The following is a 144,179-nucleotide window of genomic DNA, read 5'->3' on the forward strand; positions in this document are numbered from 1 at the left end:
TAATCCAAAACTACTCAACATACAAAGACCTATGAAAATATAATCAATTTTATGAGAAAAGATGCCAGAAAGATGCCAATCCCAATATAACCCACATGTTGGAATTGTCAAAGACTTAAAACAAGTATTATAACTATGCTACATAAGGTAAAAGTAAACACACTTGAAAGAGAAGTTCTCAGTAGAGAAATAGTAACTATAAAAAAAAAATGGAAACATTAGAACCGAAAACCACGATATGAAATAAAAAAAAAATCACTGGATGGGCTTAATAGTAGAATAGAGATAACAGAGAAGGAGTTAATGAACCCAAAGTGGGAGGAGAATCTTAAAAGCAGTCTGAGAAACAATATGGTAGTTCCTCAGAATATTAAAAAGAGAATTGCCATATGATTCAGGAATTTTACTTCTGGGAATGTGCCCTAAAGAACTGAAAGTAGGGTTTCAAAGAGATATTTATATCCCATGTTCACAGCAGCATTATTCACAATAGCCAAAAATTGGAAGTAAGCCAACTGAGCATTGACGGATGACTAGAAAAACAAAGTGTGGTATATACATATAATGGAATATTAATTCAGCCTTAAAAAGGGAAAGAGGTCTCTCTCATTCTCTCCCTCTGAGAGGAGACCACGCTCTGTATGTGGAGTATAACCTTTTCTAATATCTTCCTTTTGACTCAAATAAAAAAAAAAGCGGTGGAGGGGGAAGGAAATGTTGATACACGCTACAACATGAAACTTGGACATATGGTAAATGAAATCAGTCACAAAAAAAGACAAATACTGTATTTTCTCACTTATATGAGGTACTTAGAGTAGTCAATTTCATAGAGACAGACAGAATGATGGTTGTCAGGGACTGGGGTAGGGGGAAGATAGGGAGCTGGTGTTTAGAGTTTCAGTTATGTAAGATAAAGAGTTCTGGAGGTGGATGGTGGTGATAGTCATGCGACGATGTGAATGTACTTTACTGAACTGTACACTTAAAAATGATTAAGATGACAAATTTTGTTATATGCATTTTGCCACATTTTTTTTAGATAAACAGTTGGAGAAAAGTGATATAGAACGACGATTTCGATGACTCAGGATTTCTCATCAGAAAATGTGGAAGCAAGACAGTTGAATGCCTTTAAAGTGCCAAAAGAAAATAAGTATATCCAGAGAAAATACATACAGAAATGAAGGCAAAATAAAGACAATTCTCAGATGAAAGAAAACTAATTGTTAGCATACTTGCTCTATGATAAATGCTCAAGGAAGTTTTTTAGGCTGAAGGGAAATAATATCAGAGGGAAACTTAGAACTTAAGGAATGAAGGAGAAACATACATGGTAAATATCTCCTCTTAAGTTCTTTTAAAGAAGTTTAACTACTGGGAGCAAAAACTCTAACAGTATCTGATCAGGTTTTCAATGTATGTCAACATAGTTCATATGACAACTATAATATAAAGGGGGAGACTCAAAGGATCTATTTGGTTGTAAAGCTTCTACATTTTACTTGAAGTGATAAAATATTAACTGTACATTGACTCTAAACAGTTAGGTATATACATCATAATCCTTAGAGTAGCTTTAAAAAAATAGAGATACAGCCAAAGGTCAATAGGTACATTAGAATAGTATACTAAAAAAAATTCAAATAATCCAAAAGGTGGCAATAAATGAGAGAGGAACAAAAACAAAGAGAACAAAACGAATGAAATGGTGGACCTAAATCCAACCATATTAATATTAATTGTAAATGGTCTAAATGCACCAATTAAAAACAGGAAATTGTCAGACTGGGTTGGAGATGAAGACCCAACTGTATCCTGTCTTTAAGAAACCCGTATTAAATATAAAGATATAGGTTAAAATGATGGAAAAAATTTGAAGACCAGTGGTTTGAAGAGAAGATCTGGGTTTCTTCTCTTAGATAGCTTGGTGGGGTGAGACAGGTGTGGCAGGATCACTATTGAGACAGACTTAGTATCCCTACAGCAAAAGTAGCAAGTCCCCAGGGTCTGGCTCCGAGACTTCCCACCATAGCTCTCAGTTCAAATAGGGACTATATGCTTACTACCCAGACACTACAGCTCACAAGCCACTTGCTGAACCAAACTGAACAGGGATTCTCCTTACTTCTAAGAATTCTAATTCAGCCTTCGCCAAAATAAGGGGATACTTTGATTTGCTGTTGCTGTGGATGTGCTGCAACTATCATGGTGAGTTGGCACAGGTTTAGAAGATTCTAGTCTCATAGCAATGTGTTTTATGTTCTCTGATTCTGTGTGAATTTCATCATCTTCATCATGAATCTAAAATCCTCTTTGGTGTCTATGGCAGCTTCCAAAACTGTCTCTTTATCGATGCAGATGTAAACAAGGCTGACTCCATCTTTGTGTGCCCTGATTTCCTTCTGGTTTCCATGTTCTGAACTCTGACCTAACTTGTCTCAGCCAGCACCAAAGCCTCATAGTTAATGATCACCTGTGTCCTGTAAGTGTACACAATGTAACCATAAAGATTCTGGTCAGTAAAAGGCCAGAATGGCATAGCAACTGAGGTAAAAATCAAACTAGGTGCTGGCATCAATTGTAAGCAGTTATCCATTGTTAAGACCACCAGGAGGTATGGTCCTTTTGTCTTATTGATCATTAGTAGTTCAGCTATACTACAAAACATTTACTGTAACAATTGTCTTAGCAGTGGAGATTATCTGTGCAGACCGTGGGGTCACCTTCTGCTGAGACCTAGTCTTCCTGTAACTTACCCTACAATAAATTGTTATAATCAGTGGACTTGCCTGCCTCATTTTCCAGTCTCAAGATACCTTCTCTGTTCAGTGGTCACTGTACCTTCGCTCCACCTTCAGATAGTTTCCAACCAGGAGTTGAGTGCTGGAAGTCCCCAGAAGAGGTATGAAGGGCACAGTTACTGGGGCTTAGGTTCTGACTTCAACCCTTAGAGTTTTACAAAGATGTTGGACATGCAAAGTCCAATCCAAGACAAGCCAAATCCTGTCAACGAAAGCCTCTTGCCTCTTGAAGCAAATAACGTCACCTACCATGGGACTGAGGTCTGGCCTGTGAGTCGTGAGAGGAGGTATTATAGGGCAGCATTCTGGAACCTTCCTTAAAACACTGCTGGCACATTTCCTCTGTCCTTTTTTCTTTGTCCTTTCTTTAATCCATCCTGTTGCTTGGAAAGTGGATGTAGCACCTGGAGTGCTAGTTGCCATCTTGACCACGAAGACCTAAAGAAGGTGTGAGGCTCCTAAAAACTGTGAAACAGACTCGTCACAGCAGCCCTGGGCTCCTGGGCTGCCGACTTTTGGGCTTTTATCTGAGGGAGAAGTAAATTCCCATGTTTTGTAGGCCAGTTATTTGTGGCTTCTGTTACATATTGCTGAATTCAATCCTAATGACTGAAACCAAGAGACACTCAAATGAATCCTGGGGAGAAGTTCTGGGCGAAGAAACCATTCCAATCTATACTGTAGATAAAAAGGCAGTCAACTACCTTTCTTAAGGTTACCAAGAGAAAAACCAACCGAAGATCACACCCCCTCAAAATAAAAAGCAGGGTGAGGAGGGGAGAGAGACGGATAAACCATTAATGCAGATCCTGAGTGGAGGGCCAGCCTTTGAACACATTTTAGTTCTAAAGGGTGTGGTGGGAAAAACGCTGTGCAGACAAGCCAGAAGGCCCGCCCTCTGGGTCTCACTTCCTTGGCTTTGCATTAGGTTTTCCTCCGAGAACAATGAGGTTGTGGAATTAGATATCTCTAAGCTTTTGTCCAGCATTGAATTTCTAGTACGTTTTCTAACCTCCATTACATTATCTGCTCCCTTTGGATGCAATAAATAATCCACATAAAGTGCTTATCACACTGCTTGGCATGTGGCAAGGTGCTCTGTAAGTGTCAGCTCAAGAACCATGTTACTACTCATTTTCACAGTTTCCACAGTATCCTTCACAGAGGAAGTGCTCAGTCAGGGTTTGCTGACGTCTCCTGAATCTGCCTTTTGATCTTCTATTGACCCCCTGCTTGTCTTACAGAAGGCTTGTCCCCCATACTTACTAGATCAACAAGAAATACCTGAGAAGAGAAGACTCCTTAGGTTCCAGGTTATACAAATCCATGTGAGAAAAATCAGCAGTGGAGGAGAAATACACTATTTATTTACAGTTCTTTCACTTTATCCACAATTTCCCAAACATAAAAACTAAAAAAATAAAACCACCACTTGGGAACACAAGTGTCTTTCTTTAGTCCAGCTGAGGGCAGGTCACGAGCCCTCTCTGTCGAGGAGACTACTGAGGCACACTGAAGGGAGAAGGAGCAAGGTTAGGAAGAATGCCTGAGAAACAGCTCCAGATGAGAAATGTAACATGCCTGCGTGGTGGGGTTCTACCAGCAGAGACTCAAGGGTGTCACCCACTGGGGATACTGCTTGGCTTCCCAAGAAGATGACAGCTGCTTGCCACCATCCCCCATTTCTCCACTACCAAACACCAAAAATCGAACGTCGGTCACACATCTCATGGGCTGTGTAAGGTGTGATGGTGACGGGGCGGGGAACACAAAATGCCTCTCTCTGAGAAGAGCCCCAAATCCCAGGGACACACAGGAAACCCTTTTTCTTGGCACTGACAGTCAGTCACAGCTTCTGTCTTAAACACAAAGCCGACTTAAAAATGTAAAAACAAAAGCCTTCCCCAGATTCTAGGGGAAAGGCAGGGGCTAAAAACATGCAGAAGGGCTTCTGCCTCTGTGGTCCTCTCTCTAGGAGGCGACTAGAGGTGAAAGGTGGGGAGCTCTGTTCGCTAAAGATGGGGAAGGAGCAGGGCAGATGCTCTACAAGGCCAGGGAGGGGGAAGGAGAAAAAAACTCTGAGACACTGATGTTTGGGATGGCTGCCACTGGTTTTTGAAGCAGCTTCATTTGCTCAGCTATGCTCACTCTAGCAGACTCCCATTCACTTCCCTCACAGGAGGGCACCCAGAAACCAACCTGGAGGCACTAAAGCCACCAGTCTGGCAACTTCATCTGTGCTAGTGACCTAGATTGCTTTCACATGGTGATGCACATTATAAATATAAAATCATATCTGCTACAAAGAGGACATATATTTGTACATCTTTACCCATATACATAATAACACAATTTACACATAATATCTTGGAGTGGGTCATCATGGAAAAAGGGCTTGGAGAGGTAAAAAGCCCCTTCTCCCTCCCCTGCCCTGATCCTTCTCAAGGGATGCTTGTACACGTGGTCACTGGGGCCCTTCCCAGCTGGTTGTGATGGGACTAATCTGGACACAGAAATTTAGACAAGTAACTAAATGCCGATGGGTGTGTACACCCACCCACCCACACAAATACACACTCACATACTGGTGAGAAAGGGAAAAATAAAATTCCCAGCCCTTGGGTATAAGCCTTTTCCAGAGTTATAAGCATCAGTGCCTCCTCCATCTGAGAACAATGGTCTTAAAAAGCTGCCCCTCACTGGCTCAGACTAGGGCAGAAGGTAAAGGGCTAGGAATTGGGGAGAGGGGCCAGGAGTCTTTTGAAAACATAAGGCGTTTTTCACTTGTGATCAAATCAAACTATGTCACAAAAAGCAACAGTATCAGTTGGGGCTGGGAGGCAAGAGACAGCCAGTCCATGAAAAGACAATGTGAGTTAAGACCCTGAGCCTTCCCCTTCATTTGTCCAGTTTCTTTTAAAGGGGCAGACAACCCTGTACCTCCTTTTCTGTACTTCCCAGAGCTGGGCCCATCCACGTGGCATGGAATACTGACAGTGGTCCAGAAGACCCATCCAGAGACATGGAGTGGTGGACAGGCACGCCAAAAAGTTAAGACCTGGGTGGCGGATGTGAGCTTTTTACAGCAGGAGTGGTTCCTGGTCAGGGTCCATGGCTCGCACAGTGGCCACAGTGATCAGATTGCCATCAGAGATGGGGGCAGTCTGGGTCCTCATGGGGAGACAGCACCTATCGGCGGTAGTGATTAGGGGCGTCGGCAAACATGTACTTGAGTCTGTATGCCTCTGCGAGCAGCAGCCCGATCTCTTCATTGCCCCAGTGTATCGTAGGCAGGTTTTGTAGCAGCATGAGGAGACCCTGAAATGCAAGAAAGGACTTTTATCCTGCTGGGACTACAGAGCTAAGGAGCAGCAAGACTAGGAATTGGGCCCTTTTCTCTTGGGTCACACAGCCCAAAGGGTCTGGCCTCCCTCCTTCAAAGCCACAGACAGCCTTTGGCCCCTGGTTTGCTTTCAGGAAGCCTTGAAAAACCTCTACTGATTCTCCAATTCACTAATATCCGCCTCTTTAAAAATATCATAGAGAATGACAACAATAAATAAGGGTATTTAAAAGAGAAAAATAATCACTCATCATCCAAATAGCTCTCCTAATTTTGAAATATTCCTTTTCAGTCTTTTTCACATGCATATTTCTTTAAATAGTTATAATCGAAATTATAATTTTATATGCTTTCAAATAATTGCTTTAACTATAATTTTCAAGTTTTTCCAAGCAGCCTTCAAAAATGATTATATTCAGTGTTAGTACTCCATCATGTGGCTATACCCTAATTTACTCAACCATTTCCTTTTTGTTAGGTAACTTAATTTGCTGCTTCTTTAAAAAAAAAGAAAAGAAAAAGAAAAACCTTTATTGGAGACTGCTACATATCCTTTTGCATTTGACGTTGTTGTTGCAACGCTATGTTCACTTGTAATCACCGTATTTATCCTCTGCCCTGTTCTCCAAAGACCATCCTCCACCTACCTGTCTAGCTTATTTCCCACTGTTCCCAACACACATGCCTCAGTCAGCCAGGTCCACTGCAGCCAGATTTATTTGTGTCTCCATGGTTTAATTCATGTTGTTCCTTTTACTTGGAACACTTTCTCTTTTCTCCTCCACCTATCTAAATCCTATTCAGTTTTCAAAGCCCAAGTCCCTCAAACAGCTCCATGGAGACAGCCTATTAAAGAGGATATTACAGTAAAAACAAATATGAGATTTTAGGTTCTCTCTGTAATGTAGTTACCCACGCTATCGCTGCTGCTCCAAGTTCTTTCTCTCTCTTTCTGAACTGGATATTCCTGTTATTTTTCTGATTATAAAAATAATAGTAGCAAGACATAAACCCCATAGCCATAAACAAACTGACAAATTTGATTATCTGTAATTTTTAATCCTTAATATGTCAAGAGGTACCAAAAATAAAGTTAAAATGGAAGAAACTATAATAACACCTATAAAGGACAAAAGGTTAATATTCATAATCAAAAAGGAGTGCCAACAAATTAGTAAGAAAAAAGAGAAAACAACCAAATAGACAAAAAGGTGCGTGCTGTGACTAAATAATATACGGAATGCCAATGGCCCACCCATACGTCATCATTACTTTTAAAAACCTTGCCTTAGCTGATCTGAACACTTGGGCAATATTTTATAATTTTCAGCGAAAAGGTTTTGCATATCTTTTATGAGATTTCTTCCTTTGATAACAGAAATTTAGCTGGGCACAAAGCTGCCTTAATCATACTGGCCACACATCACTGTTACGTGTGGCCAATATGATTAAGTTCTGGCCAGTTCTGGGACAGTATGACTTCTGGGTTCTGCCCTAGACTTTTCCTTCTCCCCTTCCTAGAAAATGGCTATAAATGTAGCAATGGAAACAGTCATCCTAGACCAGAGGTCCCAACCCCCGGGTCACGGATGGGTACCAGTCCGTGGCCTGTTAGGAACCGGGCTACAGAGCAGGAGGTGAGTGGCAGGTGAGCTGAGTGAAGCTGCATCTGTATTTGCAGCCACTCCCCAGCGCTAGCATCACCGCCTCACCTCCACCTCAGGATATCAGGCATTAGATTCTCATAGGAGCACCGGTTCCCGGTGCCTAAAAAAAGGTTGGAGACCCCTGATTCTAGACCATCAGATTAAAGCCGTCTGTTGAAGATGACACAGCAATAAGATAGAAGAAATGAGTTCCTGCTCCCCTGGAGCCATGTTAGCCCTGGGCTGCTTACACTTAGACTGTTAATTGAAGAGACGTAAATAAGTATATGGTTTTAAGCGACTGTTATTCTAAGGTCTCAGTTACAGGAGACAAGTTTATATCATCTTAACAAATACAGGCCATGTCTATCAAAATGCACTTGGAGTTTGATCCAGCAACTCTACTTAAGTTTCTCTCCTAGGGAAATATTCACACTCCTGTACAAAGGTATTCACTGCACCACTGCTTCAAATAGCGGGGAAAATGACATTAGAGAAGTGTCTGTCAGTATGGAAATAGTTAGGTAAACCATGGTTATCCATATCATGAAATATAAGGCAGCACCTGTAAAAAATGAAGTAGGACCACGCGTGCCATAGTGGAAAGATATCTAAGATGTTTTTAGGAAGAAAAAAGAAAGTAAGTTGCAGAAAAATATGTGTAGTATATCATTTAGGTAAATAGGAAAACATAATATATATGTAATTTATATGTGTATATATAAATTTTAGAAGGCTAGGTGGTATACTGTTAACAGTGGTTACTTTTAGGGATGGGAGACTCGGGTTTTCTCATACTTCTGTATCTTTCAAGACCTTTGTTTTCAATTTTTACAATAAAGTCTTTGTTTGTTACTTGTGTAATAGAACATTTCTTTTCCTGAGTAATACACATTCTGTGGGAGTTTTGTTTAGTTAAAAGTAAAAAAGCAGAAAATAAATGACCCATAACTTTATAATCAAAAGTAAGCTACTTTGAAATGTTTTGACATAGTTCCTTCCAGTCTTTTTTTCTGCACATTTTACACAGTTGAAATATTTTCTCTATATAATTTTCAATCTATTTAGCATCTATCATAAGCGTTTCCTCTGATATTAAAAATTCCTTGGAGACATTTTCAATGGCCAAACAATTTTCCATGATTCAGATGTATTATAATTTATTCTACATCTTCCCATTTTGAGCACTCGATTATTTCTGGTTTTTCACTATAATGAAATTATAATGAACAGCCTTCTGCATAAAGCCATATTTTAGACCATTTCCTTGGGCTAAATTCCTAGGAATGAAATTCCTATGTCAAAGGGCATGAATATTTTAAAGTACTTAACACTCATCTAGAAAATGCATTCCATAAAAATGCTCATTTCCCCAGATCTCCGCCAGGACTGAATACTCTCATTAAACAAACTTTGTTCACTGTAATGCCTTTCCCTGAGATCTCCAAGTCTTAGAATAGAACTCAAAGCATTAAGCCAAAATAGTGGTGAATCCATAGGAAGAACTTAATAAGAAAGCAATCAGGCTACATGCGTGCATAATCTCCCAGTCCTCAGTTGCTGGCATCTTTCCTGCACTCTCCAGGTAAACAAACACCCCCTCCCATCACATCCTTGTTACTGAAATTCACTCAACCAGACCAGTTACTCAACCAGTTATTGATATTCTTCCAATCCACCCATACACTAACATTGCTTTTTAAAAACTGCTTTTAGCTGCTCTGGACATTTCTGGACTGTTCATTTCTCACAGCAACATTCTCCCTGGGTTCTGTCTTAGCCTCAGTTCTACATTTGCCTCAAAGCTTTTTTTTTTTTTTTTTTTTCCTTTAAAGAGAACGACATTTTTATCTCGACTTATTATTTTTTTAATGTTGTCTATTGTAATATAATACCCTCCCTCATGACTTATGGTCTCCCTGACTTCTGGCCTCTTTTTTGACTCTTCTCCTGATTCCTGTCCCTCGCCCCCACTCAAACTAGAAAAAAAGTATCACATTTTTTTTTTTTTTTTTTTTGCCAGCATCCTCCTCAGGGAGTCAACTTTTATTCTAACTTTGATAGTCTCTCTATTAGAGAGATCATAACTTCTTCTGTACCTCAGACTCTTCGGCTACCTGGTGAAGCCTGTGGACCCCTTCTCAGAATAACAGTTTTAAATACAGAAAATAAAATATACAGTATCACAAAAGAGACCAGTTAAATTGAATATAGCTGCCAAAATATTTAAAAACAAATTTGTGATATAATAAATGTATTTCATTACATACATTCTAAAACAAAATCAAATGAGAGATTAAATAACTACCATAATTTCAAATTGCAATGAACATGTTTCAAGATACTGGCAACAACTTAACATGACGTGAAAATACATGGAACTAGTGACAAAGACAGGTACTGCTAATATTGCTGTTCTTTGTTGCCTAAACTCATTATTGTAGGAAATGCTAACTTTCAATTAGGGGTCACTAAAAATAAAACTATAATCATTTTTCCATTCACATCCAGAGATCTCCTGACTTCTATATATGGACCCTAAGCTAAACTCCTTTGTTCTTCCCGCAGCTTGCCCTTCTCTCGAGCCACACCACAGCTAACAATAACTCTTAGACTTCCCTCCAGAGTCTAGTTCAACACTCAAGTATCCACATTAACACTTAATATTAAAATTTTTAACTTCATTTATTGGAAAAGTTTCTTTTTTGTACAAATTGCTTTTGTTGGCACAGACTCTCACTCCACTATTATAGAGCATCCACTATATTTTGTAAAGTGATAAAGAGATTACAAGACAAAGTATTCAAAATGGTTTAACAGTTACATACATATAATATAGATTTGCATAATAAAATGTCTGGAAGAAAATATACCACCTTTGTGTGGCAAGATTTCAGGTACCTAATTTTTTTTCTTTCTACTTACTGGTATTTTCTATAATGGTTACATACACATACAATTGATAAACAAATTTTCTATAATGGTTACATATGCATACAATTGATAAACAAAAGCAACCAACAAAAGGGTGATCTCTCTAGAAGAGAATATTCTTTGCTGGGATAGGATCTATCTGTATTTTCCAATTCTAGCCTTGCTAGAAACCTCCCAGAAGCCTAGAAACAATTATACCCCTGGCTAAGATAACCTCCCCCAAGAGCAGTTAGGCTTACTTGTGAGAAACCACTCTGCCACCTGCTGGCTATGCCTAGAAATGCAACCCCATCGCAGTGCTGTTAACAATGGGAAAACCTGCCCAATATATTGATAAATTTGAGAAAGAGATAAAGAGGTAGAGACTCAATAATCATGGCTGGGGAATAAAGTGTTAGTCACAAATCAGGTGCTTTTCTCTAGAGGTAGAGAAGAGACTGCCGGGGCAGGGAACAACTGAAGATATGCTACAAAGCCAGCTTGTGGGAACACTAAGCATGACATGCAGTCATATGAAACACTACAGTTGTGAGAAGACAGCTAGTGGGGCAAGCAGCAGAGAAGGTTCCAGATTAATGGAAAGGGGCAATGGCTTCCACAGAAGAAAGCTGGAAATGGTTGAAATAGTATAAAAGGGCTTGGCCCAGGTACCTGCTGAGAACCCACAGATCTCAAAGGAAAGGAATACGGCAGAGGAATATGAGCCGGTGGGGGTGGGCAAGGAGGGAGAGAAAACAATTAGATAAAGCGCCGAGGGAGAAGAAAGAATAGTAGGTAATAAGCAAAGAGACTCTTGTAAGGGAAAGGTACAGGGGGAAACCCATTAGAGAATGTCCAACAGATGGAGAATTGAAGAGGATGAGTGAGAACATCAAGGATAATAATCATTACAATGATAGAATCATTTATTAAGCACTTACTACCTACAAGACAGGGCCCTAGATGCTTCACATGCACTCTGTATTAACTCATTTAATCTTCACATCAATTCTATGAGATATACATTACCTCCATTTTACAGATGAGGATGTTGAGGCACAGAGGTTAAGAAACCTGCCTCGGGTCACAGTGCTGGACTGGGACTTGAACCCAGGCCATCTGGTTCTAGAGCTTGTGCTCATAACCACTACACTATAAACTGCTTGCCTTAAAGTGAGAAGTAGAGTATAACGTCAAAGGAACAAAAAGAAAAGAAGTCATGGAAGAGGTTATTTGAAGGAAATCTGGAAGAGCTGATTATTTTACTCAGTGATAAGAGCCAAGTAATTGACAGCAAAAGAACTCAAATGCCACATAAAATATATACTATCAAATAAAATACCGTGTATAGAATCACTTAGCAATATTGGAATATTCATTATCCATGTAAAGAGTATTCAGGCATGTAAAAATACTTTCCTAATCAAATAAGTACTTTAAAAGAAATCCCTCTTATTTTGAGAATTTTGAGGTAACAAAACACAAACTTTCAAAAATATGTCGTTTATGTAAACTTTTTGAGAGCCAAACTTATTCATTGGTTTCTCTGGCATCAAGCAACTACCTAGTGCATTTAGCAAGTTTCCCCTCAGAGAAAGCTGTGTCAAGTCTCCCTCAATGGCTTGTTTTGTTTAAAGGCCTAGGAATCATGTCCTTTTCACACCAGCCTGCTTTTGGTGGAAGATCTTCAGCTCCCAGGGCTCCCTCTCAACCCTTCTTCTGGGCAAGATTTAAACTGGCAGTTCACTGGATATCTGTAAATATGGGGCCCACATTTGGGCAACATTCCACAATCCCGCCCTTAAGTTCCCGCAGAAGTGAGGGGTGCCATCCAGTTTAAGGGATGTATTTACATTTAGTTTGCTATTTAGGCCTAGAATATCCCAGGGGCTTAGCACTATTTCATTTAATAGCTCTGACCTGTCCCCTACAAAAGACCCTTCAGAGTGGGAATCTCTCTAAGGTTTTCTTCCATAAGATGAAAGTGAAAGATTCTGAGACCAGCTGCTACTTTGATTTAGAGTCATCAGCTGGTCCCAATGACCTCCTTGCCGGTTCTCATTTTATGTTAAAGAAATTTGGATTGTTGGTTCTTAGAATCCCCTTGAAATCAATTCTGAGACACTTGAGGCCTCGTTGGCACCTGCCCCAACATTTCTGTAGGGTCCCAGGCTTTTCTGGGCTCTCGCAGATGCTGTTCTGAGATGCTTTTTTAGACTGTAGGGTGACCAGGAATTTGCTCAGGTGCCTGTTTCTGACTCGGGCATACACTTTGCCTAGATACACTGTTATAGTCAAATAAGTTTCCAGGCTTCTGTGGGTTATTTTATTCCATATAAGTTTTATTTTAAAAAAATAAATAAATAAATTAGGAATTACAAAATGCAAAATGTTCATTTTTCATTGTCAGTGATTCAAGAAAATGAGGCAATAAGACCTGGGTGGAGCTGAAGACTAAAAGCCAGGCTCAGGAGTGGGCCAAAAGGTACTGGTTTGCAACTTCTAGCATATGGCTGTTCTCAAGGGAAGCTGCCACTCACCCTTACTACTAGCTGCTCGTTCACTGCACGCTCCAAGGCATGGGTCCCTGGTGTAATGTGCATCTTGAGTCATTGGGAAAGGGATGGCAGAAGCTTGTCCTTGATGGGCCTTGCTCACTTGAACCTGGAGTTGCTCTACTACATTCAATTCTTCTAGTTTCAGGGGATGCTCAGGGTCACTGATGGAGTGAATCAGATCGAAGATCCCACATGCGCACATGCTCACCAATGCTATAGGGAACCTGTCTGTCCTCTTCACCCATGGTCATAACTGCTTCCCAGAGTACTCACAGATGAGCTGGTTAGCATTCTCCAGGCCACTCCATTCCATCACCACCTACCATTAAAAAACCACTGCTGGCCTGTACATATACCCCATATGCTGTTTTCCTGAGTGCCCACAATTTGGCATAGCTCATGTTCTTCTACACACTGAATGTTTTATTTCTGGAGGTGTTTCCCTTCTCTGTCCCAGCAACTCCTTTTGTTTGCTTGTATTACCTGGCGTGCACTGACCCACAGAGGGCCTGCCATATTCACTCGTAGAACTATGCAGATTTCCTGTCCTGTGTTTGACACTGGGAAATTTCCCCCAAAGTCTGACACCCACACTTGCTTCAATGGTATACTGTCACTGGGTGTCAGGAATAAAAACATGTTTTCCAGTGACCTAATTCTGTGGCTTTCCCAGTCTCATTTAACATTCTAGGATCAGCCTTGGCCAGAGGGTAGGAACTGAAAAGTCCACTCTCATTGCTATAATTTTGTTATTTAACAATGGAGTGTCCACCCCTGGCAGTGCAGGTCAAGGCCCAGAGAGTACTGGACCAGGCTTTAGGGCTGTGGATGTGTCAAGGGAAGGGGATAGTTTCCCTCTGTTTTAGAATCAAATCTCCTTCCTATGGTCTTCTCCAAAATCAGTCCTTGCAGCGTTCTCCCTTCACCTTCTCTGGCGCTCCAGACACAAAGCCTTCTCTCTGCCTCTTCCCTCCCCCAACACCTCAGCCACTCACCCCTCTAGGGCTTTGCTCTGGTTGTTCCTCTGCCAGGAAAATCCTTCCACTGATCTTTGCGTGGCTGGCTGCAGCTGTAATTTCCTCTCCTCCCTCTCACCATCAGGGAGATAGAACCTAACGAAGTGCAGGCCAGGGGCAAGCACTGAGAAGGGCTTGCTCTTGGTGTGGCCTTAGATCAGAGTGGAGACAGCAGGCCTCTCAGCTCTCACATGTTCAGTCTTTTCTTTTCCCCTGGAGAGTCCCCTTTGCTTAGCTCCTCCTTTTAGGACCTAACATCTTTGACAGGCCCCCTTGGGCACGTACAGCATTCTTCGGGGTCACAGCTTGGGGAGCAACGCCCCTACTCCCTCCCTCGGCAGTGCACAACTGCACATGGAAGCCTTGATGGTTATGAATTAGAGTACTCAAGTCCAAGGCCACTATCACTCTATTTGACTACCACTGAAGCTTCTCTTTAACCAGGAAGGTTTCCCACCATTACTGCTCATGTCCCCCACACACTCAGTGCTGCACAACCTCTTGCACAGCCATCACTTCCACATCTGATTAGTTCTGTGACTTGTCAGCCCTGAATCCTAGTGGTCACACTTTTTCCTTCAAGTCCCCAAGTTGCCAATAATATCAAGATCCTCACTTGGTACCAAGATTCAAGTACAATCATTTACTTTCAGCTTTCCCGTGAGAAAGTAAGCTTTTATCCATTTTGATTTGAGTAATTTTTACATGGTAAAACTATTTGGTAGATAAATTTTTAGTGTTATTGCATTTTCTCCCCAACCTTTCAATGGTAGCCACATGACAAATTGAACCATGTATGCCCTTATCTTATCGTGCGCTCTCTTGTCATCTTTTTTGTTTTAAAATGCGATAAAACTTGCATATAGTAACTACACAAATCTTAAGTGTACAGCTGATGACTTTTTATATATGTAACCACCACCCCACTCAAGATGCCTCTTGTGCCTTGGAGACTCATGTTCTTCCACAGTCAACACTCCCCACCAACCAGTGACTTGATCTAAACCATCGATTAGTTTTGCTTGTTCTTGAATTTCACATAAATACTTTCCTATCATCTTATTTCCAAAGTCATCATGACACCTCTAAGTATTTTTTTAGTGGCAAAAAAAAAAAAAACTAGCTTAACCAGAGCTCCTTGGAGAAAGAGTCGATTCCAAGGCTGGGGCAAAGAAAATATAAGATAAGCCTGGAGCATCTGGTGATGCCAGAAAGTAAGAATTATTTAAAAAATGATGAAATCAAAAAGACACCAGATCCAACTTGAAGGAGCACCCCAGGGCTAAAGCTGAGACAATCTGAACAGCAAAATAAATGACAGTGGTGGGAAACCCATCAAGTAAAATAAGTACACATGAATCTTTCATATAAATGTTTGAATAAATAAATTGGAGAAAAGGGACAGCTCTTCGAGTAGAATGTAATAAATATAGAAGGAATGATGAAAATAGAAAATCACCATTAGGCAAACATCACAGTAATGACTGTTATAAGCAAGAACCACTAACAGATGCTAAAATTAGTGGGTAAAAGGATGAGAAACTGGATAATTACCTAATCTCAAAGTGTCTCTCCAGAATATACTTATTAATTACCAAGGGGAAAATAGTAACTTTACAAAAATGGAGAAGCCTGGTAGATCCACTTAAACCAAGTGATCAAGGGCATCAGTAACGGGACATTCCAACACCATGTACCACATGATATGATGTCCTAAGAAGGGCATATCACCTCTGCAGTTTCTGCTCTGAAAGGCATGACCCTCAATTTCATCTCAAGAAAATGCCAAACAACCCTAAATAAAGGAACATTCTATAAAATAACTAACCAGTATCTGTCAAAATTTTTGAAAAATTTGTCATGGAAGACTGAGGAACTATCCCAAAGTAGGATCCTGGTCCAGAAAAAGAACATAAATGGTAAAACTCATAAAATTCAAATAAGAATTCAAATAGATTAATAGCAGTTTATCAATGTTGAGTTTCCTGGTTGGTTAATTGTAGCATGGTGTGTAAAATGTAATAATTAGTCGATATGAGTGGGGCATATGGAAATTCTGCACTACTTTTGCAACATTTTTGTAAGTAAAAAATTATTTTAAAATAAAAGTTAAAACACACACGTCTTTAAAAACCTGAGTCTGACACTCAGCCCATTGTGGGCAGGCAGCTCTCTGAGGGCTAGAGACGGGCTCTAAGCTTCACAGACAGAGGCCCATAGCCCCTCTCTGCTCCAGAAACTTGCACTGGTGCCCAGACAGTTGTGGTGGTCATTAGAGCACCTCATTCCCACAGAGACACATGTGGGGTGGTTTCCAGCCCCGTGAGCAAGAGAGCACGAGGGCATCAGGATGTCGCAGGTCCTCCTAGAAGCCTAAAGAGAAAAACCCAGAAGCCAGAATAATGGGAGATCAAAAGGAGGACCCCGAGGATTTCTTTTTCAGTTTCAAAAGAGCCAATTTTTGGTTAAACATTTACTTGGTGAGAAGAGAGCCTGCTAGCAATTTTCAATGAGAGGAGAGGGATGGTGAGGGGGTGAGGGAAGTCCTGGGAAGAGGAGGAGGAGGAGATGGAAGGGGAAGAAGATCCTGCCTATGAGCAGCTACTGTATAAGCATGGATTCCAGGTCTCTGCTACTTATTTCCTCAGTGACCTCAGCCTAGTTACTTAATCTTGCCGTGACTCGGTTTCCCTATTTGTAGAATGGGGGTAGTAATTCTGTGGGGACTGACTGTTCATGAATTAAATGAATTAACACACGAAAGCATTTAGAATAGTGCCTGGTACATTAAAAGTGCTAAGGATTAATTATTACACTGAACCTTATGAAATTGCCAATATTTGACCATTTTGACATATAACAACAATTCCATAAAATGCAACCTAATATTATCATAATTATTCTATTACAGCTGCCCAGGCTAAGGGCCAGAATTACTGAGGTCTCCTCTACTACGAAAGAGGCTTGGCCCAGCTCTGCTGGAAGCTCTCATTTCCAACGGCCCCCCGTGGTCTAGAGGACTGCACCATCCTGCTCCTACAGCAGCCTCAAGTTTCCTTGCTCAGAAGTCTCAGGAAGGAAACCTGACAAGGCAATCCTCCTATTGTTAATTTTTGGTCCCCTCTCCCAGGCAGTGTGACTCCAGACAACTGCTTAGTCAGGGAGAAGCAAGTGCCTGTCCTTCTGGGGGCTCTCGCCACAACTGGGACACTGCCCTCTGCCCCTGCACCTCCTTCTCCAGCCCCATTTGTTTATCCAGCTTGGCAGTTTCACCCAGGATTAGCCGAGCATGGTTTACTCAGGTGAGTTCAAATCACTCAGACTTGGGTTTCTAAAGCTCCGTCTTCACTTTACTGCTCCCCAGATTCAGGAATATATTACAGGGAGCAATAATAATGATAATAAGCTCACTGTTTCAAGGGCTATATGCATAGTACACCATTCTAACAGCTTCACATGTGTTAATTTGTATAATCCTCATAATAGCCCAAGGAGGCAGGCACTCTTATCCCCATTTCACAGGTAAGAAAACTGAGGCATACTGAAAGCCAATTTACTTCTTAAGGTTACACATCTAGAAAAGTGGCAGAGTTAGGATTTGACCCTAGGCAGACCGGCCCCAGAGACCAGGGATTAACACTGTGCTATTCTGCATAGTCCCCAACTTTAGAAGGAGGGTTGCCACTTTCCGACACCCTCCACTGGTTCCCTCACAGTGGGCTCTTCTTCCCTGTTCTTTAAGGGCGGTAAGTGGCTGTTCTGCTGATACTGCTCCAACTCTAACTTTTATCTCTGCAGCTACTTCATCTCTGCAGTTTTCCTTAGAGTCGCTGCAGCTTTTAGTCCTAAAATGTCTCTCTCCCAGGCTAGGCCTGTTGGGCTCTCTGGGATACCTGTATTCACTGACAGACCTTCTTTTGTTTTAATTACAGGTGGCCCTTTTCTCTACAGAGGTCACGGGCCAATATCTCACCATCTCACACAGTGCTCTTGTGCCCTTTTCCCTCACACCCGTGAGGTCACCTCCTGTCTATCCTAACACAGCCAGACACATTTTTTTCCTTTTATTATTCATAGAATTATAGGGTTGTGGGGCTGGGAGGAACTTTGCAGATTATACAGCTTCATCGTCCATTCTATTTTGTTTAAAAGACAGAGGTGACACTCCTCCCCGAGTATGTTAGCACAGCGGTAGACAAAAAGCCCCAGTTATTCTGTGGGTTATTGTAGAAAGACCTCAAATCTATCAGATAATCGAATGTGCTATCTAGTAAAGAACATCTCTAACACAGTTTTAAAGTCATAGGCTATTGTCCTATGCTCTGTCAATACTGTGAATTGCTAAAAAGCCATTCTTAGAATCACCTCCACCTCCCTAAGCTAATCTGGGAAGCACTTTTATCACATATGACAAGGCCTTCTGAGCCTGGCTCACGATAACTAAATTAGGTTCCATGCTCTCGATATCCTGCTCCACCTCAACCACGTTATCAGAATGGATAGCTCACTCGGCACACGGCCACTGCCACCCCTTGTGCTCGTTTATCCTAGGATGTCACATATGCCGCTTGATGGCAAAAATGGTGGCTCTTCATCAGCTGCCTGCAGCTGTGGCACCAGAGCTAGCATCTCACAGAAGCCCACCCTTTCCTTTTTCTCCCAGAGCCCTTACTTGGGCAAGTCTGGCCCTGTCTTTCCATCTATCTGCTGAACAGGCTTCTGCTTTAGACACCTAATACCACTTACAAAGTGGCACTGCTCATGGATCACATGAAGATGCTACTGCTCTCCAGAACACCTCTGTTATTAATTAGAACTTAGGAAAACATTCAACCTTCTCTGGCTTTCCTCCGTCTGCTTTTAAAAGAAATACATGCCCATTAAAAAGCAAACAAAAACTCTCAGTTGAGAAATGTACAAAGCAGTAAAACAAAAGCCCACTACTGCCCCCAGAGATAACGACTATGAACAACCTCCAGGCTTTTCTCTACGCAGTCTATGAACCTGGCTCTCTCTCTCCTCGACCCCCACTTTCCCCTTCCTGGGCCTCCTAGAGTAGCTGCCTGCTGTTCCACCACCTAACATTTGTCCTTCTTCAGTGTTCTTCGCATCCCCACCCAAGGCTTCCAGGATGCTGCACTCTCACTGGTCATTTCCTCTGCCTCCTTTGTTCTGCCTACCTCCTCTCCCGGGCCTTTTTGTGTAGGAGTGTGCCAGGGCTCAGGCCTGGTCCTCGTCTCTCTTCTGTCCATACTCACTTCCTCAGGGATCTTACCCACTATTCCAGCTGTAAGGACCATCTAGCAAAAGGCTCCTAAACATATATGTCCAGTCCAGACCTCTCTGTCTTCCTAACTCCAGACTTGTAAATTTTATTTCCTATTCTACATCTCTGTTTAAATGTCTAATGGCAGTTAAAATTCAGCATGCTCAAAACTGACTTCCAGATCTTTCTCCATAAATCTGCTCCCCCAAAGCCTTCTTATGAACTGTAAAGTCATGCTGACTCATCTCTTTCTATTAGGAATTCCTGTTGGCTCTACTTCTCATACCTCCACTGCTACCATCAAGGTCTAGGCCACCCTCATGTCTCACCTAGAGGACTGCAATAGCCTCCTAGGTGGTCTCTTGCTTCCACCCTTGCCCACACCTACAGTCTACATGGAAGCCCCAGTGATCCTTTGAAAATATAAGTCAGATTGTGTCCCTCCACTGCTCAAGACCCTCTTATGGATCCCCTTCCACTCGGAGTAAAGGCCGAAGTCTTTCCAGTGTCTACAAAGTCCTCTGTGATCTGGGTCCCTTGTAAGTTCTCTGGCCTCACCTCTTCCTACTCTTCCTCTGGACCACTCTGCTCCAGGCCACACTGGCCCCCATCGTGATTCCTAAAACGGCAGGCACAGCACTGCTTTAAGGCCTTTGCCCTGGCTGTTCCCTCTGCCTAGACACTCTTTCCCCAGATGTCCACATCTGGCTCCTTCACCTTCCCCAAGCCTTTGCTCAAATGTCACCTTCCAAGTGAGCCTATACTGATTACTTTATCTGAAACTGCAACTTGTCCTTTCCCCACTACCTAATAACCCCTTTATCTTGCTCTACATTAAAGAATTTTCTTTATCACCTTCTAACATTCTTTTAAATTTATTATACTTTTGTTTATTGTAAATTTCTCCCCAACTAGTACGTAAGCTCTATGAGAACCCAGATGTCTGTCTGTTTTACTTTCTAATATATCCTACACCTTCAACAGTGTCTAGCATGTGGCAGGCATTCAACAAATGCTTGTCAATGAATGACTGGAGGTCTCTCAGGCCCGCCCAGCAGCTCTTCAGGCTTTAGGGCACTAAGGCCCTTTCTACTGAAGAGCTCTGGGCCCCGATGACTCCCTGCCAACTGGGAGTGGCAACCTCTTCTGAAAACCCTTTCTCTCCTCTTCTTCCCAGACAGGTACCTGCTGCAGCACCACTAATGGGATAACCTCCATTCTGACGCTCATCCCAGCCCAGGCTGAGCTCCTGTGTACTCACCTGAAAGTCCTCCTCATCCAAGATCTCTTTTCTCCACTTGATCAAGAAAGCTGCACATACATAGAGATGAAAGTGGGAGAATCCTTCTGGTTCAGACTGAAAAAGCAAAAAACAGAGTTAGGTCTCTAAGCCCTGACAAGAAGCTAGCTCTAATCCTCTCAGTTCCAATCCTTCTGCAAGGTGGGAAAGCAGGGTAGCACCCCTTTCATGGCTGGACAAACTGAGGTGGTAAAAACAGAGGCCCTGCCCATGAGGCTAAGGCAGACACAGAAGTAGAAAGAAGGTGGGGGGACTTCTGAGCAGCCACACTCCACACCAGGGCAGGGAGTGGGTGCCTCAGGGACAGTCTGGCATGGAGAAGGCAGGGACTCTCTTCATACCTGGTATGTGTCCCACAAGCGGATGGTGCAGCGAAGGGGAAGCTCCCGCATAAGCAGGTTATTCATCCAACGAAAGGCAAACTGTAGGTATTCGACCTCGTACCTCCTGAAGTGATTATGTACCTGCTCTGAAACAGGAAGTGTCATTGGCCCTGGGAGCACAACTTAGGGGATCAGACCCTGAAAAAGTCGCATGAACCAAGAAGGCAGTTTCCATTTCTATTCACCTCTTCCCTGGGGAAGCCAGACAGAGGGGCGCCAGACTGGCAGTGGACTGTCCTTTGTGATTAATTCTGCCATCTCACAACAACACTGCATGGCCTCAGCCTGCACACGGTAGAACTATTTTAACATCCCATAGCGATGTTCTAGGTATCTTTCTTCCTTTGCAAGGCTGCTCTAGCCACAAAGCAGGAGATATAAGGTTCGCTTGGATGCCTGACCTTATTACTCATCAGAGAAGGAGCCAGAATGGAAAAGAACTGGGGGTCACCTTGGCCATCCTCCCGCCGGCGAGGATTTCCTCTTCAGCATCCCTGACAGACTGCAGCCAGCAGGGACTCACACTCTGCCAGTAACGGGCCCACTGACTCTACTCAAGGACAGCCTCTCCTGCTTAAGTATTAAGTGATTCACCAGAAAGTGCTTCCCCATATTCAGCAGAAACTAGCTCCCTCCTAACCCCCATCACTTGGTAGCTGTGTGATGTCCTAGAACCCCTAAAACAAACCTGACCCTGTTCTACATGACAGCCCTTCAAATAATACTTAATAGCATGTTTTAAAAAATCACTATCCTCCTTAGTTTCCTAATCTATAAAATGAGGACAGTCATTCATACCTCGGAAGGTTTGAGAGAGGATAAACTGAGAAAATATAAGTGCTTACAACAGCACCTGGCATGTGGTAAATACTTAATACAATTTTTGAAAGAATTACTATTAACAATGGTTTTTTCTGGGGAGTAGAATTTAAGGAAGGAGGAGAATTTTCATTTTTTATTTTGTGTTTTTCTGAATTGTTTAAATTTTTGTAATAAGTATTACTTCTGTAACTCAAAGAATAAAGATACGGACACTTAAAAATCCACTATCCTGAAGTACTATGCCTTTATTTATCATGTATGTATGGCAGAAAAAACAAGGACAGGGCAGACAGTGGCAGAAACCACAGCCTCTGCCCTCTGTAACCCAATTGATGACCAGCCTATCAGCCAGCTTAGCAGCCTTGCTCATGGCAGGGCGCACCCTGTACAGGATCCAGGTGAGGGATACAAGAGACCTAGATGTGGGTCCTGCCACAGGGCTAGCAGCTGGGTCAGGATGATAAGAGGAAAAAAACAACCTACATATGATGTAGAGGAAAACAACTGTAAATAAGCAAATGAGCTGAGAAGACTGAAATCTTGAGTTATAGAAGAAAGCTGAAGTGAGTGGAACAAATCCATGAAAAGAGACCCGGGGAAAGGAGAGAGACAAAAGGCCATGCTTATCTAAAGCAGAAAATCCATGACTAGGAAAACTAGGAAATGAGACCTATTAGCTGGTGTAGGACCTGGTGAAGTCCTAAAGAAGCTTTACAACTTAACTGGTGCTAGGGATCCCACTTAACAGACCTTCATGAAACTTAACTCTGACTTCTCTTCCTGTACCTCAGTTTCTTCATCAGTCAAGAGCAGGGCTTCCTGAGTTGCCTTTTAGTTCTAATATTCCATGATTCCCAGCCAGAGCCAAGGAATTGATGTAAGGCTCCTGTTTCTCAAAGACAATAAGCTTCAGTAAGAGCTATGTCTCATTTCCCCTGGCCCAAACAGGTCCCAGGGAGCTATGGGAAGTTCTGCTAGGGTGTCAGCCAGTCTTGGGGACCATGTGTCAAGCCCAAGAGTCCTGAGTTACATCACCACTTGAAGGACAAGTCAGACTACAGACAAGACTCTAAAAGCAATGGAGAGCCACAGGAAGTCTCAGAGCAGAAAAGGGATATGACCAGAACAATGTGTTAGAAAGATGCAGTTGTGTGATAGGTTTGGAAGAAGAAAGAATACGGAGGAGGCATGGCTGGCCCAGAGCAGTGGCTAGGAAAATGGAGAAGAAAGGGTAAATTTGAGGAGAGATGCTAAAGGAGAACTGATAGAACTTGGTGAAGAAAACTAAGGAGAAAAAAGAATTTGAGATAACAGCAGAGTTCTCACTTCACATTCCTATTGGGATTTGGAAGGATTCCTGTGCCACCAACAGCACAGAGTGGAAAGGGTCATGCCTGGGACAGGGTCTGGGGAAAGGTCCCACGGCATAACTTGCTTGCATCGGAATCATACTTTGCTATTACTAGAGAACTACTGTTCCTGAGCCTACCATCAATCCGGCTGACAAGTTCTTCCAGTGCCTTGACCTTCTTCTGGATCCCTGGTTGTGCAAAGGTGTAGTTATCCTGCAAATGACATAGAGCCTGGGATAAACAGAATGCCGAACAGTCATGCTACCACCCCTTGAGTTCATGGAAACACATTTAAAAGCACAAGCTGTTTTTCCAAAGCCAGTGCCAGTGTTTGGGGAAACAACAGAATCTACAGAACAGCAGAGCATGGGAAAAGCCTAAGAGAGCCCTACACTGTGGAAGCAAACCACAAGGCCTGGGTGCACAGCAGAAAGGAAGGATATGCTCTAATGACAAAGCCAGGGCAACACGGAGACTTCCTGAGACTCCAGGGGATACCAGACCATTGCCTTTTGAAAGCTGTAAAGCTAATGAGAAAGGTAGAGATGAATGGACCAAAAAGAGGTAGTGCCACGCAGGGGGGCAGGGCTGTCTGATATAGAAGAGCAATTAGGAACGCAAAGGCCCACAGGAACCCCTGGACCCAGGCATCCCACAAGAGCAGAACCAGCTCACCTGGATCCCATCCAGCAGCTTGCTCATGCACCAAAAGCTGTCGGCTTCGATGCTCCGCAGAATGTCCTGAGACAAGTTGGTCACGTCAAAGTTCTCGACATCCTCTTCTGTAAAACAAAAGGTGAAGAAAGTCCAGAGGTCTTCTCTAGAAAATGGAGAGAGAAAGACAGAGTCTAGTATCTTTGATGGGGTCCTTCAGGCCAGGGAACAGCCAGGCTAACCTGATGCCAAGGAACAAGGGCCGGCCTGACCCCTGCCTCATCAGGTGGGCAATATGTCCCAGCAAAGCTCTTAAGGATCTCATGACAACGTTGAACAGGCCACTTCCCATACCAATTCCACTGGGTCCAATATATCTTTTTCTTCTCCTGCATTTGCTCATTCAATCTGAGAAAAAGATACTTCAGGCCTCACATTCAATGAGCTATACCCAGCCCCCTGGAGATGGTCTGGAAATATTATTTAATTTCAAAAATTCAGTGAGCTGTCTAGCAACTCACCTATAGTGAGAACAGCTAGGATTAGATGGCCCCCGTAATTCATATTTAAAGATGGAATCCCCAAATTCTGACATAGCAGACCCACAGCCTCACCACTCAGAAGTGAAGATGAGCTTGTAAAAAAAGATGGCCCAAACGTGTGGTAGCTTCTAGAATTTAATTCCACCAAACTGGTAGTTCCTAAAATGGGTGATTTCTGTAAAACATCAGTCCTAAAGGGTACCGAAGAAAAAAGGGGTTCCATTGACAAAGACAGTCGAGAAATGCTGCATTATATAGCCTCATCTTGGAGAGTCACAAAGATCACAGCGAGCAAAAGGATTTGAGAAATTATAAGAAATTTTCCATTAAGTAAATCTGTTTAACCTTGCTTATCATCCAGCATTTCCCAAAACTCTTAAGTCATGGGACTTCTTTTAAAGAGGACCATCTAGTAGCTCTCATGAAACCCCACACTAAATAACAGGAGTGAGAAGTTGCCTGTCTGGCTGAGATTCAAGTGGGGAGAATATAAGGAGTCCTCTAGAAACCCAAAGAAGAAAAAGGCCATGTGATGTTTCCTTCCTGCCTCAGAGAGGTGGAAGTACTAAGAAAGGCTCTCTGTGCCTGCCAAGACAGTCTGCCTCAACCCACGGGCCCCTGCAGGCCTGTCAAAGGCCACACACGGAAATGTTCAGGCCCTTGAGTTCTGCGCCCAGGCAGCTACTCTCCTTTGATCTACAAGACCTATTTTGAAAACAGGACATTCACTGCAGCCCCTAGTGCTGCAGACACAGGCAGCACTCAGAATCCAGCCCTTTCATTTATGAGAATTATTACTAAGACTTACAACTGAACCTCGAGACAACATGTAACGACTCACAGATTATCATCCTGTATAAACAGCATTTTTAAATGGACATCGAGGGCTACAAAAATCCTTTTGGGGAACGTGGGGTACTCTATCAGAAAATCTATGACCTTGGGAAAAACCTAAAGTCAGACTCAAAGTACAGATATAGTTAAGACATGTAAAGTACCTGGCACACAGTAGGTACGATATAGTTTATTTTAGATGAAGTTTATTAGGAATTTGTAATGACATAGAAACATGTTACTCTGTTAAGGAAAAAGAGTAAGGTACAAAATTTATGGTATACTCTCAATTACTGTACATACAATATTTATGTGTTTACATAAGCACAGTAGAAAGACAAAATATATCATGAGGTTTACAGTGCTTATTCCCCAGGTGGTAGAAATAAAGGATTTTATTTTCTTTAAGCTTTACTAGACTTTTCAAAATTCCTACAATAAACATAATTTTTATAGTCAGGAAAAAAATGTATATTATTTTAGAAAAAAGAGCTATAATTGACTACACCTGCCTTTTATCACCAAAAAACAATAAAAAAGATTTTTTTTTTTTTTAAATTTACACGAAGCCTGCAGAAACTAAGACTTTAGATAATATATAAAGGTCCACTTGAGAAATCACACTGAGGAAGAAAAAAACCTTCCAAGAAATATCATTTTATTTTTCCCCTAACTTAAGCACTTATTATGTAATAATGTCTTTGGGGAGTGACCATATCACATCATTCATTAATTTAGTTAAATAATACTGGGCTCTAAGACCCAGCTCAGATTCTTCCTTTTCCTTTTTGCTTCGTATTACATATCTAAGCTCCTTGAGTGTGTCTGTACATACCTCTAGTTCATTGCCCCACGTGTGCTAGGGACAGGAATCCAGCTGCCTCCAAATTCCACTACCATAAATAATGTCTTGAGGAACTGTCCCGTTTATCCAGTGGAGAACTGCTCTGGGCCACAGGTTCAGGCAGACCTAACCCACAGGTACTGCCAGACTCCGCTCCAGGACCAGACCCACAGCAGTGCATGAGGGGAATGTCATTTCCTTTTCAGAGAGAGCTGCTGCTCATGCAACCATCCTAGGCAGTAGCTCCCTCTTTAAGAGAATAGGGTTGTAAGATAAAAGTGACACCCACAAGGAAGGCTCAGGTCAGAAACCACTCCCACTGCTCATACATATTTCCCAAATGAAGATCCAGAACTCTGGAATAATTTGAATGGTCTTTTCCACCTTGGGCATTCTATAATTCCAGAACTTTGCAGTAGAAATGTCACTGGGAATGGAAATTACACACAATAGGGGAACTAGGGAGAAAGAGCCTGGGTCCCTGAGAACAATGGGGAGCACAGCTGCCATATCAGCCCTGGTGACCTGTGGCTTTTTGTCAGACAGAAGAGCATGTGGTTAAGAGCACAGAGTCTGGAGCTAGACTGTGTAGATCAAATCGTGGCTCCATCACTCACTAACTATGTGACTTTGGGCAAACGATTTTACCTTCTGTGCCTCAATTCCTCATCTATTAAAGTGGTAATATCCTATCAGTGTCATAGGATATTATAAGGATTAAATAAGTTAATATACGAAAAGTGCTATCAACAGTGCCTGGCACAAAATAAGCGTTATGTAAATGTCAGCTAGTATTATTGTTATTAAATGAGGAACAAATAAACTATCTTGTTTCAGCCTCAGTTATTTTGGATTGCTATTTTTCGCAGCCAAATCTAACCTAATTCCAAAATGTACCTTAAAAATAAGTCAATTTTCAAAGTTTCCATTTCCACATTTTGGTCTTAAGGAGGGAGATCCAATGAAGCTTAGTTGGTAAGATGCCACTCTCGATAACTGTACCAATTCCAAACCTTTAGCTGTCCAGGGAGCAAAGGGATCAACAGACAAGATGCTAAACCCTCTTCAGGGGCCTCAAGCTGGGGGCTGTTGTTTCCCCATGTCCTGCTCTTAAGCCTGGCCTGCCCATTATTCCTTTGCTTTCTCAGACAGTGGGATAGTTCATCAGCACTTCAGAGGGAGGGAGGAGAGGTTAGTTCTAGTGGTCTGCCTGCTGAGAGGATAAAATTCACACAATCAGTCAAAAACTGTGAGCTAAGTGCACCAGCAAAGAGCAGCAGAGATAGGAAGGCCCAAATGCTCTCTGAAGGGCTTCATTCAGCATAAACAGTCTGTTCAGAAGGATCATTAAATGTCCTACTTGAGAAAATTCAACATATAATTGAGCTGAAATGGAAAACCATGCCAGCAACACAGTCTCAAATGAAGAAAGTGTTTTTTAGTTGTCATTACAGAGCAGCCAGGACTCAAACTGGAGGGAATTAGATTTTAAGGAATATTTTATGGCTATTTTAGGAGTCAAAGCATCTAAAAAAGATGAAAACCCAAAGCTCTTTATAAAAATCAAATTGCCCATTCTGGGCTTTCCAAGAACATACCCATTTATTAGCTGATAAAATGTACTCGAGTGGTAGCTCCTATCGAGGGTTTATTTTTCTGAGAACTCCAAGTCTTAGACCTAAAATCAGCCTCACATATGCCTCAAGAACTCCTCAACAGCTTTGGGAAAAACTGGGTTTTCTTTAAATTGACAAGAGTAACTTGTCCATTCATTGCTCTAGGCATTTCCCAGGAACCATCTGTGATAGTAGGGCAATTTCCAGATTGTGATCTGCTGGGTCAGAATGATTCCGCCTGACTGGCAGGCATGAGAGGATTCAAGGCATCAGACTGCAGACAGCCTTTCTCTTTCACAAAGCCTCTGACTTACCTGATTCCTGTCTTTTTTTTTTTTTTTAAACTAAACTCATAAGAATACCTTACGTATTTTCTGATCACAAAAGTAAATTGAGAAAAGGAAAATATAAATCTTTTTAGCTATATATCTAAAGAACCTCATAAAATAGAAACTTAACTATTTCATTCAAAACCTAGTTTTAAGAAAAATGTCAAGGAATTCACCTAATTACCTGTATGTAATAGTTTTCCAGTGGTTCGAGTACTATAAAAATATATTGTTGGGTATTATTCATTTAGTATTTTCAGGCAAGTATTTGATGGCAGCAGCTGAGACAGGGTCACTACTGCAAATCTTAGTATGGAGAGGGTAGAGGGGCCCTTTGGCTAATCCTGGCAAAGTCAAACCACCTGACAGAGAAAGGTGAGGTGTGTCGGCCTCTCCCAGGGAATTTAGAGGAAAGATTTCTTCTGAGGTTCCTACAGAGCAGAGACCCCATGGGAGATGGTTCTGTTTCATGAAGACCATGTTCCAGACTGTGTGAGAGGAGACGTACTGTTTCAAAAAGAGAAGCAGCTGACCATGATACTGTGCCTGTCAATCATGGTAGTGACTAAAAGGTAAATATTAACTCAGAATACAAGAACTCTGGCTATACACTACTCAGAGGAGGGTAGCCTGGGTATAGACATGTCAGGATACCCTGGGTAAAATTAATTTTAAAAACAACATATCACCAAATTTTCTTTATTTTGCACAGGTTCCTGTATTACTTTTACTTTTATTTCGCAAATGTTAGTGGCTGCTGGTTAACTCGGCCTCATGGCACTGGCTGTAGTACCTCAGGTTATATGAGCCCAAACTATATGAGTATTCAGGTTATGGGGGCAAAGAAACGGCAGGTCCAGAACACACTTAAACTTTCTAGGACCTGCCCAAAGACCACCCACAGAGCCAGGCAGCATATCAACAAGACAATGTGTGTATCAACAAGCTCTGGGAAGTCTGGGTCCCCTAATGCCAATGTCAGATGCCCACAGGCTCCTCATCTAGGCTCAAACATCTTGAATATGTTGACTACCTCAATTTCTCCTCTGTTGTAATTTCTCACTTATACTTGGGGTCAGATGAGAGAAAGCAAATGAGCCAGTTAGCAAGCATGCACATGCCACTTGTGCCAGGGAGAGAGCAGGCTGTCTTATAATCCTAGAGATGACAAGCCACAACTTGACTTTGGAGAACTTACCTCCTAAAATGATAGCAAATTCAGCACTGGACATCCCATCATGCACATACTACTCTCAAAAGTGTCAGCTGAAAGTAGCTCAGCTCAGCACTCTGACTGGGCTTTCTCCATACATATGTCTACTACTGGGAAGAGCCTCAAATATTCCTCAACTGCCTATTACATATGAGGCTGCTTCATCTGTGAAGACGGGGCCTGGAGGCATCTTGAGGACGGGGTTAGAGTTCCAAGTAGGATGAGTGCTAAAAAATTCAGCAGCAGCCCCATTCCCCAATTCCCTCCAAATTAACAGCATTAAAATAGAAATGGAATATCTCCACTATACGATTCAGTTTATATAAAGTTTAGAGATAGGCAAAACTAATCAAGGTTTAGAAGTCAGTAAAATAGTTAACCTTGCTCGGGAGAAGGAGAGGGACTAGAAGGGAACACAAATGTTCCATATCTTGATACAGGGGCTGTTATTCAGGGGAAATTTATCAAACTGTGCATGTATATGTACTTTAAAAATAAATGTTATACTTTAATGTAAAATTTACATTTTAAAAAGGAATGTCTTAAGAAAATAATGAAAACCCACCATTACTATAGAAGTCTGTCCAGTTTCATCTTTGGCTTCCACACCTCGCCACACAAGGAAGAACAGGGTTGGCAGGGCAGACACCACATGCAAACAATTGGATCTGAGGTGGAGAACGAAGCCTCCCAGGAACAGAGAGCATGGAGCTGGAGTATAATCCACAACAGCCCAGGAGCAAGACGTGTGACAGGGTCCGTGGTATCTGGGTATGTGGGGCATTATTAACAACTCCTTTTCTCTGAAAATCTGAGTGTTAACTATCAAAAATTAACAGCATGGCTTGCCTCTTTGCCTCCTTCAGAACTTTGCTCAAACATCCTCTTCTCAGGGTGACCCTGATTCACCACCCTGTTTAAAACCTGTTCCTGCTCCCACTCTTACCAACATCTCTGTCTTCCTTTCCTGCTTCATTTTTATCCATGGCACTTAATCACTATAAGCTTTCATTTTCCCTGAATGAATAACTACAATTAAAAGGCAGAGATATCCAGGAAATAGTTATAGTCGTATCCGCAGTGCCTAGAGTAGTGCCTAGCATAGTACAGGTGCTCAATAAATACCGGCTGATAAGTGGTGGCATTCCATCTCCATCCCTTAGAAGAGACAGAACTTTTGGCTAACTCAGCACACTATCAGAATACTGTAATTCACTGCCCTCCAGTGGCCATGCCCAGTAAAACCATACTAATTCCTGGGTATCTTGCAAGTTATGACAAACTTTTCATTCTCTCATTCATCTAGACATGTAGAATGTGTATTCTGGACACCATAATGAAGGCTCTTGGAATATGAAGGTGTTTAAAATAGTCTCTGGCTTCAAAGAATCATACAGTCTGGTGGCAGAGGGCAGGATGGAAACACAAAATAATTGGTGGTGTGGTAAAGTTCTACAAAAGAAATAAATGTACTGTGTTATGGAAAGAGTACTACTGGGATGATGGGGGCAGGCTTCCAGAAGGAAGCGGAGTCTTAAAGAATGTACAAGGACTAGCTTAGGGGATAAAGAGATGGTGCAGGATAATGCTTTAGATTTAAAATTAAAATATCAATTTTGGATTGCTGAGTTTAAGAGGTGAGGCAGGGCATAAATCACAGAGGGCCTTGAACAACAAGCTAGAGAACCTGGACATTTTAATCTGTAAATGATGAGATGCCACTGAAGGGTTATAAGCAGAGGAACTCCATGGGCAAGTCTGTGTTTAAATGGTGTGGAAGATAGGTTTGAAGGAGATAAAACCAGAGATGAGAAAACATACTTAGCCATTTCAGCAATCCAGGCCTGACCCAGGGCAGTCATAGGATGGAGAGGAAAGCAAATTCAAGAAATATTTAGGACATAAAATCATGAGAGCTTTGTAAGTGATTGGATATGGAAGAGAAAAAGGAATCATGAACAATTCTTAGCATTTCTGACTTAAGTGACAGAAAATGCTGCTGAGAGAAAAGGGTGACTGGGTATAGGGAGGAGAGAAGTTGATCAAACACTGAGTCTCAGGAGCCCAGAGATAGCACGGTCTACCAGTTGTCCACAAATAACTGTTTCCCTTCCTCCTTGGTGATAAGAACCCAAAGGGTACTGGCCACCTGGGATAGAGACTGTGTTTTCCAACCTCACTTGCAGATAGTTATGGCCATAAACCTAAGTTCAGAGAGAAACCCAAGTCATGTACTTCAGAAGTGTCCTTAAACGGAAGGAGTATGCCTTCCTCCTTTTCCTCTTCCATACTTGCTAGAATATCGACGTGATTGCTTGATTGGTAGAATAACAAGAGAAAGGAGCCTGGACCCCTGATATCTTGGAGCAGCATGCAAGCTCTGTACTGCTTACCTTTTGACTTTTAACACGAGAGAAATAAGCTTTTCTCTATTGCTTGAGGTACGTGAGGTATTTAGGGTTCCCTGTCACATGCAGCCAATCCCCATTGATCATCTATGAAAAGTGGAAATGACACATAGGAAAATAGATACATGAGTAGGAGGAATAGGAAAGCCTTCCCTTCTGAGAGCTCCAGTGCCGCTGTGCTTCAAAACAGAACCTGAAAAGAAAATCCTACTGTACTGCTTCACGCAGAGGAGAAGAGCGAGAGTTACTTGATACTTCGTGTTCCATTTGTAATAAAAGAAATCACCAGGCACCATTTTTCTGAAAATGTGACGTCAGGAGCCTCACTCTTCTGCATGATTTCCTCACATGTGTCGCTTAAATAGCTGCTGTTAAGCAGTTTATTCGGGAGATGACCTCACTATCAATTACATTTGACTGTAATATGCTCAGAGCCAGATGAATAATACTGTCTAAGCCCAAAAGGTTGTGATTAGAGGCTAGAGGTATTCTGCAGTCTCAGGGATCACAGTCCAGAGGCTCTTTCTCCCCAGGGGTGACCCACTAGTACCATCACCCCTGGACCCAGACACGCTGGCTTATCCACAGAGGACCCACTTCTGTATCAGCAGCTGGCTTCAGCAGAAGCTGCTTGGGGGCTAGGCTAGGTAGAGACAACTTCTATCAACTCAGAGGGGAGTCACTGGGATCTCCCTGTTTTCAACTATTTTATAACAAACATGACACAAAACATGAAGCAAGTTCAGGTACTACTTTATAAAAGTGATAGAGAACAGAGGAGGGAGGACAAAAGAAAGAGGCCAAACAATGTCCCAGTGGCATATGGATCCCACAAATCTACTAGGCTAGATCCTCCATGCTATAGTTCAGGGAGATGGGGGGTGGAGTAAGGCTGCCTAGTGAGTGAGACCTGCCAAGATGCCGAGGGCAACTGCCTGGCCCGTTCCATGGGCAAAAGATACCTGAGGCTTCCCACACTAGAGAGCATCGCATGAGAGAAGTCATAGCAAAACACCCTTCACAGCAGCTGCCTTATGGTACCATTAAAAAAAAGGGGGTGGGGGGTGGGAAGAAGCATTATTACTCAGACAAGAGACTTGTTGTTGAAGGCCTCAATCTTGACATATGCTACAACATGGATGAAACTCAAAAATATATTAAGCGAATTGTATTTAAATAATGGCTCCCAAACCTTTTGGCCATCTGAGCTTGGGCAAGTTATTTAACCTTTCTAATCCTCGATTTGTTTATCTATAAAATGCAGATAATGATAGTATCTACTTCAGAGGATTATTGTGAGGATTAAATAAAATAATGATTAACAAGGCTTTAGCCCACACATGGTAAGCACTCCTGTGTAAATAAACAGTAGCTATTATTATTTTGTTATTACCCCTCCATAAAGTGAAGACCGATAACCATCTAAGAGGCTCAGAGGTGTTCTCCAGGTACTAATCGCACATTCATATTCTTAGGCTAGACATGTAGAGATGGATAAACCTGCCTTGCTAAGATTTCTAATTGTCCATTCCTGACGTTTCATCCACAACCTGTATGCTCTGGAAGACTCACTGCATATTTAAGAGGTGGCCTGTTGTTCAGCAAACAGAGCACCTTCCTTGGATGCAAAGAATCACAGAGCCTAAGGAGTAAATTAACAGATAAAACATTAACATTGCCCTAAATGCAAAGGCCTTCTGGGATTTACCTGTCTTTACAAAAATAGAGTAAATACTATGTACTCTGTTTTAAGGATAATACTAAGAGCTGAACGTTTATGTATTAGAATACTAAATCACAAACTTGTCTTTTAAAAACTTAGTCACAGCTTACCCTTAGGTTTTCCTGTTGGAACTGCTGTGTAATGACTATGTTTAGAAAAGATAGTCTGATAAAAATGAATTAAACATAAAAAAGGTATATACTAAATGAAGGAAGCCAGACACAAAAGGCCACATATTGTATGATTCTATTTTTATGAAATGTCCAGAAAAGGCAAATCCATGGAGACATAAAGTGGATTAGCAGTTGCCTAGGTGGCAGAGGGGATTGGGAGGCTTGGAGTTGATGGCTAAGAGGTACAGGGTTTCTGTTTGGGGTTATAAAAATATTCTAAATGATTGTGGTAATGGTTCACAATTCTATAAATTCAAAAGACTAAAAACTATTGAATTGTATGTTTTAAATGGGTGAACTGTATAGTATCTGTTACATCTAAATAAAGCTGCTACCAAAAAAAAAAAAAACCCCACAAAACTTAATTTATAAATTTACTGCAACTCCAATAAAAATGCCAAGGGTTCCCTATCTCCTGAATTTGGCAAGTTAACTCTATAAAGTTCATCCAGAGGAAGAGACAAGACAATTTTTCAGAAAGGGTGATGAAAAAGTCTGACTCTGGAATAATAATAAAACATACCATTAAGCTAAACAATCCAAGCCATGTGTTACGTGAATAGAAATGGAGATAAATAGAATAGAAATAAGTAGAACCATGTAAATAAAGGAATTTATATTATATTATGAAGAGAGATTTCACATCAGGGAAAAACAGATATACCATTTATAAACAAAGAAAAATAGTATACGCAGCTCTATCCACACACAGGAAAAGGTCAACCATAGTAGTTATCTCTGGTTGGGGGATGGAAGTGGGGTAATAACACTTCTAAATTGTTTTGATTTTTAAAATGAGCATGTACTTCTACTGCAATTTTTTTTAAGGGAAGGAGCAATAAGAAATATACTGCCTACTTTGGAGCAGAGAATGGAGTAGAGGGAGGTCCATGGATATGGATCTATGATGACATACCATCAAGTCATATAAAGAGCACAAGTATTAAGGCCAAAAGACCTGGGTTTGAGTTTAGAAAGCCCATTAAATATTTGAGGCTTGGATTTCTCACCTGTAAAATGGGTTGATACATATACCTTAAAGAAATATTGAGGCCTACTAAATGAAATCAGGTATGTCAATGTAGTTTGCAAATGGTAAAGTGCTTTAAAAAATCTGGGTATTTTTAAAGGGCTAACACTACAAAGTTCAAAGGGAAAGCAGAGATGGATGAGAACTAATGAGACTGATCAACCGACTAGAATGTGTGGACCTGATTTGGACCTGATTTGGACCTGATTCAAACTGTTAAATATATTTATGAGAATCAGGAAAATTTGAATACTGTTGCATGAGATTAAATTAAGGTGCTATTACTATCTTTTAGATGTAATAATCGCATTACGGCTGTGGGTTTCTTTAAATATTATTTTCTAGAGATACATATAGAAATATTTATGAATCAAATTATATAATGCCTGATATTGAGATTTGCTCCCAAATAATTCACAAAGTTGAGGGGGTGGAACATGGATAGAGGTATAGATGAAACAAGACTGGCGGCTGAAGTTGGGTGATAAGTAGTAAGGATTTATAGTATTATTTTTTCTACTTTTACATATGTTGGAAACTTCACATAATTAAAAGTTTTATGAAAAATGAATGGGCCTCACCTTCCTAGGTCTAGGAGAAGGTAATCTGAAGTCTGTTAGAGGGAAAACTGAGTGCAGCCTTGCCATTAAGGGCTTCCTCGCTAGGAAGGGCAGAGAAGCCCACACTACACTGCATAAAGTTGTGGGTCAGCAGGTGGAGCTGACAAACCAAATATCAAGATCAGAATGAGTCACATCTATCAAAGAAAGGCACAGGGCTTGGTGGGGCTGATGGAGTTGAGGAAGTAATGGGACAGACGCCTATAGAAAGTAAAGAGAATTTTGGTATAAAATATAAATGGCAACTAACAAGATAATTAAATATCCAACTAGAATTGCAGCTGCTAAAGATTATTTTTAACCAGCATAATACTGTTAACAAGATTTCATGCTGACATTTAGACTTCAAATGTAGATTAATGAATAGATTAATACCTTTCTAGGCTCATCCTTTAATACCACTTTACAAAAGTGCTATTGCGAAAAACAACCCAAATCCCAAAAGATTAGCTGCACTGTTCTTAATAAAATTAAACACACAGAATTAAGCTGCCTCCAAAAGTTGACCTATTAATGTGAGGGGCAAATAAAAAGTTCTCTAGCAAAAGCTTTACTTATATGCTTTCAGTAGCTAAATTTTCACTGGTCTCGCTTTTGCTTAGGGTCACCTGATATGGTTGGCAAGACCTTCCACCCTTACTCTCAGTTTTGCCCTGGTTGCTGCCACTTAAGGGGAACAAAGGATGATGTCATTCAGTTGCTTTACTTTTTGAGACTGCCTCATGAAAGATCAAAACACCATCCCTTTGAGCCCCATCAGAAAACCTGAATGAGATGACTCGAGTGAGACATTTCTTACGCCCTCTGCCTTCAAGGATCTCTACTCTAGTCCACTTCTCATTACCCTCCTACCCCCTGCAATGGCTTCTTTCACAAACCACAATAATCCACCACCCCCAGAGTCTAAAGAAAAGGTTCCTAGCTCTGCCACTAATAAGAAGACGGGGAATCTTATAACCCATCTGTGAAATGAGGGGATTAGATGAATGGTTTTCTAAGACTCTTTTCAATGTTCTGATTCCCACATGAGCCTCTCCTTAACTAAGTGAACAAAGCATTAGGCCATGACAGATGGGTTTTCCTGTGAATCTTGAAGCATACATGATTAAGGAAACCAAAAAGAAGTGGAAGATCTTCAAATCCTTTTAAGACTCTGCCTAATTTAGACCTGGCCAAAGGAAGAGGTGAGGCTGTAAGAAAACCTAACTGCCGCCATGACATCAAATCACTCTATCTAAAGTGACAAGAACCCAGTGGGGTAAGAGGTAAAGGAGGAGGAGGAGAAATCAGGTGCTGGAGTTCTCCTTGGTCCATTTCGTTACCTCCAATGTGAGTTGGATTCTGGTGCCACAACCTTTCCTCCTCTACAAGTCCATATCCCGCTCCTAAGATACAGCATGTAAACTGAAGTGGGAAGGCCTGATGTACGATCTAAAATTTCTGTGTTTCGACAAGTTCAAAATAATCCTAAAATAACTTCAAATCAACCGTCAAACCATCTGTTCATGGCAGAATATATCAATTTGGTCACTCATGTGACAAAGCAGGTCTTTTTAAGTGAGATCAGTGACCATCTCAAGAGAGAAATTCCAGGCTGCTACCACTGTTAAAATAGGTTTAGCTGTGTACTCTAAAGCCATTATCCGTTTTCAGCAAGATGTGCCTACTGGCTGCACTCTTGGGAAAAACAAACAGACCAAACATAAGAGCAATAGCTTGTTCAACTTGGTACTCATGCTTCTTACCCACATATTCTGAGAGGAAGACGACAAAGAACGGAGTGACCAGGTCATTAATTCCCTGGACATACCCACTGGCAGGGTGTCGGATGGCCCAAATAAATAGAATTCTTTCGAAGATCTAGGAAAATGAGAAAGAAAAAAGACATGACTGTTAGACCATGGGGATACACTCCCTCCCTCCATTTACCTACCTCACAATTTATCCCAAGATTGCTGCAGAATTTCTAGAAAAAATTTTTAAAATACCACGGACAAAGGAAGTATACAAATATAAAAAGTTTCTAAGATGCTAACTGTTTTTAAGCAGGGGGGGGTAGGTATTTCTTGCCCTTTATTTATCTTTTCAATATCTAGTCATTGCGATATAAAATTGGGAAAAGGATGGTGACACAAACAGCTTGAAAAAAGGTTTGCAATGGATGTCACTAATTCAGGATGTCTTTTGTAGATACTGTTTCTTTATTTCCTGTGATACTTTTTCTAAATCTCTTTTTGTCATTACAGGATTTAGAGAAGAAATACCTTCTCTATCACCCTCTCCTTTCTCCCTGCTGAGACGGAAGAGATCTAGATCTAGATTTAGTTCTAGCCTAGCTTAACTAGAAGCTAGTGACAGACTACAAAATACAGGAAGTCACTTCATATACCAGGATGCAACCCAGACATTTGCTGGAGATAGGAAGTCAAATAAGCCAAATCCCATGACTGTTACAGCTGGGACTCTGAAAAGAGAAATCAGCCAGGGCCTCCATGGGAAAGCTTCTGGGGTTAAGTATGTCAGCTACAAAGGGACAGAGGCTTAGAATGGGGAGAAAGATTGTTATGGTCCCTTTGCAGAATCTGGCCCTGTCCCACTCAACTACATTCCCCTCTGCTTTCATTAGGTCCTCTGAGCTTTCCCCCCATCCTCTTTCAATCTGATAATACTCATTCCCTGGCTTCATCCTGCTGACCACAATTCTTGGGTCAAACATAACTGCTTCATATCTCTGTGAACCACACCAGAAGGGTAGCACAGATGATAATGACTATGTGCAGAGGGACAGGAGATTACAGAGCCTCCACAGCATATGGGCTTTGCAGAGCCCCAACCAATTGGTTCTGACGGCAGACCGAAGAGGACCTCTCCGTGGTCAGGTGAAGGGGAAAAAAAAGCTCCCAGGGAGAACAGTAAAAAAGTAAATGGCTGTATGGTTTTGGAGTTGGTTAGCTAGTGTAGGAGAGAAACAAAGAATCTAAAGACACATTAAAAGACCTGTGTTGAGTCTGCCTTCCAGCTGGCAAAGAGCTGACAAACACTCCCAGTGGCAACACTCCTGCCCTTCCAGGAAGTGAAAACAAAACCCTGTCTAGGAGGAGCTGGCCTGTCTCCATTAGACTTGCCCACTTGTTCTCTGGGGCTGAGGGAAGGGCTTGGTGTCCTCATTTGTATTAGACCTGCTGCTCTAATGGGGCCCTCCTACATTCTTTCCACTCTACTGCTAAATGACCTCTCCTGCCCTTGAAACTATAACTCAAGCTAGACCTTCCATATTCAGGAAGATCTTAAGGATTCTCCCCCAACTCTGTCTCCTCACACCTCCTGTGGCCTATGTCTGTCTGGATGTCTCTTTTAGAAGCTCCTCTAGGTCAGTCCTTCTAAAGGACTTGCCAGAGCTTCTACGCCATACTATGAATACACAAATCCTTGGTGACTGGCTTTAACGATGGCCAAGGGCATGGAAGATAGCCGTTCAGAATCAGGAGATCTGCAATAAACCCGCTCTACTAAGGATGGGACAACATAGATAAACTCACCCTGTACAAATGAAGACACCAAAGAGATGGAAATTAAATAGCACCAAGACTGGTTACCAGAGGAGACCATGGAATCTTCCTACAGAAAAAATCTGGGATAATTTTTGCCTTGCAGAGAGGAGAGGACAGGATAATACCAGAAGGCTTTTCTATACCTCTTCTCCTAGTGTGAGTAATTCTGACTTACTGTAGTTAATGCTCAAGTATCTTTCAGATTTGCAAAGAAAGTCTTTCAATATTCAGAGTTACTTAATTCTCTGCTCCTTGGTTGGTATTTTACATCTGCTATGGAAATGTGATTCAAGAAAAATTGGAAAGCCTATAGTTTGATTTTCCTTCTTTGTATTCAGGTTCCACTACTAGAAGATTTTTAAACAAACTACTTTCCTTGTCTCCGAGTTTAGAGTAAGCTCGCACAGGTTAAAGTACCTGAACATCTCCAACTTAAAATCGGAAATAAACAGGGCTGAGCTATGAGAAACTGTATGGAAAACAGAGGGATCCTATATGGGTTTTTAGCTTCCTTTGAGCTGACTCTTATAGGTAAAATAATGATGTCACCCTCAAAAATCTCTTAATGCTATTGATAAGTCATGAGGGATCCCACCAATAGAGACATCTATAATTAAACAGAATTATGAACATAATCTAAAGTCAATAAAAATTATTTTGAGCATTTTTACTGCCATCCCTATTATGAGGATTCCTGAAAGTGGAATTCAGAGAGCACCTAAACCCCGTACCCTAGCTACTATGAAGCTGCTACAATCTCAAGGAGTTTATATGCCTAATCTCAAGGAGTTTACGGTGACTGCTTGGACAAAAGATAACAGTCTCACTGAAACTTTCCATGTGCTTCACTAACTTGTTAGGTCTCAACGTATCATTACTAATTTATCTTCTGGGTATATAACCAAAAGAATTTAAAATAGGGGCTCAAACATGTTTGCCTGCCTATGTTTACGGCAGCATTATTCACAATACCCAAGGAAGCAACCCAACTGTCTATTGCTAGATGAATAGATGAAAAGAATTTCAGTTTGGAAAGATAAAAAGTTCTAGAGATGGATGGTGGTGATGGTTGCACAACAATGTGAATGTACGTATATTTACCATGATAAAAGAAAAATCCTTATCCCAGCTTGATAAAGTAGAGTAAACACAGGACAAGGAATTTTAAGATGTGGGTTCTCGTCTTTATCCTGTCACCGGGTAGCCTCAAAACTCTGGGCAAGTCCCTTAACCTCTCAAGACACTACTCAACCCACAGGTTTGTTATGAAGGTCAAAGGAGAATGCACAAGAAAATGCTCTGAAGGGACCAAAGCTCCATATCAGGTTCTGTCATGATAAGCCATAAAGCTGCCCGTGGTGGGAGGGGAAGGCTCCAGCACTTATCCACGCAGGACAGGTGCCTCAGAGGTACGAGGGGAGAAGGGCCGAGAAGATTAAGTACTTCCCTCACCTCCTGTACAAGTGGTTGCTGGAACAATGGAATGAGAGGATTCGTCCTTGGAATGTCAATGTGAATCTGAAAAAGAGAAGCCATGTCCAAAAACACAAATGCCAGTTTGTTCTTTTGAGAAGTTATTTTCTTAATAAGAACTAAGAAACAAGGGCGTAAGAGTGAGAGCACAATTTATCTTTAGAAAGAACTGACATACAAATAAAGTCTAGTTAAACCTACCAGTCCATCTGGAATATGCTTCAATGATAGCAATAGCTTATTGAACAGTGAAGAAACCTCCCCGCAAATAAACACTAATCTCAAAAAACAATAGGCGTCAAGTCACAACCTAAGAGAATCACTTGCTTTTTCCTATTGCTCTGAAGTCTATTTCGCTTGGAGCTGGTGCTTCCTCAACAGTTATAATCAAAATATCCACCCCTTTTCCCAAATCTTACTCATCATCTTTTAGTTTCCAAGAACTAAAAGAGTTCTGATGGCTGCAAAAATGTGCCTGGACAGGGAACCAGAGAAGAACCTGCTCATGAAATCATGACGTGTAAGAAGTGGGGAAAAACCGGGGAGCTAACCTTCAGCAATTGGCACTGAAGTTCTGACTTCTGTTACCAAAGAGGTCATTATACTTGGTTTTGGCCTCGGGATTTCCCAATGCCCAGTCTAATACTAAAAACTGTCAGCAGTGGCAGAGGTTACTTCAGCTCTTAAGGCTTGTTGCAGACAGCTCCCTCCCCCAGTCTTTTCCCCTCTTCTGCAACCACCAGACTCCTCTTCTCCCCCCTCCACTTTTCCATAGGCCGTGAGGACCACTGTGAGCAATAATGGAACATTTCTGCCAAGGCTGCTGATGGCTACAGCTCCTGCAGACAGACAGACAGGGATGAACAGGCATTGCAGCTGCCAGAAGGACACACTGATGTCACAGTCCAGAGGGACTGGACCACTCCTGAGTGAACTCATCTTTCATCTTGTGTCCCATTCCCCTTACTACTTGCAGTGAGGCCTGTGAAACAATAGTGTTGGCATCATCCAGAAGTTCGTTAGAAGTGAAGGTCTCACCCCGGATCTACTGAATTAGAATCTGCATTTTATCATAACCCTTAGGTGGGATTTTCTCAAAATCCTAGGTGATTTATGTGCACATTAAACTGTGAAAAGCACTGCCACTGCCCAGAAGGGAAAAGAAGCCTACTTTAAATGGCTAAAATCAGAGCTACTGAATTAGAAAGAGGGGAAATAGTGCTGAGAATAATTTTTTTCCAGACCCCCGAGAATAAATTTAGTTTATTATATCTACTTCATATACCCCCAAGAATAAATTTAGTTCCTAACCAGCACACCATTGCTTGAAGACTTGGAAAATCTGTACCCCGATAATATTTTCAGGGGATACACCTTAAGATTATGAATAGTAAGCAAAAAGGCAGCAGGTGATGACTGTACCTGTCTGTAGGTATCCTGGTGATGTTCCTCATTTCGAGAGTCATAATACTGCTCAATGAAGCCAAAATATTCCTCTCGCTTCCGCTGCAGGGTCAACTTCCTCCTCTCGGTGTTGGCTGGGAGATAGCCCTATAGACAGGACTGCTAGTCAGATGGGGACAGATATTGGTTGGATGAATCCTTAATTTTTACTTTAGCCTGAATAGTGACTTGGAAACTATCAAAGGAACAGAAGGAAAACTGCCAAGAGGACAAGGGTAAATCCCTTTTTGGTTCTGACCATCCAGTGTTTGCCCTTTCCTCATTCAATGAGATCCACATGTGGGCAGATGAGCCAAAGCCAATTTTCCCAGGGTTATTTATTCTTGTAGCCCTGCTCTGCGCTTGGAGCTTGTACCGCTGGGGAACACTCCAGAGCTCCCAGAGTTGGCACGGTAGAGCAGTGTATGTAGGTCAGTTGGAGGGAACTGGACCCAAAAGTCAGCACCTCTGAGGGCTGCATGTGTGTAAGACACTACTTCTGAGAACCACAAACAGATGGCCATCTCAGTGATGTGCCATATAAGTTTGTGCTGGCTACCTGTTCTTTTCCATGGTAACAGTCAGAATTACCAGCTTAGGGAGCTGCATGAAATCTGTGACATAGCAGCTACAATGCCCAGACAAAGAATTGGCAGCAGCTTCCCTCCTAGCCAAAGCTCCAGGCCAACTTTCATTCTTGTTCTTGGTCTAGATCCCACTCTCAATTCTTATATCTCCTGTTCCGTTCTCACCAAATCTACTCTTAATAGCATTCAAACTTATTAGAAGTGGCAGAGGCAATGATTACATGGTTGCAAGATTGAGGGTGGGAAGCAGTCAGGAGAGAGAGAGACACTTCCTCTTGCAGACAGCTATGGAACACATTCCATAGCGAGTGCCTGGAGGGCAGGGGCTGTGGTTTATTCATTTTTGTATACCCTCCCGGTCCCTGGCACCATTCCTGGCAAACAGCAGGCCCTCAATAAATCCTTACTAGGTGACTGAATGAATTTCACAGGTTTAGGAAATCCAAGTGTTCCCAAAGCAGTGGCTGGCACCGTGCTCTGTACTCAGGGAACGTGAGACTAGTGCAGACTTCCCAGGGAGGCCCATTTATCAACTCTTTGCAGCTGCAATGTGAGTTTCAACCACTTTGTTTATTCCTATTGACAAAGGAGTGAAATGCGGGGACGGTGGGAGCTTGCCCAAACAAGCGCTGGGATCACCCTGCCTCACTATATCCTTCCTCCTCGGTGGTGAGAAAGTGAGATTGTGACTGTAGCAACAAAGTTGTGCTCTTCTACATGTGTGAGAATAAACTCTCAAGAATGTGTTTCTTTATGCACAGAAATAGGACTATAGTCCCACAGTTCTGTCATATCCGCTAGGACCACAGAAGTCTATGGAGTAAGACTAATGTGCCCGGACTAACCTCATCAGGTAAGAAGGGCTGTGTGAGCTCATGCTTCTCTACAGAGTAGGTAGAACTCACCGACAGGAGTCTCCAGGTTACAGGTCGAACCTCCCTGGGAACCCCTGGCCAGCTACACTTCCTCAGTTCATCTGCAAACAGATAACAGCTTCGTTGAATTTAGCTCTTCCTACAAACGCCCTAAAACAAACCTTAGCCGGCACTTTCTGATGCCTCCCACTGTTCAAGTTAGATGATCACCACCATCACCACAAACACCACCACCAGCTACTGACAAGCACAGGGAAAAGCCCAAAACAGCTCTGAGCAGTGAAGTGCCAAGGACAGGGCTCTGCAGTAGTGATCCAGTCAGCTCAGAGATTAGAGGGGAAGAGAAAGACCAGTGGGTATGGATTTCAGTAAGAATCACCTTGAGGTGGGGAAACCAATGCCAGAATAGTTGCACTATGGTCTACCGGCCACAGGACCCAGTTCCACCTAATTTGGACCCTAATTTCTAGTAACATACTTCTGACTTAATACCTGCATGTCACTGCAATGGGCACCAGATCAGGAGATGCTGGAAAAGTAAAAGAAGGAAGAATAAAGAGCAATAGCTTCCAGATCTCTGAGAATTCCAGTCACCAAGAAGTCCTATCTTAGCCAGGGCTCAGGGGGACTCACCTAAGTCAGTGTTGTGGCTGGAGAGAAGCTGACGAAATTTCTCTAGGCGGGTTTTCTCCCGGACAGTCATGGGCGGTGCCCCAGAAGCGTTCTGGTCAGAAATCCGGGCAACAAGAGGGATGATGGGTCGGAGAGGGAGTGACTGCTGTTTGTGGAGTGTGTTCCTCAGGCAGGTATCACCTAGGATAATTTGAAAGAGAAAGAGAACATCCTGAGTGAAGAGCATGGAATCTGAGAACCCTTAAACCTGACTGTTCAGTACCAGTCTCTCCTCCCACCAGAGCTGCAGCTAACAGTTTGTGCTCTGCCTAAAGGTGCCCAGCTGAGGGGCAGCCAGGGAATGGAAACACAGCTATCCTCCACTCATCTGCCCAGAGGACAGGCTGCATTTTATCATACATACCAAGACGCCTTATGTGCTCACGGAGACTCAGATGCTACAGCATCTCTGAGTACTTTTTTGGCGACTCCAGAGGTCAATTGAATATTTTCTTTCTACCCCAACCTGGACCTTTTCTCGGTGCTTAATAGTGCGTTTGGTAGCAACGTAATCTAAGGCCATGTTTGCCTTCCCTTTTCACATCACAGAGCACATAAGAAACGATGATACTACAAGGAGCACTGCAATAAAAGGAGGTGGCTGCTCTTCTGAAGCCCCAGGCCCTACCCTGCTACCCAAAGGGCTGAGAAGATCAATACTCCTGGCCCAGTTCTAACCTGCTCTTGGTACCCTGCACATTGGAAGAGAAGCTCTGGCTGCAATTCTGTGCTTCTACATTTCCCACCAAATGAATGAGCTTTTAATTCTTCTGGGATATGACTAAAATAACAGGAACACTGATTCAAGCTGAACTCTATGTCTGGTTCTAGACATTTCTAAACTAGATAGTAGATAGGAGAAATGAGCAGTATAGGACTAACATTTATTGAGTGCTTACTACGTATAAGGCATCATGCTGGTCACATTTACGTATTTCTCATTTGATCCTTACAACACATGGTAAGAATTTACTACTATTTTACAGATGAGGAAACTGCAGCTCAGAGAGGTTAAGTAATTTTCAAAGAGGAGCCAAGAGGCCACCTTAGATCATTCTGACTCCAAAACCCTTATTTTACCACCCCAAACAAAACTCAGTTTTAAATTCTGCCTTTTCATGACTGTTTCATATTCTTTATATATCTGGGCCTTAAAAAGTAGTAGTCACAATAAGAATTAAACAGTGATGACTGAAAGACCAGCACAACTAGAAGGTTTACAGAAACAACTGCCACAGGGTCCGTGGTGGGGATGCCTAGCATAACCAGAGGCCTAGAAAATGCAGACCACACACTGCAGAGCTGAGACTGATGTGTACCTCTGATATCAGTGATTAACACACAGATGTTCACAGGAGGAAACCTCATAAAGGGGAATGCTTTGGGCAGTCCTGGCTGCACAAGGGCAGCTTATTACTAATCGTGGAGGGGTCTTCCTCACACTGACACCCTCTAGAGACCCACAATCTGGTACATACACACTTTCCATAGCCTGTGGCTGTGGTCAACTGGTCAATTAACACTGAATGTCTGCCTGGGCAGGGCACTGAAGGTTCAAGTTGGAGCCCAAATCAGTGATAGAAAGTGGCTGTGGAAGGATTTTAAAGGCCTTACAGCATAATTTTGTGATCAGATGCTTAGTCTGAAACTGTAAAAGAAGTTCTCTTAGAACACGAGCTAGGATATACTCCAGGGCTCTGACATTCTGCTACTTTCTTTTCACTCTTTACCAGTCAGCTGTTTTAACTTTCATTAGAATGAAGACACTTTCTTCTCTAGCTCAGAATAACTGGCTCCCATAAAACCCTTTAGGGCAACATTAAATATAGCAACACATATTTCAAAGAGTACACTAAGAGTCCCCAAACATCTGATAAAGCCACCATCACCTCAAACGGCTACTGAAGCCAGTTTCCTGAACAGACACAGAAGGGGCATCTCCTCCTGCTACACCCAACCTGAATGATAGGCAGGGAGCTGTGACACCAGGCCCTCAGGCACATGTTGCTCCATCACTCAAGAATAGGAAAAAGGCAACCTTATGCTGGGGGCTGTTCCCCATGGCTGAGGAGGCTAACTAACAATGCCAAATGTTTGTGAAATTCAACTACTAACAACTTTAAATGCATTGGTCAATACTCTTTAACCTGACCAGGCCTAAAGCAACATGAAGCAATCAGACCACAAAAGTTTTGGACTCCAGCACAAGGGAAGAAAGGGACTGACAGGAAACACTTGGGTGTGAGGAAGTGAAGCCTCAGGTCGCAGAGACAAGCAGCCATCAACGTGGGAGAAGCAAGTACAGCTTATTACCCGTTAGGCTCATTGATGTACCTCAGACTTGAGCTTGCTTATTTATCATCCAATAGAAAATCTGAGTGGTGCCATACAGAAAAATTGTTTTTTATTTAAAATGCACTCTGCTGAAAAGGCGGAGGCTATGGTGGGGAGCAGGACGAACTTACTGGAATTTCTGGACAGCTGGGCGTCACTGCTGGACTTTATGACCTTGTAGCTGGCAGGAACGTCAGATGTTGTTGACTGGGACCGTTCTGGTTTCAATCTCAGCTTGCTGTGGTTTTCTAAGACTTGGGCTGCAGTTGCCAAAGCAACTTTTGAGTTCAGAGTTTGGAAAGAAGGGGAGGAAAAGTCCTCTTCTTCATCATCACCAATGTCCCAAGCATCACTGGTATTCCGGGCAAACTCATGAAAACTGGAGGCCTTCTTATTCTTCAGAGGAATTGCATTCACTTTTGATCGTTCTTTAATGAAGCTTTAAGAAAGGAGACATCATTACCAAGAAATGGTCTGACACATCTCACCATCCTTACTTGCTTAATATTATACAGTTTACAAACTATCCCATATACAATCATTACCTTCAGACAAAGAAACACCCATATCCATTCCTCATCTACATTCATCTAGGAGAGCCCTATGCTGCAGAGACAGATGCAGCAAAGACAGCAATGTTCACCAAATATTCCACGTGCTCCTCTATACTTCCCAGCCCCTTTGCACTTAGGCAAGGTTATATGACTAGCTCTGGCCAGTGGGCTGAGAGAAATGAGGCAATAGGCAATCACTTCGAAGCCCGAGTATAAAAGAACAGGTATGAGTTCTCTATAAGCTTTGTTCTACTGTGGAAACTGATGAGGCTCCAGATGGTGGCACTTCCTGCAGCCTGGATAACGGAGTGACCATTGGAGCAGAGCCTGCCCTCCACCCCGCCCGACTTCACTCTGGATATGTAGCGTCAGCAAGAAACAAACCTTTGTTGTATCAATGTACTGAGATATCAGAGTAAATCTGTTATATGGCACCATAACCTAAACTATTCCTTAGAGTAAATAGGATGTAAACTACTGGTAGAACAATAGGTAACTTTAGGTAGTCTATTTGTGACGTTAAACATTGAGTTCCAAAATGAACAAGTGGTCCTTTTTATTGTTAAAAGTCCTTCTGCTAGCTTTGAGGACATGGTCTCAGTTTGGTGCTACTCTGTCTTTAAGACTATTTTTTAACAAAGTGAGAGCAGCCTTAGGGCCAACATATTTGCAAGCAACAGGACTCGGCTTAGAATTTAATAAGGTTGTTTTTCACTGTGTTTATTTTTAAGGTTACTTTCTATTTGGGGCAAATGGTATTGGTTTTCCACTTAGAGAAGTGATATGGTTCATTTTTTAAAATCAATCTAATTGAGTAATTTTTTTTTTTTTATGCATTTAGTGATATAGAACGTGGCAAAGAATTGTGAAGACTTGAGGAACGCTAGATTTTCCTCATTGAGGAAAGAGAGTCTAGTCCCAAGAGTCATGCAGACCATCCCTACTTTCCTGAACTTTTCCTCGTTATGTCCCCCTCTTTGGGGGAACTTATTCTGATTCCAGAGGACTATGTGGTTGGAACATTTCTAACTCAGTCTTATCTAGCATCTCTCATATCCCAAATAGGGAAGCAGAGGATATAGCCTTGCGTAAGTTTACACCTGGGGACTAAAAATGCAATGGGCAAAAACATCATTAAAATGCCTCATTGTTCCCCTAGCAAGGCAGGGCAACTCTAGAAAACAAGGCTCTGCCAGAACAGTCTCCCCATTTCAAAGAAATGTCTCTTCTTTTGGGTAGAGGTAGGTGATCCCTGGATGAGTCCAATACCTATTATGAAAGACAGCTGTTATTAATACTGATAAATACAGACTGATAATTCATACAGTTCATTGGAATGTCTCTATTACTAACATCAAAAATGGAGTAAGGTATTACTTGTGGCATTATTTTCAAACACTAGTCTCACACAGAGTAAAGGAAAATATGTCACACCAATACAAGAGAGAACACAAGATCACAAGATGTAACAGCTCAAATGTGATGGAAACAAGATATCAATTTCCACCCACTAAATTAGGAAAGATTTAAACCTGTATTCTCTTTAGTCAACCAAGGTGTAGTGAGACCAGCTCTCTAACACTGCAAGTGGAGTAGTTTGTACAACCTTCTGGAAAACAATCTGGCAACAAACATCATGAGCCTTAAAATGGTTCATAATCTCCAACCGTAAAACCATAGTCAGAAAGTCAAACAAAAATAATCTAAAACAGTTTATAATAATGTTAATTATTTTGATTAAAAACTGCAAATAACATAAACATGTAGAAATTGGAAATGATGAAAGAAATTATGGTTCAGCCACCAGATGGAATGTTATACTGCTAGTGAAAATCACATCCTCAAGGCTATTTAATAATACTAGAAAATGATCTCAATAAAGTAAAAATTGGAACCAAAATTATGTATTTTTAATGACTGCTATATTTTTTTAAAAAGTATATACATAGAAAAGACCAGGAAGAAAATACATCAAAATGTTAACAGTACTTATCCCTGGGCTGTGGAATTATGGGTGATATTTAATTCCATTTTTATACTTCTCTGAATTATTCATATTTTCTACAATGAGCATATTATTTTTATTAGTCAGTGGAAAATGTTGTTTTGCTGGCTTTCATCAATCCCCAAAGTAAGAGTACTTATAAACCTACTGAATGAAAAATTGTAAATGAACAAGAGCCCAAATCAAATAAAACTGAAGCAACACAGTGCCAGAAGGCAAAATACTCTGTAGACCTACTGAGGCTGCATGTTCTGAACTCATCAATATGGTTGCTTCTTCTCTATAAAAGGAGATCCAGGATCCACAACCTGCAGTACATACCGCAGAGGGTCCACTGCCAAGAACAAATAGGCAGATGAGTAAGAAAGATCAGTCATCAATAAAATATTACAATAGGAGTATGTGGTTATTACTGTTTTCCTCTTTGGAGATTATGTGCACCTCAAGACAGCACATAATGAGTCCAACAAAGCGATATGGAGTACTTTGTATGGCGAGGTTAACTACTGGTTTTTCTGTTTTTTTGGTTTTTTTTTTTGATTGATGTTTCCTAAATATCCTCTTGATAATTTAAGAATTCTTTAAATAGACCATCAAATCAAGAAGCTGAATTTTAACCCAGGTCGAAAAACCGACTGGGTGCTGATAGTCTAACACTGGGTGAAGCATATGCACTCTGTGTTGAATTAAAACACTACACCAAGAGATGGGCTATGTGAACTTCCTATATAAATGAGGTAAATCAGCTGAGTGTTGGGTACATGAGTGTTTGCTATATATTTCTTTACACCTTTTTATGCAACTAAAGTATTTCATTATATTTTTTAAGCAGATGCAGATTCAATATAAGTAAACTAGATTAAGAATTATTCAAGTGATGAAGACTTTTGCAAATAGAAATCGGAAAGACATATTCCAACACAATGAGAAGGAAAGAAGGGAGGAAAGGCTGCCAATCCCTGTGACAGAAAGTCATGAGAGAGTCAAAACAGACCATTTTGAGGCTGCTAGAAATTATTTTAGGGATACCTACCCCACAAATCTCCAAACTCAACCAACCAGTTAGAAAAGTCAGCTCTGTCCTGAGGACAGGGATGGGAGTCTGAGGGCAGAAGAAGGATGAAAGAGGAAAGCAAGGGTGAAAGGTACCTGGGTTACCACTGAGAGAAAGCAAAATCTATAGACCAGAGACAAAGATGGAAAGATTTAAGGCTTTGAAGATTTTCCATGTTTATTAATTTTGTTCTCTCCACAGGAGATAATATAAATTCATACATGCATAATAGTTAACATTTATAGGCTATTTACTAGGTGCCAGACTCTGTGCTAATATTTACATATATCATTTTCTTACTAATGTTCATTCATAAGTCTATGAGGTACTATAATTATTATTTCCATTTATAGGTGAGGAAACTTAGGCTGACTGAGGTCATGGGCAGGCAGTGAAGTCTGGGCTCAAATCCAGGTCTACCTGACTGTAGGGCCTGCATGCACTTTCTAACACTCTACCAGAAAAACTGGTTAAAGAGAGGTTTGAGGTCTAGTAGGATCTGCAGCCTGGGAGGAAGAGTTGCCATGCAAACTGAGCATACAATCTCCCCAAGGGTGCACAGTTGACAGCCCTAATTCTCTTATAGAAATAACTTCCTGTCTACACAGAATGCAGTGTAGCCAATATGTTGGTAGCCAGAATAGGAAGAAGCTGCATCTAGGGATGTGGTCCTTGGAGGAGAAATGTCTCTCTTCCATTTTGACCCCAGCAGTCACAGTAAAAAAATCAATGCAGGTACTTCTAGCTTGGCGTATCTCTGGTTTATAGGCTGCCGCATCTTAACATGGTCCCAACTAAGTTATACCTAAGGTACAATAATGCCACAGTGTAGCTTGAAGTTTAACCAAGATTATTTAAACAGAACTATATCAAAATCACAACCAAGCTGGCCTCTGATAGACACCTTCACCACACCTCCTTACAACTGTAATTAAAGTTTAAAAAGCACTTTCACAGATAACTCATTTAACACTCAGAACAACTCTGTGAGGTATCTTATTATTTTTATTGTATGCATGAGGAAACTAAGGCTCAGAGAGGTTATTTGCCCAAGATCATGGACCTAGTAAGTGGTAAACAAAAAGGGATTCAAGAAGTGCAGGTGTAACTAAAACCTTCTAAGAACATAACAAAAGGCACATTTAACTTAGTTGTTTGATGAATAACATTTTTTTTTCTCCCCTCTTTAATTCCTCCCACCCACTTTGACCCCTGACCTATGGATGTTGACATTTCTCCTTAAGATTTGGATCTCTGAAGGAGGGAGATCTCCTCCCACACGCCCCCGGCTTATGGTCCGTGGCTCCACCTGGGGTGCAAACCCAGGACCTTCTGCGTGTAAAGCAGACATGTTAACCACTACACTATGGAGCCACCCCCGAATAATAACTTCTTAAATGTTAACAACTGATATTTTGAAAAAGAGTGGCTACTGGTTTTACTGGTTAGGAAGCAAAAGATCAATTACTCTGTAGTTTGATTAACACTATACTGTTTTACTGATATGGCTGTTCACTTAATTGAAATATGAAACAAATTCATTACAGAAAAATGTTTGACACTGGTATGTCAAATGTTTGACACTAATAATGGATGTGAAGCAAGTGGAGAATTTAGTAACATTCAAATAAATCCAGTCATCTCAATAACTAGTGTGGCTTCATGTGAACTACCTTTATAACCTGGAACTAAGATATCAATTCAGAAAACAAAAAATTTAGAAGCTTGGCATACCATCAAGTAGCCAATGGGGCTGCTCAGCAGTAAGACTAGTATTCTCTAAGCTATAAAAATTATTACAGGCAATATTATCACTAATGGTAATAATATGGCAAATTGAAGTTAATATACACAGACAAGGAACGACTTAGTGTGCTCATGCAGTTTAAATGATTGAAGACCCAATGAAAAGGCTTCTGCTATGTTGGGGATTAACCATACATACAGTAATTAATGGCAGTCTGAAGTGGAATGATAATCATGTAGCAGAGAAAGTAATAAAAATGTTCCAACAAGGTACTAAAATAAGGGTAATAAATGTTTTATAGTAATAATCTGGAATTGTAAAATGGTCCAGTGCAAATCTATATGTTGTCCCATGTTGGAGACTATTAATACCAAACCACCACATGCATGAAAAGGGGACACGATCTATTCAGTGACAATTATATTCCTTCCAAATTGCAGAGCTAAATGATTACCTCTATTGAAAGTATGAATGCCACTCTGCTGAATGATCGGTGAAAACATTCACAGTTTTATATCATTAACAGGAGGGAAAACAAGAGTATATAAAGTTTGTCTTGGCAGTTGAGGATATGATGATTATCCTCAAGACCTGTCCTAAATATAGAATCAGGGAAAACTCAGTCAATGACAGGTACAGACAAGGTAGAGTGATTCTGACTGAGGTATAAAATGGGAAAGTACACCCACTGCCTTATGTTTGGTGGTTAGACAGGTTTATATGTGAGCCATGTGTTTATCAAAGGCCATGATAAAATATGTGGGAATGGATCCATTACAAATCAACAAATCCTGCTTGTGAACAAAACTGGCTACAAGAAACAGAATACTCAACTGTGGTGCTTAAATTGTAAAGACCTTGATGTCAGGGCACTGAGCTGATTGATATCTCTGCAATTCTCTTGATCTTCCCCTCAGGTTACAAGTTAGCTGCTACAGCTTTAAGCACCTCATCTTCACACTACCACATTCAAAAGCAGAAAACATGAGTAGAGGCAAAATGAGGCTTTCTTCACAAAATGATCTCTCTCTGATCAAAAAAGAACCTCTCCAAGAATCCTCCCTCAGGAGACTTTCTTTTATGTCTCATTGGCCAGAATCCATGGAATGCACCCACTACAGACCAGTTGCCAAGATTACCAAGGAATTATTATAAAAGGCTTACACTAATCCAAGTACCAGCTCTAAGTACACTGTCACATGATCAATAGCTAAATCAAACTAGGTTCTTGAGCAAGGAAGAAGCAGGGGGAGGGGAAAATGTTGGGTCAGTAATCAACAGTGCCTGCTACACTGGCCAACAGACCAGATATTAGATTTCATTCTACTTAATGGAAATATTACATGAACATCACAGAAAACATGCTCCTCTTAAGAAGAACTAATACAGGTATAAACTAAGAAACACTAAAGAAAAGCCCACTATCTAAGTAAATTCAATGATTTCATTCCTTTGAAACATTCCATAAACGTATACCCAGTGCCTACTATGTGCTACATGTTATTCCAGGTACTGAAGGTATAGTGGTGAACAAAACAAAGTCTCTGCCCTCAAAGACCTTAGAGTCTAATGGTTTCTGACATAAAAATTGTGCATCTTACAAAAAAGAACAGTAGTCATGCTTCCAAAGTAATTATGAAGGCCATACCTTCTACATACAGACCAAATGGCAAAAGAACGAGTTGGCAGAACTATAGAAAGTTCACTGCATTAAGCTTATTTAAAAATATATTAAAATATTGGTAATACATATTTGATATAGGATTTTTCTAGGTATTCAAAATACTTTAATATACATTATCTTTACTTCCTCCTTGACTGTGAAGGAAGAGTGGTATTAGTACACAGAGCCCAGAGGATGAGAACCTAGGTCTCCTGCACCTCTCAAATCATTCAGTTTTTTCTACAAACTATAGCTTTCATAGAAATGTCTCTAAGATCAAGCATGCCCAAAGATAGAGGCCAAAGTTCTTAGAAAATCTGAGAAGATGACCCATTTCCCTACTTAAGTTTACGGTGGCTGAGTGATATAATTTAAAGTGCGTTAATTTCCTACTTTGAACTGTTTAAAGGTAAGAAAATTGCTCATCTTCTGGCCCAAAAAAAAAGGAGAGAAGCTAGAAAAGGTCAAAGTGGAAAGTGTCATTTCAGCAAAGTAGGGGACGGTTCGGGGGTGATGGAAGAAGTACTCGCATGAAAGGAAAAACATCTTGACTTACTTTTTGGTGAGCCGAGGGTCCAGAGGAGGATGCTGAGCTCCATACACAGGCTGGATGCTAAAAGCAAGAAAAAAGAAAGAAGTTGTCAGAATACTAAATATGTTGGGTGAGGACCATCCTCATCACAAAATTGGAAAAGACTTTGAGAAACAGATCACCTCCAAGAACAACTATATATAATCCATCCCCAAAAGACAGCAACCTACCCTTTAAAAAAAAAGGTCTTTGAGAATGTTCATCTTTCCTGATGAGGTTTCAGTGCCTTATACACCTAATGTCAGAAAGTCCTATCTATAAAGGAAGCATGGAAAGATAAGGGGCTTTAGAATTGGAGAGAGCAGAATTCAAATGCCAGTTCTGGCATCCACTATCTCTAAAACTTGCACTAAATACCTGACCACTTTGAACCTAGTCTCACATCTGTAAAATGAGAATATCACCTACTCCAAAGGATCACTTGGGCTAAAAGACAATGAAGCAACACTACATATCAAGGAAAGGTGACCCATGGAACTCTCACACACTGCTGGTGAGGGTATAAAGTAATACAATCTACTTCAAAAAACAGTTTGGCCACGTCTAGGAAGAACAAAATGTACACACCCTAAGACTCAGTATTTTCACTTCCAAATCTATATCTTAAGAGAAATATATACATACGTGTAACAGGAGACATATATAAAACTATTCACAACATTATGGTTCCTTTAGTCTCAAACTAGAAATAACCCAACAGAGAAATAAACTGGAATATGCTCATATAATAAAATACTACACAGCAATTTAAGTTACAAAGTAGGGCAGCAAGTAACGATGTAAAAGAAATCTTACAAATGTTGTTGAGCTAAAAGCAAGCAAAGGATAAAAGAGTAAATACTGTATGATTCTACACTTCAAAAACTGGCAAAAGAAAAGATTTCTATTGTTTAGGGATGCATCCATAGTGGCAGCATAATAAAGAAAGCAAAGAGTGATTAAAATAAAAGGATGTGGTTGTCACAAGGAAGGAGGGAGGTGTGATAGAAAAGAGACACAAGGGGCCTGTGCGGTGCACACTTCTGGGGTGTTCACTTTGTGATATAGCATCAAGTTATCATGTCACATAATTGTTTGTGCATTTTTCTGTGACGGGCACACAAGAATAATCATATATCAAGCCAAACTACTGTTCCAGTACAAAGACAACAGAAAAACATGTTTCAACATGTAAGAACTCATGGAATATGGTTTTCTTAACTCGTTACCGAAGGATTACTAGAGGAAAAACTTCAATTAACAATGAGATAAATGTAGAAACTATAGCAAAAGGAATGGTGGAGAGCATTTCTTTAATTTAATCTTAAGACTAAGTCTTAAATCCGAAGCTTTATGGTTGCAGAAGAGAATGTAAAAATAATGTAATTGGCAAATGTGAAAATGGGACAAGGGAAAAATTGGATGAATAAGTATGTATGCTGATATCATCTTTTACTGGTAAGGCTCAAAAGATATTTAAGGCTGATAGCTCAAGTAATAGAGGCATAAGTAGGTTTCAAGATATAAAACTAAGAAAAATAATATAGTCAACTAAAAGCCTGTGGGAAGGGGACAGGAACTATAACTGCTAATGGTGGTAGGGAGTCAATAGATATTGTCTGAAGAAATATGGCATAAAGTTATAAACATAATCAGCAGAATAAAAGGATAAGCTTTCCAAATTATCAGACTATATACCTGCATACCCACCTCCCAAAGCAAGTAGTCTGATTTTTTTAAAGATAATATTAAAAACAGAACTAAGACCAAATGTACCAATCATTCTAATAAAAATAAATGGGTTGAATTATTAAAGGACAAAGAATTATTATCAACAAGGGACTGGTTAAATAAATTATAGTACATCTGTTAAAAAAGAATGAGGCAATTCTATATCTACTGACATGAAACAAACTCGAAAACATTCATTAAAAAAAGATGCACAACTCTATGCATAATATGGCACCATTTTTGTAAAAAACGTTAAAATAAAATATATCCACGTATTCATATATAATTAGGGTTATGTATTCATAGAGTATCTCCGAAAGAATATAGAAGACACCAGTAGCAGTGGTTTGGAAGAGGAACTGAATTACTGGAGGACGCGGTGGCAGAGAGACTTAGTTTTTATTGCAAATCTTTTTGTACCTTTCTGAATTACTATCATGTATATGTATCACCTTTCTTGAAGAACTAAATTAAGCAATCTTAAGAGGGTTGGGAGGTTTAAATGGGACAATGTGTAAAAAGCTCTTTTAACACAATTCCTGGTGGGGGATAACACTACAAGGTAGTGATAGATTTGCAAACATTAGAATGCTACCCAGCACACAGAGCCCAAGAAATGGTTTTCTTTCTCCCTCTCGGTTTTGTAATTTATTTTCACCCAACATTTAGAAAATAGGACAAGTTTACCAAGTACTTCTTTGACATACAGATGTGATCCTAAAGTTGCTTTTAAATAAAAATGTAGCCCATTCAATCATTTTTACATTGATTTCTACTAAGATTCCAGAGGGAATGTTCCTGTGTACAGATCTTTAGTTACGGATACAGCCCCTACCTTTTTAGCTATAAAATCTCTACTCCCTAAACTGGAGGTTATTCGTTAATTTATAAATAAACCATTACATATACTACTATAGAAATACAAACAATGCTACTTTAATGGGTTTACAAAGTTTCTAAGGCAAAGGAAAAGAGAGAGAAAATAAGAGGGATCAAAGAATAGGAAAGTTTGGCTTACAAAGGCTTAGACAAAACAAAAATTAAAACACACAAAAAAACACCAAATGGGTCATTGATCTGTATTTTAATGTTTGCAAATACTCTCAGTATACTTGAACTCTCCAAGTTCATAAGCCTCTTTGTAGTGAAATATAAAGATCAATGCAGGGGGAAAAAAGCAATCCTAATTATATAGGCTTAAGGGTCAAAGGCCCTTAACTATCCAGGGAAGAGAATTTAAAATCGTGGTGGACTATTTTTTAAAAATATCAGTCCAATGTACTAGCACAGCCAGAAAGGCCAAAATAAATGATAGACTTCTTCAGCAAAGATATCAGAGCCCAAACTGAATTTAACATATTCCTAAACCAAACTGTGCTGTTTCTGCACCTGGAACACTTCATATAATTAATCGGTTTATTAAACCTCAAAAAGGACAGGCAAGAAGTTAGAAAAGGAAGAGAAACCAGATGTTCAGAGACTACATGCAGACAGACTAAGAGCCTAGCAACTAAGGTGCTCAATTTCCTGGTATTTATAACTCACCTGTCACCTGTACTATCTCTAGTCCTTCTAAATCCAGTCAATTCTACAGCAGGCTGTTCTCCACTCCGTCTTCCAAACATACCTTAATTACTAAATCGGACCCTTCTCCCTACTCCCTTTTCAAAATCCTATCCATCCTGAAACATTCCCTTCAAATTCCAGACCCCTCTAACTGCCCCATCCCCCTCCAAAATACTTTCTCTGACCCCTACAGCCAGCGCTCCCATGCCTTCTCTGATTCCCTAAGAAACCTACGTCAGGACTTATAATGCTTTTAAAAAATAAACTATTTTAAAAAACAAACTAGATTTAGATCATTATACCAGGCTCTTTATGTTCAACGTCTACGTGAGAAATAAGACATGGAGTTGAAACCCCAGCAGACTCCTCCCTTCCTTCCTAGAAAGCCATTTTATTGAATCCGGCATTTTTCATCCTTATTTTTGTTTTTACATTTTTATCTTCTATGTCTATATCCCTAATAAATAGTATTGTTTTGCATGTTTTTAAAATGTTATATAAATGGCATCACACTGTATTATGATTTATTTGACTCTAAATCATAAATGCTACTTTAAATATTACTTAATTTCATGGCTGGCTGTCTGATATCTTCAAAACAAATTTAAAAAACATTAGCTCCAAAAAAATATGTAAACCATTCAATTCACATTTTCAAAAAGAAGTAGACAAAACTATAACATCCATGAACCCATCACTCTGATTCAACAAATTTTAACATTTGTCACATGTCTTTAAGAAAACAAAGCATTAGAAAGTCCCAATTGTAGTCTCCAGGTCCCATTCCCCTTTCTCCCCAAGAGATAACCACTATCCTAAAGTGGGTATGAAATCCTCCCCATCTGTTTTTATACTTTTCTATGTATTCACATATCCATAAACAACATAAAATACTTTTTTATGTTTTTAAAACTTTACATAGAAGACTGCACACTGTGCATATCATTCTACATCTTGCTTTTCTCACTCAACAATGTGTTCTTACCCAGCTCCACTTTTAAGTTATTCTGATTATACAGAAGTAACATATGCTTAGTGGAAAAACAGGAAAGTCAATTACACACAGCAACCTCACCAGGGGAAGCCATGGTGCCAAGTAAATTTTCAGCTTCTAAAGGGCAGTGGTGGTGCATATCTTTTTCTATAGTCCCTTCACCACATGGCAGAGCACGACACACACCAGCAGGCACTTAAACAATACTTACTGAGTGAACACTGGAACTCTGCAAAAATCTGGCCTCTGTTTTAAGCTGACTCTTGTTCAGCTAAACCTAAAAACTAGAGGCAAACATGCTGCATCTCAGAAATCACATTGCATACGAAGAGCAAAGAATGCCACAGGGTGTGCTGCAACTGTGACAAAAAGGAGCAAAAATCCTGGTCCACCTCCACCATTCTCTTTAGTAAAACCAATACCACAGAATGTATTGGCATAGCTGGTTTACGTAGTTGGAACATTGCAAAAACCTTGGTAGGAAAAATCAACAAGTGTTTGCTTAGCGCTAACAAAGGAGCTAAAGCAAATATTAGACTAGAGCTATCCAATTTAAATCAAACATGTTGGCAACTGATTCAGGTTCACACACTTCTTTGATGGAAATCTTTCAGAACTATTGATCTACGCAGTTTCTGTGATAATTTAGTATCTTCTAGTCACTTACTTTATCAGTAAAACATTTCTAAGCTAAGAACAGGTTGTAACGTACCTGCTCAGACAAGCTGGGACCATTACAGAGTCTACTATCAGATTCATTAATATTATGAAAAATGACCAAATGACAGGGAAGGCTCCTAACTGATTTAAGTGATTAGACACTTTTCTCAACTTTGTTTAATTCTAAAAAGAGTTCCTTGACTTTAACAAAGACTTTTACTTAAAAACAGAGAGAAGTCCTTCCCAGAAATACTGGAAATAAGAATGTGGGGAATGAGCCAGGCTTTGGCTCATATTTGTTTCTCCTATTCCAACTCTCATCCACTTCCATCCACTGGAAGTGTTCACATCCTTGAACTGGATGAGGTGCTTTGACAGACGGTGTCTTAATCTCAGCATAGACTGAGGGAAGGGGGAAGCAGTAGTAGAAAGAGCATGGACTAGGAGTCAAGAAATCTGCAGTGTGATTTGCAGCAAGTTGCCTCCCCTCTCAGGTCTGTTTCTTTACCTTCAGTGGTCTTAAAGTCAATTCTAACATTCTACAATTTCATGATACTCAGATGTTCAGCACGGGCAGCAAGCCACTACTTTCAAAAGCATAAGACAGAAAAAGCCCACCTTCAGCACCCTACCTGCAACTACTCTACCTATGAATCGTGTGTGGTGTGACTGACAGAGCAAAAGAAAAATAGCCATGATGGAATAGGTAAGTTTAAATTCAACACGTGAACGTGGTTCCACAGTGTAGCAGTTAGCACATCTGCTTTACACACAGATCCACGGTCCATAGTCTGTGGCCATGCCACCCTGAACAAGCTCAATGTCTGATCTTGGAAACTAAGCAGGGATGGCCTGGTTAGTACTTGGATGGCAGACCGCCTAGGAAGACCTGTAGGCATAAATAATAATAAAATAAATAAAAATAAACTCAACACTCAACTTCAGAACGGGTAAGAGCCCTAGAACTCACTTAATCCAAACCTTTCATTCCACAGATAAAGAGATTGAGCATACAGCATTTTAGTACTTTGCCTTAAAATTTGGCTTTTTCTCTGAGGCTATCACACCACAATCTTAGCTGACCACCTAAGCCAGAAACCTGGGGGTGACACCTCCTTTTCCCTCACTCCCCAAATTCAATGATTTACCAAGTCCTGTGTATATTCTCAAACTTGACCTCTACTTGCCTTTGCCCTTGCCCTAGTCCTAGTCCAAGCCATCGGGGCCTCTCCCTCTACTGCCTGCAATAGCCCCTAACTATACTCATTCCGATTCCCAGAGGGGGTCGGGAGTGGGTTGAAGAGTCAGGGGTGTGGGGGTGGGGGTAGAGGAGCTGAAGTATTGGGAAATGTGTAAATATATGTGGGAAGGGTTTTTGTCCCAATAACTGGTGGGCCTTCCTGGCATTTAGTGGGCAAGGGCCAGGGATGTTAAATGTCCTATAGTCCAGTACAACCCAGAATTAACCCTCCCAAACCACCAAGTGTGTATCCCCACCCTTAATTATTGAAAACATTTGTCCAGGCCATTTTCCTTAGGGCAGCCAGAATTTTTAAATTTTCAATTATTTATTTAGTTTTCAGACTATTTTTATAAATGCAAATCTGACCATGTCACTGCCGCTATCAACCTTCTAATGGCATTCCACTGCTCTTGGGTAAAGATCAAAGTCCACAGCTAGGCCTATCTTTCCAACCATGAAGGGTTTGGAAGACTCAGAGTGAGGATTTTTTTTTCTAACTACAAATGAGAAGTCTGTAAGAGAGGCAAGAAGAGAAGCAAGAAATCCAATTAGAAGGCTACAGCAGTAGTGTAGGCAAGAGAGGACTCAGTTTGATCCGTGGTAGTAGAGATAGAAGTGGTAAGAACAGTTCAGATTCAGGATATATTTGATGAACCAACAGGACTTGCTGCTGAATTTGACCTGACAGGAAGGAAAAGAATCAAAGACATGAGGATTTTGGGTCTGAGGAACTTGGTGAAAGGTAGGACCATTAAGTTAAATGAAAAGAGTAGCTTTGCAGGAGTGGGCAGATGTAGAATTCAAGAGTTCTTTTGGGCGTATTAAGTGTGAGATGCATTAACTGTTCAAGATCCATATGGCAAAAGCCTCCAGCTCTGAAACTCACATTTCTTTCAACTAATTTGAGGCTCTTTTCTTAGTGGTTCTCAAAGTGCAGCCCCCAGATTAGCAGCAGCCGTGTCACTTGGGAACTTCTTAGAAGCTCAACTTCTCAAGTTCCCTCTTAGACTTACTGAACCAGAAACTCTGGAAGTGAGGCCTAGCAATCTATGTTTTAACAAGCCCTCCAGGGGACTCACTGAAGTTTGAGAACCATTGCTCAAAATCATACGCCTCATCACTAAAGAACACCTGATACCACAGCTATCTCACATTAGGCTTATTTGTGCCTCTATAAACCCTCTGCCTAATTATTAACAAGTATTTTTTTTTCCCCTACCCAGGACTCACTGGGGGCTCCAGATACATGACTGATTAAAGTTTTTCAATTCTAGTTTCAGAAACTGGAGCAAGGGGAAGAAACAAATAAAAATAGGGGCCACTGTAATTACAACTATCATTTTCATAATAGCTAATATTATCGAGTACCTCCTCCATACTTTCTATGCATTATCTCAATTAACCTTCATAAAAGCTTTGGGGCCCTGTTTTACAGGTGAGGAGACTGAGGCACAGAGAGGGTAAGTAACTTGCCCAAGGTCACATTGCCAAAAGTGGCAGAGCTGGGAATTTGAACCCAGGGTTCCAGAGCCTGCATCCTCTTTTTTTTTTTTTTTTTTTGAGATATAATTGACAAACATGAAAGTTTAAGGTGTACAATGTGTTGGCTTGATACCCTTACATATTGCAACTGACTACCACCAAAGTGTTAGCTAACACCTCTATCACATCACATAATTATCATTTATTTTTTCTGGTGAGAACACTTAAGATCTAGTCTCTCAGGAACTTCAAAGTTTATAATACAGTGTTGATGACTATAATCACTATGTTGTACATTAGATTTCCAGGACTTATCAACTAGTTGCAAGTTTCCAGAGCCTGCATTCTTAACCACGTGGTACATATTGCCTCCTATCTTCCTAGGCATCCATGCAAGGACCATTTGGTGTATCAAGCACATGGGTTCTTGTGAATAACTGAGAGAACTTAAAAAGATGTTTAATTCCATCGAGTTACCATATGGCCCAGAAATTCCACTTCTACATATACTCAAAAGAATGGAAAACATAAATCCACTCCCCCCCAAAAAAACTGCACGTGAATTTCGTAGCATTATTCATAATAGCCAAAAAGTGGAAACAACCCAAATGTCCACCAATTGATGAAAGATAAACACAATAAAATGTATCTGTACTATGGAATACTATTTAGCCATAATAAGGAATGAAATACCGATATATGGTACAACATGAATGAGCCTTGAAAACATTATGCTTAATAAAAGAGGCCAGAAAAGGTCTCATACCACATTATTCCATTTATGTGAAATGTCTGAAATAGGTAAATCTACAGGAACAGAAAGATTAGTGGTTGCCAGGGGCTGAGTGGGGGTAAGGGGAAAGAGTGACTACTAATGGATATGAGGTTTCTTTAGGGATGATAAAAATGTTCTGAAATTAGTGGCAATGGTTGTACAAAACCGACCATACTAATACCACTGAATAGTGGGTGAATTTTTATGATATGTGAATTATATCTCAATAAAGCTGTTGTTTTTTAAAAGGATGTTTAATTCATTATGAACTTAGGCTATTTTACTAAATATAATTCCTATTTGTTGCCATTAAGGTTGCTGGATCATGATCAAAGAAACTGAAAGAACCCTGCCATTGCTTTGAATTTTTACCTTTGAATTAGCAAAGGAGAGTAAACTAGTTTCACTTCTAGGTTACAGTGAATCTAAACACAGTCATCTATGTCATTTCTCCACCCAGGAGAAAGTTCTTCACTAAGGTGGAAAGAGCACAAATGCAAAAATTCTATTCTTGAGAAAATGCTCTAACATTTTCTTTAAATCAAAGCACTTACTATCTAAAAGCAGTTTTTCTCCATAACCAGGGACTCCTGGGCTTCCCTGCTAAAAGCACACAACTAAGTAATATTTTTCTTCAACAAGCAAGGTACTAAAAACTGTTATCAACTGTGGCAACATTTTAATGTCTTAAGATAAACAATGAACATAAATACCTAATACTAGGGTAAGGATCTGAGAAACGTTCTTTTATTTATTTTTTATTCACCTCCCATAGTTAGATATCTTTCTGTTACCACGTATTTGACCTCCTTTACCCTATCTACCTCCCCTCTCCCCACTCCTGTCTGGTAACCACTAGTCTATTGTTCATGTTCATGAGTCTCTGTTTGTCCTGTTCATTTGTTGCTTTTAGGTTTATATCTCACATATAAGTGATATCATGTGATTTTCAACTTTTTCTGTCTGGCTTATTTCTCTTAGCATGATTATCTCAAGGTCCATCCATGTTGTCACAAGAGAAACAGACTTTTAAATGTTTACTTGCTCTAATAATAACAGTAGTACTAATAATCAATATTTATTGAGCAACTATAAAGTGCTAAACAAACAGTGCCCTTGGTTCTTTACAAATAGGATGTTTAATTTAGTACTCACAGTAACCCTGAGGAAAGTATTTTTATCCTCATTTCATAGATAAGGAAACTGAACTCCAGAGAAATTAAGCAAATCATTTGTCCTTGATCACATATGTAGAGAGTAAAATAATAACCTAAGTCTTTCTGAACTCAAATGGTCTCTCCTCTATCCCTCTACACTTTTCAAAGTGAAAAAGGAATCCAGAAACTTGAAAAAAAAAACTCTTCCTATCTTACAAAAGTAGTGCTTTGAAAAAAGATGAATGTTACTATAGACCAAAAGAGGAAATACAGAAAACAAAAGATTGTTAATAACAACTAGCAGTCAGTAGGCACAAAAGACCATGTCAGGTCCCACATCTCATATACTGTTTCCTGATTGAACAGTTTTCCCATTGATTCTGACTATAACCTTAGGATGTCAAATTTAATGATCTCACTATGGAAAACCCCAGAGGACAACAGTTAGTGAGACTGGAGAGCTCACAGACCAGGAAGGAAAAGGAATCAGTTGGCAGGAAGTGGTGCTTATCTAAAACATAAAAGTCTTTAGCACTAATATTAACACTGTAATTCCACAGCACTTTAATCTGAAGCTATCTCTGCAATTCCCTTGCATTATTTTAATACTGTATTACTAAAAGCTGATTCCCACTCTATTCTCCATATGTCTAACTGGATTCTAAATAAAATAAGACTACTGAATAGCCAGCACTGACCCTCATTTCTCTCTAGCTACTAAAAAAACAAACAAAAAAACCATAAGTTCAAAGGATTATCCCAGAAGGAAAAGACCTGAATCAATTAGGAAAGGTAGCATGTGGGACACAACCAAACATGAATTTCATCACCAAGTAGACTGTGGCTGGCAGGAATCTTAAACTCACAATTGAAACATACACTCCTCTTTATATTACTCAGGACTCTGCCCAAAACAAATTGAAACTGTAAACCAACAGATTGATGGATGTACAATTGCTAAGCATCTCAACATACACAGAAAAGGGGGGTGGGGGGGAGTAGCTTAGAAGGTCTGCTCTCCAACCAAACAACTGAAGAATGAAAAAAATTAGTGCATTTACACAAAAAGAACATTATAATGCAGGGAGTAATACGTCACTTGGGGTTGAACAAATCCTTAGAAAAAGGTAAAGAAATAACCTCAATTCTCGGGTCACCCTGTAATAATTCCTAATGGGAAAAGGCCAACTCTAGATAAAGTAAGGTTGAATTTGAGAATTTTCCTCACTTCTTCTGACCTCCTGCAGACTGACCCAAACTCCCAGAAGAACCTTGTGGGATCCAGGAAAAGGATTCATACCTGCTGAGCTGGGGGAACGACGGAAGGGCCATCCTGGTGCAAACAAACACCTGTGCGTGGTGGAGACCCCCTCAAGAGGGAGTTCTTTTTTAAGTGAGTAGCAGCTCTGGGGATGGCCCTCCTAACCCAGGACGGACACTATCTACTCACCCAACTCCACTACCCCTTACGCCCAGACTCCGGCCACTTCCCAGCTGAGGGCAGCCCCTCCTCGAACCTCCACCCCAAGACCCCGATGTGCTCCCACACTCATCCATCCCCAAAGCTCGGTGCCTGCTCCTCAGCCTGACAGCTGTCCTGCAGCCTCCACGCAGCCCCAGCTCCCCCAGCCAAGGTTTCCCAAACCAGCCTCCCAGGTCAGTGGCGCCCCAGGCCCGCGGGATTTCGGGCTTAGTATCTGGAAGGGTTTGATCCAATACTCTCTTCCTCTCAGCGTCCTGGGCTCACCTCCCCGGCAGCTTGGCGCTCCTTTTCCAAAACTGCTTGCTGTTCTCGGCGGCCATTGCTCTCGCCCGGGGAAGGCCTTGTGGGCGGGCCAGGGGGTGCCGGGCGAGATGCCCCCAGGACCCCGCAATCAGAGGGCCAACCCAGGCCGCTTCCCGGCCGCCGGTCACCCGCTCCCAGCTCCTGGGAGCGCCATCTTGGATGTGGGCACCCCTCCACCCAAAGTCGCTGCCATTGGTGGGCTGCCGGGCCGTGGTCAGACAAACCAATCAGGAGCCGGAATCCTGCAAGCCGCTGAAGCTGAATGGTAACGTCAGGAGCTGGGCACACAGGTGGACCGAGAAGGCGGAGCTTGGACAAGCAGAGAGGCGGGGCTGAAAGTTCCTTAACTCCGAGATAGATAGAAGCAGGTAAAGGACGTTTGGGAAGGTGGAAAGGGTACTGTTTTCTTTGGGGAGAATGAGGTTCTTGACTCTAATATTTTTTCGGAAAGAGAAAGCATATGTATTTGCTCATATATTTAAATTTTGGCCTAAAAATAAGGGCCCATGTGTTGCTTGCAGCCCATTTTTACAATGTCTCGACTCAAAGACATTCTAGATATCACCCTCCGCTTTCCCTCTGATTTTTTCTTTTTTTAAACCTGTGACAGAAGATCAATACGGATCCGATAGCCCAGGGTTGCTAACTGTTCAACACGCGAGTAACGGTTAGATCAGAAGTCTCCGTCTCCTCTGTTAATTCGTCACTGTTGAAGGACTTGTGCTGTGAGTGAAGTTCAACTGCTCTAATCCCTCTTTCAACCAATAACTGTCACTTTCTGACTAGGAGAACCCAGATGCTGACAAAGTATTTAGAAAATATTCTTATTTTATTCACCCAAGTCAGACTACCAAATATAGATATACTATGTCTTGCAAGGACATAGTATATCTCCATGATACGAATCACAACGTGATTAAGGATATACCCCCGACTTAATTTTCCTTATTGATCTATTATAAATCTTTTACCTTTGAATTATTTTCAATCCTGTTTTGACTCAGAATGAGATTTAATATTAGCATTTTGAATCTTTTGAATCTCTTTGTCAGTGTTTCTTTCTCTTTTTGAATGTCTGTGGTTGTTTACCACAGTGATTAGGCGGGTGGGCAGGGAGAATGCACCAATCCAAAAAAGTTTCTATCCCAACGAAGGACTGTTGGGTAGGCTTGCCTCTTATCCGCACTGCTGTTTACTGCTACCACATATCTTTTCACATGTTGGAGAATGCTTAAGGACCCCCTGTCTAAAGAAGGACCTTCTTTTATACGCCCTCCAATGGCTGCTTTTGCCCCCAAATTTCACAGCCATGGGATTGTATAAAAGGACTATCTTTACTTTTTCTGGACCTTTCATGCTTTTATAGACTTTCATCTTGTCTCAGGTAGTCACCTTTATGGTCATTTAATCCATCAAACAAGAACTCCTCTTTTAATCTTTTAATCATTTTAGCTGCCTTTCTTTGGCTGTTCTTAGGATGCAGTGATCAGCACTGCACACTGAGCTCCAAAAGGGGTTTCCTGAGGTTTTGTTTAAGCTGATATTTTGTCTTTATTTTGAACAACTAGAACTTTTGCTGGCATTTTGGACTTTACAGGAGTTGATGTCTTGAAGAAATAATCTACAGCGACCTAAATCCCTTTCTTCGGTGGATACATGCAGTCCAAAGCTCATTATCTTAAAGGTATCATCTGAATTGTCTTCCCCACATGAGCTGCCTTACTCTTGTCCATGTGGCAAATCACCTGTCACTTTCCAGCTTACTCACATAGCTTCAGCAATGGTCCAAAAGAGCTCCGAATTGATTGGCTTGATATTTCACATGTGGAAAGCAGAGTATAACTTGTGTACCTAGAAATATCTCAGAGTATTCCTTTTTCTTAATTGTTTATTAAATGTTATACAACACTGATTTTCTGGGGATGCTGTTAATATTGTTCAACCCAAAGAAGCCCTATCATTCCTATTCTTTGTTTTCTACATCTCAGTTTCCTATTCAAGATTTTTAAAATTCACTTCAGTCATCTGGCAGTCACTTATTACATCGTCTTTAATAGGAAAATTGAGATCATTGGGTCCTTTCTCACCACCACGACCACCCAAATCTAAACACACCAACATCCTTATAGCATTATAGCAGACTCCTGTTAGGCCTCCCTGCTTCCACTCTTGCCCCCTTAGAATCTATTCCCCTCACAGCAGCCAGAGAGAGCCTTTTAAAATGTCAATCAGTTGCATCACTTCTCTGCTCAATACCTTGGAATGGTTCCATCACACCTGGCCTAAAACCCAAGCTCCTTAAAGACCCTAGATGATTTGGTTCCACTCTTTTCCTTGCTTAATCTGCTCCAACCACAGTTAATGGCCTTTTCGCTGCTCCTTGAACATTCTAAGCATGTTCCTACCTCAAGGCCTTTGCATTAGCTATTTCCCCTGCTTGTAATTCTCTTCTGCCAAGTATCTGGCTGACTTGCTCCTTCATTTCACTCAGGCATATTCCCAAATGTCTTCACTTAGGGAGGTCTTCCCTAACCACCCATCTTAAATAGTGGGCTCCACCACTCTATTTTTCTTTAAAGTACTATCACCACTGGCTATATTATGTATTTGTTTGTTTTTCATCTCTACCCCTAGTATATAAACTTCACTAAGGCAGAGGTTTTGTTTGTTTTGTTCTCTGCTATAACCTCGGCACCTAGAATAGTGCTTGGCATGTGGTAGGTGCTTAATATTTATTGAGTGAGAGAATGAAGGGTATAACTATTGTTTTTTGGTTCTGTGTTGATCATACACATTTTTAGTTGGAAAATATAATAGAAAATGTTTTCTAACCCCTAACAGGATGTGCCTACTTTACTAAAGATTCTATAAGTTTGCCTATACTCTTGGTTGAAGAACAGTTTTCCTTTCTTGGAAAAGGTCGTTCTCTTCAAACCCTTTTGCAGCTTTAGAGGAATGAACCTGTACCTAGAATGATGAGGGAAGGAAGCTGCCCACCTAGCCAGGAGACCAATCGAATCAACCCTGTCCATCAAATGGGTGATAGCTGTGGCAGCCAGATTACCCTCACACCAAACTTTGCCCCACTAAAGGTAAACTTCATTGGTTTGAGGTTTCCAAGGAATCCTTGGGGCACTTTTGTTGGAGGCCCTAGTGACTAATGCTTCTCATACTTCAATATACATGTGAATCACCTGGACATCATGTTAAAAGCCTAGATTCTGATTCAGTAGATCTGGGGTAGAGCCTACAATTCTGCATTTCTAACATGCTCCCAGGTGACACTGATGCTACTGATCTGTGGACCTCGCTTTGTAGGTATTCAGTTACTAGAACAGTATGGCCTGTGATCCTAGAATTTATCTCAAGGGTTTGATTATTTTGAAACTTTAAGTAGAGGACTCTCCATGTTGTCTGGCTACAAGTTTTTACTTTTTCTTCCTTAACTTCATAGTCATTCAAAGGAGAGTAAAACAACTTAAATTACAGCAAAGTAGAGTTAAGGGAAAGAGCTTTGCATGGGTTGAATGTGAACTCAAAAGAGGTAGGTGTATCCCAATCCTTAGAGAGAGTTCAGTGGAAGAGATAAGCTCTGAGACTTGTAGAAAAAGAGAAAGGCCTGGAGAACAGGAGAGAGGAGATTTCAGAGCAGGAGCTTCATGGGGAAGATAGAAATCAAGAAAAAAAGCTTTTGGACTTAATTACCAACACTTTACTGGCAGACTTTAACTCAGCGAAGGAGTAGAGTGGACCCAATGATGAGAGGAAGGGTTAAGAAATTAAAGCAAGAAGCAGCCCTCACAATGCGCTGCAGAATGTTGGATCACCCAGGGGATGGTAAGGTCAAGCTGGGATCTAAGAGCAAGCACTTTTTTGGTACCTAAGCAACCACTAGAAAGAGCCAAATGAGAAAGATCACTTGTATGATAGAAGGCAAAGGAATAAGCAAAAAGACTAAAGAAGCAAGAGGTTGTTGGAGTAAACCCAAGAAGGAGAGGGTTGTTATCAAATTGTAGGTAGGGGGAGGAAAGATTAAGAATTTATTTTCTGGAAATTTATTTTAAGTCAAAAAGAGGGAGAAAGCTCTGTTAACAAAGATGTTACTTGCCTTGTAACTAATAACAAATAGAGAGGAAATGAAAAGAATATAAAAGTTTAAATGTGAGGAGGTAGTTATACAAATTATGCTACATGGTTGGTAAGCTTGAATCATGCTGTGTTGTTAAAGTGTGCAAATTTGAATGCTACCTAGAACATCAAAGAAGTTTGTGAATTGATGTATGGGAGAAGGCAGAATGTACAATATCTTTGCCTGATTTCAGTAAAAATATGTGGGTTTTGTCAAAGACTAGAAGAAAACATGGAAAAATTAAGCAAATTTTATTAGATGGTAGAATTATACACACCTTTTTATTTCTTTAATGCCACCATTTCAAAAATCATCATGAAATACATGTCACGCAATAAACCAGGTGCTGGCAAATTTGTTCTATAAAGGGACAGATTGTAAATGTTTTTTTGTTTCACAGGCTATACAATCTCTGTTACAACTACTCAACTCTGCTGTTATAGCACAAAAGCAAACATAGACAATATGAAAATAAACTAATGTGACTGTGTTCCAATTAAACTTTATTGGTAGACATGAAAATTTTCACATATCATGAAATATCCTTTTAATTTTTCTCAACAATTAAAAAATGTAAAAACCATTCTTAGCTCACATACCATACAAAAACTGATTTGGCTCATGGGTGGTAATTTGCCAACCCCTAAAGAATGAAAGAATAAGTAACATATGATAAAAAGATTAGGAAACAAAAAAACCTTAGACACAGTTAAAGTGCCCCTGTGCCCCTCCTTGATCCCCTTCCCCTCCCTCTCTCCAGTGACGGCCATGATCCTGAGTTGTGTTCAGCATTCTCATGCATGTTGTAGACTTTTACTACATATGTGCATATCCATAAACAACATGTTTTTCATGTTTTGAAACTTTATAAATAGCATCATACTGTACATATGCTTCAGCAACTGGCTTTTTTTCACTCAGCATTCTGTTGATACATAGAGCTCTAGTTTAGTGTTCCACTATGTCACTATTCCTCATTTGTCATGTCCAGTTATTTTTATTCCAAACAGTGCTCAGTTAACATTCTTTTACACATTACCACGTGCAAAATTTTCTCTAATGCAGCCTTTTTCAAAATACAGTTTTGTCATCTGTTGGAGAATTGAAATAAAGTCTAAAGTTGTTACTTTTAATGAAATAGAATAGACAGGAATAGAAAAGCCAGAGAATGATGCATGTAATATGAATAGGCATCATCCCGCAAAATTTTTGTTTCAACTTTATATACACTTACACATCCATGTGTATGTGTGTTCGTGTGTATGTGTGTACTTGGTTGTAATGTGAAGTGTATTTCTTAAGAGGTTTTTGTCATAAAGTTTGAAAACCATTGCTTTATTTCCTAGGAATATTTAGGAAAGGCATTGCTAGATCACGGAATATGTACAACTGCCACTTTACGAGTTACTGCAAAATGCTCTCCAAAATGGTTTTGCCCATTTCTATTCAGCCTCACTGCACTAAGAGTTTCTATTGCTCTACATCCTCACCTATAGTGGGTTTTTCTCATGGGATGTTAAATATATAAACAATATAAAACTAATATGTACAGTTCAACAAATAATAACATTTGCACTCATGTTCCCACTCCCCACACCATGCAATAGGACATCACCAGTACTTTAGAAGCCTCTTGAGGGTTCCTTCCTATGGGCATTCCCCTTTCTTACCACTTCGGGTATAATCATGTGTAAAACTTTGTATTAATCATCCTTTTGTTTTTCTTTATAGTTTTTCACCTGTGTTAGCAATCATAAATAGTATATTGTTTATATTAATGATAGTGTATTGCATCATTCTTCTGTTGCTTGCTTCTTTTAGACAACAGTATGGTGTTGAGATTTAACCATGTCTGTGAGTGTAGCTATAGTTCACTCATTTTCATTGCTGCATAATATTCTATTTTATAAATAGCACAGTTTATCTCTGTTACTACTAGTGGGCATTTGATTCTTTCACATTTTGTGCTGCTATGAACTCTGCTGCTATGAACATTCTTATCCATGTCTCCTGGATAAGTGGACAAGTGGAAAGGTTTCTCTAGGATATTGATATAGGAGTGGAATTGCTGGTCTGGAGTGTATGCATACATTCAACTTTACAAAATAGTACCCAGTTGTTTTTCAGAATGGCTTTATTACTTTACTCTTCTTCCCGAATGGGATGAGAGTTCCATTTTCATTTCCTATAACATGGTTTCAACAGTAAATAAAAACTGGGAGGTGGGGGGAAGATGGTTCAAAGTCATATCCTAGAAGGAGAACATAAGGCAGAAAAGTAGAAACTTTAATATCTGTTCAGTCACATGTAAATCTCTTCCTTCTTTCCTTCTTTCCTTCCTTCCTTCCTCCTTTCACAAATTTGTACATGATACCAACTCATAACATACAAATAGGTATGTAGTAGGTTGAATGGTGACCCCCCCTCAAAAAAAAAAAGATATGTGCACATCCAACTCTCTTAAACCTGTGAATGTGACCTTATTTGGAAAACGGGTCTTTGCAGATATAATTAAGTTAAGAATTTTGAGATGAGCTCATCACAGTTTACTCAGTTGGGCCATAAATCCAATGACAAGTGTCCTTAAGAGAAAAGACACAGACAGAAGAGGAGGAGGCAATGTGACCATGAAGACAGATTGAAGTGATGAAGCCACATGTCCAGGAAGGCCTGAAGCTACCAGAACCCAGAAGAGACGAGGAAAGATTCTCCCTGAAAGCCTTCAAAGGAAGTATGGCCCTGCCAACACTTTGATTTTGGTCTTCCAGCCACTATGAGAGAACAAATTTCTGTTATTTTATGCCACCAAATTTGTGGTAATTTGTTGCAGCAGTCCTAGGAAACTAATACAGGATATAAAGAGAAAGTTGATCTCTCTCATATCCTTGACCCATAGCCACCCATTTTTCCTTCCAAGCAGCAACCACTGTTGCAGTTCCTTGTGTGTCATCCTTCTAGAGATATTCTTATACAGCCCCGTAATAATTGGCAGGGATATTCAAGATCGTTTGACAAATGAGGAGTTTGAAGCTTAGAGAGAAAGAACCTTGTCCAAGGACCCTAAAGCTAATCAATGGCAAAGATGAACAGGAATCTAGGTTTCTTATCTCTTGATTTTGTACTCCTTTGAAGTAAAAGAAGTATCCAGGAGCAGATTTTGATATTAAGATAGAGAGAGAGAAGAGGAGGGTACCAAGTGAATGAAGGAAGGGAAATACCATAGAGATAATAAAGAGACATAAAAATTGTATGATTTTGCCTCATATTGGCCTCAGTTCAATGCAGCATTCTACCAGGTCATTGACAGACTCTATAGATAGAAATTAATCTTTCCATCTAACTAGCTTTATATTATATTCCAGGTGCCAAACTATATTAAGATCTGTTAACATAAAGCCCCTGCCCTCAACAAGTGTAATATCTTTAGGGGAGTCAGCTGGTAAGTAAAGCAGTATGACAAGTCATAAAAAATAGAGGTGTGTACTACGTCCTAAGGAAACACAGAGTGAGGTATGGTCCTCTCTATTTAGAAAGCTGGGAAAGGTCTTGAATTTAGTTCAGTAGAAGTTTACCGGGTAAACTGGGAGGAGAAAACATCCTAGGCGGAAGGATGAAGCATCTATAGAACTATGAGATTCTACAAGGATAAGCTGCATTTGAGAAACCACATGGAAGACACTGTCAGTGCCTTGCCCATATCCTTCGACATCTCTATGTGCTCTCTTTGCCCTGGGAACAGCCGTCAAACAAAGACTCTCAGGGGTTGGTGTGTAAATAACCCAGCTACACCCCTCAAGTGGGGTAATTCTGAGGCATGTGTTTCTTAGAGTTTCTTTACAGGATTAAGCTCCTATTGTCCACGGTGGTAGTTGGCTTAATAGCTCACCTTTTATGGGCTGCATTCCTTTCCTGTATCATTTTCTACCTCTTCCTCACTGGTGTTTCCATCACCTCCCCCAAAAAACTATTTGCACTCAAATCTTTGTCTCAGGATGAGCTTCTGGGAGAATCCAAACTAAAATAAACCATAAGTGGCTCTACCTGGTAATGACAAAGAGTGCAAGGAAAGAGATTCAGTGACAGGAGATACTGGAGAAGGACCTTTTCATGGTGGACTTCTAATGCCCTATAAGGATTGTGTAACCTTTTCCTCTAGGCAATGGGGCGTTCACTGAAAGTTTAGTAGGGGCATGACATGACCAGATCTGCATTGTAGAAAAGATCATTGCAGTTACATATCTAATCATTAAATGGTTTCCCCTACACTTAGAATGAAATCCAAACTCCTAAGCATGGCCTAAAAGGTGTTGCATTACATGGCACATGCTTGCCTCCCAACCCTCTAAAAACTGTCTGTTCGATTGGCAATCGTTGGGTTATTGTCAACCCAAATGGCTCAGCAGAGTCAGAAGCCAGATGAAGAGTTCCACTCTGTGAAACTGTGAGGAGCAGAGCTCACCTCCTACTGTTCTAACTAAAATTCCCAGCTCCTCACTTTCTCGCCCTTCCTTGTGAACTAAGTCATGTGCTAATAAAATCTGTCCAACCTTGACTTTGAATCAGGAGGAGCTTGTAATGCAAAGAGACAGAAAATAATATATTCTTCTAGTGGGCAGTGCCATTTGTGGCAGCAACACCCTGTTTGGGGGAACAGCCATGTCAGCAGCAACACCCAGAGTTTGGTGCTAAAAGGTCTCTTAGTTTAACTATGACATCAAATGCTGATTAGTGGCAGTAGCAGCATCTTCAGTGGCCCAGCTCTGTGGTGTGATGTTGGCTACTACCCAATAAGCAAAACCTGAATATAGTGTGGCATACTGATTGCATTAATGACCTCAATTCTTCACCTCTCCCTGCATCTGTGCTATCTTGTCGGACCTTCTCATTCTGATTCTGGACTCACCTTTGTGACTTGCTTTGGTCAATGGATGTTAGCAAACACTACACGAGTGGAGGCTTGAAAAGCACTTGTGTGATTGAGCTCGCTTCTTGTCTTAGTCTGTATGGGCTGCTATAACAAAGTACCATAGACTGGGTGGCTTATAAACAACAGAAATTTATTTCTCACAGTTCTAGATGGGTTCTGGTAAGGGTTGTCTTCCAGGTTGCAGACTGCTGACTTCTCATTGTGTCCTCACATGGTGGAAGGAGCAAGGGATCTCTCTGGGACCTCTTTTATAAGGCTGCTAATTTCATTCATTCCATCCTCATGACCTAGTCACTTCCCAAGGGCCCCACCTTCTAATGTCATCACCTTGGGCATTAGGTTTTCAACATGTGAATTTTGGGGAAATACATTCAATCCATAACACTCTCACTGTTGACCTCTGCAATTGCCGTTAGAACATGTCTTGGCTAGTCTATTGGATGATGAGAGACATGTGGCACTAGGCCAAGTCTCACTGAGTTATCCCAGCTGAGGCCACCTAATCAGCCAGTTGAGCTTCAGATGTATGAATGAGCTCAGCCAAAGTCAACAGAGCTCTCTAGGCAACAAACAGCTGACCCCAGACACTCAAATGAGTCCAGCTGAGATCAGCCCAGCTCAGCCCAGCCCCAGATAAGCTGAACTTATGAACTAAATACTGTTCATGTTATATGCCACTGAGGTTATCTGGAGTTATTGTGGCAATAGATAACTGGTGGTTCTCTAGCCCTTTCCACAAGCCTTTGAGCTGACTTTTCTGCTTAAATCAGGCAAGAGTCAGTATTTGTTGCTTGCTCTAACTTTCTCTGAATGTAAATTAGAAACACAGGATCAATGGAGAGATTGAATTAGGAGAGACTTTAGCATACTTACAGTTAGAGCATTGGAGAGAGTTATATTTGTTAGGACATAAGTGTGGCTGGAAAATAACAGCGCTTTAAACATGATAGAAGTTTACAGTTTTTCTCATGTAAAACCCTAAGCTGGATGGCAGCTCTGCTCTGTGAAACTTTCAGAGGTCTGGGCTCCTTGTCTCTCTCCACCCTCTGTTATGTCCTCACTCAGTTGGCATGGCTCCCCACCACATCCACACTTCAGCCATTGGGATGAGAGAGAAGGAGGATATGACCTTGTCCTTAATATTTGGTGGTTATGTTTATTTCTTCCCCTTTTAACCCATTTTTTTTTCTTAGAAATTGGTCTCATGGCTGCACTCAGCTGCAAGAGAGGCTGGGAAAGGCAAACATTCTAGCTAACCATGTGTATTTCTAAAAATTCTGCTCTATGCGAGGAGGGGCAAAGAGATAGTAGTAATTCCTACCATAATAATTAATAAAATAAGGTCTCTATGATAGATTTTAATAGCCATTTCTTTCCTTCTTCCTTGTTAAGGGGGCTCATTTCTTAGAGAAGTGAGGCAACTATGTTCCCAGTCTGGGCATAAGTCATGATTTGTCTAAACCAGTATGGCAGTTCTACTCAGCTTTTCCAGGAAGTTTGCTTCCCCAGCCTCCTCTGCAGCTCTAGGTAGCCATGTGACCCAGTTCTGACCAATGAGCCATGAGGGGCAGACTGCTGGGGGTTCTGGGAAATGATTTTTTCCCTATGAAAGGACAAACATGGAGAAGAGTTTACTGGCACACTCCTGCTTAGAATACTGGTGTGAGCGCTAGTGCAATCAGCTTATGACCACAAAAGACAGAGAATTACAGATGTCAACTTAGAACTCTGACACCTTTTCCAGGATTCAAATGATCTTGAGAGATGAATAGAGGTAAGCCAAGTGGAAAAGGGGAGAAAAAATATTTGAGCAAGTGGGAACATTGTATACATGAGAAGGAATGCTCAGAGACACCCCTGGGAAGTTGAATTGGACTTTGTATGTAGCAGTGTGATTTACTGTCAGAATTACCTCCTTCAGAATTGGGGCTAGTTTCCCTGATTGTCAGCTGATTCACCACCAAAGCATGACAGGCATTTTCCCTTTGTAGGTTTAAGAGTAATGCCCATTTCTTCCCCCATTAGAGAGTTAAAAGACTTTCGTTTTGGACAGTCTGGACTCCCAAAGGCAGAGATCTAAATTATGTGGGTAGGGGGTGTTGGCTTGAAAAGTTGAGGGAGAAAGAAATAGATCCTAGCCCCTACAGCAAGTGGGATTTCCTTATCCTTGACAGAGTGGAGAGGTGTCTGCTTCTGCCCGCTTTGGGGCCTGTGTTTGACTTCTTCCCAGACTCTGGAGAAACAGGATGTCTTAATGGGTTAGCTGCATGGACACAGGAACTGAGCTCTAAGCCCCAGCCTTTGGGTCTATGAGCAGTGGGACAATTGGGGTTGGACATCAAGCTTCTCATAGTGAACACACCAGCCTGAAGTCCAGAGCCCAAAGATTTCAAGATTGGGTGAACTTGGGAATTCTATGTGACTCCAGCAAGGGATAGGGGAGATAGGGAGTAAAACAATACTGATTGAGATAGAAATTTCTCCCCAATTCCTTAAGGAAGAGGGCTCAGTCAGATTTATTATTTTTAAAAAATAAAGGTAAAATAATAAAACTACTTCTTGCATTAGAGCATTCAATTATGGTACAAATTCATATTGTGGTATACAAAGCCAAAGAAAAGCATATGAGAGGTCATAAATTATCTCAGTAGCTTTCTTTTAAGTTGATGGATGTTTTACCAGAAAATATAGAAGAGAGATCTTTAAGAACTCAAGCTTATATGTATACAAAGTATCTATTTTCATCTTAAAAAACTAATTAAATTGATCTGATACTGCCTACAGCACCTGATACTCCTAGGTAGTCTCCAATGCAAGTATTAACCAGCTTCCAAAATCAGATAAGATCGGGCATGTTCAGGGTGGCATAAATCAAAATAGAAAATAATTTTAAAATAATAACAAATGTTGGTAAATATGTGCTGGAACAGGTAGCTGGCCTTCTAGTTGATCCTCAGTGATTCCCACCTCCTGGTATTTATACCCTTGTGTAGCCCACACCCCATAGTCCCCTCCAGGGTTTGTGTGTATGAACAATCAAATGAACTTGAAATGATGAACATCACCACTAAGATTAGGTTAAAAAAGGTACTGCAGCTTCCATTTTGGTCTCTCTCAGTCTTGAATCACTTGCCATGGGGAAAGCCAGCTGCCATGTTGTGAGGACACTCAAACAGCCTACAGAAAGGTCCACGAGGTGAAGAACTGAGGTATCTGACTAACAGCCAGCAAGAAACTGAGACTTCCTGCCAACAACCACGTGCGTGAGCTTGGATGAGGATCTATTCCCTCTAGCAGAGCATTCAGACGGCCACAGCCCCAGCCAACAGCTGGACTGCCACTTTTGTTGACTGATTCTGGCTCAGATTTTGATTCTGAGCCAGAATCACCCAGCTAAGCCACATTTAGAAACTATGACATAAAAAATATTTGTTATCATAAACTTCTAAAGTTTGAGATAATTTGTTACAAAGCAATAAGCAATACAATATTTGAGGGGGGAAATCATCAAATATACTCAAAGGGTTAAAAAAAAAGCAGTTTTTTATTCTACTTCTTCTTAGCCACCCAAAGATTCTCCTCAGAGGGCAATGCCCAAATGCTAGACTGCCACTACCCAACTTTCTGTTGTGAAAACAAGATATAACAGCATTTAAATCTTTATTTGTTCAAACTACTGTTATTTGAATCTGTTCTTTGCAGCCAAATGTACTCTTAAGTGATATAGGAGCCTTAGGCTGTAAAGTCTTATAATGTGCTCATTGTCTTTGTTATTTTCCTCCCCTTGACCCAATAATGCAAGAGATCCAGCTGAAAAGAGCTAGCAGCAACTATATAAAGTTGTGAAAAGAACTGAAAATATAAAGTTCTTACTGTGATTTTATTAATCTAAGATGCCGTCAACTGCACCATTATTTCAGGAACCTCTGAGAGGAAATATAATATTTAAATTTTTATTTTCTACTTATCGAAATAATTTTTTAACTTATTTAAACACAGATTTTGAAATCACATATCAATACTTATAAAAATATTCAACTTTAGGAGTAATCGATAAAATACAAAAAGACTCCCTCTTTCATGTCGACATCCTTAGCATATTTGCTTTTATCTTCATGCCTGTTGCCTCATAGTAACAAAATAGCTGCGGAGGCTCTAGGCATCAAACCACATTCAAGTTAAGAAGGAAGATGTAGGAATGGTGCCAGCCACATCATCTTCTTTTTATCAGGAAAAATAAAAGTCTTCCTAGAGCCCCAGCAGACTTCTGCTTGTACGTCATTTGCTAAAACCGTGTCCCATAGACACCCTTGATACAAGCTCATATGTGGAAAAGCAAATATTTTGCCTGCGTCTAGGTTCGTTGCCATCCTGAACAAAAGCTTCTGTTAGCAAAAAAGGAGGAAATGGGTATTGGGAAGGAAGCTAATAATGTCTGCTGCGACACAGCTTAATAAATTGTAGTTTGACATGCATAATAAATAGTAGTTGCCCTTGGCATAAAGTAAAAATAATAATAGCAAAAATACTTATATAGTACAGTGCTACTATGTTTCAGTCACTCTTCTGAATATTTTAAATATATTAAATCATTTCCTCCTCACAGCAACTTTGCAGGGTAAATGCTGTTATATCTTGTTTTATTTTTTTTTTAAATTATACCTCATCTGCTCACAATTAGATTTACTATAATCCTTTGTGCAGGACATATTTCTCATTGCTCCATGCATGGCTCTCTGTTATTTACTCTTTAAATATTAGTTATTTTTAATAATGTAATAGTTACCCTCAAGTCCTCTACCCAAAATAAAATGAGGATCTTGTCAGTAATTCAGATCTGACAGGATGGTCTACCCAGCCCATTTCACTTCCTTCTCTGGCCCAAGGCAATCATCATCTAGAACCCTGAGTTCATCATTTCTTTACTTTCTTTATATAGTTTCCTTATACAATATTATGGTTTTGCTGCATCTACGTATAGTCCTAAAAAGTGTATGTATATGCATTTACCGTATACCTATGGTTGTTTTTAACTGTCATATCTTTCTTTGGTACTCTTTTTTCACTTACTACTACATTGCTAAGACTCATTCACATTGTTGTGTGTCGCTACAGTCATTTTGACAACCATTTAAAATCTATCGTGTGAATATGTAGCAGTTTGTTCATCCTCAAACCATTCTTTATTGAAGTATCACATATTTAACGACTTTTTCTTTTCTGGTTATTTGCTGGTCTATCTCTGTCACACCTAGGTTCGCTAATAGTTTAGTGTAATTTGAGAGATTTTTCTACATTCTTTGTAATGGCTGCATGAGATCCTGCCTCCTCTGGAAGACTCTCAGTCACACATTGCAGAAGTTTGCCTTGTGTTGCCGGTTATTTACACTGGGCTACCTGAGAGAGGCTGACCAATAAAGACTTTGATTTGATGGGCGTAGGGCACACAGAGAGCTCTTAGTCTCAGCCAAGAGGAATATCGGGGGGAGGTAGAGAATGTCAATGCATTGTTGAATATTTCCTTGTTATGATCTGTAAAAGATAATTTAAACAGAACCACTTTAAAATGGAGCCGGAGCTGCCATGCATGTCTTATATCTCAAATCTTTGGAATATTAAAACAAAGCAAAATAACCTTTGCACTGGACCTAAGCAACCTTGTGCCTTGCAAAACTGTTTGCAAAGGTAACAAGAAAGCAGTTATTATGACTACTTGACTGAAAATTTAAAACACTGTTTAGAATTACCGTCACTATGTTATATTATCTGAACCAATAGAAATGTCTTCCTTCTGTTGATGTAATTGTTCCCTTTCCCTTTCTCTTAAATACCTGTTGCCTTTGTTTCCTAATCAGAACACTATTTGTGCTTCTGCCTGAATCAGAGTGTCCCAAATAGCTATTCTTGTTGATCTCAATAAATACTTGCTGCCTCTCACTTTGAAAAGGCCTTTCATTTTTAGGTTAACAGATCACTTTTGCTTCCCTGGGCAACCTGGCAAATGTGAGAACTTTGGTCGTGACCACTGGGATAATCAGAATTCCTTGCTCCTTGGCAAATTCTTTAACACTCTTCCCCTTGAATCTAATTGGTATAATCTAATTGCTCTCACCTTGAATATGGGCCGGCCTTGGTGACTAAAATCTAGGGTGCACTAGAAGCAACATGGTGAGACTTCTGAGGTTAAGCTAGGGAAAGGCGATACAGCTTCCAGTGGCTCACTCTTTTGGGACACTCTCTCAAGAAAAGCCAGTCAGCAGGCTGTGAAGAAGCCCAAATGAGCACCCTCAGAAATCACATGAAAGTCCCCTATGGAGTAGAACTGAGACCTCCCTCCCCCAAACTGAACTAGCAGCAGCTGCCAGACTTTTGAGTGAATGAGTCTTCCAGGAGGGGGCCCCAAAATTCATGAGTGGTGAGAAGTCATCCTGGATGTGCCCTGTCCAAATTCCTCGTCACACTTAGTGAGTTTTAAGCTAACCCCTGTGTTGTGTCCAAAGTCCTCACCCAGAATCCATGTGCATAGTAAAGGGTTGTCTTGTGCTACTAAGTTTTGGAGTAGTAATTTGTCATGCAAATTAGTAAAATCAGTTAAAAATAGTAACTGGTATACCCAATTTTTTAAAATTGTGCTATTATATGCATACAAATTTAAGATTGATATTTCCTTTTGATTATTTAACTTCTTTATTACTAGAAAACATATAGCTTTATATCTGGTAATATCTCTCCTAAATACACTTATTTTTTATTTTAATACAGTCAGTTCAGCTTTCTTTGGATTAGAGTTTGCATAGAATATTTTATCCCATCTTTGTATTTAATTTATTTATATCCCCGTATTTAAAGTGGGTTTGGTATTTTTAAAATTCTATTTGACATCTTTGTCTTTTAAATGGCATGTTCAGATCATTTACATTTCATGTAATTATTGATATAGTTGAATTTAAATCTGCCATCTTGTTATCTTGCTACTTGTTTTCTGACTATCTTGTCTGTTCCTTTATTTTTTTCCCCACCCATCTTTCCCACTCTCCTTTCCTTTGGCGACTATCAGCTTCTTCTCTATATCTATTGGTCTGTTTCTGTTTTGTTTTGTTTGTTCATTTGTTTGTTTGTTTGTTTTCTTAGATTCCACATATAAGTGAAATCATATGGTATTTGTCTTTCTCAGCATGACTTATTTCACTTAGCATAATACCTCTAGATCCATCCATGTTGTTGCAAATGACAAGATTTCATTCTTTTTTACTGCTGAATAATGGTACACCTAGTTTAAAGATGTGGAAGCTGAGGCATGCAGAGGATTAATATACAATAAATGGGGAAGCCAAGTTTTGAACTCTGGCCATTTGACTTGAAAATTTGCTGTTCTTAATCTTGACACCTCCCTTATAATTGTCTATAACCTATTTCTTCCCTTGCATTTTCGGGATACCCTTGATGTCTTAGAATATGACTAATTAACTTGTTCCCCAACCCTAGGATTAAACTGAGGAGTGCAGTGCTTCCAAAAAAATACACATGCTGATGCCTTAAATATAGCCCACTCAGAAAGGATTAGACTGATCTGCAGATTGTCAAATGAGACCTTCTCAAGTAAGATAAATGCTTAGGTCAGGGCCTAAAAAACAAAGTATATTTTAAAATAAACATTACACACTTTTACTGAGTTCAAAAGAGTGATGTTAAACTCTTTTACAATATTTTGTTGTATTAGTAATTTTTATTTTCTACTATAATTTATTTTAAAATTTACATAGAGATATCTTTAATTTAAAACAATTTGAATGCCGCTCTGAACGTGCCCAATCTCGTCTGATCTTGGAAGCTAAGCAGGGTCAGGCCTGGTTAGAACTTGAATTGGAGACCACCTAGGAATACCAGGTGCTGTAGGCGTTTAAAAATTAAATAAATAAATAAAAATAAAACTATTTGAAATGTAAGTATTCAAAGATGGAATCAGAATCACTTCTAATTGTGTAGTATTTGAAATAATGTATCATTTTCAGGAAATTTCACAAGTAAACTAAAAAGACTTTATGCTATCACCAAATACCTTTTATGATAATATTTTAGCTCTTGGTTTAGAGTAGGACAAAGTTATCTAGCTGTCTTTCCATGATGCCGGCTTTCACCATTTCTGGAACTAAGGAGATACTGTATTAAAGAAAGCTACACCAATGGTTACCAGAGAAAGAAAAGGATGGGGGAAGGATATAGAAGGTAAAGGGAGTCAAATATATGGTAATAGAAGGAGACTAAACTTGGGATGGTGAGCACACACTATACAGATGATGTATTATAGAATTGTACACCTGTAACATATAATGTTATTAACCAATGTTACCCAATAATTTAAATTAAAAAAAAAAAAGAGAAAGCTACACTAGCATAAAGGCAGCCAATGAGATTGATTTAATGATCTGGATTTATTAGGAACTCATGAAATAATTATGTTTTCATAAATTTATTTTTGTTAAAATTGTGTGTATGTGTAGTAATATACTTAAAGGCTTATAAATAAAAACAGTGGTCTTCTGCTCCTTCTCCCTACCCCTAGTCATACTTCCCACAGGCAACCACCTTCAATTCTTTTATTTCCCTTCCTATTTACCTTTTTATCTCTAAATTATATACTTGTACTATTATTTCTTGATTAATCATTTTTAGACATTATCTATTGACTTCCCACCATGATAGGTGAAGATTTCTTAGCCTTTACACACTATCCACTGCCTTTTCTCCTAAAGTCTCAAAATGTCTGTATCATCATTCATGAGTATAAGACTACCACTTTACAATAAGTGTTAGTTGCAGTAGTCAGAAGAGACATGATGGTGATTGGATTATGGTGGTGGCACTAAGGATGGGAAAAACAATGACTGATTCAAGAGATATGTGGGAGGAAGAGTAGATGAAACTGAATGAGTGTTTTTGGATGTCAGGGATGAGAGAGAGGGAGAGGTACATGGGAAAATGGGTATATGGATACTGATATCATTTACTGAAGTAAGAAACACTGAAGTAGGAGGTTGGGGTGGGGATAGGAAAAATTGTAAGCTCAATCTGGGACGTGTTGACTTTGAGCAGTCCAAAGAGTACCCAAATGGAGGCAGAATAGTTAAATATGCAGGTTTTAATCTCTAAATGGAAGACTGGACTGGATTGGGAGTCGTCGGCATAAATGGCAACTGAATTATGGGAATCAGTGAAGTGTAAAGTGAGAGAGTGTAAAGTGAGAACAGTGTCTTGGTTTGTGTATTGAGAAAAACTAACATTTCAGAATAAGCAGAAGGAAGTCAATAAGGGATTTTGAGAAGGACTTTCTAGAGAAGTGATTTAAAAAAATAATAATAAGGTGAGTTTGCTATCAGAAGCCAAAAGAAGATCCTTGAAGGGATAAAGAGTGGTCAAGAGAAATGATTAAAAGGAAGGTTCCAGAGAGGGCAGGAGCATGAGGCTCTGGAACACAGGCAATAGTAGAGGAAGAAAGATACTTCATTGTAACAGAGAAAGAGTATGTATGTGGAAATGAGATTTGTGAATCTCGAGGCATAAGGTTTGGAATTGTTGTTGTAGATAATAGGAAAGGAAGTAAGTAACCAGGGAAGTATAGTGGAATTACCTAGCATTGTTGAAGGCCCAGTTAAAATTACAGAAGTACCAGTATTAATTATCCTCGATCTAAAACACTGAAGGTTTGGAAAAAGGTATATAGAAAATCCGTTATGGGCAGGAGTCATTTGGTGGAGAGTCTTGTTATTTCAGCTTGTTGTTTATAATTTCTAATTCTATTTGCATCAGTTTGGAAAAATTCTATTTTTTGGAACAAGACATCTTTTTGTACCTGGTAACCAAATACATTTAGCCCAGACTCAAGAATCAATTTTTTTCACACACCCCCAAAAAGACTTACACAAGCAAAAAAGAAATACCTTGTAGGATAATGTTTCCTTCAGCTTTATTCAGTTCTCCCATTTCAGGCACAAAGAAGACAGATAGGTGTATGCAAGGTTGGGATTTTTGTCTGCGTCCATGCTTTCAGCAGATCTGGGCTAGGTTTTTGTTTGTTTGTTTGTTTAGCTACACCATCAGGTAGACCTAGGAAGCAAGGGTTTGAAGAGGAATAATGGTCTGGAAATGGTAAGAAAATCCGAGAGCACAGCAGCCCCATCTCCTGAAAACATTTCTCTCTAAGTTAGACAAAAGATGTATTAAAGATAGGACACCTAGAGAGAATGAGCTTTTTGTTGACTTCTTAAAAATTAAACAGAGTTTACTGACAATGATTTAGCTAGGTTCCTGTATGATTTGGTTTAATCCCACAGCCTCGGTTAAAACAAAAACAAAAACAAAGAAACAAAAAACCACTTTTGTATTGTTGTATTGTTTTCTTTTAAAAGAAACTGATTGTTAAAATACCTTTCCAAAAAATTAATTTTTGTAAGAAAACATCCCAGTGGTAGACAAACAATTTACCCAGATCCAAAGAAGAATTTGAGGACAATTCATAAGTACAGGTAGCAGAATTTTGGCCCTGTATTAGTCTGCTACAACTGCCATAACAAAGTACTACAAGACGAGGTGGCTTAAACAACAGAAATTTATTTTCTCACAATCTTAGAGGCTGGGAGTTCTGGGTCAAGGGGTTGGCAGGGTTGTTTTTTTCTGAGACCTCTTGGTTCTAGAAGACCACTTTTTCCCTGTTACCACATGGTCGTTCCTCTCTCCATGTGTGTCTGTATCTTAATCTCCTCTGCTAATAAGGAGACCAGTCATATGGGGTTAGGGCTCACATTAATGACCTAATTTTAATTTAATTACCTCTTTAAAGACCCTACTCTAAATGTAGTCACAAGGTACTGGGGATTAATACTTCAACATATAAAATGGGGGGGGGACGGGGGACACAATTCAGCCCATAACAATCCTTTTGACCCTTGCCCCTCGAATCACACCTGTGAATATAGCAAAGGGACTTTGTAGATGTAATTAAGATAAAAGATTTAAGGATAAAGAGATTACCCTGGATTACCCAGGTGTACCTAATCTAGTCCCATGAGCTGGCAAAAGAAGAGAACTTTCTCCAGCTAGAGGCAGAAAGACTCCAAGTATGAGAATTTGGTGCACCTCTGCTGGCTCTGAGAGCCCACAGGCAAGGAAGGAGGCCTCTAGAGCAAAGGGTGGCCCGCAGCTGATATCCAGCAAGGAAATGGGAACCTCGGTTCTACAACTGCAAGGAAGTCAATTCAGCTAACAATCTGAAAGAACTTAGAAGCAGATTCTTCCCCAGAGCCTCCCAATAAGAACCCAACCAGCCAATGACAACTTGATTTCTGCTGTGTGAAACCTGAAGCAGAGAAACCAGTTAAATCTTAAGGCAATCGAGACTTCTGACCTATAGAACTGTGAGATAATAAGTTTGTGTTGTTTTAAGCTGCTAAATTTTTGGTTATTTATTACAGAAACAATAGAAAAGAAGCGAACAACCAACCAAAGAGTCAGCACTAAAAGAAAAGTACTAGAAATTAAATCTACAGTCGCCTTTAACTTAGAATGAGCCAAATAATAAAATAAAGTTACTAGTAAAATTGACGGTTACTTGGAAGATAAATCAGGACTTCTTCAAAGTCCTGTTGAAGAATCAGAAAATTAGCAGAATGACCTCCTGAGATGGAGCTAAATTCTGAATGGTTGTCAGTAATGGTGAATGATTCCTCTCCGGACAAGTAAAAATCAATATTTGGAAATCTAAATGCATAGATAGTACAAATACACCCCCCTCCCTCACTAGCAACAAGAAAATAGACATATAATTATAGCTACACTCAAAAAATTGTTGTGAAGCTCCAACACAATGCCTGGCACAAAGTAAGTTTTTAGTAAATATGTATTGTTATTATCATCATTATTATTACCTCATTTCATTTGACTGGTATACTTCTGAGGAGTAAATATTTTAATTTGCAAAATTAAAACATAATTTTCTATTGACTTAGCATATAATTTGAGAGAGAGATAACCCTATAGGGAAAACAAGACAATACTAAGATTTAAAAAGTCATAAATAAAAACATAGAAAAATATCAATAAGACTATTTTCATGTTACATAAAACATCACATCTGCTCTATCACAAATGAAATAAAGAGACTTCTAAATCAAGAATCTCATACTCCAAGGCTTTCCAGGGCCAGACGGGTAAAATAAATGGCTGAGGTTAAGGGGTATAAAGTAATAGGGAGCGGTGGAGACTATAGCAAAAGGACAGTATCCAACCTGCCTGAAAACACTTTAATTCAACTGTGCTGTTCAAACAAGACATGTTTGAGGGCCATTTTGCAATTATTTGCTCCCTGCACTTCCAAGCTATACTGAGGAGAAGGGAAGAAGACAGAGAGGGAAGCAAAGAAAGGAGAAAAGCTAGGGGAGAGAGAGAGAAAGGAGAGAGAAACATGATAGCCATCAGAGTTACTGAGGACAGGATGACTAAGATGAGAAACAATAGGGGAAGAATTGCCAATATTTGTCAAGGACCTGCTTTAGTCAAAGCCATCTGTTAGAAATTGTGGGATAGATGGAGTCTCTGGGCTCAATGAGCTCACAAATCTCTGGGCAGAGATTTGAGATAAGTTTGAGTGTTGAGATAGGTTTTGGAGCCAGATAGATGTAGGTTAAAATCCTGATTTTCCACTGACCAGATATACAGCCTTAGGCAAAATTAATTAACTTCTCTAACTCTAATATCCTGATTGGTAGCCATTAGGATGATTATTATAAGTGTAGAATATTTAAATAGCAATTTAAAACAATATAAAAGATGCCACAAGACAATACATGATTTATTATTAAATTAATTAAATAGTGACCCTGGAACTAAAGAGAAACATCTCTTTCAGTGAGATAAACATATAGACAAAGAGAATATGTTGGTTTCTTCAAAAGGACAAAGTCAAGCGAGGCACTAGATCCCAGTGGGTCGCTAGTCCTCATTAGGTTTAGCTTCAATGAAGTTTAGACATATTTGGTACAGTCTAAGTTATTGTAACAAAGAAACCCCAAAAGACAGTTGCTCGTTTATGATGAGTTTATTTCTCTCTCAAGTAACAGTGATCCATGGTTGATAGGGTGTTTATCATATTCAACAAGGGATTCCAAGTCTGGGTCACAGCTCAGTTTTGATCAAGGCAAGAATCAAGAAGGAGGAAAAGGAGAAGGGGAGACACTCCTAATCCTTTTATGAATAAGACTGTAAAGTGGCACATATCACTCATACTCACATCCCTTTGGTCTAATAGCCACATAGACCTTCAAGGAAGAATGAGAAATGTAGTCATTAGCCTGGTGGCCATGTGTTTAGCTACAACAAAAATTAAGAAGAGAGAAATGGATATTGGGAGACAATTAACAGTCTTTGCTGTAAATAGACCAATGGGAAGCCAAAAATTGTATGAGATTTTTTTTAAGGAATAGAAAGAGGAAGTCTACTGTTTTCAGGTAAGTTAGAGTCAGTAAACATAGCAGGGCCAATTATGCCACAGGAACCTTTGTTGTGAGATTAATAGTTATTTATCTTATAACTAGAAGTTTGACTTGGTTTGTCTTTTTCCATCCTAGTTTTTCCTTAGGTGTACTGAATTGGAATACTCGTAATCCCATGTCATAAAAAACAGACATCATTAACACAATGTAAGACCCACTTTTAACTAACTTATTTGTTTAATTAATCTTTTATTAAAACCAACATTAATGTACATCATATACCACACGTCAGTGAATACATGCATGAGTGTTAAGTGAATTGTTTTAATGTAGAAAAAAACACTATAAGAAAGCCAACCAAAATGAATAGTGATTTTTGTACTAGTCACTAGAGATAAAATGATGATTAAGAAAATCTATTTGCATACAACTCAATAACAACAAAAAAACAAATGAGCCAATCAAAAAATGGGAAGTGGACCTGAGCAGACACTTCTCCCTAGAGGACATACAAATGGCCAACAAATATATGAAAAGATGCTCGACATCGCTAGCTATTAGGGAAATGCAAATCAAAACCACAATGAGATATCATATCACACCTGTTAGAATAGTTATAATCAACGGGACAAATAATAACAAGCATTGGAGAGGATGCGGAGAAAAAGGAACCCTCATACACTGCTGGTGAGTCTGCAAATTGGTACGGCCACTATGAGAAACAATATGGAGGTTTCTCAAAAACTGAGAATTGATCTATCATCTGATCCAGCAATCCCTCTACTGGGTATTTACCTCAAAGACTTGAAAACCCATATCCAAAAAGATATTTGCACACCGATGTTTGTAGCAGCATTATTCACAGTGGCCAGGACATGGAAGCAACCGAAGTGTCTTACAATAGATGATTGGCTAAAGAAGCTGTGGTACATATATACAATGGAATATTACTCAGCCAAGAAGAGATGAAATACTGCCATTTGCGACAACATGGATGGAACTCGAGATAATTATGCTAAGCGAAATAAGCCAGACAGAAAAAGTTGAAAATCACATGATATCACTTATATGTGGGATATAAACCTAAAAGCAACAAATGAGCAGGACAATCAAACAGAGACTCATGGACATGGACTATAGACTAGTGGTTACTAGTGGGGTGGGAGAGGAGGTAGATGGGGAAAAGGGTCAAATATGGGGAAATAGGAGGAGGGCGTAGTGGGTAAAGGGGATCAAATATATGGTAGCTGAAGGAAACTGGACTTTGGGTGGTAAATACAATAGAATATACAGATGTCAAATTATAATGTAAAAATTATATACTTGTATTAATTACATACTTGTAAATTATATACTTGTATATAGTTTATATATTTGAAAATTATATACTTGTATTAACCATTGTTACCCCAATAAATTTAATTTAAAAATAAAAATAATAAAGTTCCTCTTGATATGGCGGTAGGAAAAAAAAGAAAAAAGAAAACCTATTTGCATAATGGAAAATATATTTAGCAGTAGTTCTTCAATTTATAGCATGCCAAGTAGGTAAATCCGGTCAATAGCACCCTTTGTGTCTAAACAGATAATCTGTTCAAATACATAGTCGTCATATACTAGAATAGCAACAAGCTTTCTTGCTGCACCTTCACTCCAGAGTGTTTTACTTCTTATTTTTGGGGTGATTTTCACACAACCATAATGCCCATGGAAATTTGCTTTCTGGGTGTAAGACAATCTATCATTTATTTTTCAATCTTATTACTAAATCAGCCTTATTACCTTAGTTTTGGTTGTAAATTACTAATTTTTCAGGCTTATTAACTTAATTTTGATTTTCCATAGCTTTTTTCCAATTTTATTGAGAAATAAGCGACATACATTACTGTATAAGTTTAAAGTGTACAGCATGATGGTTTGATTTACATATATTGTGAAATGATTACCACAATAGGTCCAGCTAATATCCATCTCATTGTATAGATGCAATAAAAAGAAAGAAAGAAAAAGAAGAGGCAAAATTTTTTCTCCTTGTGATGAGAACTCTTAAGATTTACTCTCTTAACAACTTTCCTATATACCATACAGCAGTGTCAGCTCCAGTCATTATGTTGTACATTTCATCCCTAGAATTTATTTATCTCATAACTGGAAGTTTATACCTTTGACCACCTTCCTCCAATTTCCTCTCCCCCCAGCCTTCACTTCTGGTAACCACAAGTCTGATCTCTTTTTCTATGAGTATGGTTGGTTTTTCTTTTTCTTTCTTTCTTTTCTTTTTTTAAGATTCTACATACAAGTGAGATCACACAATATTTGTCTTTCTCTATATGACCTATTTCATCTAGCATAATGCCTTCAAAGTTATAATGCCTATTGGTATGTCGTCTTCAGAGAAATTCTGTTCAAGTCCTTTGCCCATTTTTTAATTGGATTATTTGTTTTTTACTATTGAGTTTTATCAGTTTTTACGTATTTTAGATATTAACCCCTTATACAGTTTGCAAATATTTTTTACTACTCCATAGGTTGTCTTTTCACTTTATGGGTTCTTTTGCTATGCAGAAGTTTTTTAGTTTGATTTAGTCTCACTTGATTTTTTATTTTGTTGCTTGTGCTTAGGTGTCATATCAAAAAAAAAAAATCATTACCAAGACTCATGTAAAGGAGCTTTATTCTTATGTTTTTTCCTAGGAGTTTCATGGTTTCACATCTTACATTTAAGTCTTTAATCCATTTTTAGTTAATCTTTGTGAGTAGTATAAGATAGGGGTTCGGTTTCATTTTTTTTTTTTGCATGTAAATATCCACTTATCCAGCATCATTTATTGAAGAAACTGTCCCTTCTCCACTGACTATTCTTGGCTCCCTTGTCAAATATTAGTTGACTATAAATGCTTTGGTTCATTTCTGACCTCTTGATTCTATTCCATTAATCTATTTGTCTGTTTTTATGTCAGTACCATATTGTTCTGATGACTTCATAATATAGCCTGAAATCAGGAAGTATAATGCCTCCTGCTTTGTTCTTCTTTCTCAGGATTTCTTTGGCCATTTCGGATCTTTTGTGGTTCCATATACATTTTAGGAGTGTTTTTTTCTACTACTGTAAGAAATGCCATTGGAATCTTGATAGGGATTGCATTGAATCTGTAGATGGCTTTTGGTAGTATTAACATTTTAACAATATTAATTCTTCCAATCCATGAACACAGGGTAACTTTTCATGGCCCATTTTTATTTACTAATTTATTTGTTCATTTATTTTTTTATACTATACTGAGCACTTGTGACTGCCCTCATTCAACCCAAGAAATAGAAGATTAACTATAATTAACATTTATCAATATGCCCCTTCCCTATTCTTGACCCCTGTACTTCAGAGGTAACCACTACCCCATTTCATGTTTATCATTTCCTTACTTTTAAAATAACATTGAATCTACATATACCTATAGGCCAGACAATATGTTATTTAATTTTAGTTGTTTTGAATTTTACAAAAAGCTTAATATATTGCATGTTCTCAATCTTGAGAAATATTTTAGCTGAGTGTAAAATTCTAAATTGGCAGTTATTTTCTTTTAGCACATTTATAATTCCACTAGATTTTGGTTTCCTTCAGAAGCCTAACTGTTGTTCTTCTGGAAAAAAAAAAAAAAGACCCTCAGCTGCATTCGAGATTTTATTTTAGTATTTAGTATTCGACAGAATGAGTACTGTATGTCTAGGCGTATATTTCATTTTATTTATCCTACTAGCTATTAGTTAGGGTTATTGAATCTGTGGATCGATGTTTTTTTTCACATATGCAAATCCATAGCTATTATCTCTTCGGATATGCTACCTTATTCTCTTTCCTCCCTCATTCCTTCTCTCTCTCTCTAAGTCAGAACATCTTATTATATCCTTTATGTCTCTTAACTTCTCATCCATATTTTCCATATTTTTGTTTCTCTGTGCTACATTCTGGATAATTTCTCCTGACTTATCTTCTGGTTAAGTAATTATCACTTCATCTGTGTCCAATTGGCTACCAAATATGCCTACCGAATTTCTAATTTCAAATATGGAGTTTTTATCCCTAGAAATTCTATTTGGTTCTCTTTCTAATATGGTAAGTTATTTTCTATGGTTTCCTGTTCCTATGTATATTTTCTTTTTTAATTAAATTTATTGGGGTGATATTTGTTAATAAAATTATATAGGCTTCAAGTGTACAATGCAATAATACATCATCTGTATATTGCATTTTGTGTTTACCATGCAAATCAAATCTCCTACTGTCACCATAAATTTGGTCCCCTTTTCCCTTAGCTATCTCCCCTTCTCTCCCCTTTCCCTCTGGTAACTACTAAACTGTTGTCTGTGTCTACGAGTCTTTGTTTGTCTTGTTTGTTGCTTTCAGTTTTATATCCCATGTATGAGTGAAATCATGGTTCTCAACTTTTCCTGTCTGACTTATTTCACTTAGCATGATTATCTCAAGATCCACCTATGTGGTCCCAAATGGCAGTATTTCACCTTTTCTTATAGCTAATATTCCATTGTATATATATGTTCCACATCTTCTTTACTCAATCTATCAAAGACATTTCAGTTGTTTCCATGTCTTTGCCACTGTGAATAATGCTGCTATGAACATCAGGGTGCATCTATTTTTTCAGATAAATATTTTCAAATTTGTGGGGTAGATACCCAGAAGAGGGATTGCTGTATCATATTTTTAATTTTTTGAGGCCCCTTCATACTGTTTTCTATAGTGGCCGTACCAATTTACATTCCCAAGGGTTCCTTTTATTCCACAACCTCTCCAACGCCTGTTATTACCTATCTTGATGATAGCCATTCTAACAGGTGTGAGATGGTATTTCACTGTGGTTTCGATTTGCACTTCCCTAATGGCTAGTGAGGTTGAGCATCTTTTCATGTCTGTTGGCTGCTTGTATGTCTCCTATAAACTGGTATTCTTGCAGTTATGTTTCTACTGTCTGTTATTTCTGTTGGTTCTCACAGTGCCTTGTTCCTTGTGTGCTTGGTTATTTTTTACTGTGTATTAGTTGTTGTGTCTGAAAAATTATTGATGGAGTTTGGATTTGAGGACCAAATCAAAGGTGCATTCCAGAGAGGATATGAGTTTGCTTTTGCCAAGCATGTAGAAACACTTCCAGTTCAAGAGTACTTTAAACTAGACTTACGACTTAAAAGTTTTTTTGAGTGATTCATGTAATTTGGGCTACAAATCCACAAAAAGGCTAGCTATGGTTACAATGTCTCGAGGAGAGCTTTTCCCCCATATATTCAGTGTAGTACTAAGTTAACGCTCCTTGGCGTCTCTTGGGAGAAAGCTGTTTACTTCTGATTCATCTTAATCATAGCCCTTTGGGACTAATATAGAAAAGGCCTTCTAACAGACTCCCCATCTTGGTGGACCCTGAGCTTTGATTTCGCTTCTTCTTACTCTACAGAGCTCTCTCATAAATGAAATTCAAATTTGGCCAGATTGGCAAATATCCTCAGAGCAAAATTGACTTCCATGCCTTGTTTACCTGACCCCGTTCTTAAACTCCTATAGACTTTGGCCTCCTACCTCTTACTTCCTACCTTGCCTGTACCTCTGTGCTTTTAAGAATATTTTAAAACTATTTTATCCAGCATTTTTAGTTGTTTTTAGCAGGAAGCTGGCCCCAATAACCTAACCAATCAGAAATTCCTCTACTTTTTCTTTATTTCCTTTTCATTGATTTCTGTTTTCTTTATTTTCTTCCTCCTATTTTTTGCTGTTCTTATTGTTGGTTTTTTCCTAACTTCTTAAGTTGAATACTTAGCTCATTGTTGCTTTTTCTTTTCATAAGGTTTGGTATGTGCTGGAGGAATGATTGCTCAAAGCCACCTATTTTCATCAATTTCTCACCCCAGCAGGGATATTGTGTTGCCCTGATTTTTCTCCTGAGGACACCTGAACTCAAGGTCTGGACAAGTGAAGCCACTTTTCCTCAACAGAGGGCAGCAATTGTTGTCCACGGCAATGTTAGGAAAGATACAAACATAATATAAACTATCTATTTCTGCTCAGTGTTTCCCAATCCTGGCTATATATAAAAATCACTAGGAAGTTTTAAAAAATACTAATGTTTAGGTCCCACCCAACAAATGTTTTGATTGGTCTGGGGTAGGGCCTGGACCTGGGTACTTTCAGTGATTCTAATGTGAAGCCAGGTTGAGAACCACTTGTCTGATTGATCTGCTCACTGCCAACAGACTGCATCCTTCCTCCTCCCCACTCATACTCCGATAAATTTTAAACAGTCTCTGTCTTCCCAAAGTTGTTATTTCCTAGTTTTATATTTCTCTCTGTTGTTTCTCCTTTGGGAAAGGAGGCAGAAAACCTGATAATTTACCACAATAGAAGGAACCAGAATGCTCGCTTACATTTTTTTTTTTCCACAGGAGGTTTCAGTATGAAACAGAAACGCTGGTGTGGGATGACAGCCAAAATAGGCGCCGTGTTATCAGGGGTCTTTACCATCGTAGCCACCAACTTGTACCTTATCTTCGAAGGGAAGTACATTAGGAGCAGCAATTGCACTGATTTTAATCCACGGAATAAGAGTATAAATATCCTGATAAATCACTTCGTCATCTGTTGGAGTTTCAATATTGTCCTCTTCCTATCTTGTGTCACTATCATCATCAGCTGCTTATTCATATACTCAGTATATGCCCAGATATGCAGGGGCGTGGTGACCTACATCATCTGGATCTTTTTCTATGAAACTGTAAATATTGTAGTACAAATTCTTAGCAACAATGACAACAACGTCAGAGAAGTCAGAGTCATGCGCTGGTTTGGCTTGGTGTCCCGTATATTCATGCACTGTTTCTGGATATTCTTTGTCATAATTTATGCCCACATAATCTACGAAAATAAAAGCAAGGGCAATATAATTTCCTACAACAGACGTATTTCTACAGGCAATGAAGAGTTCTCACGGAGAAAATCAAGGATAATCAACTTTACCCGCCACTAGAAAGAATAATGTTGGCCCTTTTCTCTCTGAGAGGCAGATCTCCCAGGTTCTCGTGGTAGCTCTAGTTCTGTCTCTTTCACTTTTGCTGGTCTGTTCATCAAATAGAGACCTTAATTGTCACTCTTTTGGGAAATTTGAAGAGAACTGTGATTGTAATCACAACTGGAGCATTCTGCTCAATGAGAATGTTTAATTAAAGGGCACTGTTTTTTATCAAGCTCTCTGAATTGCTCCTTTTTCTGATCAGTACCACCTTATAGGTCAAAATGAAGAGGGCAAGAGAATGAAATGAAGCTGAAATGCAGTCTGGCAGTCCTTTCATCTTAATATGTCTTCATCAGCCTTCAACTCACCGCTCTCTAATTCAACCGTAGGACAGGCAAATCTGTATTTATACCTCAGATTGTTGAAGCACAAAGGATACTGTTGGTGCCTTGGGGTGGCTTTGTACTATGGTTTTTCTCTCTATGATCTCTATGCTATATTCCAGATAAGTAAAATAATAAAAATAGAGAAAACTCATTCTTTCTTTCTGTTTTGAGTCCCTCCTTTTTTAAATTTGTCAAATAGCACAAAAGATACTTGGTTAATCAAAAAGTATTTGTTAAACTTTTCTGTGTCTGGCACTGTTTCTGGAAACTAGGAGAATGCAAAAAAAAAAAAAATACATATGTGTGTGTGTGTGTGTGTGTGTGTGTGTGTGTGTGTGTGTAATAACATAAGACCTGGCCTTGAAGATTTTACAGTTTTATGGGAGAAACTAAATCACTCTTTATGAATTAATTAACCAACCATATAAGACAGTACAAGAATACACATTATCATAGATCAAGAAATCATTTTGTATTCAGATTCAGAAACTGTCAGAAGTAGCTTAAGCCAGGATAGAAGACAAATTGAGCAAACTTCTACCTCAAACATTAGACATTATGTTACATGTTCGTTTATTTAATAGCTTTCTTGAGGCATAATTGACATATAATAATATGTAATGATTAAAGTATGTAATTTGACATAAGTATATCCCAGTGAAACCATCACCACAATTGATTTTGTGAACATATGTATCACCTCTAAAGTTTCCTTGTAATCTCTGTCTCCCGCCCCTTCCTACACCACCACCCCCCAAAATCACAAGATATTGATTTGCTGTCATTACATACTAGCTTGCATTTTCTAGAAATTTACATAAGTGGATTCATACAGTATGTACTCTTTTTGTGTCTGGCTTCTTTCACTCAGTCTGATGCCTTTAAAGTCATTGTTATGTATATTAATATTCATTCTTTTTTGCTGAGTTAGATGCCATGGCATAAATGTACCACTGTTTGTTTATCCATTTACCCATTGAAGGACAACTAGTGGTTTGCAATTTGGGGCAACTATGAACAAGAATGCTAGAAGCATTTGTGTATAAGACTTTGTATGGACTTATGATTTCATTTATCTTGGGTAAATATCATTTCAACTTTTTAAAGAAACTGGCAATTTTTTCTAGAGCAGCTATACTATTTTATACTCCCAATGGCAGAGTATGAGAATTCCAGTTCTTCCACATTCTTGCCAGCACTTAGTACAAACAATAAGTTTTTCATTTTCGCCATTCTCAAAGGTATATAGTGGTATTTCATCATGATTTTAACTTGCATTTCTCTTATGACAAATGATGCCGAGCATCTTTTCATGTGCTTACTTAGCATCCTTCTATCTTTTTTTGGTAAGGTGTCTGTTCAAATCTCTTGCCCATTTTTAAAAATTAGGTTGTTTCTATTTTTATTGTTGAATTTGGGGAGTTCTTTATATTTCTAAATATAAGTCCTTTATCAGGTATATGATTTGTAAATATTTTCCAGTTTATGCCTTGTCTTTTCATTCACTTAACAGTATCTTTTGAAAAGCAGAGATATTTAATTTCAATGAAGTCCAATTTATCAATTTGTTCTTTTATGGATCACACTTTTGGTTATCATTTTTAGAAAATCTTTGCCTAGCCCAAGGTCATGAAGGTTTTCTCCTATGTTTTCCTTTAAAAGTCATAGATTTTATTTTAAACTTAGATATGTAGTTCCTTTTAAGTTATTTTTTATGTATGGTGAGAGATATAAATCAAAGTTTACTTTTTTGCTCCTGGACATTGAGCAAAAAATTGTTCCAACACTAATTCTTGAAAAAATTATCCTTTTTCTACTGAATTGACTTTAAATATACACACATACCTATTTCTGGACTCTATTTTATTCCATTGATCTATTTGTCTATATTTATGCCAACGCCACCCTATCTTGATTATGGTGGCTTTACAATAAGTCTTTAAATCAGATTCCTCCACCTGTGTTCAAAATTATTTGGCTATCCTAGGTCCTTTGCATTTCTATATGAACTTAAGAATCAATTTTAAAATTTCTGTTTTAAAAAAGCTTGCTGGGATTTTGATGGGGATTGAATTGAATTTATAGATCAATTTGGGGAGAACTGACATCTTAACCATATTGGGTCTTCTAACCCATGACAATAGTATTTCTCTCCATTCACTCGTCTTCTTTAATTTCTTTCAGCAATGCTTTGTATTTTTCAATATACAAGTCTTTCACATCTTTTTCAGATTTATCCCTAAGTATTTTATAATTTCGATTCTACTATAAATGGTATTATTCCTTAAATTTTAATTCTAATTGTTTGTTGTTAGAATATAGAAACACAATTTTTTATATTGATCTTGGACCCTGCAACACTGCTAAACTCACGTATTAGGTCAAGTAATGTTTTTGTGGATTCCATCAGATTTTCTGCATAGTCAATCATGTTGTCTGAAAATACAGTTTTATTTCTTCCTGTTCTTGCCTTATTGCATTGGCTAGCACCTCCAGTACAACATTAAATAGAAGTAGTGAGAAGGGACATTATTATCTTATTCCTGATTTTAGAGGAAAAGTGCTCATTCTTTCTTCATTAAATATGGTGTTAGCTATAGGTTTTTCATAGCCATCCTATATCAGTTTGAGGAAGTTTCCTTCGATTCCCAGTTTGCTGAAGGTTTTTGAAAATCAGAAATAAAATATGTGGTGACAGAAAGAAATCTAACTATGGGCAATGAACACACACACATACATATATGCCTTACTGTTAAAGTATACAGCTAAAACTTACCATACTTTGTTAACCAATGTCATCATAAAAAATAAATTAATAAAAAAAAATAAAAATAAAGCATATCTAAACCAAAAAAAAAAAATCAGAAATAAATGTTGCATATTGTTAGTTTTTTCTACATGTATTGAGATGATCATATGGTCTATTTTTTTAGATTATTAATATGATAAATTGCTTTGATAGATTTTCAAATGTTAAACCAGCCATGTTATTCTGGGGATAAACTCTACTTGGTCATGATATATAATTATTTTTATATGTATTTTTTGCTAATTTGTTAAATTTTATTTAGAATTTTTGCATCTTTGTTCATGTGGGATATTTTCTTATAACGTCTTCAATCAGGTTTTGCTATCACAGTAATATTTCATAGAAAAAAGTATTTTTTCCTTTTCAACATTTCGTAAGTGTTTATGTATAATTGGTATTTATTTCTTCCTTAAGTATTTGGTAGGATTCAGGACTGAAACCATCTGGACCTGGAATTTCTTTGTGGGAAGTTTGTACTACAAATTCAGTTTTGTTTTGTTTTGTTTTTTAAAGATAAGGGACTATTGAGGTTATCTATTTCTTCTTGAGTAAGCTTTAGTAGTTTGTGTCTTTCAAGAAATTTGTCCATTTTATCTTAGTTGTCACGTTTATTGCCATAAAGTTATACATAATATTCTCTTGTTATTCTTTTAATATCTGTAGAATGTGTGGTGAAGTCATTGTTCTCATTTCTGATATTCATTTGTGTTTTCTCTCTTTTTTTTCTGGTCAGCCTGACTAGAGGTTTATAAGTTTTTAATGAAACCAACTTTTGGTTTCGTCGATTTTATCAATTCTTTTTCTATCTTGTGTCTCCACTGATTTCTGCTCTGATCTTTATTATTTTCTCTCTTCTACTTACTTGGAGTTAGATTGTTCTTCTTTTTATATTTTCTTAAGGTAGAAGCAAAGGTCATTGATTTAAGATCTTTCTTGTTTCTATTATAGGCACTTAGTGCTATAAAATTTTCCCTAACTTTAATAGCATCACACAAATTTTGATATGCTGTGTTTCCATTTTTAGTCAGTTAAAAATAGTTTCTAATTTCCTCTCGATTTCTTCTTTGATCTATGAGTTATTTATAAATATGCTACTTTGTTTCAATATTTGAAGGTTTTCCAGAAGTCTTTCTGTTATTGATTTCTAATTTAATTTTAGTTGTATAATCTGAATCATTTTAAATTTATCAAAGAAAGTAGTTTTGTGGTGCAGGATATGTTCTATCTTGATAAATGTTTAATATGCTTCTGGAAAGAATATTTATTCTGCTATTGTTGGGTGCAGTGTTCTATAAATGTCAATTAGATTAAGTTAGTTGATAGTAATCTTTAAATCTAATATCTAATATCTAATATCTTTTTTAATTTTCTATTTATTATATTAGTTACTGAAATAGAGGTATTGATATCTCTAATTACAATTGTGGACTTCTCTGTTTTTCTTTGTACTTCTATCCATTTTTGCTTTATGTATTTTGAAACTCTATAGTGAGTGTATAAATGTTTAGGATTGTTATATCCTTCTGATGAATTGACCCCTTTTCACTGTGAAATGACATTCCGTATCCGTGAGATTATTATTTGCCTTGAAATTTTCTTTGATATCAGTGCAGCTACTCAAGAATTCTTTTGATTTGTGTTGACATGATATATCTTTCCCTATCTTTTTATTTTTAACCACTTTATAATTTTATATTTAAAGTATGCTTATTATAGGCAATATATAGCTGGGCCTTGCTTTTTTTATCCAATCTAACAACACTTTAATTGGGGTATTTAGATTATTTACATTTAGCAGTTATTTTTTTGCTTGTTTTCTATTTGTCCCATTTGCTTTTGGGGGTTTTTTTCTCTCTTTTTTCATCTTCTTTTGGATTAATTTAATCTTTCTTATGGTTTCATTTTATCTCTTCTGCTGTCTTATTATATGTAATTCTTTATTGTGTTATTTTAGTGATTATTTTAGAATTTATGGTATACATCTTCAACTTATCAGTTGACCTTCAGATATAGTATAAGAACTTTACAATAGTAAACTATCAATTTTCTTCTATTTGTGCTGTTGTTATCATGTTTTACTTTTATGTATTATAAACCTGTTGTTATTTTTACTTGAATTATTTGCTAATGAGCTTTAAATGAAAATAACAATATCATATATTTACCCATGTTTTTACCATTTCCATGCTGTACATTCTTTTGTATATCTTTCTGATATTATTTTTCTTCTGCCCGAAGGACTTTCTTTAACATATTTTGTAGTGTGAATCTACTGATGATGAATTCCTTCAGTTTTTGTATGTATAAATAGCTTATTTCACTTTCATTTTTTAAAATGGAATTTTAAAAATTATGGTAATATATACATAACAAAAGTTACCATCATAACCATTTTTAAGTATAGAGTTCATTAGTGTTTTAAGTATATACACATTGTTATGCAACAGATCTCCTTCCATCTGGCAAAACTGAAACTGAAACTTTGTACTCATTAAACAACCTACCCTACCCTACCCTCTCCCCAGCCCCTGGCAACCACCATTCTACTTTCTGTCTCTCTGAATTAACTACTCTAGGTATCTCATATAAGTGGAATCAAAAGGCTTTTTTTGGCTTGTATCTCTCACTTAGCATAATGTCCTCAAGGTTCATTCATGTTATAGCATGGGTCAAAATTTCCTTTCTTTTTAAGGCTGTGTAATATTCCATTGTATGTATATACCTCATTTTATCCATTCATCTGTTGATGGACACTGAGTTGCTTTTGCCTTTTGCCTATGAACGTTATTGTACAAATATCTTTTGGAGACTCTGCTTTCAATTCTTTAGGGTATATACCCAGAAGTGGAGTTGCTAGGTCATATGATAATTCTATTTTTAAGTTTTTGAGGAACTGCCATACTGTGTTTCACCACAGCAGTACTATTTTACATCCCCAAAAGTTTCAATTTCTCTACATCCTCTCCGGCACTTATTTTGTTTTGTTTTTCTTTTTTTTGATAGTAGCCATCCTAATGGGTATGAACTGATAGCTCAATGTATTTTTCATTTGCATTTCCATAAGGCTTAGTAATGTTGAGCATCTTTTCATGTGTTTATTAGTTGTTTGTATACCTTCTTTGGAGAAATGTTGATTCAAATCCTTTGCCCACTTATAAATCAGTTGTTGTTGTTGAGTTGTAGGAGTTTTTTATATATTGTGAATATTAACCCTTATCATATTTTTGATTTGCAAATATTTTTTTCTGTTCTATGAATTTCCTTTTCACTCTATTGATTGTGTCCTTTGATGCACGTTTTTTATTTTGAGGTGATTTGATTTACATATTCTTTTCTTTTCTTTTTTCTTGTTGCCTGTGTTTTTGATGTTATGTCCAAGAAAACCATTGCCAAATCCAATGTCATGCAGTTTTCTCTCTATGTTTTCCTTTAGGAGATTTATAATTTTAACTCTTACTTTAGGTCTTTGACCCACTTTGAGTTAATTTTTTTTATATGGCATAAGGTAAGGATCTAACTTCATTCTTTCGCATGTGTTATCCCAGCACCACTTTTGAAAAAAACTATGTCTTTTCCCCATTGAATAGTCTTGTCACCCTTGTTTGACCATATGTATCAGTCTGTTCAAGCTACCATAACAAAATACCACAGACTGGATGGTTTAAAGAACAGACATTTATTTTATCATAGTTATGAAAGCTAGAAATCCAGGATCAAGGTGCTAGCATATTCAGTATCGGGTCAGAGCCCTCTTCCTGGCTTGCAGATAGCCACTTTTTCTCTGTATCCTCACATGGCCTTTCTTCTGTGCACAGGTGGAGAAAGAGCTCTTAGGTGTCTCTCTTTTCTTATAAGGACAGTAATCTTATTGGATTAGAATCCAATCCTTATGACCTCATTTAAGTTTTATGACCTCCCTAAAAGTCCTATCTCCAAATGCAGTCATATTGGAGGTTAAAGCATAAACATATTTTTTCATAACATCATATATGCAAGTGTTTATTTCTGGGCTCTCTAGTCTTTTCCATTGGTCTATATGTTTGCCTTTATGCCAGACATTCACACTGTCGACTATTATAGTTTCATTACATGTTTTGAAACCAAGAAGTTTGAGACCTTCAACTTTGTTCATCTCCTTTGAGATTGTTTTGGCTATTCAGGATCCCTTGAGATCCTATGTGAATTTTAGGATGAATTTTTTTTTTTTATTTCTTAAAAAAGAAAATGCTGTAGGGATTTTGCTGGGGATTACATTGAAGTTATAGGTCACTTTAGGAGGTACTGTCTCCTTACGACATGTCTTTCAATCCATGTACACAGGATGCCTTTCCATTTATTTGTCTTTTTAAATTACTTTAAGCAATGTTTTCTAGTTTTCAGTGTACAAGTCTTTCACCTCCTTGGTTAAGTTTATTCCTAAGTATTTTATTTAAAGAAAAAAAAATTTTTAAAGAGTTTATTTGAGCCAAATCTGACATATGCCAGGGAGCAATATCTCAAATGCTCCCAAGAATAACAGTTGTAGCTTCTTTTATGCATTTGAAATTAAGGAGAAAAGATAAGAACGATTACATGGAGGTGGAAGAAAGCAAGGCAGGAATTGGATTACAGAATTGTTAACAAGATTACATGCTCTCTTGAGGGTGGTTACTGGCTTATTGTAAAGGTGTGTTAACCTTAATGCACAGAAACAATGGACAGGGGTTGCTTAAGGTAAAGATAAACCTTTTATTAAAAGGTTATGCAGCGGGGCCATGACTGCCCACCATGACCTGCCCAGTTAGGAATTTATGATCAGATCGCCCTGTGAGGTTAGAATCCCTTTTTTGATTCACCGGTCCACCGTTTGGTCATAAATCAATAGGAAGGATGCATTGATTACCAACTTGTTAGTCATAGTCTCACAGTGCTATTCCTAGAACTCCTCCTAGGCTCATTCCTAAGAAGTCTCAGTATTGATGTCTTGTTGACCATTGAGGATGGGGCAATGCTGTAACCAGAAGATCTGAGATGAGGCCAAATATTTTTTTCAAAAAGGGAAGGGCAGGTAAATGGAAGCCAGTCAGGTCTTATGGCCTTCTTTGTGAAAAAACACTCTGGGTCATTTCTATCCTGTGGACTATTATGATCCAAGTCTTGCCTTCTGTCCCATTTTTCTGTATTTGACATCTAGTATTACATTTATGTAAGCCATGAAAAGAGTATTAACAGTTATCTTAAATGTTTAATAATATAAACAGTTGTACTATATAAAAAACAACAACAAAGAAACAACTATAACTATTATTGTGACTATTATTATATCATAAACAGACAGGCAAAGACAATCAAACAAAATAGATTCTGAGTTAATTATCAATCCATAGGTATATAGACCTTGTTGATATCTTGGGATAGCTGTCTGTCTCTGGTATTGGTGACTTCTCGTCCTTGAGGAGTCTTTGATGTCTGTAGACAGGAGTAAATATCCACTTGCAGTTAGGTACCTGATAAGGTCCCTTCCAATGAGATTGGAGAGTGTCTTGTATTTGATATTCTTTCTAATAAACAAAATCTCCAGGTGGCAGTCGATGATCTTTAAAGTTTCTGTCTTCTGGGCTTGCTGTGAAATGAAGCAGTTACCAACTTGGCATTTTCTTTAAGTAAATCTGTCAAACCTTACCAAGAGTATAAGATGTCTCTTTTCAATAATGTCAGCTCGTAAGTTCCTTCATCTAAGTCCAGCTTAAATGCACTATGATATATGAAGGAATGCAAAAAATAAAAATAGGGAGCCAGGGAACAGGGAAGAACCTATAAGCTGTCTTAGGTTTCCCATAGCCCTGATTATTTCTTTAATTTATAACCATCGTTTATTGTTTACTCACACAGTATACCCTAGAAGTTTTCCTACATATATTCTGAAATTTTAACAAATAAAACCTCAATATCTAATGAAAACTAAGAAGTAATCAATTATTATTTTCTAGTTTGGACATTTTATAACCTCTAGAAACATGTTTCATAGACATAAAAGTCAATTATTAACATGGACTTATTTTTGCAAACCCCAGACAAAATAAAGACATGTCTGTTTACTTAAAACAACAAACTTAAGCTAGCTTTTATTGACTAAGGATTAATCTTAGATCATGTGAACTTGAAAAGCATTTGAGTTAGTTTCTACATTTCTGAGAATTTTAGAATAACCAATTCTTATAAGCAATTGCCTTTAAATTAATTTTAACAATACCATTGAAAGGTAGAAAATTATCTCACCTTACCAGAATACATATATAAACAAGCAGAGACAGACAGAGAACAGTTGTATCCAATTTTTGTTTTGGAGGCATTTACAATTTATATCTATACTAAGTCAAATTCCAAATGACCTCCCCCCTTTTAGAATAAGAACAGCCATCTTTAATACCTCAAAGAATTGGACTGACACCTAAATGAAATCAGACATTGATCCATTTATCTAATCCTCTTTTTGAAGCTTTAAGAGACCAATTAAATGTTTTCCATTCATTCTACCTAATTTTATAGGCAACTTTTTCTAATTGTGAATGCAAAAATTTAGAAATATCAAAGGATCCTCATCTCTATCCATTTTAGTTATAAATGAGAGGCTTGCTGTGATGGGCTTTGTTGGCCTTAGAAGCACAATTTCCTCTGTTAATTTCGAGATCTATAGAGTCTGAACAAATGTTTAGGGAAAACCAGCCCTTATATGCATATCTCCAGATGAGCCAAAGGTAGTGGATATCCCTATTGGACTGCTTTATGCACTAGAGGGAATTTTTCCTCAGAAAACCTCACAAAGAATCTTAGTTACTCTGAGAATACCAGAGCAAGAGCCAGCAAGAGCTTACCGGACACCCATGAAACCACAATGCTTTCCAAGTCATTGGCCATTCTCTCGGGCCCCTCTCTCAAGGTCAACTAATTCCAGGATGCCCTGCCCTTCTCCCCAGGGCTTCCGCCAGCTTCTCTGGGATGAGCCGAACTCCTACAGTGGATGACTCCTGGCACCCAGTTCCACTACTCCAGATACAGAGATCTGAACAACTATCGTCACCCCATTGGGTATTTCAGTTGGGAAAGCATTTGTCCTTTCTCTTTCAGAGCTAAAAAGAATTCAGTCTCTTATTTAACCAGCAAAAATTTTGTTCAGACTCTCAGTAAGCAATCCAATTAAAAAGCTGAAATTAAAGCACAATCTCCCCCGCAACCCACCCCTTTTCCTGAGTTATCTCCTCCCTTTTCCACCTTGAAGATTTTATAAGAACAGCTCGAATAGTCATGGCCCTGCTACTTAAAGCAAGGAAGCCTGTAATTCTGAGAGAAAGTCACCAAGTTCATCTGATATGAAGCAGGGAGCAGGTGGAGTACAATGCGCCCCTATTGGTACCTAGCACTGGGTCCAGGTCCACAGGATGGTCCTGAATGGGCTTCTTCAGATTCTTGCCAACTTCACCAAGTAAACGTCAATGTAAGAGACATCTAAACCTGTAAAGAATTTTTACAAGAGATTATTAGAGCCAAATTGACGACATATGCTGGGGAATAAGATCTCCAATGTTCTTCAGTATTTTATTCTTTTCGATGCTATTATAAAGACTTGTTTTCTTAATTTCCTTTTTGGACTGTTCATTGTTAGCGTATAGAAACATAACTGATTTTTGTGTGTTGACTTTGTATCCTGCAACTTTACTGAACTCCTTTATTGGTTCTAACAGCTTTACCTTTTTGTATGGAATCTTTAGGTTTTTCTACATTTAAGATTGTGTCATCTGTGAACAGAGATAATTTTATTTTAACTTTTGCAGTTTGGATAACTTTTGTTTCTTTTTCTTACCTAGTTGCTCTGGCTAGGACTTCCAATATTATGTTAAATAGAAGTGGACAGGTGAGTGGGCATCCTTGTCTTCTTCCTGAGCTTTTCACATATGTCTTTTATTATTTGAGGTAGTTCTAATCCCAGTTTGTTGAGTGTTTTTATCATAAAATGGTTTTGAATTTTGTCAAATGCTTTTTCTGCATCGATTGGAATGAGCATGCTTCCCCCTGCCCTTCATTCTGTTAATGTGGAGTATTGCATTGATTGATTGTTATATGTTAAATTATCTTTGCGTTCTCAGAATAAATTCCATTTGGCCATGGTGTATAATCCTTAGATTTTATTTTTTATATTTTCCATGTCTACTTAACCTTTTGAACATACAGAACATACTTATTACTGTTTTAGTATCTTTGTCTGTTAATTCTAACATCTCTGTCAATTCTGGATTGCTTTTGATTGATTTTTCTCCTCATTATGAGTCACAGTTTTTGCTTCTTTGCATGTCTGCTAATTTTTTTATTGGATGCTAGACATCGCGATTTCTGCCTTGTTGGATACTTGATATTTTTGTATTCCTGTATATATTCTTGAGCTTTGTTCTGGGATGCAGTTAAGTTAATTGGAAATAGCTTTATCTTTTCAAGTCTTGCTTTTAATATTCGTTAGCCAAAAGTGATGCAATGGTCAGTCTAGGGCTAATTATTCTCCACTACTGCGTCAAGATCTTTCTGTGTACACTGCATAATTTCCCATGAATCATGAGGTTTTCCAGTCCAACTGGTAAGAAAAAGCACTATTTCTGGTCCTGTCTGAGCACCAGACCAAAGATTCTTACCTCTAATCCTTTTGCGTGATTCTTTCCCCAACTTTGGGTAGTTTACTCACATATAAAGGATGATCAATATTCAGATGAATACTCACAGGGGACCCTCTGCAAATCACCAGAGTTCTCTGTGCATATCTCTCCTCTCTGGTACTCTGTCCTGTGAACTCGAGAAACTTTGGTCTCCCCGACTCTCAACTCCATTTCTTGAACTCAGTACTCTTCCTGGATTCCTCCTTCCTGCACTGCAGCCTAAAAATTCTTGTAAGACATTAATCTGGAGTATTTATAGGGCTCACTTTCTTTGTTTCCTGTATCTTGGAGATCAGTGTTCTTTATTGACTTATTTCTAGTATGTTTCACATATTTTGTGCATTCTTGTTTTTTTCAAGTAGGAGAATAAATCCAATCCCTATGATTCCATCTTGGATGGAATCAAAAGTATATATTAAGCTTTTTTTTATGGTGACATTGGTAATGAAACCCAGTAAGTTTCAAGTGTACAATTCAACAGTAAGTCATATATATTTTGCATTGTATGTTTACTGCCCATAGTTAGATTTCTTTCTGTCACCACATATTTGACCCCTTTTACCCCATCTACCTTCCCTCCTGCCTGCTGGTAACCACTAGTCTATTGTCCATGTCCATGAGTCTCTGTTTGTTTGACATGTTTGTTTGTTGCTTCTAGGTTTATATCCCACATATAAGTGATATCATGTAGTTTTCAACTTTTTCTGTCTGGCTTATTTCGCTTGGCATGATTATCTCAAGGTCCATCCATGTTGTCGCAAATGGCAGTATTTCATCTCTTCTTATAGCTGAATAATATTCCATTGTATATATGTACCACAGCTTCTTTATCCAATCATCTTGTAGGACACTTCGGTTGCTTTCATGTCCTGGCCACTGTGAATAATGCTACTATGAACATCAGTGTGCAAATATCTTTTCAGATATATGTTTTCAAGTCTTTGGAGTAAATACTCAGTAGAGGGATTGCTGGATCATATGGTAGATCAATTCATAGTTTTTTGAGGAATCTCCATACCGTTTTCTATAGTGGCTGTACCAATTTGCAGTCCCACTAACAGTGTACGAGGGTTCCTTTTTCTCTACATCCTCTCCAACACTTGTTATTACTTGCCCTGTTGATTATAGCTATTCTAACAAGTGTGAGATGGTATCTCATTGTGGTTTTGATTTGCATTTCCCTAATAGCTAGCAATGTCAAGCATTCTTTCATATGTTTGTTCGCCATTTATATGTCTTCTTGGAAGAAGTGTCTGTTCAGGTCCTCTGTCCATTTTTTTAACTGAGTTGTTTGTTTTTTTGTTGTTATTAAGTTGTATGAGTTCTTTGTACATTTTGGATAGTTGGCCTTTATCGAAAGTGTTGCTTGCAAATATATTTTCCCATTTGGATGGTTGTCTCTTTACCGTGTTGATTTTTTTTTTTTTTTTTTTTTGCTGTGCAGAAAATTTTAGTTTGATATCCCATTTATTTATTTTTCCTTTTACTTCCCTTGCCTTTGAGGTCAAAAACATAAAATTCTCTTCAAGTCCAAGATCCATGAGTTTAGATCCTATGTTTTTTGTTATGTGACTCATCGTTTCGGTCTTATGTTTAGATCCTGAATGCATTTTGAGTTGATTTTGGTGTGTGGTAATAGACAATAACCTAGTTTCATTTTTTTGCAAGTGGCTTTCCAGTTTTCCTAGCACCATTTATTGAAGAGGCTTTCATTTCTCCATTGTATGTTTTTGGCTCTTTTGTTGAAAATTATTTGCCCATATAAACATGGACTTACTTCTGGACTCTCAATTCTGTTCCACTGGTCTGTGAGTCTGTTTTTCTGCCAATACCATGCCATTTTGATTACTGTTGCTTTGTAATATAATTTAAAGTCAGGCAGAGTGATGCCTCCAGCTTTGAATTTTTATTGATAGTAAACCAAATTATCTAGCCCAAGGTGGGGATAAGAAAAGGAAAAATATAAACTAATGAGTTTATCATAAGTTCATTTATATCTTAAGGTATATATGATTGACAGTAGGAACAATTTATGAACTATAACTATCTTCTCTACTAACCATGTTTTATAACTTCCTGAAATTACCTAAAATATGTTTCACAAACCCTGACATCCATGCAAACCAAGATTTAGGAATTACTTCTAAAAGAGATAAACACAGCACAGTACACATTGAAATTTAAATGAGGGTGCTTGATTTTAGCCCAACTAGGGCATTTATGGGCTTTGTACCTGACAAAGTGTTTTAAATATTGTAATAGACAACCTTTACTGTAGTGCACCCAAATAAATAGATGATATGAGAAGTTGATGCATGTTTTTTCTTAATTCACATTGATTCTCTTTTTATATTTCTAATTTCAGATTTTTCTTTCTTAAAAAGGAGAAAATTGCAATATTTTTATTTGTGAAAACTAAGGTGAATAAAAAACTATAAATGTTATAGGAATTTTTAAAAGAGAGGTTGTGATAAGAAGTCTGCATAAGAAGTCAGGATTGCAGTAGTCACAAATGACTTCAATAAGGAGATGAGACTAGGTGTGTCTTGAAAGATGAGTATGATTTAAATATATGACAAAGAGATAAGACAATATTTCACAAAGCATTTATGACATATTAAAACATGATAGGCACTAGGGTTCACTGATCCTTAATCCTTAGGCTTTGCTTTTTTTTTTTTTTTAAATCTGATTGAGGTATAATTGTCAAACTTGTAAGAGGTATTGCTTTCTTTTGGATTAAAATGAGGAGCTAATAGTCATGCCTAGATAAATGATAAAACTTCTCTTCCATTTTCCCTCCTTTCTTTCTTCTTTCAAATTTATGTTTTAAGTTTCATTCAAATACATTGCATTTTTTAAAAGCCAAGTGTATGTCAACAAACATTGTGGGAAGATCAACTTCTGGTATGATAGCATGAGGACCTGCTCCCCGGTGAAACTAGTGAAAATGATTAACACACACACACAACACACACACACACACACACACACACACACACACACCTCATAAATCCTCTAGAAAGATCCTAGGGCATAACAAATGAAGAAACATCTATTCAAGAAAATCAATGAATATTTTGCAAGAAAAGTGGGGTTCTGTGTTATTTAAACCAAGACTACTTCCTCCCTCCCCTCCCCCAACTCAGTCAGGCAGAAACTCTACTCCAGACGGTGCAGCCAAGGACAAGGGCTCCCTTCCCCCCATCCTCAGTCAGAGTTTTCTTTCCAGAAGGAACAGAATATTGGCATTTTGCACCCTATGCCCAAGTACCTGTTGCTATGGCTAAAAGGTGGGGGCGCTTTTATGCTTCTCAGTCCCCACTCATGAGGTAGAGGCACTATGTTAGATGTGGCTCTGCTGAGAGTACTGGGAGCCCCACTTGCCCTCGTCCCAGCTGTAAGGTGGTGGCTCCAATTTCAGGGGAGGCAATCCAAGAAGACCTCAAGCTTTCACACAGAACACTCCTAAGACAGAAGTTCATGATTGTTTCCACCACGGCTCCAGAGATGTGGCCCAGAGGTCTGGCTAGGGCATTAGGCCATAAAACAGAGAGTCTGCAATCTCTTTCCAAAGGAACTGGTTTCATTTACAAGAGTGTGGAGAAATTCAAGCCTAAAGGCACTTTAAAAAATAATGAAGTTTGTGGCAAAAGGCAATTGGGAGGAGATTTGTAGAACCAATGAAGATACAGGCTAAACTGTAGGCCAACTGGTTTTCAGAAGAGAATCAAGGAAAGAAACAAGTGGGAGAAGCCCTCCTGGGAACAAAACAAATATCAAACATTGACTTCTGGAGCTATTCCTTCAAAGGAGCCCAACTTTGGATTAGTCCTTAGAGCAATTTATGGTCCAGGACATGTTTGAAAATAATAGAGCAATCAGCCCTATTTATGGACCTTAACAGCTTGGGTATGGTCAGGGAAAGAGGGAAAAGAGCTCTGCCAAAACCACCGTCATCCTAGAGTGACTGTGGGCATACCCAAATCTGCACCTCCCCGGGAAGCAACATCAGAGTCTTCATACTGTGCAGTGTTGGGTTTGGGGCAGGGATGGATTTAATTCTAAAATAATCCAGACATTTGCTAAATGAGTAAACAGGCAAATAACAATAACGAGCCTGGTGGAAGGTTGGGGTGTCTCTGTACCCAGAGTTGCTACAATATATTATCTAAAATGCCTAGTTTAAAACAAAAAAATTATAAGACATGCAAAGAAACAGGAAAGTATGACCCATACACCAGAAAAAAAGCAGGCAACAAATTGCCTGTGAGAGAGACAAGATATCAGATTTAACAGGAAAAAAATCTTTAAAATAGCCATTACAAATGTATTTAAATGACTAAAGGAAACCATGATCAAAGAAGTAAAGTAAATATAATGGCAATGTCACATCAAATAGAAAATAGCAATAAATAGAAATTATAAAAAAGAACCAAATAAGAATCCACTGGAGAGGTTCAACAGTAGATTTGAACTGGCAGAGGAAAGAATTAGTGAACTCAAAGGTAAATGACAGTGATTATGCAGTCTAAAGAACAGAGAGAAAAAAGATGAAGAAAAATAAGTAAAATCTCAGAGAAATGTGGAACATTATTAAGCATATCAACCAAACTATGCATAGTGGAAATATTGGAAGGAGAGGAGAGAAAGGAACAGAAAAAATATTTGAAGAAATAATGGTTGAAAAGTTCCCAAATTTATTGAAAAACTCTAACCTACAACCAGTAAGCTCAACAAACTTCAGTTAGGATAAATTCAAAGGATCCACAAACAGACACTGCATAATAAAAGTGCTCAAGTAAAAAGCAAGAAGAAATGTTGAAAGCAGCAAGGAAAAAATGACTCATCACTTACAAGGGAATCCCAATAAAATTAATAGCTGGTTTCCCAGTAAAAACAATAGCGTCTAGATGGCAGGATAACATATTTGAAATGATTTCAAAAACTCACTGTTAACCAAGATTCCTATATCCAGCAAAGCTATACTTCAAAAATAAAGGCTCAGATTCTCTCTGAGTTCTGGGTCATTGGAGGTGACCTCATAGTAGACATGTCTTTTTGGATGTCCCAGGGGAACTCAGATACACCATTTCCCAAGCTGTCCTCATCCTCATCTTCCCTAATGTGCTTTTGCCTCCATGCTCCCCACCTCAGTGAATGCACCACCCTCCACGCAGCTGCTCATTCCAGACTCCTTCTCCCACAGTCCCAACCTCCAAGTGCAAAAGCACCCCCCAACATCCTTCTGTTACCTTGCTTCACCCCATTTTCTTCAACTGCCTCTCTACTATTCTGCCTACCCCTACTCTCACCCCCTTTCTGATCCATGGTACCCACAGCAGCAAGAAATATTTTCCTAAAATGCAAATCAGATCATGTTTCTCACAAAAACACACACCCTCGAGACCCTCAGGTTTCCCCATTGCCTTCCAGAGAAACGTTCACGTAGCAAGTGGCAGGTAGCAGGAAAGGCCTCTTCCTTTTCTGGTCCCCGACAACCCATGTAGCCTACCCCTCTGCTCAAGCCACACCAAACTTGCTATTTCTGAAATGGGTTTTAGCTTTTTCTGTGCCTACCTGCATGTTGTCTACTTTGCCAGCGGTGAAGCTCCTCCCTTTTCTGTCCAGTTAATATCCACACCCTTTAAGACACAATCTCAACAATTGCCTCTTCTAGAGAAGCCTCTCCTGATCCTCATTGCAGGTTAGATCTTGTTGTTACATCTTCAGGATACTGGACCACCTTCTCCACAGCATTTATTACCTTGCATTGTAGTTTCCTCACTAGAATGCTTACCTGTGTATCTCCAGTACCAAACTCAGTCCCCGGCACATAGTAGGTGCTCAGTAGATGTTTGTTGAGTGAACATTGAATGACTAGAATGCACCAGAGGAACTTGACAGGAGATAGAAAGAGAAGTTATGTGGTTATTAGAGTGACCCAGGAAGGAGGTGACAGGGCCAAAACCAAGGCTGGGACAGCAGGGATGAGGAAACAATAGGATTTATAAAGACGTTGCCTTGAAATCTGCAACACAGGCTTAAACCACAACAATAAGCCTGTGTAGTTTGGGGCCCTATTTTATGTTGGTGCAGGAGGGCACCCGTGGGTCGTGGCTGCTCTAGAAGCTGCTCTGTGAGCAGGCGCAAGTTGAGGCTTAATTGATGGGGACAGGGAAGTATCAGTGCACCTAGTCACTGGTCAGCACTGCCTCTCCCACTCCACCTGGGACCCGTCAGGGCCTGGGGTGCAGCAAGAGGTTTGTGTATCAAGAACTAAACTTTGGAGTCACACAGTGTAGGGAGGATAACGGGGAATAAGGTATGAGAATATTTGGGATGAACCTTGAAAACACTGTGCTAAGTGAAATATGCCAGACACGAAAGGACAAATACTGTATAATTCCACTTTTATGAGGTACTTAGAGTTGTCACATTCATAGAGACAGGAGGTAAAATGGTGGTTAAGAGGGGCTGAGAAGGATGTTTGTACCAGGGCCCAGCCTATCCCAGCTTTGGGCCCTCTGTAGTAAACATGCCCTAGGCAGGGTCTGCTTGTGCCCTAGGCATCTCCCCATGGTTGGAGCCAGCCTCCAAAATTCAGATGTAACCCAGGTTGCAGCCGGAGGGCTGCTTGCTGGGTCTTCATCTCTTCAATGGTGGTTTATCATTAAGGCACCTTGGCCGTAGGCAGAGAAGATAGTGAGTTCGATCCATAAACTTTCCCCCATTCTACTCACGGCTGGCTGAACCCTGACTTTGGGACAAAACTAGGTCAGACCCAGGGAGCAAAGCAGGGAAATTCCCTTACTGGGAACTTGGAAGGACAGACAGAGTGTCTGGGGGAGGGTCAGGATGATTCCAGGCCTTTGAAGAAGCCATGCTAGTCTTCTGACTTCAGAGAGACAAATGTCCCAGAGAGAAGCCCAGAACTGACTCTATCATTATTCCAGATGGAGGAGCTTCCTAACTCCCACGAGCCTGACACCCACAGGAGCACCCTTTTTGCCACCTTAAAGCACAGCTGCAGCTGGAACAGCAGACCTAGAAGCTACCTGAGGAGTATCCCAAATCAGCGATGCCCTCATTCCCAATGCTGTGGTCACCCATAGCTAGTTAGGTCAGAGCAAGGACCAGACCCTATGTCCCCGTCCAGGCCATGGCCTGTTCCATTTATATCTAGTGGCTTGGGGAATTAGTCTAGGGCTGGCTCTGTCAATTTGTCAGATATATATGTCCACGATTTTTTTTCTGCAGGAGCTCCTCTGGTGAAACAAGGATAACATGAATAACAGGATGTTCTCCCTTTGGGGGGGCATCTTTTCTATCCTCAATACCATCCAGTTCCTCATCTTTGACTTGAACGAGATTGTCCTCTTTGACTTAGAGGATCACTTCTACATCTACAAGGACATGAAGGTTGGGATAAGCTCTTGGGTCATAAGGAACAAGAATATCATCAGCATCAGTCTATCCAGCATCACCATCATGGTCAGCGCCTTGCTCCTCTATTGTGTCCACAAGAACAACTACATGGGGTTGCTGTGCTATTCCGTGTGGATCATCACCTACGAGCTCATCTGCTTCTCCGCAGTCCTGCTCATGAACAGTAACCTCAAAGAATATTTCAAGGAGCTGAGTTACCTGCACTTGATTTTCCAGATCTCCCGCATGTTCCTGCACTTATTCTTTCTGCCCTTTATCATCCATTATACGTACATCCTTTACAAGGACCCCAAGACTTCCAGCAAGACAGGCCGTCGCAGGTGCTCCTCCATCAGCACGATAGACTCATGGCCAGCCGTCGGGCTGGGAACGTTGTGGCACAAGTTAAACTGAACCGTGCCAGGAAGACGAGAGAGAGGGGGACAGCGCTCCCCAATGATGGAGTCTCCCTTTCCCTGCTTGCCCTCGGTTGATTCTGCTTGCTTTTTGGGGGGTTCTCGAGCTTGTGCATTTAAGAATGCTGGCGGGAGGGGCGTTGTATGGATCAATTATTCTGCCTGTGTGTGTCTGTGACTTGTTTTAGCTTTGAATTATATACTGCTTTTGAGCTTACTTACTCATCTCATAGGTGTATGCTTTTGTCTCATGGTCCCCTCCTCTCTGCATGTCTTCAGTTTCTAATTTTTCTGTTGTGGATTGCCCACAGATGCCTGGTTCTGCTGAGTCCTTTTAGAGCAGTGCCATCCAATAGAATTTTCTGTGTGGATAGATATGCTCTGTCTCTGCACTGAGCACTAGCTACAGGTGGCTATTGAGCACTTGGAATGTGGCTATTACAACCCAGGAATCAATTTTAAAATTCGATTCCATTTTAATTTACTTCAACGTCAGTAGCCACATTTGGCTGGCTCGTAGCTACTATATGGGAGAGCACAGTAATATGGGGCCTTGTTTTACTCCTGCGTGGAACCATTGAAAGAACTCCTTTCCAGCATCATGCATCAGTCTGCTTTCCTTGTACTTTTCTGAAAGCAGTACCTCGTGTTGGTTCATAACATGGCAAGAAGAATCCCCTTCAAAAAAGCTCCAAAATTTCTCAACTTAAGCAATCTTAACATTTTGGACTGGATAATTCTGTCTTGTAAGGGGGCCGTTCTGTGCATCGTAGGATGTTTAGCAGCATCCCTGACCTCTGCCACTAGCATCCCCCACCCTTGTGACAACTAAAAATATCTCATGGCTAAATGTCCCCTGGGGGGAAAGTTGCCCCCAGTTGAAAATGATTATTTTAAGGCAATACAGCCCAGCGTTGAGAGCTGGTATATCACTACTGTTAACTAATGAAGAGCATCTTTTTACTGAGAGCCCTTTACACTCACCACCTTGTATGGTTTTAATCCTAATGTTTCCATTTTATGGTTTGATGAAACTGAGACTCAAGATGCTTAAGGGATGTTATCAAAGTCACATAGTAGCAAAAGCAGGATTTGAATCTAGATCATCTGACTTCATACAGGAATGTCCTACTTGGTTCCCTGAAGCATTCTCTTACCAAGATAAAAAGAAGGACCTCCTTTTAGGATATTTCCTTTTCCTTCAAAAAAATGTTGAAAATGAAGTCAAGGGACACTGTATTTACCACACTACCCCAAACCATGAGCGTAATGACAGTAGTCCACTTCTACTGAACACTTAATAAGTGCCGGGTACCATTCTAACAATTCACTGAATACTTCTCACCACGCTGGGAGGGATAGATTTGGATCCAGATCAGTTCCCAAAATGACCACCAGATGGCAGTCAGCAATAAGCTTTTGCTTAGTTTAGATCCTCTAGGGATGGCTGATTTGGGATTTAGGGAGCCTCAAGCTGATGACTGAGAACTAACAGTGTGGGTCCCCGCCCTAGTATCACAAGGTGTGCCTTGACTGGTTGTGATTTGTGACTGGTTGAAACAAAAAATAGAACCTGAGCAGACTTCAGGGTTCTGATACCCCATCTCACCTGGGGTGTCAGTGGGGAGGCTGGGAGACTGGAGACCAGTGTATAGAAGAGGTGGAGGGAGAAGCAGAGTTCCAAGTATCAGCTCAGCTAAGAGTTTCTTGGCACAGGAAAACTTAGGATGTTCAAATACAAGACTTCTCAAAAGTGTTTGCATCTGCCTCCACTTCCTGGCTTCCCATTCTCTCTAGAAACCCCTTCATTCCACTGAGTAAGGTTATCTTCATACTCTCTGTCCTGCAGTTTTCTTTCTTGGCCAACAGTTCACCACCAGGGCTGCCACTCTCCATTCTCCACCTACCTGGCTGGCTTTCTCCCTTCATCGCCTTTGCAGGCTCTCCCTCATCTCCCTGACCTCCAAACATTGCAGTACTCCCGGTTCAGTCCTGTGTCCGCTTCTCTCCTCTGTCTCAGTCACTGCCAGCTCTCCTCACTCAGGCCCATTGCCATAATCCCTGTATGACATCTCCAGCCTGGACCTCTCCCCTAAACTGTGCACTTGACCCAATTGCTTCCTTGCGGTAGTAGGCGCCTACGGCACGGTTGCTAACGATGCCTGCCCACTGATGTTCACACTCATCACCTCCCCTTAATCTGGGCTGAACCTAGTGACTCTTCTAACAAAGAAAGCACAGCAAAGGTGACACGATGTCACCTCTAAGATTAGGATACAAAAAGACCGTGACTTCCGTGTTGCTGGCTCTCTCTGAGGGAAGCCAGAAGCCGTGTTGGGAGCATCATGATGGCCCGCATGGCCAGGCAATGACGTCTCTGGCCAACAGCCCCCAGGACCTGAATTCTACCAACAGCCATATAAGTGAGCTTGGAAAACAGATCTTCCCCCCGTCAAGTCTTGAGGTGACCACAGCCCCGGCCAAACACCTGGACTGCAGCCAGAGGATCTATGCAGGCCGTGCCTGGGTTCCTGACCCACAAAATAAAAGCGCGTTCTCTTAAGCTGCTGAGTTTGGGAGTCATCTGCTACACAGCCATTGATAACTAGTCCATGTAACATCTCTACATTAGTGCCCACTAATTCTCACTCATGGTTTTCTCCCATAGACCTGCCCTAACTCCCAGTCTTTTCCATCTCTACCCTCCATTTGCTCAGGTCAAAGACCCAAGTGTCTCTCTCAGCTTTTATCCAACCCCCAACAAACCCCATCATCTTTATCTGTACTACAGATTCAGATCTACCATTTCTCATCACCTCCGCTGCCACCATACTACCTCAAGCCGTCACCATTTTTATATAAGCTATTGCAATAGCAGTGTCCTAACCGGTCTCCTCAATGCCACTCTATTCCCTCTACAGTTAATTCTCTAGCCAGCAGCCAAAGGGATCCTGTTGAAACCTTCGTCAGCTCATATCTCTCCTCTACCCCACTACTCATGTTCTGCAAGGGCTCCCGACCACACTCAGTAAAAACCCTGAGTACTTAGCATGTCATGCTGGGTGCTAAGTGATCCAGTTACCTGTCCCCCTGCCAGTCTCCTTTCTAACCATTTGGTCTTCCCTCCTGCTCCAGCCACACTGGCCTCCTTGTAGTTCCTCTTATACACCGAGCACACTCCAGCTTCAGGACCTTTGTACTTGCTGTTTGGTTGTGTTTTTTTTTTTTTTTTCAGCCTGGAATGATCTTACTCTAGATACCCACTGGCTTCTTCTTTTGTTTCTTTCAGATGTCTGCTCAGAAGTCTTCAGAGAAGCCTTCCCTACCAACCTATGTGAAACAGCCGCCCACCATCTCATTCTTCTCTAACCCACTTAACCTGCTTTACTTTTTCATAACACGTATTATCACCTGACTTACCTCCCCATCCCTCAAAACTATGGGCACCATATTTTCTTCATTGCTGTTTTCCCCACGCCTAGAACAGCTCCCAGCACATAGCGAATATTTGTGGACCCAGATCCTGAGCAGAATACGATGGCCTGTGGTTCCTTGTGTTCTGTAACCGGTGGTTACGATGGATGGGCCGGTAAGGGGCAAACTCCTACTGCTCTTTGGCTTCCTCTTCCTATTCCCTTCTTCTCTCACTCACTTCTGGAGTCTCCGGTAAGACTAAGGAGTTATAGGTGGAAAACACCCACAAGGGATCTGATTTCAGCTTCCTCGTCTCTTTCCTTCTTCCTAACCCTTTTCCCTTGCAGCAGCTGCTGACACTAGAAATACCACCTAATCCCCCAGATCCACCTCATCTAGCCTAAAACTAGCCCTTGGAACAACGCAGGTGTCCCTGGAAAGGGCAATACTCTGAGAGCTGTCACCTACCTCTGTGAAGAGCTCCAGCTTTCCAACCTCCCTTTCTTCACTAGGTTTACCGAGTGTCTACTGCATAGCAGGCCATGAGCTAAGAAGTATGGAATACCCTGGAAAACAAGACACAGTCCACATTCCCAGGGGCTCCCAGACCAGTGAGGGGCTGGGTCACTCAGGGCTGTTTTTGCCTAGTATGATGGGTGGTGGGGGGAAGTGCTGAGGGCCACAGGAGGAGTCTCAGCTCTTGGGTAGCGGAAAGTCAGGGAAGCCTTCCTAGAAGAGGAGCCCTTTAAGCTGAGTCCTGAAAGAGAGTATGATTTAGCCCTGAGAAGGGAGGGGAGGAAATGGAAAGGCGGAAGCCTGAGAAGGTACAAATACCCCTGGGATAGTAACGTGGTGAGCTCTTATTTGTCATTTCCACCTCAGGGTGAAGGAAGGAGCTCTGTGTCAGGAGGAAGCAAGTAGGCACAAACTTCCCCAGAGAGCAGAGAGTCTCTCCTTTTCCCAGGGTCTCTCCTTTTCCCAGGGCCTCTGCTGGCTGCTCCGGGAGGCTCTTGCTTTTTTCAGTATATACCATTGAATGTTTTGAGCATCTTTCCCACCTCACTGCTATCACCTGGAACTCCAAATTTCTTCTAGTAGCCATGTCCCACAGAAGACAGATTTCATTCTGTTTTGACTTCTCCCCACTGGTTTCAAGATATACAAATGTTTGTCTGTTTTACTATTTTCCTCACGGTCTCAGGTCTCCATTTCCTCTTCTTCCTGTCCCCCCAGAACTCCCCACATTGGTTGCTAATATTCTCAGCCTTTGAAGCCCTTTTTCCCCTGCTTTGGTCTTATCTGACCATTGGTCTCTACATATGGACTGAGGCTTTGCTTTTCTTTCCCCAATCAACTTGCTCATCCCACAAGTGGTTAACGAAGGCCCCTGAGAGCCTGCCCCTGGGTGAGGCCGTCATGGAGACGGCAGGCTAAGCTCTTGAGTCTCCAGCCTTTCGCATGGGCAAGCTGCTCATAAAACCCTTCTCAGCTTCCTTCCCCTTGCCTTTCGTCTAGGTGTTTGGCCAGGGCTGTGGTCACCTCAAGACTTGACGGTGCAGCCAGAGGATCTATGCAGGCCGTTAGTAAAATAGAATGTTGTTTAAATGCTTAAATGCTTAAATGGTTTTTTTTTTTCCATAAATGAAGTATAATTTTCTTCCTGGTAAATGGGCTTTACAAATGCCTTTAGATTCTATTAATTTTGTTTCATAAACAAAGGTTTTGTGTGTGTTTGTGCATGTGATTGTGTTTTTGTGTATCTGTGTTTGTGTCTATGAATGTTTGTATTTATGTATATCATATTTGTGTATTTGTGTACATGTGTGCTTGTATGTTTGTATATATGTAAAAGGTGAGTTAAACAATTATTTGGTGATTATCAGAAATAACTTACATATTAAAGATATAAAAAGGTAAAAATTTCTTCTGAAATCTCATTCTGGCTTCCACCAAGGCTGCCTTTTCCCTTCACAAGGATGTCCCGTGAGGGGCAACACGAGAATGCATCTTACTTAAAAGGAGATGTTTGGTTTTTCTCTCGTCCCAAGAGCATGACAGTGACAAGATGTATTTTATGAATGAAGTGGAGAATGAAACTTGAAGCTGTCTTGCTTGTCAAACAGAGTTTTTAAGGGGACAAAGGATCCCTTTTAGAGCGATTGGGAGAAAGTAGTTGTAAGAAGTGCCAAGCAACTAGAGATCCTATCACTTCTGCAAATAAATACTTGGCAGCACTTTTTCAAGTTTCCCCAGCTCCCTGCATCTTCCTTTGCCCATGTTGAACTTGCTGCCAGCTACCCTGACCTCAGCCCAACCCCACCTGCCCCACCCTCTGATCCAAGGATCTCTTGCATTTTCTGGCCTGATCGAGATGACTTTATTTAGTATCTAATCACCTTTTTACAATAATCACCCCCTCCCTCCGTCTTCTCCTTCTGACATCCTGGAAACACACCTATGCTTCCTAAACATGTGCATTCATGTCTTCTTTCTTCCTTTCATTTATTCATTCATCAAAACGCATGACTTATCAACTATTCACTGGCCATTATAGTAAGAAGTGAAGCAAAAATAAAAAACCAGATGCAGTTGTGGCCCCGAGTCAAGAAGGGAGCCTATGAGGGAGTAATTACAATATTACACAATAAATCAAGTAACAGAGGTCACTCCAAAGTGCTATGTTATCTCTATTTCTCCGTGTTTCATTAAACAAATGTTTACTGAGCACATACCACATATATATCAGGCCCCATTCTAGATGCTGGAGCTATGGATGTGGAGAAAACAGGTAAAGCTCCTCCTCTCATGAAACTTACATTCTAAAAAGGGAAGACAAGTGATAAGCAAGTGGACATATAAGTATATATCATAATTTCAGCTAGTGACAGGTACGAAGAAGAAAATGAAACAAAGTGATATAATAGAGTTTTATCCCAGATCATGAGATTTAGCTATTCCTAATAATTCCATCCTTGTGATTGATTGTTTCAGGAACAGGCCCAAGACCCAGTGGAGAGGGGCATCTAGGAGACCTCTGGGTAAGAAATGTCTCTCTGGGGACATGGTGCTTAAGAGGACTGGGAAAATCTGTGGGAAGGGCATTCCAAGCAGAAGGAACAGCAAATGCAAAATCCAAACAGGGGGAACAAGTTTGTTGTGTTCAAAGAATAGTCAGAAAGCCAGTGACTGGACCACAGTGAGTGAGGGCGTTGGGAATATGGTGGATTGACTGGTCCAGCACCCCTTACGACCCTTGATGTTCTTCCCTGTATCTCAGAGTGGAATGCTAAAATAAAATATTCTAGACTCCCTTGCAGCTGGATCCTGGAAGCTGGATATAGAGTGTGAACTTGGGAAGGCAGAAGTGAAGCAGAGGCCATTGAGTCCCCGTGTTTCTCTGCAGCAATGGGCCAGTGTTCGGCCACTAACCTTGTGGGCAGCCGTAGCTTTCTGATCCCTGGGTTGCTGTTGTGGTGGTGTTTTCTGGAAATCAACAGTTCCTTCCAAAGGTGACCTTCTGACCCCCACCTTCCTGAGAGGGACGGTGGCAGTAAGTCTCCTGGCAGGCAAGTTTAGCATTGTCATCCAGGAGTCATTCCCAAAGGCCCAACACAAAGCCTCTTTTGAAAGAACTAATTCCTTATATCTAATCCCTTTCTGCCTCAAATACCTGGAGTGGTCTCTGTTTTCCTAAAGCTAGTCCTCAGCTGTACGAGGGTTTGGGAGGCACAGCTCTCACCTTTGGGACACCGCACCGTTAAACAGAGAAGTACCTGTCTAACTCTACCCTCTGTTTCACAGGGCAGAGCCAGCTCCCTATTCATAAGAAAACATCTCCCCTCATTACCTCGGGGTAGTTCAAACTTGGTCAAAGAATTGTTGGCACTCTTAATAAACAAGTCTACAAGTTTCCCTTTGTCTGTCATGCTTGTTGAATCTCTCAAAGAACTTGACTAGCTGTGGCAGGCGTGGTTTCCTCTGGCTGTCTCTCCCTGAGTAGGTTACACTTGGCTCGATGTTCACTGGCCTGCCTTTTGTTGCAATTCCCACAGGCTAGCCAGATATGGAAATGATACTGGTCTGGATTTCCAGGTGACTTGCCAATTAAAGTCAACATTTATGGAGGGCTACGATGAGCAAGGCCTGTACAAAAAGCATCAAGGGAGATATAATTCTTCCCTCCAGGTTCAAATGGTCTAGTGGGGAGAAATATATAGATAGACTATAATAACTAATGCATATTGAGTGTTTACTAGGTACTGTTCCAAATGAATGAGTTAGTTTAATTCTCACAACAATGCTATGAAATAAATTGTATTATTTTCCCCATTAGAGCTAAGGCTCAGGAAGGTTAAGTTACTCTTCTAGAGTCACACATAAAGTGGCACTGCTGGAATGTGAACCCAGGCAGACTGGCTCCAGGGCCCCTAACATTAACCAGGCAGTGTGGAAGGCTCAAGAAAAGCATTAGGAGAGCAAAGCAAAAGTGACTCTGCCTAAGGGAATTAGGGCAGGCTTTGCCTCTTCCGAAAGAAATCGCCTATCTTCTGGTCAACTCAGCAAGCATGCTTGGGACCTAGATTTGTGCTGGGCCTTGAGAAAGGTGCTGGTGACACAAAGATGAATGAGACCTGCTTTCTGGCCCTTGAGGGGCTCATAGAATAGGAGGGGAAGCTGACAGCTAAGAATATTAATTGGTATATGGAATTCAGCATAATAAGGGGTTCAGCACCAAGCAGTGGATCAATTCTGCAGATGACTTACAATAAGAGAAGGGTTTTTAGAGGAGGAGACACACGAATTGGACTTTCAACAATAAAGATGGGCAGAAGGCATCCCAGATGGAGGGAAGAGTGAGTGCAAAGACAAGAAGCTGGAGAATATGATAGTGTGTCTAGGAATTGGGAGCTCAGTGGTTTCTGCAGTGGTGATGGCCAGCAGCCAGCAAGAAGGCTGCAGACTGAGCAGCAGCCATGTTGTAAAGAGACCACCGTGCTGTGCCAAAGGAGGAGTTTGCAATTCGCTCTGGGAAAGTGCTTTTCGACATGAAGGCTGTAACCCATTTGAGTATGAAGTCAATTTGATAGGTCAAGACCAATATTTTAAAAAATGAAAAGGATATTGAATGGAATAGACTAAAATTAGATATAATAATTTTTGTATTAAGTACCATTTGTGAAAATGTTGTTTCAGTTATATATATTGTAGCAGATATGGCAAGTTTTCCATCAATCCATGCTCCTCTTCTTCATTTTAATAATCGGATCCCCAAGTGTTGGCACGTGGCTGCCTAGCTAGAAACTACATTTTCCAGCCTCTTTTGCAGTCAGATGTGGCTATGTGACTGAGTTCTGGCCAAATGAGTGTGAGCACCAGTGGTATGTGCCATTTCTGGATCATGCTTCTAAAAGGAATGGCATGCACTCCTTTGTTTCTTTCCCTTTTCCCACTGACTGGGACACAGACATGATGGTAGGAACTGGCGCAGTCACCTTGGGCTCTGGTGTTATTGCTGGTGTTAGAGCCTTGAAAAGCACACCTCCGGACTATAAAAGAGAAGCCAAATTATGTGAAAGAGAAGTTAACTTCTATTTTACTTGACACACACTTACGTTTCTGTTACATTATCTCAGATCAACCCCTAATACACACACACACACACACACACACACACACACACACACATACACTATATAATATATATGTTTATGTACATACGTGCATGTTCGTATATATGTGTTTACACACACACACACCAGGTCATGCTGTAAAAAAAATAATGGAAAAACTGCCTGTCCTTAAAAGATGTTTAAAGCAAGTGAGTGATGTGATCAGATTGGCGCTCTCAGGCTGAAAGGAATCACAACAATCGTTTAGCCCAGTTAGTGCTTCTTCTTATGGATGAGGAAACTTAGGCCCACAGAGGTTAGGTAACTCATTCGAGGTCCTGGGGCTAAGTGGCAAGAGCTGGTCTTTGCACCCTGATTTCAAATACAAGGCCAGGCCCCTTCAGTGTCACCCACTGACAAAGATTTCATTTATCTTGCTCTTTTGATCCTTAAACACTTTTCTGCATCACATTGTTTCCCTAATTTTCTAATTAGTTCAATTCAGCTCAACAAGTATTTTTTGTGAACCTGCTACATACTACGTTTCTAATTAGTTCAATTTCTAATTAGTTCAATTCAGCTCAACAAGTATTTTTTGTGAACCTACTACATACTACATTGTAAAGACAAAGGAACAACCTTCATAAAAAGCTCCTAAACTGGTATAGATGAATAGATACAGAAGTAAATATAGACCTGTGTTCATGCATGGATCAGTATATATACACATTTCCTAGCTCTGATCCCTGAGAGGGCGTGGAAACAATGATACCCCAGGAGCAATGAGCACACTAGAGCCCAGATTTGGTTTTTAAACACCATTCTTCAGTTAAAGGACCCAAAGTACTTTGGAGAAGTGGTTGAGTCTGGGCTAGAGGGGGAAAATGCAGGATGAGGCTGGAGCATCTTGTGGTGGCAGAAGTAAGAAAGTGCTCAGAAAAGAATGGGAGCTCATGGAAAAGACACGAGAACTGACTCAATGGCCAAAGCTGAAACAATTTGAGCAACAAAATAAGTAACAATAGTATTGGATTTTATAACTCACAGAATTAAGTCAATGTCCATGAATCCATACTGATATAAATAAATAGTTATGTAAAAAAATTACTTCCTTAACTGAGTGTCTTGATGACTGGAAATATGAAGATTTCAAAATGAGTATCAGTTAGGTAGGCTTGAGTAATTGTACTTTGTGGTAACTGCAACTCAAATCCACTTGTAGTGGATGAGTCCTGGAACAGAAGGTTAAAGTCCTGGTTTTGGTCTAGTTTCTGCCACTCAACAGTCTTGTTACCCTCAACATCTAAAAAATGGGGATAAGATCATTTATGTTGCTTACCTCATGATTTTCCAAAGAAATAAAGTATATGAAAGAAAGGTGGTTTGTTTTTTTTTTAAATAAACCTCTTTAATCACCAACGACCATTGTGTTTATTATTCATGGATTCTGTATTTGTGAATTTGCCTTCTTACTAAAACTTATTTGTGACCCCAAAATCAGTAGTCACAGTGCTTTCATGGTCACTGAAGATATGTGCAAAGCACCAAAATTTCGAGTCACACAACATGCAAGACTCACCCAACGTTGCCACGTGGAACAAGGTGGAACGAAGCCTTCTTGTTTCAGCTCTCATACTGGAAAGAAGTATCCTTTGGTAATATATTTATTGCTAGGTTTTTCATATTTTTGTGATTTTTGTTGGTGACTTTGCTGATTAAAAAACTTCCCCCAAACGTAGTGCTGAAGTGCTGTCTAGTGTCCCTAAATGCAAGAAGGCTGTGACAAGATTTACAGAGAAAACACAGGTGTTAAGTAAACGTCCCTTGGGCACGAGTTATAAGGTGTTGGCCATGAGTTCAATGTGAATGATTCAATAACACAGTAACTTGAATAACATTGTTTCGTCCAACGTCATTTTGTTATAATGTTGATGAGAAGTCGTAGGAACTTTTGTTTATATCATTAGCCTATGATAAAATTGTTTTATTTTATATGTCATTTAGCTTGAAGTTGCAGAACCTATTGGTAATGTAAAGTAAAGACTTACCATATATATATTAGCTAAGATGTCCTTAGACAGAAACTCACTTAAATTATTTGTGACCAGAGGCTCACGGGAATCTAACCCTATCTTTCCCCCAGGAGCAAGAGTAGTTCAGTAGTCACAAATTCGGTGTTCATAGCAACTTTATAGGACATAACTACCACGAACAACAAGAATTGACTGTATTTAGTAGCACTTTCTATGTGCGTGGCCCACCCTATACTTTCTTTGATAAAGTCTCAAACAGTCCTTACAACAACCTAGGAAAAAAGTTTTGTCTTAAGTATCTATCAGTCATCCCCCAGTGTAGGAGTTGGCTGGCTCTTCTGCCATTTTCTCACCCTGACAGATGTCTGATTCACTGGGTACTTTGTGGTCACATTTTTTTCAAGTAGGTCAATATAATTTTTCCTGATTACTATACTCAATCTTTGCCAGTTTCAGAGAGACACTTGAGGTTTGTTTCCACACATTCCCTGCAATTTTTTTATTATGAAAAATTTCAAACGTGCAGAAATTTGAATAAAAAAAATAGTAAAACGAACACCCATAAACTCTTGAAGACCTGTCACATGAGAGAGTGATCAGATTCACATAGAGTCAGAGAGTAGAGCTAGGGACCAAGGAAGTGAAGGCAGCAGAAGACAAACGTCAGCTTGAAATGAGGAAGAATTTTCTATCTTGCAAAGGGGATGGTCCTGGCTAAGGCAGAACACCAATGGACAGGGATATGGTGGAGGCGAACCCTGTACCAAGTAGGAGGGAGGTCTAGACAACAGCTCAAGCTGCCTATGAGTCCACAAACCACTGTTTTGTCTGAGTTCTAGAACTGCTGCAGAATTGTTTTCATAGCAGTCGTATAGTATTTCAACCACCTCATGTGTTAACTCAGCATTTGAGTGCAGATCTGAGAGCCCAACCTCCATCTGTAATGAGGTTTCTCTGGGAAGATGTTTTGAATTTCAAACAAATGATGCACAAACAAACTTTTGAAACACGACCCTATAGAGCCTAGAGAATTGTCTGTTCTTTTTACTAGTCCTTAAACTCCTTGAAGTGTCCCCAACTGCCCTAATAATGCTACTGTTGTGGAATTTGGGAACTAAGTCTGTGTTTTCCTGACTAAATTATGATTTTCTAAACTTCAGATTCTAATACTGGACAGGAAAGAAGACCTGAGATCTGGCCCCCTCTGAGTCAGATTTTCCCAGCCTAGCTTCATGATCTTGTCTGAAGTCAATGCCTAGGGCGCTAGGTAATCCTGCCCCCTGAGAACCTGTTGTGACACCTTCAGCCAAAGCTCTCTTCTTAGGCCTCCAACGGCTGTTTGTTTGTACAAAGCAGAGGACATATTTTTGGTGGTTGGTTACAATTTATTTTAACATTTTATTATTTATCCTTTTGTCTTTTCTCCAGGTGTTCCATGTGCCTTACTCTCGCCTTTTCATAAGATTGTAAACCTTGACCTTACATCTGCCCCTAATATATTCATCTTTTCACACCTACACAAAACCAAGGATAGCAACAGTGTGGTGTATAAAGAAAGATCCTGAACTTGGAGACAGATAAACTTATTCTGCCACTTACTAGCCATGTGACCTTGGTAAATTTTTGAATTTCTGAGTCTTGGTTTTCTCATCTTTAAAAGGGAAATGATTATACACTTGTAAAGTATGTCATATGCTAGGCACCCATAAATGGTCATTCTCACATGCTGTATGACACCATTTAAATAAAATTCTAGAATAGGCAAAACTAATCTATACTGACAGAAAGTGGATCAGTGGTTGGCTGGAGCTGGTGAGGGTGGGATAGGAAGATTGCCCAGAAACACGGGAAACTTTGGGGGTGGTGGAAATGTTCTATATCTTGATAGAGGTAGTGGTTACACAGGTGTGTACAATTGTCAAAACACATCAAATTGTGTGCTAAAAATGGGTGTTATTTAGCCTATGTAAATTATCCCTCAATAAAGTTAGTTTTTTAAAAAATATTCATTCCCTTCTTTTCTCCATCAGTGAAAATGTGTTGGATTTAGGAATACGCTTCAGAGTCAAATATACATTTTAAGTTATTTTTAACTTTATATTATTCATATAACCATATAATTTTCCCCATGGATTGATTGTAAATAAATGAGAATTGGCTTGATATCGTATCTCACTTTTTAACTGACTTGTACTATAAAATTGGAGAGGTGCGTCCTGAGGGGCATGAGAGGGCAGACGTGGGGACAAAGATACAATGAAAGTATAATGAAACATGCCACACACTTCCCCAAAATCATTAACTTAAAGGGAGAAAGTATTTTTCTGGTAAAATAATAAAAGCTTGTCACAAACAGGGTAACAGTGATGAGGGCTTGAATGGATGGAGTAGCCTGAAGTAGCTTTTCATGTTTGTCCACTCGGCATATTTCCCCACCACCTTCATCACCCTCTTCTCAGAGAATTCTCTCTTTCCTCTCAGGGTGAAGGGTGCCTACTACATGTTTCCTGGAATCTGCTCCCACAACACTTTTACTTACATTTCATTGGGCGTAACTTGGTCATATGTCCACAGCTAGCTGCATGGGAATCTGGAGAATTTAGTCTTTCTTCTTCAGGAAAGCCATGTACATGACCAGCTAAAAACCAGAGGTTCTGTTATCAAGGAAGAAAAAGAGAATGGATATTGGCATAGGCGACAATTATTCTCTGCCCAAAGCTCTGTCTGGTAACAGACTATTTCATATATAATGCTAAAAAAGTTGGAAGTTATGTGAATTAATAATATACATCTGTATTACGGCCATAACAAAATGATTATGCTTATCTATAGTTCTTGAAATAAAAACATTCAATAGCACATTGTTAAGTGTGTGAGATCGATTACAAAAATATGAGCTCTGTTCTGTAAAATTATATAGAGAAAATATGTGTATATGTATAAATATTATAGATATATGGATATGCTAAGTACTTCTGGTGTGGCAGCATTACATCACATAACTTTAATTCATGTTATATCATTATTTTTGCTAAAAAGCATGTGTCATTTTTTAAAAAAATTATTTGCACTTGAAAAATATGTGGGCATCTGTGCCTCTTAGGAACTTCATGAGGGGAACTGAGAAGCAAGCTGTGGTGCAGAAGGTATTCAGGGGTTGAGGAGGCCTCAATCATTTTCCTGTAGGCACACAAGTGATATTCAATTACTGAATTCCTGGGGACCCTGGGCAGCGGGATCTAGAAAGATCTTGACCTGGAGCTCAGGAGAGAGGTCTGTACTGGAGTTAAGGGAATCATCTGGGAGAAGATGGTCAGTGAAGCTGGAGAAAAGGCAGAATCCCGCAGCAACTGTGCCCAGTTTCTTCCCTTTGCCTCTCCAGAGCCACTCCCTGCCCTTCTCCATCTGTAGCCCCCAAAAGGCTGACCTGTTCAGACTACATCACACTAGACTCCCTGCCTCTGACTTCCAGTTGGGTTCAGCCTGTAAGAGGCCCTGGTAGAAGATAAGAGGGTGAGAAAAGAGAGAGGCCAAGGTATTTATTTCTCTGGCTCTCCCTAAGTGGTGTTAGCACAGGCTGACTGCTTCTCTGGGATGAAGGTCACGGATCTCATCAGGCAGCTTCTCCACACCTACATGATTCCACTGCCTGCTCCCTCTTCTGCCTCTCAGATGAGAGAGGTAACAGCTCCCACTGTTGCTGGCCCCAGGGTATAGCGCTGCCCTGGGTGGTTTCCCAACACCTGCCCCACACCTTTGTAAATAGTTCTTTTTCACACTCTCCTCACTTTATCCAATCTGAGACTGCCATCTGCTTCCTGCTAGCCAGCTTAGGAGTGAGGAAGAGAAAGAACACCTGAGTTTAAAAGGCAAGTGAGGGAGAAGAAATGGTCTAAGAGACAGAGAAGGTGAAGGGAAACCAAGGGTCATGACACCAGGGGAGGTGTTTCAAGAAGGAGGGAGGAGTCAACAGTTGTATGAGACTGAAAGGTCAAATAAGGATGAGGTCTCAAAGGTCTATTGGGATGGGCCAACTGGAGGAGGAACTGGGAAGAAGAATGAAGGGAATTGGGTGGGTGGTTAAGGGAGTAGAGATCTGCGTTGGAGATCGGGAAGAAGATAAGAGATGAAGAGAGGTGAGAAAAAGGAGTGGGGCAGAGAAGAGAATCAGAGCAGAGGTAGGAAAAGGAGGGAGCCAAGCCTCTGAGTGAAGAAATAGGACTCTTCAGTTCAGATGGGGTAAGCAGGTAGTAACTCAGACTGAGTGTGTATGTCCAGCGGCCCATATACATACATACACATATACAACACCCATACCAACTGTACTATCTGTGCACATAAATACACACATAAACATATATATATACCATGCTTCACCACACACACCAAAGATACAATATGTGCACACATACACACACCATCACACCATATCATCATCACTACACCACACCAGATACACGCTACACATATACCACCCAACACTCCCACACCACAGCATGTAAACAATAGTCACTGCCAGCTCCATAGATCTCACTGGGAGCCCATGCAATCGGATCTTTGCTTTGCTGTGACAATTGTCTTTGCTGGCATCACACTGAACCCTGAAGGGGGCAGATGAGAAAAGCCTGGTTCTGTCTCTACTCGCACATAAAAAAAGAGTTGTCAGTGTTTGCGGCAGGGTGCCTGGTGCACAGTAGGTGCTCCACAGATTAATATAGAATGGCTACATGGTCCCAGGGGGAGCCTGGGGTATTGGGCAAGAGCTACACTTTTCTGTGCATGCTGACCTCCTAAGTGATTTAACCCAGGGGAACCCTAAAGACCGGCCTCTCCTGGCCACAACCCAAATATCTGTCCATACAATAAAATATTCTAGACAGAAAATGGACCAAGTGCTACAATGTGCATGAATCTTTATAACATAATGTTGAGTGAAGAGAACAAGTTCCAGATCACTACATACATGCACAATACCCTTTATAAACTTTAAGAACAACTAAAACCAAACACTCTATTCCTATAAAATAAAAATTTTCAAAGACATGTAAGAGAATGCTAAACACAAAATTTAGGACAGCGGGTTATATCTGAGAGAGGCAAGGAATGGACTAAGAGAAGATCATGTAGAAAGCCGGATGTCATTGTCAATCAATGTCTGCTTCTGGAGTTGGGCGGTAAGTTCACCACCTAATGTAATAACAATAGGCTGTGCTTGGACCACTGACGAGAATATATTAGGAACCAAGGATTATGATTAATCCAATTCTGTACATCGGAAGTCCTGTTACAATAAATAAAAAAAAAAAGACTGCCCTCTCAGCTTGACCCTAGTTCTGCTTATTTTTGCACTTCCTCCCACAGCAATGCTGAGGGGTCACTGTAACCTTGTTCTTGGCAATCGGGGTTACTAGCGCAAGGCTGGGCAGGAAATGAACTGGGGGATGAGGCCATATCTGCTATAACACTATTCTCGATAGGTCCTTTGTGGTAAGGGTTTCTAAGAACCCAGCAGAGCAGTTGAAGGAGCTGAGCAACATTTACAAGAAATGTGCCCTGGCCCCACCCCTTACCACCCCTCCCCCTTGTCCCCTTTCTCCTCCCTTTACTGCCTCCAACTCTTCCTCTCCACTCAGGCCCAAGTAAAGGGCAGCTCACAAGAGCCAATAATGACTGTTTCCACAGAATAGACCTGCTTACCCGACTCCCCCAGAGTCTGAGGAATAACTTCCCTGACCTCCAGACTTGGGCCCTGAAGGAATCTTGAGATGACTAATCCACACAAACTGTTTATTAAGAAGCAATTTAGCAGAGTAATAATGAGCATGGATTGCCTGGGTCCAGTTCTGACCTGGCCACTTCTTAGGTATGTGACCTTTGACCTGGGAATTTACTGCTCTGCACCTCAGTCTTCCCTATCTGTAAAATAGGGATAAATAAATAGCATCTACCTCATAGAGATTTGTTGTACAATTAAGTAAGTTAATACATGCAAAGCTGGGTACATAGTAGGTACTGAATGAGTGTTAGCTACAATTGCTAAGTGTTAAGAAAGAGGCAAATGAATCAAAGAGACCATGGTCTAGTGCAGGAGTTAGCAAATTTTTCTGTAAAGGGCCACATAGTAAATATTTTTGGCTTTGCCAGCCAGAAGATCTCTGTTGCAACTATTTAACTCTGCTACTGCAGTACTAAAGCAGCCATAAACAATTCATAAATGGATGAACTTTATTTACAAACACTAGCGATTGAATTTTATATAATATTTATGTGTTAGAAACATTATTCTTCATCTGAACTTTTTCTACCATCCCAAAAAGTAAAACCTAGTCTTGGTTTGCAGGCCATACAAAACCAAGTGGTGTGCCAGACTTGGTCAGCAGGCCATAGTGTACTGATCTTTGATCTAATATGGGGAAAAACATCAGCCCCTCTGGATTTCTCTGCTCTATCTGCATGTTCAGTTTATAGGTGAACAAACTGAGGCTCATCCTTCAAAATCCAGTTGAAATGTTGGCTCCTCTTTGAAGCCTTCCCAGATCATTTCGGCCAAGGGTGGTAATAACTCTATCTGCTGCCTACGTGATAAGCATAAATTTGTAAATTACCTTTAAATTTTTATCATGAAATATTCAAGACAACCCAAAAGCTATAAAGGATACTGCAAACCCCTTAGTCTTCACCACTTGGCTTGTGAACTAAAGCACTGCACAAATAATTGAAGGGGCCTGTGTAGATACTCCTCCCCACATCACAACCTCCCTTCCTCCTCTGCAGACCTAACCACTATCCTGACTCTGGGAATTTATTGACCAAGCACTTCTTAGTACTCTTACTATATAGATGCATATATATATAGTAAGCAGGAGATAGTATTTGTTTGCTTGTAAGTACACCCATTATTTAACTCAATCGTCCCATCATTTAACTAGATCTTCCTAACAATCCAATCAAGTTGGACAACTTGCCCAAGGCATCCAGGTGATAGGACCAAAGTGCGAGGTGGATTCCCAAGGCTATGCTCATAATCATTGCTCTCCATATTCCTGTGGCCAGTCATTAGTTATGACTCCCATTCCACACTAGATTTTAAAGTATCCTTAAAAAGACTAAATAGGATCTTTTACCTTTCCCATATCTTGCACCCAATAGAAGCACGATATGTATTTCATCAGAGACCCTGTCTTCCATCACCCCGAGTAGTCTCAACAGAGGATAGGAGAACTGCCAGAAACGGACTTCAAGACAGAAGGATGGGGCTTTGCTAGATTTCATTAGAAGTTTGAGTTTGGAACAATTGCTCACATGTCAACTTTACCGAAACATGCAACCCTCACACACACACTGGGGAATGTGTGTGTTTGTCAGAGGGGGTGGGTAGGGAGGGGGAAAGAGGAAAGGGAAAAGGGGAACTCAGAAATTTTCTATCAGCCCCCAGAACCAAGAAATCCTTCCTTTCCCGCAACACATGGGGGCTGAGCTAACATTTGGAATCTAGTCCAAGCTTAAGGATAGATAATAGCGAGGGGTATCGCAGCCTGAACCCTCAAGCAACCTGACAAGATAGCATCTTGGCCAGTGTCCAAAGAGTGTGCACACACAAAGGAGAGGTCAAGATGACCCCCAGGGAAGAATGTTAGAATTGCTGTTTATAAGAAACAAGAAACCAAAGTTTGCTAATACTTAATATGCAAACTGAGTGTGCTTTCAGCATATCAGGATATATTCAGGCCATGTGTACTAAATAGATTCATGGATTCTACCATCCAGTTTAAATTAAACTCACGAAAAGAACAAAGAGCTTAAACAGATTCCTGCAAAGAAATCAGATTAAAAATACTAATTATCCCAGCATAACCAGTTAGAAAGTTGCAGAGCTAACATTTCACCTTCTCCCTTTATAAACCTGACAAGCACATAGGAGGGGTAAACCCTGTCTGCTTAAGTGAAAAAAACACATTTCCATCCATCCAGTATTATGACTAAACTCCACACTAAAGATGAAGGGACCTTGAATCAGTAACTAAGAGTAATACAGATACAGTTTTTCAATATTTAACATGTACCAAGGGTTCATGCTCAAAATTTTACCAGTGGGAGACAGAAAAAGCAACTGTTTAGCAACTGCAACGTTTGATATCTCTAGATCAGCTCTGTCCAACAGAACTTCCTGCAATGATGGAAACACTATAGTTCCAGGGCCACTAGCCAGTCATAAGTGGCTATTTCATGAAATGTGACCAGCGCAACTGGGAAAATAGCCACATGTGTTATATGAATGAAGCTCTAGAATTTGCATTAAGAGGATTTCACCGGGCCCCTCAGGCCAAATCTTGTCCACCACAAGATTGGCTCCCAACCCTTTGGCCATACATTGATTTCAGAAAAGTAACTATCCTAAGTTTTATTGAAGGGAACCATTTAGACTGAAAGTTCCATTTTTCTGTCTAGGATAGGACTTTGGCATGTACCAGTGATCAATAAATGTACGTTAGTATGTCTCTGCATTGACAACACTTTAGAAACCACGTTAAGACAAAAAGTTTTTATTCAAAAACGCCAAGTATAAAAAAAAAAAATAAGATCTCTTTTATTCCCCTGTACAGTATTTCACTCATAAAACCAGCAGGTTACATGCTGCTCAAAACACAGCCCCAGAGAGGATCCGGAAGGCACACCATCCAGAACTGGTTTTCATATATCTATCCTATATACACAAGTCAGCAACGTCCCTCTCCCATCACCCACGGAACCCATACCCACTTGGGTAAGCAGGCGCAAGGGGCCCCTGCAGCACTCGGGGAGCCGCAGCAGCTCTCCGGCCTGAGTCCCATCACCCTAAGAACAGAGCAAGTTTCGCAACCCTCCCCAAAAGGTCCCCAAGTCAGAGGAGAAAAGAAAGAAAGAAAACTATGGCGGCAGCCGTGGAAGCTTGGAGCTAGAAGGGAACCAAATAAATAAATAAATAAATACATAATGTTGACCTCCAGGTTAGAATGCGCATCTTTCCAAAAAAAAAAAAAGGTATAATAACTTAAAGGCAAAATTTTAAAAAAATTAGATCAACTACAATCCTTTTGTACACTACCATGCCAACTGTACACACATTTACAGTTTTTCTGTTGATTTGCATTGTTTGTGCATTTTTTGTGTGTGAGGTCTTGGCTTTGAAACAGTTAAGTAAAAACCAAAAAGGAAGACCAGTTCACTCGAAGTTTTACTAAAGGAGGCAGAAAAAGGGCAGGTGGCTCAGCATTTGGCCCTGTAGCCTCTTCCATGGCACCTTTCATATGAAGGATGGGGGGAAGGGAAAGGGAGAGAAAAATAGGGAACCAAACCCAGGCAGATTTTTAGAGAAGCAGCAGGTAAAAGAGGCAAGTTCAAGTATTTCTCCCAGCACAGCCGGAGTCCCCACAGAAGGCACTCAGAAGAGTCGGAAGAGGTGACAGGGACTTAAAATGGTGCTAGTCCTATCCCACCCCAACCCGTTTTCCCCCTACCCAACCCATCGCGGCATTCAGCAGAACTCGTGATGAAGGGAACAGTTCCATGGCAGGGTTCTGACCACTCCCACCCCCACCCGGGATTGTGCAGAGTCCAGCAATGCTGGCTGGACACCTATGGAGAGAGCATCTACGAGGAGTTGAGGCCTAGGATGCCGGGAGTGAGTCTCTTCCCCCATTAGGAAGTATCCTCCAGGGGCCTGGGGTCTGGAATGAGTTGTAAATGTTGTTTCTGTATCAAGCACTATCCTGCTTGGCAAGAAGTGTCACTGGTACTCGGGAAGCTGGAAACAGAAGGTTCCCCTCCCTGGAGCATCTGACAGAAGGGGAGGACCTACTGGAAAAGCTATTTGCTGGGCCCTGGCAACAGGCTGTGGAGATGGATCTCAGCAGTTTCCTGGGGAAGGAGGACATCTTGCATCCATGGATGATTCTGGATTTCTTCGAAGGATGGCCGATCTGATGGTCTCAGGGCCAAGCACCATCTAATGAGATGCTGACACTCTGCAAAAAAGAGAGATTATGATGACTCAACTTGTTTTTGTAATGCAAAGATCTTCCCAATTTGCTTCCCAAGGGCCCACAAATCTAGAGTCCAATAGAGACCTCATACTTTCTAGAACTCATATTCTTTAATTTCCATCTGGATCCTCCAGTCTGCTTTTAGCTAAAAAAACACCAGGTCCCCTCTTAAACCTGTGGTTTTCAAACTTCAATAACTGGGGCCTTTCCCACGACACCCACTCAACAGAAAAAGGAAGAATGATGACAAATGATTTTGATGAGACATCACTGAACATGATGAGGTGATTCAATTCACCTACCAACTTACAAATATGAACACCACCCACAATGAGGTCACTGGAACCGCAATATTTAGAACCAGCCTTAAGGGAGAAAGCTCAAAGAGGCTTCAAATTTTCACTCCCTAGCAAAATAGCCAGGAGTTGAGGATGACTCTGTTGGTACTTAGGAATGATCAAATGCAAACCATTCGATTCCCAGGGCTCAGTCTCGAGGGTCAATCACTGGCCTAGGATTCTACTAAGCTAAGGATCAGTTGGCATCTCCTGGAGAATGAAGCTCTCCAGAATTCAAAGTCTCCAAGGACTAACGACCTTGTGATTCCTGCTTCTCTCCTCAATAAAGAGCTTTCCAGAAGTTACCTGAAGACACCCTCTGCCTGAAGAAAACTTGGCCCCTGATGATCTCCTCATCGTGCTCAAAAGGAATATCTCCACAGACCATATCATACAGCAGGATCCCCAGAGACCAGACAGCTGCCGACCTGCCGTGGTAGCGATGGTAGCGGATCCACTCTGGAGGACTATACACTCGGGTCCCTGTGAGGCGGGAGAATAGGAAGGCAAAAATAAAGCACAAAGCAACCAAGTGGTAAGCTAAGCAACTCTTTTAAAAAAAGCACCACACCCCTTCTCAGGAACTGAGTGAACTCCATTTTCCCCCCAGGCTAAAAGGAGTGGATAGGCAGCTTAAGGCATCTCTCCAACCCAAAACATTACCCACCTCTGTACCAGCCCAGACCATAAACTGAAATTCTTTACAAACTGCTCCAAGAAACAAACAAGCCGGGCGCCTGAGGCCTGTATGTGGCAGGACCACCCACAATGGGATGAAGGAATGAATGTCTGCACAATCAAGGGAGGTATCCCACAGACCATCCTCAAACTGTATTAAAGGCTGCCCAGGAGCCAGAGTGACATTCTCATCTCAGATGAGATCTAGGTGAGAAAACTTGCACAACATCCTAAGTCGGGGTGCCCTTTGGGAGGCCTTCCTCCCGGGCTGCTGAGTGCAGGGGCAAGACACCCACACCCTTTCCTCCCCACACTAGAAAGGCAGACAGAGCTGCAGAGCTGGTTCCATACCACGTGATTCCTGTTTACAAACTTTGAGTTGTAAAAAAAAAAAAAAAAAAAAGTGAGGGCCATCCCTCTGGTGCTCACCAGGGGGCAGCAAAGACTAAAAAGAAAAAAAACATAGGAGAACCCGGCCAGCCATTAACTGTTAAATACAAAAAAAATGCAGCCCAACCCAGCGTCCACCAAGGGCAAATAAACACAAATCACAAGCCCCAGTCACAAGTTTTGAAAGGCTGTCGTTTGTTAGGTTAAGACGCTTAGATGATGACCCACCCTACTTTGCTTTGATCTCAGGCCCTCTATTCCATCTTTTCTGAAAGAACCCGCTCCAAGCCCCTCCCTAGGATAGATTTTCATCCTCTGCGGAGACACCCAACTAATTTTCAAACCAGCAAGAGATCTTATTTCACAACATTCATTCCCGACTCTCTCATCGCACAACACCAAAACAAAACAAAAAAACAACATAATTATTTAGTGAAACTACTGTTTCTATTCCTTATCCATTCCTAGATCAAAGACGACAAAATACTGCGGCTCTAAAAACTACCTTACAGAAAACTCTTACAGTTTTATAAAACAAAAATTACAAAACCGGCATCAATTTTCATCTCTCCCGCTCTCTCCTCTCTTTTCCCCCTCCCATCCTTTTACTGGCGGGGAAACTGGGTCAGACTTCAGAAATCTGGGCTACGGCCGGTTACCCACAACCTCTTATTCATTGGGAAAGCTTGGAACCCACTGAATTCCACTTAAAATATAAAATCATGCCAGAAACATTACGGGTTCAGCTGGCTTGAAATCCTGAGTTTACTACGCTGGGAAGCTCTCTTCGCCCCACCCCTGCTAGCACCGAGCCTGGCGGCCCGATGACCTTTACAAAGAGGGCCGGAGAGGGAAGCTGGCCGAGGCCTCCAGGCCAGGCCGAGTCACCTGGGCAGCTCCCTCCCAGACCTGGCTCACCATCGAAATCCGTATAGACGGTGTCCTTGAGCAGCGCTCCCGACCCGAAGTCGATGAGCTTGAGCTCGCCGCGATTGAGGTCGATGAGGATGTTCTCGTCCTTGATGTCGCGGTGGAGCACCCCGCAGTTGTGGCAGTGCCGCACGGCCTCCAGCACCTGCCAGAAGAAGCTGCGGGCCAGCTCTTCTTGTAGGGCCCCCCTTTCCGTGATAAAGTCGAAGAGGTCTTGCACCGGCTCGGGCCGCTCCAGGATCAGGACGAAACTGTCGGGCCTCTCGAACCAGTCCAGGAGTCTAATGACGCCGGAGAAGCCTGAGCTCACCTTCTTCAGCAGGACCACTTCCATGGGCACTCGGGTGCCATTGGGCTGCGGGGGGCGAGGTGGCTGCATTAGGGCGGGAGTCGGAGGGCACCCCTCACCCCACCCACCCTAGGAATCGCTCTTTCCTGGGCACTCACCAGCTCTCCCCAGTCGGAAATCCGGTCCTTCTCCACGTGCTTGATGGCCACCTGGAAATCACCCCAGGAGAGTCTCCGTTACGTACCTTCAATTGGGCCAAAACACCCGTGCGACCCCTGCCCCGCGCGCCCTCCCCACGGCGGGGCGCCCACTCACCGGCAAGTTGTCGGCGACACGGATGCCTGAGTAGACCGAGCCGAAGCCGCCGCTGCCCAGTAGCGGGCCCACCTGGTATTGCGACTCCAGGGGCTCCTTCTCCTTGCCTAGTAAAGAAACACAGGGGACTTAGTGCTGGCCCGGCGCGTGAGCCCCCAGATCCTACCTTGGGGGGTTCAACCTCCACCCGCATCCGTGGATTGGGGGGCTGCTCACCCGGCGCCAGCTTGGTGGAGTGCAGGTCGTTGCAGGGCGCCGTGCGCAGGTGGGCAAGGGAGTTAATTTTGGACAGGAGCATCCCAACCTCCAGGGTGTCGGTGCAGGGGCTGTATCTGGAGGAACTGCAGAAGGAGCTGGAGCTGGGGTTGTGCCGGTGGCTGTGCCTACAGCTAGGGCTGAGGCTGCGTGTGGCGTTGCGGCTGTGGCTGCGGCTGGCGCGGAAGGCCGAGGGCGAGTCGGAGGACAACTGCGGGCGCTGCCGGGGCTGGCGACTGGAGGACCCGCGGGCTGGGTCAGGCAGCGCCGAGGGCGGTGAGATTGACGGCTCGTAGGGCTCGTGCGGCAATGCCGCGACACAGGGAGCTCGTAGCTGCTGCTGCTGCTGCCGGTCTCGCCACCGCCGCCGCTGCCGCCAAGTCCTCTCGGGCCTCCTCCGCCACCGCGGCCGCTGCAGCAGACGCCGGGCTCGCCCAGCCGCCAGGAGTAAAGGGGCGGAGCGCGCCGACAGGGGGGCGCGCGGGCGGGTGGGGATGGGGCGGGGCCTCTCCGGGAGGCCTAGGCGGGGAGCGCGGCTGCGGGGCCAGCGGAGGGAGGAGAGCGGGTGGGGAAGCGGCGGGACAGGGCGACTCCCCCTGGCCCCCGCCCCGCGCGCTCCGTCGCCGCACCCCGGCCCCGCCCCCACCGGCGCGCCTCCAGCCAACCAGAAGCCGACTTATCTGCATAACGCGGTGCGTCCCGCCCACGCCCCGCCCGGCTCTCGCGGTCAGAATGGTCTCTACGCCGCCACGACGTGGCGGGAAGGAAAAGGCGCCAAAATGGAGGGGGAGGGGCGCGGGGCGTGAGGGGAGGCGGGCGCTGGGTGTTGAGCCGCGAGGGAGGAAGGATGGGGAGGGGCGTATCGATTCAAACCCAAACAATAACAAAGCCTTCAAAGGCCGCCAGAGGACGGCTCTGCGGCTCTCCGTTTCTCGGAGGTTTTTGGGTCAAGGGCTCGAGCTGGAGCATAACAAGTTACGCAGAGGCGACGGGCGTTGGTGTGTCAGGCGGGGAGGCCTGGCGGCCGGCGCGTCGGGGTGTCAGGGACTGGGGGGGCGGGGGGGCGTGCCGAGGGTGGTCTTTCTGTGTGACTCAGACCTGAGACCTCCAAGTCGACTGGCTTGGGCGGGATGACGACGTGCTGTGGGCTCGGGTTGGGTTCTCAGGGGTTGGCGCGTTGGGGGCGCGTGGGGAGGCGACGGATCTGCAAGATGTGAGTCACGGCAAATTTCGCGTAGGGAGTGGAGGTGGCACAGGCCTGGAATAAAACTGGGGGAGAACTCTGCTTATTCCGGGGAAGGGTCCAGATCGCGATTGTCATAGCCAGTGAAAAAAAATCAGCCCACAGATTCTAAAGCAGATTTTTATTTTATAAAGTGCAGAAAGGAATCCTGATTCCTAATAAGTGCTGTGTGTCAGAGTACCCGGTAAAGACGAAATCACGAAACAAATGTTAGCATTGTGATGCCAGATGCTGTCTCAGCCCCTTGCGTGAGGGCGGAAGAGAATTCCTCATCTAAAACGAGGGTGGGAGGATGCGCTTTATTTAATCAGAGTTTTCACGTTGTATTCACCTTTTCATCCTGTTATTACTAGTCAGGCAGTACTAGCAATTATTGGCTGCCCCAGACGTGGCTCAAAGGAAAAACCCCATCTCCCTGCACCCCGTGGAAATAAAACGGAAAACTGACCAGTTCAACTTCCGTCCTTTGTCCTAAATTTCATGTACAGTTGATAACGACGTGTGACATGAGTAAATTAAAATTCTATGTAACCCATAAGTTGAATTGTCAGTGGTCTAAGTAATTGAAAGTTAACTACATCCCCTTTAAAGTTTTTGCAGGCTTCTGCCACTTAAAGGAAAAATGAGGTTCTGAGGATCTGTATACCTACATGTCATTAATGAATTTAAATGTTTCATTAAAAGTTTTCTACAAGATTTATAAAGATGCCCAGATATTTCACAAGTTTTTTGGATTTCTTATAAATTATTACATATTTTCCTTTTGTTTGTGTACATCAATTTTGATGACTAGGAGAAAATACAAGGGAACAAGAATTATTCTCTTTTTATTGGTAGGAAAATGAAACAAGTAGGATGACACGGGGTGATACAATAGCTAAAGGAGGAAGAGATGAAATGACCCAAATTCAACTCCCAAGTATTCAAAAATTTTCTTTTCACAGAGCCTAAAAGTGTCCTTGGTACTAAGACATCAAGTATAAATGTAGGTGACCCGCACTTCCATCTCCTCTACCCTCCCTTTCCTTTCTCAAGCCCTGGTGGACTCTTCCCACTTGTTCCATTCTCCTAGCACTTTCCAGGCTCTCGGCCTTTGCAGAAACAGTAAACCTGTTCTGAGACTGCCCTCTCCTTCATTTTTATTTGAAGTCTTTACAGCCATCAGGACACAATTGTATTCCATCCAGGATGCTAAACAAACTCCAAGCATTCGTTCACTGTCCACTCCCCTCATCTGATAGTCATGCTTAGATTTTTGTTTTTTTATCTCCGTTAATTAACTTTTCAATTACTTATATCTTGTCTCCCCATTCCTTGAATATATACTTTATCCAACATTCTGTGGTGAAGGGGAAGACCAAAATGGGTCCCAACAAAAATGTCATGATTAAAGTCAATTTATACCAAATTTAAGTGAATTAAGAGGGCTTAGGCAAAATAAAGGTTAGAAGCAAGGGCTTCAAAAACTAAGCTAGCCTGCTTTTAAATCTGAGATCTGGCACCTACTAGTTATGTGATATTCCCCAAGTTACTTAATCTTTCTAGGCATTAGACTGAATGGAGGTAATAATAGCACCTACCTCATATGTCTGTTGTAAGGAGCAAATAAAATTCTGCATGTAAAGCAGAATGGTGCATGAAGCTTAGCATAAACTTATAAGCTATATGGCAATAATGCTGATTGTGATTTTGACGATGATGAAAAGGAAGAATTTTGGAATGGTCCTTGTACCTTGGAGGTTCCAAAGGTGAAACTCAGGATAAGTAGTTTGATTTTAATCATCTTGGGGAAGAATATGATTCAGAATAGTTGTATACATTAAATCAAGTTCAACCTTTTTCACTTTAGATCTTTGTAGGCCTAAATAATTAGAGCTAAAGTGATTAACATTTAATATGTGTGCTTTATATGGTAGGTGCTTCACAGCTGGAAGTTACAAAACATGGACCTTGACTTGGCAAAGAGCTTTTATTTACTTAAAACTGCTTTTAAAGATAATCATTAAACATTCAAGTATGTTTTGCCTTAAAGTTTCTTTTGGGGGGTTGTTGAACTTGATGTTTTGATTCAACAAAATATACTTTAAATAATAAAAGCAAGCACTACCTGTGCTGTCTCAAATAATCTAACAAAGAATCAGAAAAATTACGCTAATTATTAAATGACAAGTGCTTTGGGGAAGATAAAGGCCATAATTACGCTAATAATTCTCTGGAAAGGAGAGAATGAATGTTATTGTTAATTTGAACAATAGCCAAATTAATCCTTGGGTGGGTTCCACATGCTATGGATTTAATCAAGCCATTGTCAAAGGAATGACTTCGGCAATTTCTGTAATCACAGAAGTTTAGAAGTTTGAAAGGTGTGCCTGTACACTTTTTTAAAAGTACCTCTGAGTCTACTTGATACATTTAATATAACTAGATCTGTACTTTAAGTCATCACTTAATGTCATGGATAAGTTTGTGGAACTACAGTGAAAAAATCGCATAACGAAACCAATTTTACCATAGGCTAATTGATATAAACAAGAGTTAATTTTCTACAGCATCTCATCAACATTATAACAAAACAGCATTGAAAGAAACAACCTTATTCAAGGAACTGCTATATAGCTTTATCTCTGTAATTTATTTGCAATTAATCGAGTAAAAATCATTTGGGTCTACTTTTCTTAGTTCTCTCCTAAAAAAAGAATTGCTGATTTTTTTAAGTTTAATGTTTAATTTTGAAAAATTCACCATTATTTTTTATTTTACTCTCCTTGTTTGGTGAAATAAAAAGGGAGAAATTTGGAGAAGGCCAACTGCAATAAATTTTCTATACCTTAAAATATTTTCAATTATTTCAACAGTTTAAAGTTAGTTCGAAAAATTTTAATTTTACATATGTTTCATATGTGTGGAATATATGTGAAAACCCACTACAGACTGTAAGACATGAAACAGTCTGACTTTAAAAAGACTAAAACCTCTTTTTTTAAGTTGTGGTAATTTTGATGGTGATGGACAGCTAGGAAATCCAGAGTGTCAACTTCAGAATGGTCAGGGAATCTATGTAGTCAAGTCAGAACTGGTTCTTGTCCTTGGTAACATGTGACATTTGTTTCAAGTTTATAAATCTCTTTTAGTTAGCTTTCAGTTTCCTCAGCAAGATTGGAGAAAGACAGCGTTTTTATTATCCAGTAAAGTATATTTAAATTCATTACCAATTCATTTTTTTAAAAGAAATTAAAATAACCTAGACTTATTTTTGGAATTTTACACATTCACTACTGACGATTTGAGTAAAAATAATCAATATTTATGGAAGGCACTGTACACAAAGATTTTATATTTCCTGAGTATTAATGGTTAGGTAAAAACAAAAAGGAGTAGTTTAGAATGTGTAAAGGCTATGGGAAGCCTGGAAACTGTTATAAAATACCTTAGAAGACTAGGAAAATATATGCCTTAAATCAAAAAGACCAGACACATGAACAAAGATAGAGAGACAGAGAGAGAGTATGAGAATAGAAGGGATGGCATATGTTTGGGAGTTGGTGAGGGGATTGTCTGCCATCTTTTAAAAAGTAAAATAAAATTGCTGATGTAGATTCAAAAAGCCATAAGGTGCATCTAGGTAAAAGGGAAAAAAAATAACTCAGAAAGATTTTGTGGAACATCTTGTTAGGCACTAAAAAAATACTAATGAAAACATTTGCTTATCTTGTATCTCATTTGTCATTTAATAGTATATAGTCTTTTCTGTATTTGTTTAGTCTCCATGACTAAATTATGAATGTATTGAGGGCAGAAACCATCCTTTCATTGAACATAAAGGCTACATGCTGAAAAGGGTCAGGTGAAAGAGGCAAAAGAGAAATACTATGATCATGTCTCAGCCGACATTGACTGAGCATCAAAAGGTATGCTAGGCATTTTTCTAAGCACTTCATACGAATCCTCATATAAATCTTATGACATGGGCAGTTTTACTATCTTCAGTGGTTTACAGATAAATAAACAGAAGTAATTTGCCCAAGACTACATAGCTAAGTGACAGACTTGTCTCCTACCCACCATGCCATTCTGC

General features: G+C 40.2%; 3 protein-coding genes and 1 pseudogene across 9 annotated transcripts; 1 reads left to right on the forward strand and 3 right to left on the reverse strand.

The window, feature by feature from the left end:
* Window positions 1-4,149: 4,149 nt before the first annotated feature.
* On the reverse strand, window positions 4,150-65,467 carry TBC1D22B (TBC1 domain family member 22B). Of its 2 annotated transcripts, none has more exons than XM_039856377.1 (13): window positions 65,274-65,467; window positions 53,904-53,960; window positions 46,456-46,763; window positions 43,952-44,131; window positions 43,349-43,419; window positions 41,836-41,964; window positions 40,393-40,458; window positions 37,135-37,249; window positions 24,079-24,185; window positions 23,541-23,616; window positions 21,188-21,315; window positions 20,808-20,903; window positions 4,150-6,122 (listed from the first exon to the last, which is right to left on the reverse strand). In XM_039856377.1, the coding sequence occupies exons 1-13, from the start codon at window positions 65,327-65,329 to the stop codon at window positions 5,994-5,996; spliced, it is 1,518 nt and encodes a 505-aa protein (XP_039712311.1). In that variant the 5' UTR covers window positions 65,330-65,467; the 3' UTR covers window positions 4,150-5,993. The 2 variants fall into 2 exon arrangements, with proteins under 2 accessions (XP_039712311.1, XP_039712310.1); XM_039856376.1 differs by having other exon boundaries at window positions 43,289-43,419; window positions 65,274-65,407.
* LOC120597712 (cytosolic iron-sulfur assembly component 2B-like) lies at window positions 11,608-16,165 on the reverse strand (annotated as a pseudogene).
* LOC120597711 (transmembrane protein 217) lies at window positions 64,931-115,243 on the forward strand. Of its 6 annotated transcripts, none has more exons than XM_039856384.1 (2): window positions 64,931-65,182; window positions 114,005-115,243. In XM_039856384.1, the coding sequence occupies exon 2, from the start codon at window positions 114,032-114,034 to the stop codon at window positions 114,584-114,586; it is 555 nt and encodes a 184-aa protein (XP_039712318.1). In that variant the 5' UTR covers window positions 64,931-65,182; window positions 114,005-114,031; the 3' UTR covers window positions 114,587-115,243. The 6 variants fall into 6 exon arrangements, with proteins under 6 accessions (XP_039712318.1, XP_039712316.1, XP_039712314.1 ...); XM_039856382.1 differs by lacking the exon at window positions 64,931-65,182 and adding an exon at window positions 65,551-65,680; XM_039856380.1 differs by lacking the exons at window positions 64,931-65,182; window positions 114,005-115,243 and adding exons at window positions 65,551-65,680; window positions 94,303-95,412.
* Window positions 115,244-134,171: 18,928 nt separating this feature from the next.
* PIM1 (Pim-1 proto-oncogene, serine/threonine kinase) lies at window positions 134,172-139,305 on the reverse strand. The gene is made up of 6 exons (XM_039856085.1): window positions 138,823-139,305; window positions 138,607-138,713; window positions 138,450-138,500; window positions 137,991-138,357; window positions 136,311-136,487; window positions 134,172-135,648 (listed from the first exon to the last, which is right to left on the reverse strand). Exons 1-6 carry the CDS (start codon window positions 138,902-138,904, stop codon window positions 135,491-135,493), a joined length of 942 nt encoding a protein of 313 aa, XP_039712019.1. The 5' UTR covers window positions 138,905-139,305; the 3' UTR covers window positions 134,172-135,490.
* Window positions 139,306-144,179: the final 4,874 nt, after the last annotated feature.

Source organism: Pteropus medius, unplaced genomic scaffold (genome assembly GCF_902729225.1).
Source record: "Pteropus medius unplaced genomic scaffold, Ma_sr-lr_union100, whole genome shotgun sequence".
Lineage (NCBI taxonomy): Eukaryota > Metazoa > Chordata > Mammalia > Chiroptera > Pteropodidae > Pteropus > Pteropus medius.

Excerpts from the sequence above, each read along its gene's own strand:
- TBC1D22B (XM_039856376.1), bottom strand. The coding sequence starts at position 65,329 with ATGGCCGCCGAGAACAGCAAGCAGTTTTGGAAAAGGAGCGCCAAGCTG. Across the intron at positions 53,961-65,273 it reads AGCGCCAAGCTGCCGGGGAG|CATCCAGCCTGTGTATGGAG; the intron begins GTGAGCCCAGGA and ends TCTTGCTTTTAG. Across the intron at positions 40,459-41,835 it reads ACCAGGATACCTACAGACAG|ATTCACATTGACATTCCAAG; the intron begins GTACAGTCATCA and ends TCTCTTTTTCAG.
- LOC120597711 (XM_039856378.1), top strand. The coding sequence starts at position 66,969 with ATGCAGTCCAAAGCTCATTATCTTAAAG. Across the intron at positions 66,997-94,302 it reads CAAAGCTCATTATCTTAAAG|GAGGTTTCAGTATGAAACAG; the intron begins GTATCATCTGAA and ends TTTTTTCCACAG.
- PIM1 (XM_039856085.1), bottom strand. The coding sequence starts at position 138,904 with ATGCTCCTGTCCAAAATTAACTCCCTTGCCCACCTGCGCACGGCGCCC. Across the intron at positions 136,488-137,990 it reads CGTCTATACGGATTTCGATG|GGACCCGAGTGTATAGTCCT; the intron begins GTGAGCCAGGTC and ends CCCGCCTCACAG. Across the intron at positions 135,649-136,310 it reads CAGGCAGAGGGTGTCTTCAG|AGTGTCAGCATCTCATTAGA; the intron begins GTAACTTCTGGA and ends TCTTTTTTGCAG.